General features: G+C 47.0%; 2 protein-coding genes and 1 long non-coding RNA gene across 7 annotated transcripts; 2 read left to right on the top strand and 1 right to left on the bottom strand.

The window, feature by feature from the left end:
* Positions 1-41,504: 41,504 nt before the first annotated feature.
* On the bottom strand, positions 41,505-82,660 carry C16H10orf143 (chromosome 16 C10orf143 homolog). Of its 5 annotated transcripts, XR_005016881.1 has the most exons (5): positions 82,494-82,660; positions 54,522-54,695; positions 54,361-54,423; positions 42,415-42,736; positions 41,505-41,988 (listed from the first exon to the last, which is right to left on the bottom strand). XR_005016881.1 is itself a non-coding variant. In XM_036829235.1 (4 exons), the coding sequence occupies exons 1-4, from the start codon at positions 82,560-82,562 to the stop codon at positions 41,959-41,961; spliced, it is 336 nt and encodes a 111-aa protein (XP_036685130.1). In that variant the 5' UTR covers positions 82,563-82,656; the 3' UTR covers positions 41,505-41,958. The 5 variants fall into 5 exon arrangements, 4 of the variants coding, with proteins under 4 accessions (XP_036685130.1, XP_036685129.1, XP_036685131.1 ...); XM_036829235.1 differs by lacking the exon at positions 42,415-42,736 and having other exon boundaries at positions 82,494-82,656; XM_036829234.1 differs by lacking the exons at positions 41,505-41,988; positions 42,415-42,736 and adding an exon at positions 52,729-53,094 and having other exon boundaries at positions 82,494-82,658.
* On the top strand, positions 82,660-94,863 carry LOC118882873. The gene is made up of 3 exons (XR_005016882.1): positions 82,660-82,776; positions 93,473-93,671; positions 94,288-94,863. It is a non-coding gene; the product is annotated as an uncharacterized LOC118882873 (long non-coding RNA).
* A 5,567-nt stretch (positions 94,864-100,430) lies between these two features.
* On the top strand, positions 100,431-130,927 carry GLRX3 (glutaredoxin 3). Its single transcript, XM_036828414.1, has 11 exons — positions 100,431-100,572; positions 106,089-106,197; positions 114,054-114,128; positions 114,835-115,036; positions 119,936-120,108; positions 120,347-120,408; positions 122,564-122,621; positions 123,622-123,674; positions 127,006-127,045; positions 127,154-127,246; positions 130,665-130,927. Exons 1-11 carry the CDS (start codon positions 100,484-100,486, stop codon positions 130,713-130,715), a joined length of 1,005 nt encoding a protein of 334 aa, XP_036684309.1. The 5' UTR covers positions 100,431-100,483; the 3' UTR covers positions 130,716-130,927.
* The last annotated feature ends 12,944 nt before the right edge of the window (positions 130,928-143,871 follow it).

The raw sequence follows: 143,871 nt of genomic DNA, 5'->3' as shown, positions 1-143,871 counted from the left end.
CAAAAACAGAAATATAGATCAATGGAACAGGATAGAAAGCCCAGAGATAAACCCACCCACATGTGGTCACCTTATTTTTGATAAAGCAGGCAAGAACATACAATGGAGAAAAGATAGCCTCTTCAATAAGTGTGCTGGGAAAACTGGACAGCTACTTGTAAAAGAATGAAATTAGAACACTCCCTAACACCATACACAAAAATAAGCTCAAAATGGATTAAAGACCTAAATGTAAGGCCAGACACTATAAAACTCTTAGAGGAAAACATAGGCAGAACACTCTATGACGTAAATCATAGCAAGATCCTTTTTGACCCACCTCCTAGAGAAATGGAAATAAAAACAAAAATAAACAAATGGGACCTAATGAAACTTAAAAGCTTTTGCACAGCAAAGGAAAACATAAACAAGACGAAAAGACAACCCGCAGAATGGGAGAAAATATTTGCAAATGAAGCAATTGACAAAGGATTAATCTCCAAAATTTACAAGCAGCTCATGAAGCTCAATATCAAAAAAACAAACAACCCAATCCAAAAATGGGCAGAAGACCTAAATAGACATTTCTCCAAAGAAGATATACAGATTGCCAACAAACACATGAAAGATGCTCAACGTCACTAATCATTAGAGAAATGCAAATCAAAACTACAACGAGGTATCACCTCACACCGGTCAGAATGGCCATCATCAAAAAATCTACAAACAGTAAATGCTGGAGAGGGTGTGGAGAAAAGGGAACCCTCTTGCACTGTTGGTGGGAATGTAAATTGATACAGCCACTATGGAGAACAGTATGGAGGCTCCTTAAAAAACTAAAAATAGAACTACCATATGACCCAGCGATCCCACTACTTGGCATATACCCTGAGAAAACCATAATTCAACAAGAGTCATGCACCACAATGTTCAATGCAGCTCTGTTTACAATAGCCAGGACATGGAAGCAACCTAAGTGCCCATCGATAGATGAATGGATAAAGAAGACATGGCACATATATACAATGGAATATTACTCAGCCATAAAAAGAAATGAAATGGAGGTATTTGTAATGAAGTGGATGGACCTAGAGTCTGTCATACAGAGTGAAGTAAGTCAGAAAGAGAAAAACAAATACCACATGCTAACACATATATATGGAATTTAAAAAAAAAAAGGTTCTGAAGAACCTAGGGGAAGGACAGGAATAAAGACGCAGACGTAGAGAATGGACTTGAGGACACAGGGAGGGGGAAGGGTAAGCTGGGACGAAGTGAGAGAGTGGCATGGACATATATACACTACCAAATGTAAAACAGATAGCTAGTGGGAAGCAGCCACATAGCACAGGGAGATCAGCTCAGTGCTTTGTGACACCTAGAGGGGTGAGATAGGGAGGGTGGGAGGGAGACAAGAATATGGGGATATATGTATACATACAGCTGATTCACTTTGTTATAAAGCAGAAACTAACACAACATTGTAAAGCAATTATACTCCAATAATGACATTAAAAAGAAAACAAAAAAAGGCACAGTCCGAACGGAAAGAAAGGGATGGATAATATGTCATATGAAGAGGTGTGCTGATATATATGCATGTCTAGGAAAGGAGAAGGCTAACATGTGATATCCTGTTTGTTAAGAGTAATAAAAATAGCAAAGTTTACACACACACAAAAAAAGTTGCCATATGATCCAGCAGTCCCAATCCTGGTCATATATCCAGACAAAACTATAATTCAAAGAAATAAATGCACTGCTATGTTCATAGCAGCACTATTCGCAATAGTCAAGACATGGAAACAACCTAAATGACCATTGACAGATGAATGGATAAAGAAGATGTGGTACATAAATACAATTGAATACCACTTGGCAAAAAAAAAAGAATGAAATAATGCCATTTGCAGCAACATGAATGGACCTAGAGATTATCATACTAAGTGAAGTAAGTCCGACAGAGAAAGACAAATACCATATGATACCACTTATATGTGGAATCTAAAATATGACACAAGTGAACTCATCTACAAAACACAACAGACTCACAGACATAGAGAACAGACTTGTGGTTGCCAAGGGGGAGTGGGAGTGAGGGAAGGAAGGATTAGGAGTTTGGGATTAGCAGACACAAACTAGTATATATAGGATGGATAAACAACAAGGTCCTACTTTAGAGCACAGGGAACTATATTCAGTATCCTATGATAAACCATAATGGAAAAGAATATGAAAAAGAATGTATACATATGTCAAACTGAATCACTTTGCTGTACAGTAGAAAGTAACACAACATTGTAAATCAACTATACTTCAACAAAATAATTATTTTTTAAAGGCCATATAGGAACTTGATACCATATTTGGAAAGTGATGCATTCCTTCTCAGCTCTGGTAAGAACGGGCTAAAAAATACAACAAACTAGTGAATATAACAGAAAAGAAGCAGACTCACAGATCTAGAGAACAGACTAGTGGTTATCAGTGGGGGTGGGGCAATAAAGGGGTCGGGGAGGAAGAGGTACAAACTGTGAGGTATAAAATAAACTACAAGGGTGTATTGTACAACACGAGGAATATAGCCAATATGTTAAAAAACTATAAATGGAGTATAACCTTTAAAAATTATGAATAACTATATTGTACACCTGTAAGTTAGATAATATTGTATAGCAACTATACTTCAACTAAAAAAAAAAGGAAGAAAGAAAGAAAGAAAGAAAGAAGGAAGGAAAGAGAGAGAGAGGAAAGAAAGAAGGAAAGAAAGAAAGAAAGAAAGAGAAAAAAAGAAAGAAAGGAAGGAAGGAAGGAAGGAGAGAGAGAGAGGAAAGAAAGGAAGGCAGGAAGGAAGGGAGGGAGGGAGGAAGGAAGGAAGGAAGGAAGGAAGGAAGGAAGGAAGAAAGGAAGAAAGGAAAAATAGAAGGAACCTGGCTGTGTCTAACCAGAGCCACCAAGCATGCCCAAGCCGGACGTCACCTTGGCCCAGCTGGTACCTGAGGAGTCCCGGGCACCACTCAGCCAACCTTCCAGGCTCAGATGTGGGCACGTCCCTTTGACATTTGCCATGGCCCCCCGAGGGTAAGTCACGTGTCACTTCCTGGAAACGTTTTAAAGGTCAAGTTCTAGCATCGGTCAGCATTTGCCTCCCCTTCTGGGTGGCTGAGGAGCCAGTTTAGAAGGAGATGGACCAGCCTGGGACCCTCTCAAGGGTCTGGGCCACCTGGACCCGAGCGTGAGCCAAAGATAACTTGGGTTATTTTAATCCACCATGGTTGGGGAGTCCTTTGTTATTACTTAGCTTATCCAAACAAACAACCTGAACATCTATCCGGAAAGGAGGACTTAAGTCAAGATTGCAACCCGTTCAGAGCCCAGCGCCACGTGGTGAGGGCACGCGGAGGGGCTGCCTCCCTTACTTATCCAAAAATGCCAGCTGATCGCCGAGCAGGCAGGGGGATACACACTGCTGGGCCAAACGTGGCACACAGGCCACCGGCTGGGACCTCGACTTCAAAGACATGAAGGTGTGTACCCAGGGGGAACGCCACACGGCCAGGAGAAACAGTGGGCTCCCCAGGTGTGCTGGCGGGCATGGAGTCCGTGGGCGGCAGGAACATAGACTCCTGTTGAAATGTACATACACAAGAAGAAATGTGGACATCTGCACAGTCACGAATGCACTAGCGAGATGTGATATAGCCATACAATGGGGTATTATTCAGCCATAATGAGGAATAAAATACTAACACACTTTTCACCACAGATGAACCTTGAAGACATTATACTGAGTGAAAGAAGCCAGACACAAAAGGCCGTGCATTGTATGATTCCATTTACATGAAATGTCCAGAGCAGGGAAATCTATGGGGACAGAAAGTAGACAAAAAATAGGCTGCGTAGGGCTCGCGGGTGTTCAGCTTCTTTCTGAGGTGATGACAAGACGCTAAACTTGACTGTGGCGATGGGTGCACTAATCTGTGAATACACACTTTAAATGGGTGAGGTGTACGTTACGGGACTTGTATCGCAATAAACTACTTTTGAAAAAGAAATGTGCGTATCTGTACTTACACAGCCGAGACCTGCCAATGGCATTTGCTCCGGGGAGGGGACTAGGGCAGGAAGAGGACGGGAGCTTTTTGCTCTGAACTGTGAACTGTACCTCTGTTTCATTTCCGAATTGTAGGAAGTTCTGCAATCAGCAGTTACTTTTGTCACTGGGGAGAAAAGGAGGAGGAGGCCCACAGCCCACGCCTGCCAGTCTGGTGTCCTGCAGATTCACCAACATCCTCTCCCTGCTTTTTAAGAAGGCCCAGTCCACGTGGGCTGTGCTGCGCTGAACGCCCTCCGTGTGCCCGTCTGGCTGGGAGCGTGCAGTCCTCGGAACCTGAGCAAGGGCTCGTGAACTTCTGGAAAAACGCATGTACATTCTCCTGAGTAACCTCGGTCCAGTCTTCCCTGTTTCTGGATGGCGTCACAGCCACTTACGGTAAAACTGACCTGGGCTCCACATCAACCCCTTTCTTGTTGAAAGGCTCTGGTTATAAACCACACCCTCAGAAGGATGAGTAGAAGATGGATTAGACAGGCCATCCTGCTTTCTTGGGGCAGATAACGTGGACGCAGGCCCGCAGCCGGTGCGAGCTCACCCAGTCGGCTCGCTGTGTCCATCATGACGTGCGGGTCTCGGCTGGTGTCTTAGGTAAGACGCACGTGGCTGGGGTGAAAGTTACTATCACTGCACATGTACTCTGCACTGTTCACTTTTGACAAAACAGACTTTTAGTTCCAGAGGTGGCTTGGGTCTAGAATGGCTGTTGGATCCTTACGAACGAAGCTTTATTTCCACGGGCTCACCCCTGACGTGGGCTTCGAGAAAAGCATGCAGACGCTAGCCAGAGGGGCACCGGGGAGTAACAGCGGGACCTCATGCACGAGCAGGGCAAGTCTGGCTTTGCAGTCGGGATGGGGCCTGCCTGGAGCCGGTCCCGCTTGGAGCCGGCCCGTCTGCCATCGCCTGGCCGGCACCCCACTCCGTCTGGCACCGGTGTGTGCGCGGCTGCCCTGGGATCTGGATTCCCACATTCTGCTTTGTTCTTGCTGTGGAGTTCTGGAGGAAAACACCAGCCTGGCATATTTAGCCCTAAAATCCAGCCAAAGTGGAGGCAGGGCACGTTCAGGAGATCCGTGGGCCCTGCTCTGCTGCGGCCCTGTGAAGCCCATCAGGAGGACTTGTGGGATGAGTGGGGACCCAGAGGGCAGAGACAGGCCTAGAAGAGGGAGATCCACACTCTGACCTGCGACATTCTCTCCTGGGCAGTGGCTGCATCTCCCGGTGTCTCAGCGCCCAGCCCTCACGGGATCTGGGGAGTGCGCTTGGCCTGCCGCAGACCCCAGTGCCGTGGGGGCCTTGGCGCCGCTCCAGGGCAAGGCCGTGTCATTGTCTGTTTGATGTGTCTCTCTCCTCGACTGGACAGCCGCACGGGGCACAGAGTGGCACCCGCGAGAGACAGTTCCCAGCACGCAGCAGGTATTTTAGATGGGGCTCTTCAGGTTGAAAAAAAAAAGATAAATCTACTTTAACTCAAGCACAAAAGGTGTAGTGGTCCCAGCACTGCTCTCAGGTGGAGGTTTGGTTGCAAGACTGACTCTGGCGGGCAACCTGACAGAGGCCGTTTATTGGTGGGTTGTCAGGAGCTCCCAGAATTGATGGGAGAAGGGGCACCGCAGATGTTCCAGGCATCTCAGGGCAGGAGGCAGACAGTCGTCTGGCTGGTGAGGCCTTGAGGGTTCTCCCATCATGCAAAGCTGGGTCCCAGGTGGTGTTGCTGGGGTACCACATAGGCTGTGCCGTGGTCACTGCCCCATGAGGACAGAAGGCTTGGTGGCCGGAGGAGAGCGCCAGGCAGGTGGCATTGAGAGCTTCAGAGGGCAGTGGTGGCAGCTCTCACAGGCTCCTGGGGCCCAGGGACAGGAGTGGGATCCCTGCCCCTCCGTCCAGTGCAGAGCTGGGGCTCAGAGCCAGACGGGGAGTGAGGACCGATGTCCCCACGGCTTCACTCCCGGACTGGAGGCAGGTCTTGTGCAGGCTGAACAATGGCCACCGTGGTGGCTGACCAGGAATCGGGTAGGATCTCATCCCCACTTTGCTCTGAGGGCGCCCCCCCATGCCCTAATCACAGTTTCTGTGGATGGGACCTCGCCCGGAAGACAAGTGACTATTACTTTCTATGACAAAAGATGCCGGTAAGGTTCTTGAGGGGAGGAGCTCATCCTGGGTTATCTGGGTGGCCCGAAATGCCATCAGGTGTCCTCCTAGAGGGACACAGAGGGAAGTTTGGTACAGATGCACAGGGGAGGCCATGTGAGGATGGATGCAGAGACGGGAGTGAAGCACCACAGCAGCACACAGGCCAAAAGAGGCGGGAAGCCACCCCCCCCCCCCACCCCGGGGCCTGCAGAGGGAGCACAGCACCGTATGACACCTTGATTTTGAACTTCTGGCCTGCAGGACTGTGAGAGAATGCATTTCTGTTGATTTAAAATACGTTGAGGGGCTTCCCTGGTGGCGCAGTGGTTGAGAATCTGCCTGCCAATGCAGGGGACATGGGTTCGAGCCCTGGTCTGGGAGGATCCCACATGCCGCGGAGCAATTAAGCCCGTGAGCCACAACTACTGAGCCTGCGCGTCTGGAGCCTGTGCTCCGCAACAAGAGAGGCCGGGATAGTGAGAGGCCCGCGCACCGCGATGAAGAGTGGCCCCCACTTGCCGCAGCTAGAGAAAGCCCTCGCACAGAAACGAAGACGCAACACAGCCAAAAATAAATAAATAAATAAATAAAGGAGTTCCTTAAAAAAAAAAAAAAGTAAAATACGTTGAGATAAAATAAGCTTGTGGTGGCGTGTTAGGCGGCCATGGGAAGCAGAGACAGGTGGGTATGGCTGTGCCCACCCCCGGCGAGGGTGTCCAGGTTCACGGACATCCGGCACCTTGCTGAGGCCGCAGAGCGGGGTCTCGGGGCCGGAGGGAGTGCCGGCCCAGGGACACTGGCACGTCGCTGCCCCGGCGGCCAGGGCCGCAAACCTCAGGCTGCTGACCAGCCGCGCGGGTGGAAAACAACAACGGTAATAACAACGGCCGATGCTCACTGCCGCACAGCCAGAGCCAGGCCCTGCCATGTGCTCTGTGGCACCCACGAGGGGCGGGGAGCCTGACCCCAGCCCTGTCCACACCGCAGAGGTGGAGGACAGAGTGTGAGCCGTCCGCCCCGTGCAGGGCCCGGCCGGGACACGTCCGAGGGCAAACTCGATGCAGAAGCTACTCTCTCAGCCTCCACCCTGCACTGCTTCCCCGAGGAAAGCTTATACTCATCAGAATAAGTGGTTCATTCAAAGGCGTATATTTTATACCCAGTTTCATGTTTTCCAGTGATGTGGTGTGTTCTTGGATGTGAATGAAAGCATCACTTCAGAGGGAAAAAGTATAAGGAAACCTTTTCTGTTTTCCCCTCAAGGGTGTTAATCTCACCCGGCTGCTGAGTTCGGGGCACAGTTCTGGGTGGGCCGGGGTTAGGAGGCTGGTGGGTCTGGGGGCTGCTCCTGCCCTCCCCCCCACCGCCAGGCTGTCGCCCCGATCCGTTCCTCCACCACCTGGCCCAGCGGTGGCCCCCTCCTCTCTGTAGGTGCAATCGTCCCCACTCTGGTGTCCACTTTGAGTCTCTCACACTTGTCGACAACCAAAGTAGCACAGGGACCAAAAAGGCAGGAGGCCGTAGCCTTAATGGATCTGAGACTCGGAGGGGCAGGCGTGGGCGTGGAGCCAGGCACTGTGTCCTGGGATGGCATCGTGCCCCGGACGGGGTTTGGGAGAGGTCGGCTCCCTTTGGTGAGGAGGGAGCCGTTTGAAACCGTCCGCCCCTTCCCTCTCATCTTTTCTCTTTCTGAAGGGGTTCCGGGTTGGAACCGTGGCTGGTGTCTATAAGATTCATCTGGGGCTTTTCTGGGTGTTTTTGAAAAGGCAGAACAGGAGAGAGTTTAGGAACCAGACGGTTCTCGTTAAGACAAAATAATGAATCCCTCCCAAGTATGAGATATTGATTTAGCATCACCTAAGAAGTCATCCTAACACTCTGTGAAGAATACGCTTTCAGTTCTAAAATCTTCTAATGGATATGTCAATTTTAACTGATTTTTCCCCATTAGGTCTAAATCTTTCCTTTGGATCACGCCATGCGGCTGTCATGAGCGCTGATAACATGACAAATGGGGTTAGGATATGCATTTCCATTTTCCAAATGAGCCTTTCCGCTGAGGCTGCAGCTGGCCTGCCTCTTTCTAGGCAAATGAGCCCGAAGGCTTAGGCAGTGGGGTCCTCCGTGTGGGGTGTGGCTCCATCACATGCGCGGAGACGGGGCGGGGCCGGCCTCCCCCAGCAGCCTCTAGACCATGTGCTTGCCCTGCAGCCCAGCATCATACTTAATTGCTTGGTGACACTGCTGGTATTATCATCATTCTTCTTCTTCTTCTTTTGTCCGGAGATGAAGTGACTGGTCCTGTGAGGAGGCTGGCAGCAGGGGCACATTACCCCATGATGCTTGTTCTGTGCAGGCACTGCTCTGAGTGCTTCTCCACTATTAACCCACTTAACCCTCACAGCAGGTCACTGGGGGTTATCTGAGTTTTACAGATGAGGAAATCGAGGCACAGAGGGTTTGAGATGCATCCGAGGCCACACAGCTGGGAAGCGGGCCTCGGGCTCCAGCCTCCAGTGACGAGAGGTGCAGACGGGACCCTTTCTTGGCAGAGGACTATCTGCAGCTCCTCCTGCCCCCTCCCCGGGGCAAGTCAGGCTGCCCGGCTGGGCTGCATGAGGCTCTTTACCTACCACCACTCACGGGCCCCACTGAGACCAGTGGCTGCCACCGGGAAGGTGGGGCCTGTCCTGCCGCGTGGCAAGGCCCTCGGCTGCCGTTGGCCTCCCTGGGCTGCGATCAGAGGCCCGGGTGGGAGGGGCCAGGTCTGTGCGGCCCCCAAGCAGACACAGCAACATCGCAGAGCAGCCCTTCGTGTCCTTCATCGCATGTGCCAAGTGTTGCTTTGTTTCTTTATTGATTTTGCTGCCTTGCTTTGCAAGGTTTTCCCCAGGACTTTACCATAATAATGTTTTCTAGTCAGGCTGATGATGTCTCCCTTAAGAGGTATTAATATTGGAATAAATTGTTCTTAAGGTGCATCTACTTATGAAATAAACTGTAATAAGCACACTGCAGTGTTCCATGGGGCATAGTACACATCATAATATATAGAAAACTGTCGGGTATTCATAACTTTGTTTTAACTTCCTGAATCAGTCCGCAAGGGATGGGATGCCTTTCTAGAACAGTCTCTGTCAGAGAGGAAAGCTCACCCAATGCTTCATCTGAAGGAGGTGGGGTGCTTGGCGGGAGCAGCCTGGGTGGTCACTGGGGAGGGAGGTGGCCCCGGGAACCCCTCTGCACAGGAAGAAGGTACAGAGCATCTTTGAGACCTTCGTCCCCCTCTGGCCCATTGGAGATTTCACTGCCTAGACCCCGAAACCACAGCTCCAGGAGGACTTCACTGCATTGGAAGTTCTCTTCTTTAATGGTAGGTGTCAAATGCATCGCCATATCTAAATATTCAATTCATTAAGTATTAAACATCCGTTCTAAATAGCACTGTGAAATGCAAATGAGAGCAGCTGTGTTATATCTTAATACAAAATTCATTAAATCTGTAGCCCCAAACTTTCCGACCTCATTACAAAGTTGTGTGCTCACCACTAGCCACCAAAGATGTGTCAGAGCTCGGCTGCCTCTTCTGGAAGCCAAAATGTCCAGGCGGCGGGCACGCAAGAAGGATGCCGGCGGATGGGGTGGGAATTGGCCACCGTCACCTGGGAGACATGGGAAATGAAGCTTTGCTTGTTTTGTGCATCCCCCAGAGAAACTACTGACTCATTTCAAAGGACCCTCAGGCTTTGCCACCAAAGTAAGCCCACATGTGTCCATGCCTGAGACCACGGTAGCTCCCGCAGCACGGGCAGGGCAGGGTGGGCCACTGGCCCAGACCTATGGGCCACCCATGGGGTTAGCACCCTGCAGGGTCCACTAGCTCTGTGCAGAGGGGACCAGCAGGCAGCAGGGCCCCCACCATCCTGGGCCACCGGGAGATGAGCCCCAGGGGACAACAAAGCAAAGAGGGCCCAGAGGCTGGCCAGAGTCTCAGAGCCGTCAATTCTAGTGCACAGACACTCAGAACCATCTCCACGGAACCTCTGCCAACCACGAGGAGCTTGGCATGGGGCAGGGGGCAGCCGGGCACACAGGGCAGCTGACTGGTTGGTTAGTTAACTGACCCACTAGGTGTTCTCTCCTCCCTCTTCACAGTGTTGCTTCTGCCTGGGCGTCTCTCTGGAAATGATCTCATCTTGTCGTGCCGCATCTCAAGTGATGCCACACTCCGCCCCCCGCGCCAGCTGCCGTGCCTGCAGAACACTCCCTGACTCCTGCTGCACTTTGGCTTCTCCTTCTCCCTGTCCCGAGGCTGCCCTCTGCTCCTCTGGCGCCAACTCATGCCTTGCATGTGGTACCTGCTCCATAATCCTTCCTGAACTACTGAAAGAACAAATGAACATCCTGCATGGCCTATGAGAGAATTCACGAGCGTGGGCCCCGCAAGGCCCCATCCCACCTTCAGTGTTAAACATGAATGGCATTGCTTGACACATTTTCAACACAACCCACAGTAGGAAACGTGGCTTATGCTGGACCAATCCTCACATATTTATATCTCACATGTGGTCTATTCTAACCTTTTAGCCTCTCTGAAATGCACTCTGTCTTACAGTCAAAGGCCCCGCCTTGCAATGAAACGCTGCCTGGCACCCTCCTCGACTCACTTGAGTTGTCCATCTTTTTGGTACCACGTGGGGTGAATTTCATTTTTGTTAAAATGTCTTCAAAGAGTGTCACTATGATTCAGCATTGAAATGAAAGGATTTTGAGTATGTAGAACGGTACCAAAGCAGGGCAGCTGATTCGAATTCGAATCAATACTGAATCAGAATTCAATATTAGGGAAGCAGGGCTTCCCTGGTGGCGCAGTGGTTGAGAAACCGCCTGCCAATGCAGGGGACACGGGTTCAAGCCCTGGTCCGGGAAGATCCCACATGCTGCGGAGCAACTAAGCCCGTGCGCCACAACTACTGAGCCTGCACTCTAGAGCCCGCAAGCCACAACTACTGAAGCCCACGTGCCACAACTACTGAAGCCCACGTGCCACATCTACTGAAGCCCGCACGCCTAGAGCCCAGGCTCCGCAACAAAAGAAGCTGCCGCAATGAGAAGCCCACGCACTGCAATGAAGAGTAGCCCCTGCTCGCCACAACTAGAGGAAGCCCGCACGCAGCAACAAAGACCCAACTCAGCCAAAAATAAATAAATAAATTAATTAATTTAAAAAAACATTAGGGAAGCAAATACGCATCATTGGGAGAATGACTGAGAGGCCACATGGTTTTCTGCAAAACAACACCCAGTGCTTTATGAACCTGAAGGAGAGAAGAGGCCCATGAGTAGGTGAGGCTGGGCTGTGTTTGGTGACCAAGACACATGCAAAAGGACTGACTATACCACACCCAGCAATGCAGCCCAAGGCAGGATAAATGGCCAGGGCCTCACAGTAGACGAGGAACTCAAAGCACCAAGAAGCTGTTGGGACTGGTTCTGGTGTTCTGAATGCCTGCCATTTAATGCCTTTCATCATGGTTTAATTGGCTGTGTGTTTTCTTAGTTGTTCATAAAATTATAGTACAGTGGGCCCTCCATATCCATGGGTTTTGCATCTGTGGATTCAACCAAATGCAAATAGAATACTCAGCCATTTTATATAAGGGCCGTGAGCATCCTCGGATCTTGGTATCTGCAGAGGTTCTGGAGCCAATCCCCAGGGTCAACTGTACCTCTTACAACTTCTAGCACTTAGATCAATGAACTAAAAAACGCTTAAGAAGGTTTTGCAAACCAGTATCTTTAGTGTGCAATTCACTATAAATATTTTCTCTTTTATTCTATTTCATTGTTTAAAAATTCTGGCCATGACCTACTAAACTGGTTTCCTGGTCACTTGATAGGCTGTGACCTGCAATTTGAAAAGATGCTGGCAGCCACCTCCTCTACCACATGCAGGAACCCCACCCGGGAGGTGGGAGAGAGGCGTGGAGTCTGAACCAGCGCCATCCAATAAAAATGCAACAGGAGCCACAGACACAGTTGAAAATTTTACACTTTTCACGTAGCCACGTGAAAAGTGTAAAAAGAAGCAGGTGAAATTAATTTTGATACTATATTTCATTTAGCCCAACATATTAAAAGATACCACCTTAACACGCAAACAATATGCAAAATTTCTTAATGAGCTATTTTATACCCTTTTCTTCATATTAAGTCTTTGAAATCTTAGTTTACACTTAAGCCCATCTTTGTTCGGACTAGACAGGTTTCAAGTGTCATAACGTGAGAGAGCACAGCTCCAGAGCCGGGGTGGGCAAACCTTTCGTGTAAAGGCCCAGGTAATAAATATCTTAGGCTCTGCCAGACGATGGTCTTTGGCACAACTGCTCAACGCTGCCACTGCTGTGTGAAAGCAGACACGGGTGACACTTAAATGCTTGTGCTCATGTTCCCGTAACAACGCACTTACAAGAACAGCCGGCAGGACAGATGTGGCCCGAGGGCCAGAGTTTGCCGACCCCTGATGCGGGTCATTCCCCGCCCGAAACCGTCACCGTCTCCGGACTCTCCAGCTCAAGCCAACAAACCCTCTTTTTACCGTTTGCTCAAGCGGTCATCAAAATTCCCAGTTAAGATCTACCGTCTCAAGCTCCCGCCCGCTGCGGCCGCTGGGCAGCCCTCAGCGGTGCTCTGGGTCAGAGTTTCCTCCCAGCTTTCTGTTCACGCCTCAGCCTGTGTTGTTCCCGCCCCCTTCCATCCGCAGCTCTTCCTGAAAGCTTGGCATCACCTCTCCTCCCTCCCGCTCTCCCCATCTCCCTTTCTCTTCTAGGAGGCATTGGCTGGGCTCGCCTGCATTTGAAAAGCATGGGGGAACGTGAGGTTGACTTCGTGACAGCACATTGCCAGCCCAGACCAGGGAGTAGGGAGACCAGTCGGGCTGGTTCAGGGAGAGCCGGCCAGACGGGCAGGAATGGCCCTCCGGCCCTCCAAGTGCACGGCCTGCGTCCGGGTCTACAGGAAAGCTCCCACTGCGTCCCGGTCCCTGCTGCCTGGAGGCCCCAGCACTGCAGCATCCCTCACGGCTTGGTGTTGGCCAAATGGCTCCAACGTCTGATTTGAGCTCGCCCAGCCCTGCACAGGAAATGCTTCCCAAGTGACAAACATTAGCCTGGTGGCCCCCAAATGCCGAAACAAGCGATCCCCAAGTGATGGCGGCAGGTAGCAGACCTCCCTGGGTTTCCCTGCCAGTCCCTCGCCTTTCCGTGGGCAATTCCTCGTCCCCCGCTGGCCTCCGATGCTGCGCGGGGCCGGGAGGGACCTGACCGATGACTTGCTGCCCTGAGGTGTTTGGACTTGGAGCTCTGTCGGCTGAGGCAGACCCACTTGGGGGCCGTTGGCAGCCACGTGGAGAAAGCTGATGCGCAGCGCAGGTGAAGGAAACCAAGTGCGGGGAGCAGAGAGGCAGCTGGAGGGGCCTGGGGGCATTCGTGGACCTGGATGTCACATCCAGCCCTGGCTTGTTCTTGCTTTCCTAGGGGCTGAGTGGCTCTTAGAGACACCTCCAAGTCCTTTCCATAAGCCCCTTGCTGCTTTAGCCAGCTCCCATTTTGTTCTGACCACTTGCAAGCAAATGAGTCCTATTAAGTCCTATTAAATGAGTGTGATCTAATGCAAGTGGTCAAAGCGCAGTGAGCGCACTGAGGGGAGAAAGGGGCAGGGACGGCCTGGGGGCTGCAGCCTGTCTGAGGCCAGAGGCCCGGAGCCTCTCTTCTTACCCGTGGTCCCGCAGTCCTGGGCTTGGTTTAGCCTCCCCTGCCTGGGGAAGGAAGCACCTGCTCGTCTTCCATCCCTGGGGAGAGAAGCAAGAAAAGAAGCACTTCTCTTTAGAAAACACTTGTGACTTAGTTAATATCACATGCTGCTTTGGGGCATCACAGGGGCGAACTGGGGAGTGAGAAAGTCCCTCCAAGATGGGACAAAGGGGGCTGCTCTTCACAACATACTCCCTGCACAGGGTTAAATCTTGTCTCTCCAGGTACACGTCCACCCAGAACCTTGGAAGGTGACAATTAGCAGTAGGTCTTTGCAGGTGTCATTAGTTAAAGATGAGGTCATTCTAGATTAGGGTGGGCCCCAAATCCAATGACTGGTGTCCTTGTAAGGAGAGGAGAGACACACACAAAGGAACAGAACACACAGGGACGATGGCCACGTGACGACGGAGGAACTACCATCCGAGGAACCCCAGCAAACGCCGTAAGCCAGGGAGGCAGGAAGGATCCCCTGCAGCGTCCAGAGGGAGCGCGGCATTGCCACCACCTTGACCTCCGGCCTCCAGACCGTGAAAGAAGAGATTCTGCTGTTTTAAGTCGCCCACTTTGTGGTACTTGGTTACAGCAGCCCCAGGACACTAGTGTGGGGAGCAGCTCCTTAGTCAGGCCCCCTGCCAGGGCCCGGCGCCCACCTGGGCTTCTGGTTCTGAACTCTTAGAAGCCAGCGGCTCCCCCGACACACAGCCCTCACTCTGCTTCCTGCAGCTCTGCGGGCTCCTGGACCTCCTGAAGAATCCGCTCTGTCCTGGGCAGCACCCTGCCCGCACCTGGAGACCCCCAGTGCCCCTTTACCTGGCTTCCCTTTGCCCTGTGAAAAAGGCCACTTTGACGGTGACCTCAGAGGATGCCAGCGCCTGTGTCTGCATCCGCCTCCCTGCTCCTGGTGGGGACCCCAGCCCTGGCCACCCCCACGCATGGCCGGAGAGGACGCACTTAAGGAAGCACCAGTTGGGGCTTCGCCCGCAAAGCAGGAGTTTGAGAAACAAGTGTTCCTGTTGATCACGGGCCTGCTGTATCTGTTCCAAACTCTTGCTGCCTGGATGGGGTCATTTCTCCTCATGATGTCCAACGGGGGTCACGCTCCGATCCCCATTTGGTGCGTGAGGTGATGGAGGCCTCGTACGTCCAAGTGGCCCCGGCACCCCTGCCAGGAGATGGGGCCTTCCAAGAGGTGACTGAGGTTACAGGAGCTCAGCCGGTCATCCGCCAGGACTGGTGTTCTTATGAGAAGAGACACTGGATACACGTGACCACAGAGGACAGACACATGAGGACACAGGAAAGAGGTGGCCGTCTACAGGGCAGGGAGAGAGGCCTCAGGAGAACCAACCCTGCCCACACCTTGATCTTGGATGTCCAGCCTCCAGGACTGTGGGAAGATGAATTTCATCTTGTTTAAGCCCCCCAGCCCGTGATACTTTGTTACAGCTGCCCTAGCAGACAAATACAGCAAAGCCTCCTTGATCTTATTTATTTGTCCTTAAAATTCAATTTTTAAAATCGGTTCATTGGTCGATACTCTGCCATATTCCAAGATGGGGGTGTGTGTTTCAAAATCTACGTTGACAGGTCAAGGGTTCCCGTGAACATTGTTGGAAGCGCCCCCGCCCCCAGGGCAGCGAGAATGATGCTCTCACCTTTCCAGGCCTGTGGCTCAGGGGCTCACGTTCCACGTGGTGGTTTCACGGGTACCAGTTTGCAGCCCTGATGATGGGTCACTGGTGGGAAGATGCCGTGACAGCACGTGGGCAGGTCACTGGTGTTGTGTCCAAAGCATTGTCAGTGTTTCCTCAGGTTTCACACCGCTTGCATGATACACAATAGAGGGTTCCGGCCTCTGAGCTCTTCAGATCCTTCTCCCACAAAATTTAGGAGGCGCCCACGTTCCCCTGCAGAGTATTCTCTGTCAGACAATTTCAAGGCATGCTCACAGAGGAGCTTTTTCCTCTTTTGAAATGCACTTAGAAATGGTTGTGTTGGTGAGGATTCCAAGTGCTCCCAAGTACTGGAATGTTCTCCCTAATTTGAGATGTTTTCCCCTCAAGCTCCCAAGAATTCTTGCAAGCGTTGCCCAGTGTTCAGGTGTGAATCAGAGCTCCAGCGCTGGCTGCTGCAGCAGGGGGTAGAGAAGTCATTCAGGCGTTCTAGTAGGGTGATGAAAACCGCCGTGTGCACATTGAGACACAGAAAAGGAGCAGCTGAAACCATTTCCTTGTGGGGTCCCAGTGAGAACAGGCCTGTTAGTCCCATGGATGCACGGAGGGGGCCGGGCAGCGACGTGCGTGGCAGGTGAGCGCACTGAGCCAGGGCCAGGTGCTGAGGTCCTCTGTGCTTCTCTCCTCCTCCAGCCGCGCTCCTGAGCGGGGAGGACTTGCCTGGGGACTAACCCACACCTGTGGCTCGTCAGCCATAAAGGAGGTCCTATGAAGCCCCAGACCACCGAGTATAAACAAGTGCCCATGACCCGGACTCCAGGCCCGAGATCTGCCAGGGAGCGTGGCTCTCTGCCGGCAGCCCCCAGCCAGTGAGAGACAGGAGTCAGGTTGCGGCGTGACATTGGCCAATGCCACAGGCTGTGCCTCAGCAGTGGGACCTGGGTGACACCCCGTGTCCTAACGGCTCACAGGGCTAAAGGGTCCTGAGTGAGGGGACACCCACACACCCTCCACCACACTCACAGCCCCCAGGATTGTGAGATGAAAGCAGAATGGTGGTCTCGAGGGGCTGCAGGGCGAGGGAGAAACGGGGCATTTATTCATGGGTACGGAGTTTCGGTTTTGCAAGATGAACAGTTCCGGAGACTGACCACACAACAGTGTGAATATACTTAGCACTACTGATCTATACACTTAAAAATGGTAAATTAGGGCTTCCCTGGTGGCGCAGTGGTTGAGAATCTGCCTGCCAATGCAGGGGACACGGGTTCGAGCCCTGGTGTGGGAAGATCCCACATGCCGCGGAGCGACTGGGCCCGTGAGCCACAACTACTGAGCCTGCGCGTCTGGAGCCTGTGCTCTGCAACAAGAGAGGCTGCAAAAGTGAGAGGCCCGCGCACCGCGATGAAGAGTGGTCTCCACTTGCCGCAACTGGAGAAAGCCCTCGCACAGAAACGAAGGCCCAACACAGCCATAAATAAATAAATAAAATATTTAAAAAAAAAAAAAATCGTTACTTTAAAATGAAAACTCAGACAGGCTGAGCACAAATAGATGGGAAAAGACACACCCTGAAAGCAGTGAGCATAATAAGGCGAGGCTGGCTACCTTAACACCAGACAAAGCAGGACTCAGAGAGCAGTGAAAGGAAGGAGGAGGAGCATCTCATGATGATTAAAAGGTCCATTCATCAGACCCATCAGGCATGTGGGCTCTGAGCCGGCACACGGGTCCCCTGTCCACAGGTAGAGTCCCTGCTCTCTCTCCCTCTCTGGATCCCATGCCCCAGGTCAGGCAGTGTGGTGGGCTGTGCCCTGCCACCCCAGGAAGACAATCTCTGGCGAGGGCAGAATTGCCCAGAACTCACCTCTCGCTCGGGCCGCGTGTCCAGGTCAACGGCCTGCCCCTGGGCTCGGCCACCAGCCGTCCTGCACGGGCCCATGGCCCCCGCTCACAGACAGCATCCCAGGCTGCAGCCCGGAGCAGAGGCCAGAGGGGCTGGGCAGCGGCGGCCAGGCTTGCCCAAGGGAGGGCGTTCCTGGGAACTCTGCACTGGGAGGCACAGGGGAGCAGGGCAGAGGGGAGAGCCCCAGTCCTCAATCTGGGGTTTTCCTTCCTGACTTAGTCAAAGCAGGTAACGGCAGGTGAGGAGTGGACACAGCCCTGATGTGTCTGGACCTCAGGGCTCTGAGCATGGGGGAGGGTGTGTGGACGCCCCTCAGTACTCGGGGCTGTGACAGAAACATCTTTGCATAATGTCTTCAAGGTTCATCTATGTTGTAGCTTGTGTCAGGGTTTCCTTCTTTTTAAGGCTGAATAATACTTCCTTGTATGTATTTACCACATTTTGCTTATACCCATCAATGGACATATAGGCGCCCGCCCACTTCTGGCTACTGTGAATAATGCTGCTATGAACATGGCATACAAGTATCTGTTCAGGTCCTTGCTTTTCGTTCTTTTGGGTATATATGTAGAAGTGGAGTTGTTGGATCATACAGTAATTCTGTTTTTAGTTTTGAGTAATCACCACACTGTTTTACATAGCAGCCATGCCATTGTACATTCCCACCAATAGTGCACAAGGATGCCAATTTTTCCACATCCTTGCAACCTGTTATTTTCTGGGTTTTTCACTGTAGCATCCTAACGAGTATGAGGTGTGGGTGTTGCTTTTTAAAGTCCATTCTGACACCCTCTGCCTTTTAATTGGCATGCTCAGTTCACTAAAATTTAATGTAATTTTTGATGTGGCTGGATTTAGGTCTGCTAATTTAGTATTTGTTTTCTTTTTGTTCCCTCCGTTTTGTGTTCCTCTGTTCCTCATTTTCTGCCTTCTTCTGGATTATTTGAATATTTTTTAAAAATCCATTTCAATTAACCTATTGTGTTTTAGCTATACCTCTGTACATTACACTATTAGTGGTTGCTTACAGATTAAAGTATACATAATATACATCCTTGACTTTTCAGTCTAGTTAGAGTTAATACTGTAGCACCATATGTAAAATGTAGAAACCTTATAATTGTATAGGTCCATATGTCCCCCCAGTCCTTTAATCTATAGTTGTCATGGGTATTGTATCCACGTACATAATAAACCCCAGAAGAAAATGTTACAGCTTTTTGCTTTAAACAGTCTTATGTATTTTAAAGAAATTAAGATTTTAACATTCATTTATATTTACCCATTTTGATACTTTCCATTACTCCCCTAAAATCTGAATTACCAACTGGTATCATGTCCCTTCAAAGAACTTCTTTTAGTACTTCTCATAAATAGCAACAGATTCTCTGTTATTTAATCTGAAAACATTTTCCTTTTTGAAGGATATTGTCCCTGGTTACAGACTCCTAGGTTGACGGGTTTGTCTTTCAGCATCAAACACATCATTCCACCGCCTTCTGGTCTCCATAGTTTTTGATGAGAAGTCTGCAGTCAGTCAAATTGTATTCTTCACGTACAATGTGTATAGTTTTTCTTTGGCTGCTTCAGAGATATCCTCTTTCTTTTGATTTTCAGCAGTTTGATTATGATGCTTAGACATGGTTTTATTTATATTTATCTTGTTTGGGGCTCACTAAACCTTTTGAAATTCAAATTTAGGTGTTTCACCAAATTTAGGAAATTTCTTGGCCACTGTAACTTTGAATACTTTTTTCTCCTACATTCTCTGCTTTCTCTCCTCTTGGGATTCAAATTGCATATGTGTTAGATGTTTTGATATTGTCCCACAGGTTCCCAGGGCTCTCTTCATTATTTTCAACCTGTTTTCTTTCTCTTCTTCAGATTGGATGATTGATATTCATCTATATTGAAGTTCACTGACTCAGATTTTAATCTATTATCTCCATTCTGGTAATAAGCCAATCCCCTGAATTTTTTATTTCAAATATTTTTCAATTATGTTTTTCAGTTCTAGAATTTCTTTTTGGTTCTGATCCTTATAATTTCTATTTCTTAGCTGAGATTTCTTATCTCTTCTTTCACTGCCAGCATATTTTTCTTTACTTAATTGTGTGTAGTTATAATATCTTCTTTAAAGTTGTTGTCCTCTAATTCCAGTATCTTGAGCGTCACCTCAGGATTGTTCTCAGCTGATTGACTTTTCTCTTGAGAGAAAGAGACTTTTCTCTTGAGTCACATTTTCCTGTTTTTTTTTGGTTTTTTTTGTTTTTTTCATATGTCAAGCAATTTTAGACTGTATCTTGAATGTCATGTATTGGGAATGTTATGTTGCAGAGATTCTGGAGTCTATTCTAATCCTCCAGAGAATGTTGACTTTTTTGTTTTGGTAGGCAGTTAACATGACTGGACTTAAACTGCAAACTCTGTCTTTAGTATCAGCCCAAATCACAGTGCAGATCTTTTATTTTAGCTAAACTGCTTTGAGTCTACCTACAAGCATGTGTGGTTCAGATATCAGTCAGAGATTTGGGTAGAGTTTTTGCTTTTTGTGCAGAGTTTTTAGTTTTTATATGCAAGAGGGTTAGGTCCAGTAGGAGTTTACTTGGCTATACCCGTATGCTTGTTTCTAATGCACAGGTGTTTTGTTCACCTGTCACAAAGCTGGGAAGCCTCTGAGCAGATGACTCAGTGACAGGTAGAAACACCTTCAGAAGAGATTAAGGAATAAAAGGTTAACTCTCTCTAGGCTGAGGGCAGAGCCAGCTGAGGGCAAACCTGCCTGTATTAGTCTGCTCAGGCTGCTACCACTATGTGGCTCAAACAACAGAAATTCATGTTCTCATGGTTCTAGAGGCTGGAAGTCCAAAAGTAAGGTGTCAGCAGGTTTGATTTCTTTCTGAGGTCTCTCGCCTCGGCATGTAGATGGCTCTCTTCTCCCTGTGTGTCTGCGTTTTCCCTCTGTGTGTGTCTGTGTCTTAATCTCCTCTTCCTATAAGGACAACAGGCATATTGGATTGGGACCCACCCTAATAACCTCATTTTAACCTTAAATACCTTTAAAGACTCTTTCTCCAAATAGAGTCACATTCTGAGTTACTGGCAGTTAGGACTTCAATATATGAAGTTTGAGAAGGAAACAATTCATCTCATAACACTGCCCTTCCAAGGCTAAGGACTGCCCTCTCTTAAAAGACTGTAATTAATTCAGTTGATCCACCCAATGGCACCCATGTTATCCTTATATTCTGATGAGGAAACTGAGGCTCTGGAGGATGCAGTCATGGAGCTACTGAGTGGCACATCTGGTGCCCACTTCCCACATCAGCCTGTCTAACCGGGAGCCCATTTTGGGTCTTGGGCTCTGGTCCTCCAAGCCCAGTAGGTCATGGGCACCACCACAGACCTCAGGACCTCCCAACACAGGACCAAAAGTACCAACTGGGGCAGAGCCCATGTTGGACAGAGGGGTCCAGATAGTTCTGTGGGCTCTGTCTGTGGCTCAGAATTGCCTCCTGGCAGCACCAACAGCCTGACCCAGAGGCAGGCAGCTCTCTCCCCAGGCCAACAGCACCAGGGCCGGAGCATTTCTAAAAGCCCTCACCTGAGAGGAGGGCTCCTCGCTCATCGGCAGCTGCCTTCTGGCTGTATGGTGCTGTGGGCATCCAACGTCTCCACGGTCTGTACCTGAGCGAGAAGCGACGTGGCTCCACATGGGTGTGAATCACTGCACAGTGTCTGAGTTCCCAGAGGACGCCCTGGCTACACAGCCCACCTCAGGGACTGCTGCGGAAATGAAAGCTTCTAGAGATGTGTCCTCTACGCAATGGGGTTGGCTCTTCCGAGGTGCAGCTGGAGGGAAGAAGCGACACCTGGAATGAACAGAATTGGAATGTTTTGGAAAACTTGGCTTCAATGTCATGTTAAAGTGCAGATGATATTGAAGAGCATGGCACAGCCCTGAGCCATGGACCAGCCTGGACCAGCCCTGAGCCACCTGAAAGTCTGGGTGGAGATGGTGGAGGGGAGGGAGGGTACAGGCAGGCAGAAAAGCTGCTGGCGTTACAGTTCTCCACAGCTATGTTGCTGGCTCATTTTACATGGCAAAGAACATTTTTAACCAAGCACTGCTGCTTTCCCCCAGCTTGATTCATGCAGTCGTATTGATGCAGTGTGTTCATGCAATTTGCCTCAATTACACTGTCTGGGGAACAGCTTGGCAACCCATTAATCCGCTGGTAAAGTACTTGATAAACAAATTCAGAGAAGGATCACTCACAATCCTGAATTTCACCAGCTCCCTTTTTTTGCAAAAGGAGTCTGGGTGCTTGACCTCCCAGGAGGAAGCGATCAGCTCTGTCCTGCGTCCTAGGAGCCTGCCCTCCCCACGGGGTGGCCGCTGCCAAGTCACACCCCATCGAGGAGGTGCCATGCACAATGCATGTGCATCCTGCCATCAGGTAACTCTAGCCCAACATGTTGCCCAGTGTAGGGTCACAACAGGAAGATATGCAATTAAAGGGACAAAAATACCCCAAGGAAATCAACACGGGACTTAGTAATATCAGACACATAGGTGACAACTGTCAGACAATCAGTCAACAAGGGGCCCCGTGTCTGTGTGATCCCGGCTAACCCATTATGATCTTTGTGAAGTGTCCTTCTGGGGGGTCTGGATCTGCAGATAGGAGGGGAAACCCCTTCCCTTTTATTAGCAGCTAAGCTCTTTATACTTCGACCATATTGCAGCAGGTTAGAAGTCTAAGCTTTATTGTCTTATGTTATTGAAAATCCAGATTCCGGCGGCCTTCTCCCTCAGGTCACGCTTTGTCTGCGAATACATTCTCATTTTTCCATGTACGGAGAGCGTCTGGAGAGAGGCAGGAAAGATTAGGGCTGTAATATACTTGAATCCAGTTTATTTGCCTAGCCAGAAACTTCCACCCTCCGCAATTGCTTCCCACCCAAGATGTTGTCTTTAATTCTTTCGTGACAGGGAGAAACACCGGCGCCAGCTCCCAGCAGGTCCAGGCAAAGAGGAAGGGCCTGGGCCCTGAGGTGTCCCTGCCAGTGGGGGACGGGGTCCCGCCACAGACTGAAGTCTCTGGTTCTGAACTTCTCATTTGTTTATGAGGAGTGCGTCTTCAGTGGCATGTCATTCATCAGAAGAGAAACACGTTCATTAGAGAATGGCGGGTGCAGAAAAGCCCCCTGGCCCGCGATTCCTGTCGCGGCCGCTCCCTCGTGCTTGGCGTCCTCCGGGAGCATCTTGTCCCCTGGCTGCCGGCTCCTGCCCAGGTGTCGGCCCCGACCAGGGTGGTCCCCACAGCCGCTGCTAAGGTCCACCTTAGCCTGTGTAACTGCCCCTCCAGGCTTTGCCGCTGGACACACACAGGAAGCCTGGGAGGGAAATGATCTGGGGGGATTATTTTGTTAATTAGTTTGCTCAACTTAAAGGATGGAACAGCAGGGTCCAGCTGCCTGGAGGGCACCCTCCCCATCCCCAGCCTGGCAGAACAATGCCTGCCGTGGCCTTGGACTGCCCAGCCCCTGAACTTGGGACTGGGCTCTCCCCGATTATTATCTGTAGACCCTGCCTACAGTCAGTCCAGTGTGGCTCAGAGCACAACTACTGAGCACCGACTGTGTATGCTATTCCATGGCAGGCCTCAACGAAGGGAGGAAGCAGAGACGGCAGCCCAGAAAGAAGCGCTGAACTGGGGGCCTCTGAGCTCAGAGCAGGGAGCGGGGCATGGGGACAGGGTCCCAGCTGGCAGGGAGCACCCAGGGAGGCGCTTGGGAGATGTTGCATAGAGTGACCAACTGGGGCCAGTTTGCCTGGAACGTCCCTGTTAACACTGAGAGTCCTGTGTCCCAGGAAACCCTCGGTTGCGGACAAACCAGGACAGTTGGTCACCCTGGCAGCCAGAAACCCAGCTCAATGCTGCTCTGTCCCATCCGGGTGACCCTGGAAGTCAGCTCACAACCCGGGCCTGTTTCCTCATCCGTACACCGTGGATGATAAGGATGCCTTTCACCTCTAGGAAACCTCGAGGCTTTTCATGCACTGTTTTGTTTGGGTCCATGGCCTTCCCCAAGGCACTTTGGATGCCTTTAAGGAAGGCTACCATCAGTTTGCTGTCCCCAGGGAGCCAATGGGCATGATCCATTCAGAGACGCAGCAAGTCGCACGGCATCGATGGTGGAGAGCTTGGGATAAGAAACTGGCTCGTACGGGGAAGCGGCTCCACGGTCAGCAGGAGGAGGCCTGGAGGCTCCAATCTCTCAACAACTCAGCCAGTCACGGTGCTCCAGGATGGGTGACGGTGAGAGTGGACACATAGGTGGGGACACGAGGAGCTGGTGCTTGACCAGTCTGAGTCTGGGGGCCACCTCTTTAAGGGAATGCCCGGGTCCCTGCACCCCGAGTCCCCAACCCCTTTTGGGCTAAAGGCACCCCTGTGCCAGGCCATCCACAAAGAGCTACCATGACTGTGTCATACATCTGCCTGTCCCTGCGGTGCAAGGACCACGTGAGCATTTGGGTCTCTCCAAGGCGAAGGCCACGTCAAGGCTCCTTTGGCAAAACATCTCAGGAAGTGGGCCGTTTGGTTCATGGATATCAATTCTGTACTGGACTCAAATTCTTTCCCCTTATTTCCCCTGGAAATAAGGCAGCAATGAGCGTCCTCGGTGATTCTCCCCTGGCCTGGCCCACCCTGCCTGCCTCCCGTGGTAAAGCCCTTTACTCAAAAGAGCAGGAGGAGAAGAGACCGCAGGAGTGGAGCTGGAGGCCCAGCAAGCGGGGGCCCTGACAGCCATGGGGGGCTTGGGGAAACTGCACGGCCTCTTTGCCCAGGGCACCATTCCTGGACACGAGCCACCATGCAAGGGGATGCTTGCATCCTGGTCAGGACCCACGCCCCACCCGGACCTCTGTGAGGCCTCCTAGGGTGGATGAGGGGTGCTGCACCGTCCGAAACGCTATCGCCTCCTTCCCACCATCGGAGGGCAGAGTTGGGGAAATCTGTTCCGCTTTGAAGGAGACAAGGCTCCCAGTCTTGACACCTTGCCAGGGAGACGCTGTGTCTGAGACCAGACATCCGCAGTACTGGCAGCCTCCACAAACCTAAACCTCCAGGGGCCCTGACAGGTGTCACCGTCCCCACATAGGACGTTTGACCCCAGAAGGGAAAGAAGACAGTGGTCCCTTCCGTAGGCTCAGAACGCAGCTTTGGGCATAAATCTGTGGACAGAATCGATTCTTAGGAGGGTGACGAATTGAGCAACGAGCAGGGGCATTTGACACATTAAAAGATTTTGCCAAATGGTCTTCCAAAATGATTGTAGCACTCTTCATTGCTACCAACAGTGACTGAGTGCCTATTTTCCAACATCCTCACCAGCACCAAGTGTTATGCTTTTTAAAGCTTCTTGCCAAATTGATGGTAAAATACCTAAGAGATTTGACTTGCATTTTTAAACTTACAAGTTTTAGCATTTTTGGCTGTAGCAAAAATTCAAGAGCAACCCAAGTGTCTATCAAGAGGATACCAGCTGGGCTTCCCTGGTGGCACAGTGGTTGAGAATCTGCCTGCAAATGCAGGGGACACGGGTTCGAGCCCTGGTCTGGGAGGATCCCACATGCCGTGGAGCAACTGGGCCCGTGAGTCACAACTACTGAGCCTGTGAGCCACAACTACTGAGCCTGCGCGTCTGGAGCCTGTGCTCCGCAACAAGAGAGGCCGCGATAGTGAGAGGCCCACGCACCGCGATGAAGAGTGGCCCCCGCTCGCCACAACTGGAGAAAGCCCTCGCACAGAAACGAAGACCCAACACAGCCAAATAAATAAATAAATAAATATATAATTAAAAAAAAAAAAGAGGATACCAGCAACATGAATTATTGTTCATATATTCAATGTAATAACACACGGCTCTTCAAACAATGAGCCAGATCCGTGCTGATGAGTTATATTCACAGGAAGGACGCCCAGGACACAGTGCCAAGTGAAAATGAAAGTTGCAGGAGTTTTGTGTATAATTTTAATAGGCTCGACACACACACGTGCACACACACGCATACACGTACACACACGCCCATGCGCGCACACCTGCACATTCATACACACACTCGCACACACATGCCCCAGCAGGAGGCATCAGTGGGCATCAGGGAGGAAGACGTGAGACGGAGCCCGCCCAGCCCATGCTCATCACGTGACTGCCTTCCCAAATCCCGACAATCGTGACTTGCTTCCAGCGAGCCAGGCTGTGCTGCCAGAACATTTGAGAACAGAAAGGGAAATCTACACGTGTCAAGCGTCTGACACTAGTAGGTAAGTAAAACGGCAGGAGCCCGCACCCCGTGTGCGCCGACGACAGTGACAGCCCTCGTGCCCTCTGACATGGGACTCAGCATTTCTGCAGCCCTTCGGGCCCGGCATGGCTCACGTAGAAACCACGGCAGAGCATGGCTGCGAGCTGCGTTAAGACCTTTATTCCAGAAACGTTTTTCTTCTGGGGAATGTTCATTCGAAGCAGAGGCTTCAAAAAAATGAATGCAGACAAGAAAGTCTGATTAGGCAGGCACGGCATGTCCAGTCACACCCACACGGACGGAGATGAAGTCACGACTCAGAAAGTCACATCCCGCCTGCGGCGTGGCTCGTGTCCGTCAGCAGCGGGGATCACCGAGGCAAACGCTGGCATCTCGTTTGCGAGGTGACCGTCCCCTAAACCTATCAAATGCTCTCCCGTATTCCCAGGCAGACTGATAAAGTAGTTTGATACCAATCAGTTGTAGATTAGATTCTGCAAAGCACATTTTCCTAGGAAATCCAATTGCACCTGCTTTGGTTTCTGGGGCAGCATCCGTTACTGGGTGATGGTACATGAACTGTGCTTAGGCTGTTTGAGAAGAGAGGGTGTGATCCTTCATCTGACGGGGGCCAGGTGAGACTGCACCGGGGGCTTTGGCAGCGGAGGGGCCGGAGTGTGCACCCTTGGGTCCCGTGCTGGCTGGGCAGCCCCGTCTGCCCCTCTGCTTGGCACCTCTCCGACCAGGACCTGCCCCAGGGGCCCAGCCTGCAGGCCATACATCCAAAGGCAGGCGTTTGGTGGTTCTCACCGCAATTTATTTTAATTACGTGTGACATAAAGATACCACCTACAAATGAGACAATGCTGCCATAAGAGTCTCAAGGTTACTGTAGGGAATACTTCATAACCGAAGTGTGTTTTCCCCAAGGAGTTATACTACCATTTGATTTAATTTTTAATTTTTACATTTTAATCAAAAATAGATCAAATGGTGGTGGTCTCTCTGGGGAAACACACTTCAGATAGGAAGCCGGCCATGCTCCTTTTAAATATGTAAAGCTGCCACCTCCCTATAAGTCACGGACGGTGCCTGCTGCCAGCTGCCCCTACGATGGGCTGGGCGTGTTTCCCGGGCAGCGAGGCCACCGCCGGCAGCTAAACCTGCTCCAGTCCGTCAGGAGCCTTAAACAAAGGACGAGAGGTTCATTTAATCAAATGTCCTCTGCACCATGTGGGTCATTAGATCTCCCCGGGGTGGGGCCTGTTCTGCCTCCCACGGGGAGTCCCCTTACCTCTCCCTGGTGGGTCGGTGGGCAGTGTGAATCACATCTCAGGGGTGTGTGTGTGTGTACACCTGTGCACACTTGCTCTGCATTCTAAACAACAGGCAATAAAGCTTTTCAATTGCAAGGAAAGGCACGCACGTTCTTATCCAGGTGGGTCTTCCACCTACAAGGGTCACCTGGTTTGTCACATTACCACCTTGAGGGTGACCCGGACTCCTGCTGATATCCAGGTGGGCTCCAAGAGCAGCCACTCAACCCACCACGGACCTCAGATGACACACACGTACCTTCTGCAGCTTCTCTGGACTTGACGTTCTCATCTGTAAAGTGGGGACGAAGCTGGGATGTGCGTCATCGTGGGGACCAAGCGTCCATCAGAGGACACGCTGGAGAAGTACTGGCCGCACACCAGAACTGCTCACGAACATTATCTCGTTAGCGTCTTGCTACTGCCTGCGTAATAAAGGTAATGTGCTCATTCTCTCTCATCCTGAGTGTCGCCACAGGACACTGGAGGCTCTGTTCAAGGCTGGATGCCTGACGGGGAAACAGCCTGGACAATGGGGGAGACCCGGGGCCTCCAGCAGCCCTGCCCTTCCCGGGGGCTGCCTTAATGCCTCAGCAGCGCCCACAGCTCTGCAGCCGGCAGGGCTTTCTCAAGTGCCCGGATCTCCCTTCCGTGAGTAACCCAGACACACCCACACTCCAGGCTTCCAGCCTCCCCCGTTACAAAGCCAGCAGATCCCAGGAAGCTGGGAGGGGGTGGGGGAGGCATGCGGGGGAGGGGCACAGCCCACTTCCTCCAACTCCTGTCCCTGCCTCAGCTGAGATCAGCAACACTGTGGCCACACCAACCTGCCCCGGAGACACGCTTCCTCACGTTTCTGGATTCAACACATCCCTCCGGTGCCCCAACTCAGGGATGTTCCCCCACTCCCGCCAATGTCATTTACATAAAGATCCACTGGAAGTGTTCCTTCTGAATCAGCTCCAGGGAAATAACGCAGTTTCTCCTAAAGAACAGGTGTGCCTCCTTTCTTTGGGCCAGCAGTCTATACAGCAGACCATCTCCGTGCCCTAGAAGCCCAGAGAAAAAGTTCACGCTCGCATCCGGCGGCCTGGCTCCCGGGCAGTTGTCCTCTGCTTTGGTGCCGAATCTGTCTTCCACCTCCTTCTCTGTGGCTTGTCACAGACGTGCTTGGCACTGGCCTGCCCGGCTCCCTCTAGAAGTAGGACAGCGGGGCAGTAAAGGCTGGTCTGGCTGCGTCCCTGCCCCGGTCCCACCCGCTAAGCCTGAGGGTGGAGCCTGGCTCTCTGGGCGCCCCTCCCACTGGCCAGGTGGGCAGGCTGATTGGAGGCAGGCACCCCCTTTCCCCACCCGGGTCCAGCACCCCCTGCACCCTCCTCCACCCCGGTCACTGACGTGGCCCATGGCTTGGCTGGACAGACTAGGTCCCCAGTGCCCGCTTCTGGGGCCACCAGGGGGCTTTGGGACAGCGTTGTGGGCCCCCAACTCAGGACTTAGGGTGAGTGGGTTTGGCTGCTGTTCCAGACCCAGGGGGCCCAGGGGAGGTGAGGCCTGCAGGGACCTCAGTCGGCTTCAGGCCCTGAGGGCCACCGTCTATCCCCACAGTTACACAGGTCCCGGCAGTTCAGCAAATTTTCTCACAGACCATGCACAAGCTGTGCATCACAGAGGAAGCTCACGAGTGAAATGGAGAGCTGGGGAGACATGTTCTTAATAGACTTTATTACTAGTGCAGAGGCCCTGGAACGTACAGCGAGGTCCCTGGAACTGGGGGCTCCAGCCCTCAGCACCGTCCCAGGTGTGTCCCCGAGGGTGGCCAGGGCGGGAACGAGGCCCGGCTTGGGCTCGCTCACTCATCCTTCACGTGTTTGATCCTAGCGCTTGGGGAAATCACGCGGCCGAGGGGATGGGGGATGAACAGGCATCCTGGTGCCAGGCGGGGCTTGGACACTCCCACCGCTGAGACTGGGGAGGATGGCCATGCCACCCGGCGGGTGGAGGTCCAGCTCGGGCGGGTCCCCTTTCCTCCGCTGGGCTCGGTCTTCGTGTTAGAATCCGAGCTCCACACGGTGCCTTCCAGGGCACAGCGTGTCATCCGGGCAGGACAGCGACTCTCCAAGGCACAGGGCAGGTCCAGGCCTCTCCACTCGGGGGCTGGGAAGCTGCCGAGGCGGCCCGGCTCACTCGCGGCCACCAAGGTGGTGTCCAACTTGACGGTCATTTTGTTCGTCGGGTTTGCTGCCAAAGTGACAATTCTTCCTGAAGCCACATGGAATAAGTGCCACTTCCAATCCTGGGAGGGAGAGCATTCTGCTGGCCGAGCCTGGGATTTTAGACTTGGAGTTCTTCTCATTTAGAGTTAGAAAGTCAGGGGAAATATTTAAAATGTTAAATGAAGACTTCAAGATATTCTATTGCGTATTGTTGGGAATCAAAGCAGAGAAAGAGGAAATCCTGTCACATTTAGAAAGGGACTGTCCCTTGGTGATACACTAAGAGTGATTTTAACCTCATCGCCACGTGTTCTCTTTTCAGCCTTCCTGCAGTGCACACGCGTGGCTTTTCCACCCAGGAGAGAATCACCAGCAACAGGGGAGACACGTAGGGCTGAGGGCAGGGTCTGGAACGGGAAGCGGGTGGTGGACTCGGCTGGGAGGCCGGAGCCCTGCAGGCTGCGGGAGCGGGACCAGAAGCCGAGGGTCCTCGCTGGGCCCCTCCCAGCCCTCCCAGCCCCGCCGGCTGAGCACACTGCTGGCCTGGGGGTGGCTGGGCTCCTGAAGTTCATTAAAAATCGGTTCCAGTCGACTCTGTGAACACTCACTGAACCCGCCTGGGTGCCAGGGAACCCTGCCCAGCTCTGGGGCACCGCCGAGTGATGCACCGTCCTCGACTCCACTCGGGCCCGAGGAAACCTTGCACCCTTGCCCTCCAAGGCCAGCCTCCCTCAGGGCTCTGGGAGGGGCGTCAGGTAGACAGGGATGGAGGGGCGCCCTGGGCCGGCGGCTGACGGCCAAGCCAGTGCGCCTGGATGGGGGACAATGGCACAGGGACCTGGCATCATCCATGACATACAAACATCACTAATCTACAGAATCCAGGCAAGCTGGAAGAGGAAATAAGGTGTAATCACAGTAAGACTTTAACGTGTAAGATTTCTAAAAGAAATGTGAAAATCTACATGACGTTTTCTACCTCACATAAGACAGAGTCGTGTGAATTCATTTCACAAAAGCAGCAAAGAAACACCAAATCTGAATGCCACACTGAGGGTACAACGGACCATCTTACGCATTTATACCAATTGTGCCAATACGTCTTTTTTGTTAAGACCCACACTTCCTAAGAGTGACGCAGAGCTTGAGCGAATGTAAACAAAGCTGAGCTGCCGCAGGACCTCTGTAATCTGCTCGGCCCGTCACTGTTGCTCACATGGTTTTTGGGGACAGAGTCAGATCTTCTGGGACAAACCTCTGTGCCTCTGTGTCTGAGGTGGCGTTTCCCAGAATAGGGCCCAGAGCATGTAGGGCCCTCACTGGACCGTGTCCACCTGTGTCAGGGTTCTGGTATCGAACTTGACCGCGGAGGGACAGCTGGCCGGCTGTGGGATGCTCTGCAGTCCGGGTGGGCACAGCGGTCAGCGTGGGCTGCTCCAGAGCCTGGACCTGCGGACACGGGGTCTTGAGCGCATCTGTCAATTACCCCGGATGCCAGTGAAACCGCGGCCTAAGTGGAACAATCTGGAGGGACAAAGAGGCTTTGTGAAAAGTCTCCTCCTGCTCTGGTCGAGGAGAAACTGCTGACCACGGGGAGGGGGAGGAGAGGTCCTTCAGCGGTGACCCTCTGGGGGAGGAGCAGCACCCGAACCCAAGTGCAAAGTCCAAGAGTAAGTGCAGCCCTCCCTCCCAAGTGCCACTGCAGTCTTCTTAATTTTACTGTGGTAAGAACACTTAACACAGGATCCAGCCTCTCTTGGGTTTTCAAGTGTGCAACACACAGCGTTGCTGACACAGGCACTGTCTCCCTGCACATCTGAAACTCCACCCACCCAGCAACACCCGCCGTGTGCCCCTCCCCCCAGCCTGGCAACTACGGTTCTGTCCCGTGCTTCTATGAGTCTGACTCTTTTAGATTCCCCTCATAAGTGGAGTCATGCAATATTTATTCTTCTCCGAATGGCTTATTTCACTTAGCATAATGTCCTCCAGGTTCATCCATGTTTTCACATAATGTAGGATTTCCTTATCTTTAAAGGCTGAATAATATTCCATGGTGTGCATATACCACATTTTCTTTATCCACTTATCAGTCAACGGCCATTTAGATAGTTTCCGTATCTTGGCTATTGTGAATAGTGCTGCAATGACCATGGCAGTGCTAATATCACTTCAAGATCCTGATTTCGATTCCTTTGGCTATATTCCCAGAAGTGGAATTGCTGGATCATCTGGTGGCTCTATTTTTAATTTTCTGATGAACCTCCACGATACTATTTTCCATAACAGCTGCACCATTTTGCATTCCTACCAAGAGTGGACAAGGGTTCCGACTTCTCCACACCTTCATGAACACTTATCTTTTGCTTTTTTGGCAACAGCCCTCCTAACGGGAGTGAGGTGTTGTCTCAATGTGGTTTTGATTTGCATCTCTATAATGATTAGGGATGTTGAGTGTCTCTTCATATGCCCGTTGAAGGCATCATACTTCCTGATTTCAAAATATACTGCAAAGCTATACTAATCAATAAAGTATGTTAACAGTATAAAGACGGACGTGTAGACCAATGGAACAGAATAAAGGGCTCAGAAGTAAATCCATGCATATAGGGTCAAGTGATCTTCAACAAGTGTGCCAAGAATACACAATGGGGAAAAGATAGTCTCTTCCACAGATGGTGCTGGGAAAACTGGACATCCACACACAAAATAATGAAACTGGACCTTTATCTCATACTATACATACAAATCAACTCAAAATGGATTAAAGATCTGAAACTGTAAAACTTCTAGAAGAAAACGTAGAGGAAAAGCTTCATAACATTGATCTCAGCAATGACATGATGTAACACCAAAAGCATAGGCAACAAAAGCAAAAATAGACAAGCTGGACTACATCAGACTAAAAAGCTTCTGCACAGCAAAGAAAACAATCAACAAAGTAAAAAGGCAACCTATGGGATGGAAGAAAACATTTGCAAACCATATATCTGATAAAAGGTTAATTTCTAAAATATGTAAGAAACTCCTATAACTCAACAGCAAAAAACCAAATAATTCATTTTTAAAAGGGACTAAGGACTTGAATAGCCATTTCTCCAAAGATGACACACAAATGACCACAGGACATTTTTGATGATCGGCAACTTTTAGGGATGGGAAAAAGCATTCATGACCCCTGAGGTTAAATTTCTTCTGCTAATTCAAATGAATTATGAAGAGGCTTGTCAAGAATGTTTGAAAACTTTAAGAGATTTAGATCATCATTCAACTGGCTTTCCTGAAACATGAATAAGTGGGCTTCACCTGAAGAGCGACCAAAAAGATCACTTTAAATGTCATATACATTTGTGGTTGACAGTTACATCTTACAATTTTATTCTTTTTTTTTTTTAAGATTTTTAGAAATTTCATGTAATGTCTGAAACATTTATATTAACATATTTCCATATAATTTTATTCTTAATAAAGGTCATAACTAAATGTGATTTAAGTTTGGATTAGTGTAATTATTTTCACCTAAGTAAATTTAGATGTCTGTAAAGGAATATTGTTTGTCCTGAATTGGGGCTAAAAAGTCACTATGTATTTAGTTAAAGCTCAATTAGCCCTTGCTGACCTGAGCAGGCCACTGGGAGGGCTTGGGCTCTTGTTCCAGAAGGAGGGGCTGCCCCCAGGCCTCCAAAGCCTCTGGCTCTCACCCTTACCATGAGTCAAGAAGTGGGAGTGCTTCTTGCAGACCAAGGAGAGTACCTGGAGAACCACACATGGGTGCAGAGGTAGCAGTTACCGCACGCCGAGCCATCACTACAGGCACACCGGGCGTTTCAGCTCAGGTGGCTGACAAGTGTCACAATGACTCTATAAGGAGACGCAGGCCCCAAAATACAGCGGAGGAAACGGATGGTCAGACAGAAACCCCAGATGAGTCCATGAGAGCCAGGAGACGCAAACCCACACTCTGCATTGTCCCCCCTCAGCCACCGTGGGAACCAGTTACCGTCACCGGCCATGGGAGGCACGCGGCCTCTCTTTACTGGACCACCCAGCCTTCCACCTGCTCGGAGCCGGCCCAGTAGATCAAACTGACATGCCATCCTGGACCCACACCAAGCTGTTTGTCCTCAGAGAGACTGGAAACTAAGGAACCTGATTTTGAGGCTGACACTGACCCGCCCCTACTGGAAGGTCATCTGGAGGGATTATTGCTGAGTTCTTGAGACAGATGGTTACTTCTACTCCATAGAAGCTGGGGGGTAAGTGGGTCCCAAGTGAAAGATGTCAGGTGGCCGAGGAAGGCTCTGAGCAGAAATTTATTGTACAGCTCGAGCTTCAAACAGAGGAGGCTTCTTTCTCGTCATCCTCCTTTCTTTTCTTGCCCAGCTCGGCTGTCCCTGCGTGCAATGGAGGGAAAGGTCACGATCCATGCGGGTGCCGCTGTCTGTGACCCTCCCCTGCAGCACTAAGTGACAGTCACCACCCTATGTCACCATCCACAGCCTCTGCCCTCCAGGGATTACGGCGGGAGGCCCAGCAGCGCCAACAACTCCTCCAGGACACCTGAGCGTGGCCCAGAGGAATGGACTCCATCCAAATGCTTGTCCGGGCTGTGTCCCCAAACTGGGGACTGAAGGGTCATCCCCAGCTCTGCGTGACCATTCTCCCACAGAATCCAGGGCAGGGGGGCTTGTCTGAGCTCCTGAGTTATCCCAGGGTTTCCAGTGGCGGGAGGAGGAGGAAGAAGTGGAAAATGAGTGGTTGGATTTGGGTTGTCCACAGTCGGTGACTTACAGGAAGCAAGGAAAAGAAAGGGAAGCAGTGGGACTTCACTGGCAGTCCAGTGGTTAAGACTCGCACTTCCACTGCAGGGGGCTCGGCATTGATCCCTGGTCGGGGAACTACAATCCCGCAGGCTCCGTGGTGCAGCCAACAAAAAAGAAAGGGAAGGACTGAGTCATTTTAAGTCTTGATTTGATTTTTTATTCTGGTAAAATACACGACAAGGAACTTACCATTTTAACCATTTTTAAGTGTACATTGCATTGGCATTCGGTACATTCATATTGTTGTGCAACCATCACCCCCCATCCATCTCCAGAACTTTTCCGTCCTCCCCAACAGAAGGTCTGTCCCCACTCCCGCTCTGAGCCCTGCTGTTTGCATTAGACAGCCCTGCCTTCCCACCGGGCTGCAGAAGAGACAGTGATCACGGGAGACGGACACCCAGGAATTCTCACCAAATAAGCACACATTTTGTAAGTAACTGATGGGCCAGAAGTTCCTAAAGGCTCTCTAAAATAAGCACAAAAATCAAGAATACTATCATGAGCTCAGGGGCTGTGGGCCGTGGTGATGAGGTCTGGGATGGTACTCGCCATGCGGCTCTGATTGCAAGGGAGGGGGCTTCACAACAGGGTTCGTGTCGGGGCAGAGAGAGCCCACTTCAACCTCCTCTGTCGAGGCTGCCTGTGACCCTGTGCACTGGGCTGGGTGGCTCAAAGGCCCCATGCCAGTGGACCCCATTCCAGCACCTCAAATACATCACCGCGTTGGCCCCGCTGCAGCTTATTAGAAGGGGGATACTGTGGTTCCCATTTCACAGGCAGGAAACCGAGGCGCTGGGTTGGAGTGAGGACGCGGCAGGAGCCCCAGGCCCCCGACCCCTCAGACGTCACGACTTCAGGTGCTGGACACCGAGACTAGGGACTTCCTAGGCTGTCCGGTTATTCCAGGAAAACGGAAACGCCTTCCACACTGGAGCCCGGAGACTGCCTGCACCTCCACGAAGGCCCCATGTCACAGGATCCTAAGTGACTCGGGGACACACCGGTTCTCAGAGTGTGGTCAATGGCACCTCCTGGGGCACCCTCCTGGAAGCCCCCCCCCCCAGACCTGGAGACTCTGCCTTTTAAGCAGCCCCTCCCGCCCCCAGGATCCAGGAGCGCTTTGAGGAGAGCGGGCGGGTCTGGAGGGGCAGATGCTGGGGTCCAAGGAGCCCGGTTTGGACCCGTGGCCTGGCCGTGGATAAGTGACCTGGCCTCACTGATCCTCTATCCTTATTAGTACAGTGAGGATAATTCTCCCCCAAAGGGTTTTTGAGGGTTAGAAATGATAATTTAGTAAAACACCTGACACACAGTGTTGTTCACTCTCTAAAGAGCAGCTTCTTTCCCTTTGCTTTTGGGGAAAAAATGCACCAAAAAACTGTTTGAGTTTTAAGCAGCAAATTTTCGGGAAATGATCTGGTATAACAGTTATAATCAGAAAATGTGATGGAAAAAAAGATTATCTAGGACTGAGCTTAAAGTGTAAGACTGATACTAACAAAACAAAAACCAAAAATGAGGGGAAAGAAGGAAACTTTTAGCTACACACATAAGAAGTATTATCAGAGTAAAATGTGCTGTGTCTCCGGGTGACAAGTCACAACAGCGTAAAGTCACTGCTTATCCCACAACTAATTGGTAAATTCAGCACAAATCCAATAAATATTTTATGTGGTTTTTACTTTTGATATTTGACAAAACGATCCTGAAGTTGATCTGGAAGAATGAGCACGTGAGGAGAGCCGGGAACATCTGACAAGTAACAGGGGGAGGTGCCGACGCAGCCGTCCACACAAGCACGTGCGCTGGGCCTGGACACTCCTTTTTCCCCTTTTCTGCTCATGTGTTATATTTTAACAAAAAGCCCCCCCCCACACACACACACATACACATCACACACACACAGGTCGTGTTACAGCCACCAGATGAGAAAGACAGATCAAAGAACAGAAGAAGAAGTACAGAAGCAATCCCACGTATAGAAGTGGGATTTACAATCGGTACAGAAAGATGTGGTTAGAATAACTGGTTAATATTTGGGGAAAAGCAAAGTTAGATATATCACCCTTTATGTCCCCAAACTTTGTAGCTAAAGCAAAGTTCTATGTGTTCAAAATGAAACCAGAATCATGAAAAATGTCGATGCATAATTTACATATCAGTTCATATAATGTATGGAATCCTGGGGAAAGGAAGGTCTTTCTCGAATGGTTCCAAGAAGAGAAACAGGCTAAAATGAGGCCAACAGATATGACAGCTAAAAACTTCCAGCAAAGGACTTTGTAGACCTCACTGAAAAGAATGAAAAATTGTAAATGGGGAAAAAATACATGTAACAGATGAGAGAAAAACAGACTTATTAAAGAACCCCTAAAAATAAACGACCATGACATGCACCCCAACAGGAAAATGGCCAAAGATGGGACGTTCAGAAAGGACACCCACGTGGCCGATGACACGTGTCAGAAACGCAACGCAGGACTCACGCATTAAAACCACGAAGTTGGTGCAAACAGACTGGCAGGGATCAAAAAGGAACTTTTGCCAAAAAATCAAAATTGAATCTGATCAAGCTTCTGGATCAACACCAATTTATAGGAAGTACAGAGGTCAGAGGAGTAGGTAGAACACGGGAGATGCAATTAGCAACATCTCAGCACAAACTCTACGAATAGTTTCCTGAAAATACACTGCAAGCGGGGACAGGAGGTGGGGGACCCGGGATCAGAGACTCAGGACAGATCAGCCAGTCAGGTGCGTGGACCCTGTCTGCGTCCTACATCCAACTCAAACAAGTCATGAAAAACCAAACAAAATAAAAACAACCACCTGTGAAATCGAAGAGGCGTGTAGGAATTTGACCAAAGACTAGAGATTTCATAGTATAAGGAATTATTGTGAATTTTGTTTGAGGGTTGAAAATTGTATTGTGGTTATGCTTTTCACTTTTGTCTGTTTGGGAGGACAGACTGCAATAATTATAGTTGAACTAATATTATGCCTGGGATCTGCTTCCAGTGCACAGGGAGGGGGAGAGGAGGTGGGCAGGACTGGCCATGGTGACGCTTGTCGGAGCAGGTCAAAGGCTAAAGGGGGTCCTTGTACTATTTCTTCTGCCTACTTTTGTGTGTGTTTAAGACGTGCTAAGTTAAAAAGAAAAAATAAGAGTGGGTTCTATTTGGTGTTGGTGAAAGGGAAGGGACATGGGACCATCTTTCCAGAGGACAGAAAACCAGTGTACCCGCTGACCTAGCAATACAACTTCTAGAATCTTCTCTTATGAATATAATTGAAAAACTTTATAAAAATGTATGTGTAGGACTTCCCTGGTGGCGCAGTGGTTACAAATCCACCTGCCAATGCAGGGGACACGGTTTCAAGCCCTGGTCCAGGAAGATCCCACATGCCACAGAGCAACTAAGCCTGTGCACCACAACTACTAAGCCTGCGCTCTAGAGCCCACGAGCCACAACTACTGAGCCCACGTGCCGCAACTACTGAGCCTACATGCCACAACTACTGAAGCCTGCACGCCTAGAGCCCATGCTCTGCAACAAGAGAAGCCACTGCAATGAGAAGCCTGCGCACCACAACGAAGAGTAGCCCCCGCTCGCCGCAACTAGAGAAAAGCCCGCGCACAGCAACAAAGACCCAACACAGCCAAAAATAAATTTAAAAAAAAAAGTATGTGTAAGAATATTTATCCAGCAATTTTTGTGATAGCAAGTAGATGAAAGAATGAATGAATGAATGAATGCAAAGAACCTAAATGCACATTAGACAGGGAGTGGGCAAACGCACTGTGTATTTTCAGTCAATGGAATAAATACTATGCAGCCTTTTTTTTTTTTTTTTTTTGGCCACACCGTGTGGCTTTTGGGATCACAGTTCCCCCACCAGGGATTGAACCTGGGCCCTAGGCAGTGAAAGAGCTGAATCCTAACCACTAAACCACCAGGGAACTCCCGATGCTGCCCTTTAGAATGACAAACTAATACACACTTGCTGACATGAGAAGATGTACATGATGTTAACATCAAAAGTACAGGCCTACGGATGTGCATGTCCACACAGAAAAGGTTTTATAAGGATACACGCTGAAATGTGAACATTAGTTATCTTTGCGCAGGGATTATAGATGACTTTTTAAAAATATATTTATTTTATTTCTTTATTTGGTTGCACCAGGTCTTAGTTGCAGCAGGCGGGGTCCTTAGTTGCAGCTCCTGGGCTCCTTAGTTTCAACTCGCCAGCTCCTTAGTTGCAGCACGCATGTGGGATCTAGTTCTCCAACCAGGAATTGAACCCGGCCCCCTGCATTGGGAGCGCACAGTCTTATCCACTGCGCCACCAGGGAAGTTCCTGACTTTTATTTATTTATTTATAAATTTATTTTATTTATTAATTTTTGGCTGCATTGGGTCTTTGTCGCTGCGTGCGTTTCTCTCTAGTTGCAGTGAGCAGGGGCTACTCTTCGTTGCGACGTGCAGGCTTCTCATTGTGGTGGCTTCTCTTTGTTTCGGAGCACGGGCTCTAGGCACATGGGCTTCAGTAGTTGTGGCTCACGGGCTCAGTAGTTGTGGTGCACGGGCTTAGCTGCTCCGCGGCATGTGGCATATTCCCGGACCAGGGCTCAAACCTGTGTCCCCTGCATCAGGAGCGCAGATTCTTAACCACTGCGCCACCAGGGAAGCCCCCTGACTTTTATATTTCAACTTATCTACAATTAAAATTTTTCTTTAGTAAGTATGAATTTGAGGTATCATTTTGAAATGCGTTAAAAACAAATTTGAAAATAAACTATATTTTTAAAGGAGGCAAAACAGTTCAAGTGATGTTAATAAGTCTTCGATAACCATTTACCATGCTTTTGAATTTTCTGAGAGTTTTGTAATTTGTTCCAAGGTTTAGAAACCATTATAAACTTATTTGGTAAAATGATAAAAGGTATGTGCTGATATTTTTGTCCCTACACAAAAAGCAAACAATGACAGATCATGATTAAGAAGAAATGGAAAATTTAATGGATGTATATTCATGTATATGTATATTTTATACACATACGCAAGTGCCTGGTCTGTTTCCTCAGTGTTCCTCCTCTTTTGACAAGAGAAAGACGAAGCACCTTAAAGGGATAATACATTTCATGCTCATCATGGGTGTGTCAAAACCCTGTTTCGTGGAATCTGTGCAGGTTTCGCATGTCGCTAGTCTGTTTTCGTACCTGTTGTGTGGACAAATTGGTGTGGCCGGGGGAGGTGGTCCCTGTGCGGGGTCTCCGGGTGGTGGGCCTACCTCCTGCCTGTCACATCCCCTAACATCCCGGCAGAGACAGACAGGCTCCCCGCACACTTGCCTACAGACTTTAAAGCCAGCCCTTCCCCACCAAAGGGCACAGCTAGTGTCAGAGCCATCAAAACGATGGCCTGCTTGTCCCCAGGTGGGGTACCGTGCCACCTTTTAAAACGACGTTTTCCTACAACGATGTGGGAGCATGTTCCCTACATAACATTCAGTTAGAAATAAAAAAGAAGTCCACATCCGGAGCGCAGCCCGCCAGCAGGCCGAGGGTGGCCATGCGGGGTGAGGGGATTTTGTTTTCCTTTCTCTATTTTCTTCTACATGAACAAGTATTATTTTTATAATCATAAAAAAGTCAATTAAGAAAGTTTTACCCAAATGTCATCTCCCTCATCCACTGCAGGCTGCAGGGCCCAAAACGAGGCGGGTTGGGCGGGACAGAAGGGACGATTCCGGAGCCAGGGTGAAGTCAAAGGCCAGGTGGGCGAGGTGGGCTGCAGGACGCCAGGGGTCTCTGCTGGGCAAGGGGGCCCGCTGGTGGGCTCCGAGGGGCACAGGGGTGGTTCTGGAAGCCTAGACCCAGCACACTGTACCGCGGGCCTGTTCTACAGGGACAGAGAACGCTGAGGCCACACCTCCCAGGGGCCCCCATAAGCTCTTCCATGCTGCGTTTTCTCTTTACCATCTAAGAACTGTAGGAATTCGGGATAAAACTGCCGGTTCCCGCACGCTGGCCGGCTTCACTTCACTCCTCTTGTCACGTTCACACTGTGAGGCCTCCTCATACGTGGCTTTTCCAGAGAAGGTCGCCTGCTCTGGCCTCAGAGGGGCCGTGTGGCAGGGCAGGGGACGGACCCTGATTAGTGGCCAGGCCTCGGTCTCACTCCTGGGTCTCACGCTAACGACAGCCCGTGGGTCACCAGACCCTTTCATAGAGGGACTGCGGCCGAGACGCTAGTGGCAGCATGGGGAGGTGAGCCCTGACCCCACGTCCGCCCGACTCTACCCAGGGGCGTCCGTCCTGCGCCAGGCAGGGTGCTGCACAGGGGCTCTTCCCCCCCAGGAAAGCTTTCAGTCCATGTAAACGGCTGGGGCGACCACTGTGCTGCTTCAATTACCAAAACACCTAGCTGTGAATATGTGGTCACCTCCTCGCCCCATGAATTTGGGGGAAAAAGGAGAGCTTATACACAAAACAAAATGCTGTCATCTAAGAATTTTCACGTTTTCCATAAAAATTAAGATGTGTATCTCATTTGGAAAAGACAGAAGCAAATTAAAGCTCTTTAAAGATGTATTTTTAAGGCCACAAACGTCAATACTTTCTCTCTCGGCCTTGACTGGCATTTCCTCAACAAGTCACAGCTCTGCGATCTTGCTCGGGGTTAACTGTCTAGTGACTCCAAAGATGCTGGGGACAGAAAAGTCAGCTTTCTGTCCTGAACCTGGCAGCGCGTCCAGTGACTGTGGGTAATCCATATCACAGACGGTCGTACTAAGTTCCTTTCTGCCCCATGTCTTCTTCTGCCCCGTCTTTCCAGTATGAGGTGCCTCCGTGACTGCACACGATGGTTTACGGGTCGGGCTCTTTGGGACGTGGATGCTGCGGCCGGTCCCCGGCAGAGGACACGGCCACACGGCTAACGCAGGGCAACACGGCGAGCACGGGGCTGCGTCTGCCCGGGCAAAGGACCCGAGAGCAAGCCTACGACCCAGTGGCTTCACCGGGACCCGTCTCTAGGTGACAAGGGCATCTCAGGGCGCCTGCAGACCCAGGGGAACAATGCCAGTCTCCACAGTCAGGCCATACACTGAAAACCCAAGAGAAGGTGAGAAATTCCCATTTCAACGTAAAGGTGGCCCTGCGCCTGATAAGTTCAGTTGGGGAATCACACAGAACAGACTGGATACTAACATTTACTGAAATTCAGTTTAAGATTATAGCGCGTTTTCAATATAAAAATAAGACTTTTAATTAAAAAAGAGTACATAAGCAGCTCTGGATACATCCACAAAACAATAGAAAAGTATAAAGTGGGGCTACATCTGGATATGGCTCCGTAGGCTATAGGGCTCTCAAACCTCACAGGAAGTTTGATACTGAATTTTTTAAACTTTTAAATAATGCAATTGATTTTCTTCTCAAGCAAGATGCATTTGAAAGGAGGCTTCATGCGGAGTAACATTTGGAGGCTCTTCTGGCTCTGGAGCGGAGGACGGTGGGATTTCCTGACGGGAGGGTACCAGGCACTATTTGAACAGGTGGGCACACACATCCACCCAGGAGAGGTTTACATTCGCTGGCACATGAGGGTTCGAAACCACAACTGGAATCTTCCTTTTTCAGCTTGCATCTTCTACCAATTCTCCATATGGTTAAAATGTCCCTACAATGATAAAACAGCATGTCATGGGAATTAATTTACCTTGGCTTTACATTCACCAACACAAAGCACTGCATTTAAAACAGCTGAGCTAACACTTATTTCTGTGGTAAGTACATATTTACAGAATATATATAAAATATTATAACTAAGATATTTAAAGCACTTCCTACAGTGCCTGGTACATAGAATGTTCTCAATAAATGTTACTTCTCTTCTCTCCCACAGTTCTATGAGAGGGAAAAAAAAAGAATAAAAATATCATTTATAAATTCATAGTTTTTAAAAATGATGTCTAAATATGGAATATGGATTCAGCACAAAAGCACTGCAGCAGGGGCCAGGGTCTGCAAGTAACCCAGCGTCGGGAGGATCCCCACCCGGGCCTCCGCCCTCCCCGCCCCGGGAGCAGACCTCCTGTCTCCTCACCTTCGCCCGCAGAAGTAACTGGGACCACCGGACGGCTGGGGGCAGACCCGTGGCCAGACACTGTGCCACCACGAAATGAGAGGTCTTGTCCAGCATCCAAAAACCTTTATCACACTTGCCACTATCCCGGCAAAGAGCAGTGTGGCTCCGTGGCCCCTGGGCAGAGGCTGGCAGGGCACCCCTGCTCTCCAAGGCTGCACCGTGGTGGCAGAAGGCTCGCTGGGCTGGCTGAGGCCAGGAAGGGAGCGGTGGGCCAGGCGGTGGGGGGACAGAGCAGTCCGGTCCACGATGGCATCCTGTTTCCTGGAAGGCGGGTGCTGCCCTGAGCCACGGGGACCCAACAAGAGAGACTGAGGACTTGCGGTCGGCAAGGGAAGCAGCACCCAAGCTCGTGAACACCCGTTTCACACGGATGGCTCACTGGGGTGATTGGAACGGGATGCTGTGGCTGATGAACCTGACGAGGGGTGGGGAAGGCTTCACACCGTGGACCACGGAGGCACAGCACGACCTTACAAGATGGGAGATGGCACCCCAGGCAGTGAGAACAGCAGGTCAGAGTGTTCCAGAACCGGAGCAGCTGCCTGTGTGACTGAAGCCAGGGTTCATGGTGCACAGAGACAGGGACGGGAGATCTGCCTGGATGGTCAGGGGAGGTCAGGCTGGGCCAGGCTGCAAAAGGTCCTGAAGACCACGATGAAAACGGGCTGGATTTGTTCAATGGGCCTGTGTTTCACAAAACAGTCTCAGAAGCACATGTATAACAGGCATCCCTTGACAAAAGGATGTTCTAGAGATACCAGGCCGAGCAAAATCAAACTCATCTCTTCACTTGATTCTCGGGACCAACAGTCTAATGTACATCAAACCTCCAAAGGTGGGGAAAGGATGCAGCATTTCCCGAACTTCTCTGGCCGGAAACTCTTGTCAGGAGCCCCTGAGCAGCAGGGCCCCCGGTGGGGAGGTGGGGAAGAGGCCAGACAGAGCGTGGAGGCTCTGCGGAGGGGCCGCGGGAGAGGGAGAGGAGGGGACAGGTCAGCAGGCAAGGCTGCAGAGAAGACGGGCCTCTCGGGAGAGAGGCTGGGGCTGGGGGCAGGGGCGGGGAGAAGACGAGCAATGCTTTTTAATTAATTTCATCATCACCGTCGTCAACACCACTATGTGGCTCAAAAAAATTTTTTTTGTTGAAAAGGTCTGCACTGAGATGTCTCATTCCTGCCCCCATCCCCACCCTCCTGGTTGGATGGGGTGTATATGAAGCCATGCTGAAGGCAGAACAAATAGGACTTGGGACAACCGGACGCGTGAGACATAGCAACAAGAGGACCGAGATCTAGAATCTCCCACACAAAGGAACCTGTAGGAACCACTCATTTAAACCTTCCACCCAATCTCTGTTCCCTGACCCGACTTCAAGTTCCCACGTCACCATGTTCTTCTCCCCACAGTCCAGTTTGTCAATGTCCCTCTCAAAGCCCCTCTCAAAGCTCGGACCCCCAGGGGCACCCACAGAGGACCTGTCCTGTCCCTGATACAGATGTGAGGTCTGACGTCCTCAGACTCCGACACGCCTGGTGGCAGGGACCAGCCACTGGAGGCACGTCTGATGGGGGATGTCTGGGCACTGAGCCCCTGATTGGGGTTCATGCTTTAGAGGGACCCCTCTGGCCGTACCTCTCCATGGATGTTCCCACCCAGAGGCCCTGTCCCCTTCTAGAGCCTATCCCCTGGCTAGGCCAGCCTCTCCTGCAGGTGCATTCTCCTGAGACCACAGCACATCACTAGTGTGATTGCTGCAAGCCTGAAAGATGCCCACGGGGCGGGTGCTTGTTGGAGAGGGGTGTGGAGATGTGGGAGCAGGAACGTGGACGGGGTAGACGTGTCCATGTGCACATGATCAAGGCCCCTTGTCATGTAGGACAGGGCCTGAGCTGAGGAGGGGGGTGGGCCAGGGGCCAGCTTTCCCTCATTCCACCATGTCCCGGCGTGGCACTCTGAGAAATTCAAGAATTCTATATTTGAACCTGGCCTTCCACCTTGTTAGGAAGGATTATTTGTCTGTATAAGTCTGAAGTAGTGCTGGAGAGCAGAGCACAAACCAAGGAAAAGAAGACTTGATTCCTGCGGTGACGTTTTGCCTCTGTTCCAGATTGTCCCATAGCTCCCGTGTGTGGAACGTGTCCCAGCCTAATCCGCTAGCACCCTTCTAGGGGGCGGGCATGGCCGACGCGAACAAAGCTTAGTACTTGTCGTTACCCAGCGACAGCGTCTAGTGAGCAGCTCAGAACAACAACGGGCACACCATGTTTATAAGCAGTCTCCTACTGAATATCTTTAAGGGGATCAAGTTTGGGAAGCAATCCATTTTAGACCAGGGAAAGGATAAGTGGGTAGCACTGAAGTCGGGGGAGGTGGACTAGCGCGAGATGACACCCCATAACCTTCTCCACTCCTCTGAGGCTGAGTCAGGTGCTCACGCTGGGAAGGAAGACACAGGCCTGAACCCAGGCCCAGGCTTCTGCAGGGCGCAGCTCCACCAGCCACGGCAGTGCGACGGGCAGCGCTCTCACCCCAGATGTGCAGGATCAAGAGCTTTGCAGAGGAGCTGTTGTTGAGCTTGCGAGACAAACAGGCAACTTTAAAAATAGGGTATAAGGGGCCTGCGTGCCACAACTCCTGAGCCCGCACCCTGGAGCCCACACGCCACAACTCCTGAGCCCACGCTCTAGAGACCGCAAGCCACAACTACTGAGCCTGTGCTCTAGAGCCCGCGAGCCACAACTACTGAGCCTGCGCTCTAGAGACCGTGAGCCACAACTCCTGAGCCCGCGCACCACAATTCCTGAGCCCGCGAGCCACAACTCCTGAGCCCACGTGCCACAACTACTGAAGCCCACGCACTTGGAGCCTGTGCCCTGCAACAAGAGAAGCCACCGCAGTGAGAAGCCCGCGCACCTCAACGAAGAGCAGCCCCCGCTCGCTGCAACTAGAGAAACCCCGCGCACAGCAACAAAGACCCAACACAGCCAAAAATAAAGAAATAGGGTATAAGGATGAATGCATGTTCTAGGAAAAGTCTTGACTTTAAGACCAAAAAAAAACTGTAGGCACGGCTTTCCTGGACTTCAAAAGCAGGCATTAAGGACAGACTCTCCAAAATACATACAGGCTGTTCTCTTACATAAGTTTGCTTTATCTCAAATTCATTGTCATGGGCTCAGGAAGGGACATCCTGGCACCTTGGAGCGGATGCTGACGTCTTAAGAGGCTGCCCTGGAAGGAGCCTCAGGACCTTAAAGCGCCCACTTACCCAGCGCTGCTGCTGCTGCTTTTAAAAAAGATTTCTGTTGCTGTTTTCTTTTTACCTTTTGACCCCCTTCACCAAGTTCTCCCCCGCAACTTCTGGCAACCACCAATCTGTTCTCTGTATCTATGAGCTTGTTTTTTGTTTTGTTTTTTTTAAGATTCCACATATAAGAGAGATCATACAATATTTGTATTTTTCTGTTTGACTTATTTCACTTAGCATAATGCCCCGAAGTCCATCCATGTTGTTGTAAATGGCAGGATTCCTTCTTTTATGGGTGAATAATATTCCATTGTATGTATAGCACAACTTCTTTAACCACTCATCCATCCTATTTTTGCATGTTTTTCTTATATTCAATAATCTTGTTGAATATTAGTTCTAGTAGTTGATCTGTAGATTTTCTTGGATTTTCTATGTAGATAATAATATCATCAGGAAATAACAATTTAGCTTTTTTCCTTCCCAATTCTTGTGCCATTGTTTCTTTTTCCTTGTTTAATTGTCTGAGTTAGAAACCCTGGTAAGCAGAAGTGGTGACAGCAAACAAACGTGTTTTTCTCTTCACCAGCAGAAATGCCCACTAAGTGTGAGGATCCTTAAACCTTACCAGGATAAACCCTTCTATTTCTGGTTTTATCATGAGTGTGATTTGGAGTAACTGAACACTGTTTCTGTCTCTATTAAGATGATCATTTGTTTTTGTTTTCCTCCTCCTTTGACCAAACAATGTAGTCATTTTTCTAATGCAAGTCATCCATGTGTTCCTTCATGTAGGATTTCTTTAAACCTATAAAGCCATCTGGGATGGTAGCTTTTGAGAACATTCCCAAATTATTCCATTGTGATTGGTCTACGTTCTCTCTTCCGGAGTCAGTTTTGGCAAGTGAATTACTATGGGGGGGAAGAGAATTCCCACTGCACTGGTCATTCTAGCTCTGAGCCTAGCACAGCCACGTGTTCACACAGGACAGTCCCCTTAGCATTTCAGAGCGTTATTCCAAGGTCTTTGGTGTCTGTTACTAATGGGGGGGTCTGTTGTCACTCAAATCACTGTTTCCTCATGGATACCAGTCCTTTCTCTCTAGCAGCTCTCCAGAATTCTGTCTTTAATGTTCTTCAGTTTCACCATGATGGACGTGCACATACGTCACGTCCAACACTCACCAGGACTTCTCAGAAACACAAAAAAGGATAGACAGCAGTATAACAAACGCCCATGATCCATCACATAGCTTAAGAGATAAAATATTACAGATGTAACTGAAACACCCGCCATACCTGAGCCCTCACTCCCTCGGTAGAAATAACCTTCTCATGCTGAACTCAGTCTATCATTCTCAGGAATGTTTTTCTTCTTTTAGTTAATATGTATCCACGTTTTACATGTTGCAAATTATACCTAAATGGTGTCATTTTCTTCTGTAATTTCCTACCTATCCTTCTGTAATTTCCTTTTTTAAGTTCATCCATTCTCACTGTAGTGTATATTTCACTGAATAAATATAGCCAATTCATTTATCTATTCTCCTATTGATGGACGTCTATGTGGTTTCTGGCTTTCTGCTAAGCAAACAATGCTACAATTATTTGGTACACATTTCCCTGGGCACCTCTGAATATGTACCTAGTACTGAAACTTCCAGGCCACAGGGACACCCACCATCACCTTTACTAGACATCTGCTCTCCAAGTCACTGTGCCAGGTTATATTGACTCCAATAAAGTGGACAGACCCTTCAGGTCCACATCTTCACCCACACTTAAATCAGCAGACATTTTTAGTTTTGCCACTTTGGTGCTTTAATTGCATGCCCTTAATTATTAGAGAGGTTGAACCTCCACTTAATATTCATTGGCTGACTGGGTTTCCGCTTCTCTGAACTGCCAATTCGTATACTTCACCCATTTATCTGCTACTCTCTGTTTTGTGTGTTGCAAATGTCTTCCCTGCTTTACGGTATCTTCTTAAACAGTGAAGGAGGAATTTTGATATGCAACGTCTTACATGTGTAGTCAAATATGTTAGTCTTTTCCCTTTGGGTTTATTAGTTATTATAAATCTTCCCAACATCATAAATATATTCTCCTATACTTTCTACTGAAAGTTTTAAAGGTTTCTTTGTTTCTTTTTTTTTTTTTTTTTCCACATTTAGGTTCTTTACCTTTCCCCCACTTCCCAGAATTGATTTTTGTGTGGGGTAGAGATCTAATTTTATTTTTCCTCATATGTGGATAGCCAATTGTCCTAGCACAATTTATAGAGTAACTGGTCATTCCCAGCTGACTTGTAACACATTGTCTGTAATATATCCAGCCGCCATATATGCATTGGAGCTACATTGCTTGGTCAACTAAAGCTCTCGATTTTATTCACTTGTCTATCTGTCTACCCCTATGCCAGTAACACTGTCTTAATTACTATAGCTTTGTAATATATCTTGACATCTGATTGGTGATCTCTCTCACCTTGTTCTTCTTCAAAACTACTTGGCTACAAACGCCTTTCTTCAATTTTGGGAAATTCTCAGCCATTATTCTTTTCAAATCAGATCTTATCATTATCTTTTTCTCTCCCATATTCTAAATTCCTTCCTTCTGGATTTCCTAATGAACCTTATCACTCTTTCCTCTGACTGCTAATCACACTTTTTATCTCTTTATCTCTCTTGCTGTATTTTGGATGATTTCCCCAGATAAATCTCCTAGTTCACTAATTCTGTCTTCAACTGTGTCTAACCTGAGAATTTTTTTTCACTTCAATGACTGTATCATTCATTTTTAGAAGTTCTTTTTTTTTTTTTAACCTCCCAATTCCTTTTTCATACCATCCTTTTCTGCATCATGGCTCTATTTCTTTTAAAATCATTTTTTAAATTCTTAAAATATTTACCTTTATAGTGAACTTCAGGTTCTTCTATTAATCCAGATTCTTACAGGTTTGTATTCTCCTGTTTGTTAAGAGTTCCTGACGCCATTCTGCTACTCCACCCCCAGCCCTACCACGGCAGATTTGTTTACGTAGTTTATATCATTCTATTGTGGTCTCATGCACAGTGCCAGCTGTTTTCCCTCTGAATCCTATACGCTCTGGATGGTGGAAGCATCCCTACATGCGGATTCTGACTTTGCCACTAGCCGAGGCTTTAAGGACTTTAATAGTCTGTGTCTATTTTTATGTTCATGCTTTAACTTTTGATTTTTGTAGCACTGAGACAGAATAAACTTGGAGCCCACACCCATGTATGGCCCGGTATTTTAATTTCTAATCCCCTTTTATGGTATAGGCAGATCTTCAAGGAAAAGAACTTTAGGCAAGGGTCCAAATTCTAGCTCCCACACCTCCACTGGCCAAAGTCTCATCTATCTCTGGACATCAGCATTCTAGCCCCCATGCCCTGGGCCCATTCTAGGACCAAACCCAACAAAGGCCAAGACCTAACAACAGCCACAAAGGAATATGTCTGTAGCCACTGCTCTGCTTCTCTCTTCACTTATTATATAATTAACTATGTATCTAATGTTTTTATCTGTAGCAGGAAGGGATACATTTGCATTAGCTTAGTCTAATGTGCTTGTAGGAAATCTAAATTGCATTTTTCTTAACACACTGTCTTTTCTGTAAAAATCCATTTCACCGTCTCCTCATAGTATAACATTTTATTCCTAGAGAAAGAAGGTTTAGTTTTGTTCTTCTAGTCACCTGAAGGCTATCTGCTCCTTCAGAGCCTGGAAATGATCTCAACAACATAGGTAAAAATTTTTAAACTATTTTTCTGGCATCCATATTCAGAGAAGCATTTACTATCAGAAGTTATATCCAAAGATTCTGTCAGCAGGTCTATTCAAACTCATCTATTTTGGGATTCACGTCTGGCTACTGACACAGCCAAACTCCTCTCTTGGCCGGCTTGTTCTTCCACCGTTTGAATAATTCAGCCCTACGTCTCAGCCAAGAAGCTCTCACTGTGTCTGGGAATGACATCCGCGAAGACCCACCGCCTCGCGCCGTGCTGCTCAGAGGAGTTAGAGCAGGTCGTCACTGTGCACAGTCCGGGAGTGCTGCTGCCACACGGGCTATGAGCACAGGACCAGCCAGGAGAGCGGGAAGAGGAGAGGGCTGCGGTGTGGGTCCTGGGGCCGCCACCTCCCCATCAGCCACGGTGCATGGTGGGCCAGTCACTTAACCCCTGTGGACCTCATTTTCCTTACCTGTAAGGTGACAGGGTTAGACCGGTGGCCTCTGGGGTCCCTGACAGACCTCGGGGAAAATGCACAGAGCGCAGTTTGATTCCTACAGAATGATCAATGAAATTCCCGTTGACCCCTCTATGACTGTGTTTCCTTCTCTCAGGACGTAAGAGTAAAGGACTCACGAGGAGTAACTGTTGCTGAAACAGGACACAAAGAGCAACCCACTGCACACAGATCTGTCTTCACCTACAGCCCAGTGTTACATTCTCATCCCTGGCCCTTGCTCCTGCCTGACACCCGGGCCCAGGAGAAAGAGAGAATCCTGTTTACACCAGCTTCTGGGTCCATTCCATTTCAGTTCAGTATTTACAGATGCTACAGATGTAGGAAGCAGTGGCTAATAAGACAGATAGGTAAATAAAATAAGGCAAATATTTTAAAGGTCACCCATTTGGAGATAAGAAGTAGTACAAGGAAAAAAATGTATCCATTCAGAATCAGAATCATCATCCCTGGGCTCCTCCTGCCATCCCTACAGGGAAAACGGAGCCCAGACAACAGCTGGGACGTGCCCCCCAACCCCCCACCACCGCGCCTACTCTCACGTTGCCCGCCTCTCTTCTTCCCCTCCCCCAACACCACTGTCCGGCAAAGGATTTCCACGTCAAAAAGTGAGTAACATCGAAGCTTATTAAGGCTGCTCCCTTAGTATTTGCCCTCAACACTGACGAACAGGCTGCTATCCAAAATCAATTTGTTGGGGATTGGGAGCAGGGGGGTGGTCCACAATACCAAAAACATCATGTTTTGCATGTTGGCTTTTATGTGGCAATTCACTACCAGCCTGGGTTAAAAACCCAATAACCCGAGATAAATGGAAGCAAAGGAGTACCAGTGATGTGCAATATAAAAGGCCTATCTTTTTCAACTTAACGCCCAGGTTCTCTACTCTGTGGGCACTCCTAAATGCTGAGCCTGCTGGGCAACCAAGACCCACAGGCCTACATTTAAAACTGCAAGGCTTTTGTTTTCAGGAGGATTTGTCCACTCCTTCGATGATTAGCCCAGGTGGGGTCCAGTCAGAAAAGGGAAATCAATCTAGGTATTTCATACAGAGGGATGTGGGATTCAACTTCACAAGTGATGGAGGAAAAGAGAAGCCACACAGGGGAAGGGAGGCAAATACTCCCCCAGTAGAAGCCCCACCCTCCCGCAGGCTGGGAGGACAAAGGGAGGAGACGGTGTGACTGCAGAGCCCTGGAGCTGGCTGGCTCCACCCAGCAGGAGCTGGGACCGCGGAGGGAGGGGCTGAGAGGCTGCCTCGGGCGGGGCAGGGGGAGGGAGCCATGCCCTGGGAGATGCAGGGGAGACGAGCATGGTGAACGGAGCTGAGAGAAAACGGACAAGTGACCGTCACGCGGACCCAATAAAGTCTGAAGGTGGCCCCTTCCCTGAGGAGCTGTAGAGCATCAGTGGCCAGGTACCATTCAGAAAACGGGGTGCTGAGGACACAGCACTTCCCCCCGGCGAACACCTTCACTCTGTTCTTCCTGTAGTTTCCTGCCTGATAATGCCCACCCCCTTTCACGCATCTTCCTTTCCTAATCACGGAGACCTCTCAGAGCCTCACTAGGTCTCATTTAATGGGTAGAATCTCCCAGAAGAGCGTGATTTCCATGGCACACTTGGCTGCCACGGACCCCTGTGCCAGGCGGGCTGAGCTGACCGAGGAAGGAATCGGGCCGCAAGGCGCAGCCCGGCCTCGGGACCACTCGCGGAAGGAAAGGAGCCTGCGAGAGACGGCGACCATCACCCTGCTCCTGGCCTTGCAGCCTGCACGGTGCACAGCCGCGAGGGCGGCCCGCCCCGGGGTGGGGGGTGGGCACCTCCCGTGACATAACACCCCGTCCCACCGCCTCCGTTGGGGATGGCGTCACCCCAGTTGTCCGTGGCGTGAGCAGGGTGACAGGGTGGAGAGGGGCTCTTTCTAGGTAATAACTTGTACCAGGAGCTGACGCGGGCCAGTGATCACCCCACGACACCGTCAGAAACGACTGAATCAGTCACCCCGCGACGGCGAGCTGGGACAGAGCAACCAGGAGACCCGCGTGCCGCCTGGAAAATGGGCTTGAGAAGGTCTGCAGAAAACGTCCTTGCGTACGTGAGCAATCAGGAAAGCTTCGCGGGAGAAAGACAACAGGAGCTCAGGCAGCCAGCTGAGACACAGCCACGTGAGAATCCAGAGCAGAACCCATCGGGTCAGCTGATACCCCGCTGAGGTCAGAAATACACCAGAGAACTGGGATGCAAAGGAGGTTTTCAGGCATAAGCACCAAACAAGCTGAGAGACACAGGTAAGTTTCCCGTTAGGGATTCCACACAAACTCCCCAACATAACCTCTGCGTCTCTTTGAACCAAGGTCGCCATCCCGGGTCAGCTATGGGAACTGTGGGCCAGGACGGGGCGGGCTTGCGTGTGAAGTGGGGGGCACACTTGTGAATGGAGCTGTGTGTTTAATAAAGTCTTCTGAAATTTGGAATTGCTGCCCATCGGTGATTTACCGTTAAGCACTTCTCCCTGGGATCTTGCATTTCTAAAAATACTATTTGCTTTTTATTTAACACTGAGCCTTTTGATGTTCTAGAATACAAAAATAGTGTCTTATTATTTTAAAAGCTTAAGAGAGAAACTAGCCATATTATTAGAAAAAGAAGATATATGCAGCCATAGTCTGTTCAAATATCAAGAGGTGTGACTTTTCAAATTCACATTTCAATCTTTATTTACATAAGACTTTTAGAAGTAGTGGGTGTAAATATTAAATCACCCAAGCTTGGGTGAAATTTTATTGAGAATAACTACAAATAAAGGGAAACTGATTTTTTAAAGTCAGTTTCTGAAATTTAGATGAAAAGAATATCGAGCATTAACGAAAAAATGATATATTTACATATCAATATAGGTTTTCTGTGCGCAGATTCATCTCCTAGGAAACATACAGAGGCAAGCTTGGGGAATTACAAAGGAAGGAAAACCCTAATCAAATAGGTACTGTTGTTCAAACAGAACATTAGCTTAAATGATCCAATCAGGTGCTTGGGCCAAATTTTTTTTTCTTTAAGCCGTTCGTGCCAGAAGACGACCTCTCAGAGCATGAAGAATCCACATTACGTTCCAACTGTTTGCCCAACAGATGGGGGATTTGAAAGATACATTCCATGGAAATGGGGTAAGAACAAGGAAGGTCCTGGTTAGTCACCAGCATTAATGCAATCTACCCATAATGGGGTCGTATTATTTACTCGAAATCCAGGGCATGTTTGGCAGTTACAGTGAGTCAACCAAAATACAGTAAGTTCAAGTTGCTGTATCTTTGATTTCACCATTGTTCAGGATTACACCACAAAACGCAATATAACCTGCGGAAAGTTCCCGGAAGATAGAGAACAAAAAGTAGAGAAGCACATTGGGGCAGGTCTGCCACCAACCTTTGTCTTCATATTTGTCTGATGACGTCACAGAGTCAGAGGTTCGCGTGGGTGATAAGTGACACAGTTCTAGGCCTCAGTTTAAAACAGTCATTGCCTCTCACTATAAAACAGTCGCCTGCAATGCAGCACGAGAAGACTATAGTTTACTGACTCAGTCTTTTGCTTATCAAAAACAGCAATGTGTTTCTCTAAAGATCTTTAGGGGGCAATCCTGAAAATACTCACACAGACACACACACACACAGACACTCCTGGTTTCTATGTGGAAATTAAACACAATTCTATCTTACTGCAATATGAAGACTGCAAATTTAAAATTAAAAAAAAACAAAAACAAAAACAAAAACCAAGAATTACAGCGGTTTCAAACTTATTAACTTGTTTTTAGAACAAGTTCAGAATTAGTAACAAGGGTATCATGATGCTAACGCACATTACGAATTTCTGCCCAGCACAGGAGACTGAGACTCTGACTCTGGTCACGTCAAGACCTCCCTTTACTTTGAATTAATGGTGTGAATACTGTGTTTCTCCTTCTGAAATCTGTGGTTTGTGTGAAGTTTATGCAAACATGAAAGAAAAGCTTAAAGAGGGAAAAGAGAAAAAACAACGTTGATTCCTATTTTGATAAGTAAATGAGGTTAGGACTTCTCTCTAAGATGTACTCAAATAACCTCTATTTTAACCATATCCAGAGACCTGTTCCCTTCCCTGAACCCTGTGTTTTAGAAAGAATTTAAAATGTATATTCAATTTCTATTTCCAGTCTGAAGCTGGAAACAAATTAGTTTGCAGCTGGGTAGAATGCTAAGAAAAGCTTATCTGCACCTTTTTACTCACATCCTTCATTCCTTAGAAACGTAACTGCTGTTTTTATGAACTTTGTTTTATGGATCTAATATTTAAGGCCAAGTCTAGCTTTTATGTCGCAGCAAGAAGGTTAATGCACTTACAGACTCCCCCGCAATGCATCTTGGGCAAGGCTGGGCCCAGCTCTTTCCACCGTCCTGAGGAACCTATTTAACAAATCACAGCCACAGGTGAATCAGAACAGTGGTTATTTACACCTTTCATTAGACATTTAAAGGCTGGTTTGGTGGGAGCAGAAACCTACCCCCACGCTTGGTCGCCCCTGGCCACCGTCTGGCCTCGGTGCAGGGAGGTGGCCTCTGGGCTGGGCATCTGGTGACTCGGGCTCCTTGCTGCCCCAGGATGCGGGCACGCGCACCTTCACCTGGGGGCAGCCCCACTCCTGCGCCGCTGCTTCTAATCTCCTGCGTGCCCGTTTCTGCAACAAACAAAATCTCACTTGAGATGGCCTCGTAAAGCACACAACACTCTAATTGAATTTGCTTTCTGAGAACCTCAGCTGCAAAGACAGACCCCTGTGGAGCTGGGAATGTTTATAGGACATTTGAGGAGATGACTTTAAACACCATCAATTACACTTAACCTCATTATTTCTAGCATTGTCTGATATTTACTTAGCTTTACGGATTTAAAAGTCATTTTAAACAATTTTGGCCGAAACTCTTGTAATAAACTATTGTGACTGGTTTATTGATATTGAAAATGTACAAAACCTATAAATTTTGTTCAAGAAACTAGTTATATGCTTCAATACATTTTGCCTGGTATCAAGGCAAATACTTTCTTAATATAATATGAATAATTCACATGTGGATAATTCTTTGTCTTACTGACACTGAAGAGTAAACTAATTTTATTTATTTCAAAAGTTGCACACACAGCCCATAACTGATAACCTTTGGGAAAGTCAGCATTTGGCTTTTGCTTCCCCATGAACTAAAGATGAATTACAAAAGCAATCCTCCAAAGCTAAAGGAAAACGGTTCACTCTCTAAGTGCGAAGACTGTGTACTTTGCAGGGTAACGACGTTTTCAGTGACACAGAGCTGAGGGTCAGGAGGTCCACCCCTTGCCAGCGCCAGCATTCCGTCCTGGGTCCCTGGGCCAGAGGGCGGCCCCGCTGGTGGACAGCTCCCACCTGAGTCAGAAAACACCCCGGTACCCGGGCAGCCCACACACCCTCTTCGGTCACTGGCAAACCATCGTCATGACTGGTGCCAAATCTGTTCATTATCTGTCCTATTATTTATTTATGGTTTTCTAAATTGACTTTTTTTACTTAATGGATTTATCTAATGTATTGATAGAAACCGCCTATCATGGGTTTAGAGTGCTAGTTTTACTCTTCCCTAACATGCCTTAAAACAGATACCTGAGGATGAAAATGGAAAACGCTGACCTCTGAGCCCCTTAAACCACTGAGAATCATGTCCTGGGGTAAATAAAGTGTGGAATCCAGGCGGCTGAGACAAGGGCAGAGGCAGTCACCCCCCCGCCTACAGTTCTTCCTGAACACCGGGAAATACAGAAAGGTCACAGTCACTTTTGCACTGAACCACACCCTGGGCACAACCTGAAATCAGAGGACACTGACACCTGAGAACACGGCCAGTGAGAATGAAAAGCCACCAAACCCCAGTGCGGGGTCCCCTCTACTCCAGCCCACACCCCCAGCGTGGCTCCACGCTGAGCAAGGGCAGAAGCAGAAGCTGTGAGCTGGACGGAGTGGGGACGCCAGTGAGGGTGTGAGTGATCTGCCCCCGGAAAGCCCACCCAGACACGGCAGACGGAGCCCCAGAGCACAGACTCGGGGCAGGGCCTCCAAAGTCCACACCGTGGAAACAGACAGACGCCATTTAAAGAGGCTCTCCTCCAAACTCACAGCTCCTGAGAGGGAAACAGGCAAATGAGTTGGGGGAGTGCCCCTTGGGTGCTGGGTGGTGAAAATGAGAAGGAGAAAGAGGAGAAGTTAGGGTCCTGCAAGCAAGGAGGACCATAATACCAGGAGCCTCACGCCCTTCCCTGTCCATCACCAAAACAGACAGACAGACAGACACCTGCTACACCTGGACTCAGCCAAATTAACAGAAGAACTGCCATTAGACCAGCAATCTTTACAAAACACCCAATAACATAAAAATTCCTCCTGAAAAACAACCAGGAATCAAAAGAAGATTGTAATTCAAACAATCTAAAAACATACTTAAACGCTCAAACAAACATTTGAGGATACGAAAAACCACCTTGAATTAGAAATGTAAAATGTAAAAACAGAAAGGGACAAAAGCAGGGAGAAACCAAGAGACTTGAATGAGTTCAGGAAAGTAATGGAAGGAAAAAGCACAATTATCTCAGAAATGAGGAATAAATTATAAAATACACTAAGGAGATTAAATTCAAGTGAAAATTAATAAAAGGCACCAAAGAAGGACAGCAGCACAACCAAGAGAAGGAAAAGAACATAAAGAAAAAAAAAAAAAAGGGAGGAAAGGAAGCAGTGGAAATGGAAGACAAAGAAGGAATAACGTTCATAAATCAGAGTTCCGAAAAGAGGAAAGCAAAATAATGGAGCAAAGCTAATGTTTAAAACTGTAACCTAAGAAAACTTCCCCAAAACAAAAAAAATGACTGAATCTTAAAATGAAAAGGCTCACAGGGCACCTGGGAAAATTATCCCAGAATGATCAACGCTGAGATATATCCTAATAAAACTAGGAGATTTCAAAGATAAAGATAAAATCCTCAAGGCCCCTGGGCATGCAGATCAATGAAAGTGCAAAGGAACTGGACTGGCATCAGGTTTTTCAAAACCAACATACAAGTAAGACGACAATGGAGAAACATTCTTTTCAATCTCAATGAAAGAAAATAAGAATTTTTTTTTTTTTTTTTTTTTTTTATATATATTTTTTTTTTTTTTTTTTTTTTTTTTTTTTTTTTAATGCTATTCTTGTCTGCTTACATTCTTTTTATGTATGTATGTATGTATGTATGGCTGTGTTGGGTCTTCGTTTCTGTGCGAGGGCTTTCTCTAGTTGTGGCAAGCGGGGGCCACTCTTCATAGCGGTGCGGGGGCCACTCTTCATCGCGGTGCGCGGGCCTCTCATTGCCAAGCACAGGCTCCAGACGCGCAGGCTCAGTAATTGTGGCTCACGGGACGAGTTGCTCCGCGGCATGTGGGATCTTCCCAGACCAGGGCTCGAACCCGCATCCCCTGCATTGGCAGGCAGATTCTCAACCACTGCGCCACCAGGGAAGCCCGAAAATAAGAATTTTAAATCCAGCAAGCTGTCCTTCAAATATCAAGATTACAGAAAAAGAGTTTCAACATAGATGAATTTAGAGAATACTACACCCATCAGCCCTTCCTGAGGATTCTATGTGAAGGTAAGCTTTATCTCACCAAGTGATGACTGGGAAAATTCCAGCATAAGCATTTTTTGTAAGCATTTGAAAGTATTTAGATGTACATCTAAGACTAAATTTAAAATAAAGGTGGGATTAGGTCAAAAGACTAATGTGCAAATATTACATACTCTGACAAAGCAGAAATAATTCAACTAAAATATGAGAAACAAAGGGGGAGGGAAAGAGGAAAAATTCTGACTGTGTATAGGCCAATATTGTATAAGTGACAGGAGCATATTAAACGATACTGGGAAAAAATTGATAAATCAGACAGTAAAGAGTTAAATGATAAAACCGATTACTAAGGACATTAAAATAGGTTTAAATACAAAAGTAATCACTAGAAAATACAAATTCTCCTAAATCCAAAATAAAAAATCTCAATAAAAAAGCAAAGAATACAGATTGCATAAAGAAATAGCAAATATAAGAAAATATACATAATTATGGAATATTATGATAGAGTTGCACACAAATAAATCAGTCACGTCAAATATTAATGAGCTTAACTCACCTATTTTTTTTTTAATTAATTTATTTATTTATTTATTTTTGGCTGTGTTGGGTCTTCGTTTCTGTGTGAGGGCTTTCTCTAGTTGCGGCGAGCGGGGGCCACTCTTCATCGCGGTGCGCGGGCCACTCACTATCGCGGCCTCTCTTGTTGCGGAGCACAGGCTCCAGACGCGCAGGCTCAGCAGTTGTGGCTCACGGGCCTAGTTGCTCCACGGCATGTGGGATCTTCCCAGACCAGGGCTCGAACCCGTGTCCCCTGCACTGGCAGGCAGATTCTCAACCACTGCGCCACCAGGGAAGCCCTAACTCACCTATTTTTAAAGAAAGGTTTTAAATTTGGTTCACAGAACAAGACTCAATTATATGCTGTACACAAGAGGCACACCTAAAATAAACTGATTTTGAAAGGCTAAAAATAAAAAGAATGGACAAACATATACCGGCAAATGAAAACAGAAAGAAGGAATAGACCAAGTAGATTTCAAGCCACAAAGCATTAAATACAACAGAGGACATATTTAATGCTAAAAGCCATAGTTCACAATGAAGACTTAATGCTCATGAACATCTATGCACCAAACAATATAACCACCACCTTTACGAAGCAAAGACTATACAGAGATACAAGGAGACAAAATCATGCTAATCATAGGAGACTTAATACACCATCCTCAGTACAAGGCAGAGCAAGGGTTCCAGAAAGTAAGAAGAAGACAGAAGATCTAAATGGAGTTCTCAATCAAGGTAGATCTTATGGATATGTACTGAACTTCATACCCTGATAACAGAGAATCACATTCTTCTCAAGAACCTACAGCACATTCACAACAACTGATCATATATTAGGTCACAAAGGAAACATCAATAATTTCCATGAGGTAGAAATATTGAAAACAACACTTTCTGATCACAATGCAATAAAGCTATACATTATTAACAAAAACAAAAAACAGAAACGCACATCCACCTGGATATTTTAAAACCTGATTATTGACTCCCAGATGAAAGAGGAAATATAACCTGAAAGCACAGAATTAAAAAAATAATTACAAGGAAAACACTACCTATCAGAATCTATGCAATGGATTTAAAGCAGTTATCAGAGAAAAATTCATTATACTAACATGTTACCAATAAAAATGAAAGAATAAAATAAATGAATTAATAAAATCTCAGCTCATAAAAACTAGAAAAAGAACAACACAGTAAACCAAAAGAAAACACAAGGAAGGAAATAATGGAGGGAAAAGCTGATTAATGAAGTAGAGGTTTTTCCATCGAAAAATAGTAGATCTAAATCCTGGGGATTTGGGGGTGGGGAGAGAGGAATTAACAAAACAGACAATCCACTGGTTAACTTAACCAAGAAAAAAAGGGGAGAAAGCACAAATACAGAAAATAAGAAATGACACAAGGGAAATAAAATGAAACACAAGAAATTTTAAAAATCGTAAGAGACTATTTTGCAGATCTCTATGCAAATGAATTTGAAAATGTAGACAAAATGGATAACTTCCTAAGAAAATTCAGATGACAAAACCTGACCCCATCAGAGATAGGAAGCTTAAACAGATGACTGCTGTAGAAAAAAAACCAGAAAGCGTTATGAGCAAGTACCCCACAAGAAGCACCAGGACCAGCCGGTTCCACAGGGGAATTCCACTAAACTTTCAAAGATCAGAACATTCCGGTGCACTACACAGAAATTATTCCAGAGCACCGAGAAGGAAGGAAACTTTCCAACTCCTTTTAAGAAGCATGTATAACTCTGGTAAATCAGATAAACAGAACAAAGAAAACTGCAGACCAGTATCACTCATGAATATCAATGCAAAAATATTACATAAAATATTAACAAATAGAATTAAATATCACATTAAGCAATCACATATCATGACCAAGTAGGATATTTTTCTAAAAACAAAAGTTGGGTTCAGTATTAGGAAATCCATTAATATCATTCACTGTATTAATAAAGCTAAGGAAAAAATAATATTATCTCCACGGATGCTGAAAAATTCTGCGACAAAATTAAAACCCATTTATAAAAACTAAAGAAAATAGGAATTGAGTGTTATATTCTTAACATGAAAAAATGTACATAGCTTAATCCTAAAGCCAGTATCTTATTTATTGGGAAGAGACTAGCAGCATTTCCACTAAGATCAGGAACAAAGCAAGAATGCCCAGTCTCCACTTCGGTTCACCATTGTCCTAGAGGTATTATGTTACCCAGTAGGGTTACAGAATGGCCGTCATCAAAAAGTCTACAAATAACAAATGCTGGAGGGGGTGTAGAGAAAAGGAAACCCTTGTACACTGTTGGTGGGAATGTAAATTGGTACAGCCACTATGGAAGACATTATGGAGGTACCTTAAAAAAATAAAAAGAGAACTACCCTATGACCCAGCAACTCCACTCATGGGTATATATCTGGAAAAAATGAAAACTCAAATTCAAAAAGATGCACGCACCTCAATGGTCACAGCACCACATTTATGATAGCCAAGACATGGAAAGCAACCCAAGTGCCCATCAACAGACGACTGACGTAAGAAGATGTGGTGTATATGCACAATGGAATATTACTCAGCCATAAAAATATCAAAATATTGCCATTTGTAGGAACACGGATGGACCTAGAGAATATTATGCTTAGTAAAGTAAGTCAGACAGAGAAAGACAGATACTGTATGACCTCACTTATATGTGGAATCTAAAAAAATATTACAAATGAATCTATATACAAAACAGAAACAGACCCACCAGATATAGAAAACAAATTACCAAAGGGGGGGGGGAAGTAGGAGTACTGGATTAACAGACACACACTACTGTGCTTAAAATAGATAAGCAACAAGGATTTACTGTATAGCACAAGATATTATACCCAATATCTTGTAATAACCTATAAAACAATACAATCTGAAAAAAAAATTTCACAAGTACACCTGAAACTAACACGATATTGTAAATCAACTATACTTCAACAAGAAAAAGGGGGGGAGGTAGTACTGGTGATAAACAGACAAACAGACCAATGGGACAGAAGTTCAGAAAGAAACCTGAATGTGTATGAAAATCTGGCATCTCAAGCCAGTGGGATAAAGATGGACTCTTTAATACATGGTGCTGGGACAACCAGGCAGCCATTTGGAAAAAGATAAAATACAATCTGTATCTCATACCATATACAAAAATAAACCTCAAATGGATTAGGGAGCTAAATATAAAAAAGAAAAGAAACTATAATTCCTAGAAGAAAATGCGAATAGATGCTTCTTGAACCTTGGTGTAGGGAAAGACCTTCTAACTATGACTCAAAATCCAGAGGAACAAAACAAAACTTGATAAATTTGACTATATAAAAATAAATATGTCTGCAGGGCAAAACAAAACAAAACCCTAAACAAAGTAAAGAGAAACTACAAGTTGGAGGGAAATATTTGCAGCACACACCACAAGAGAAGAGCTAATAACCCTGAAACTCTCATAAAAATTGAGGGACAAAGAACCAGAAACCCAAGAGAAAAATAGGAAAAAAAGACATGAACAGACAACTGATGAACAAAGTTATAAAAATGGCCTCCAAACATGGGAAAAGCTCAAACTCACTTATATTTACAGAAGCGAAAATTAAGACAATATCAAGATACCACTGTCATCTATCAGGCTGGCAAAATTTTTTTTTTTTTTTTTTACAACTACTGTATTTACAATTTATTCTATTAATTAATTAATTTATTATTATTTTTGGCTGTGTTGGATCTTCGTTTCTGTGTGAGGGCTTTTTCTAGTTGCGGCGAGCGGGGGCCACTCTTCATCGTGGTGCGCGGGCCTCTCACTGTTGCGGCCTCTCTTGTTACGGAGCACAAGCTCCAGACGCACAGGCTCAGTAATTGTGGCTCACGGGCCTAGTTGCTCCGCGGCATGTGGGATCTTCCCAGACCAGGGCTTGAACCCGTGTCCCCTGCGTTGGCAGGCGGATTCTCAACCACTGCGCCACCAGGGAAGCCCCCAAAATTTTTAAAGTGTGATGCAGCCTCTGTTGGTGAGGCTGTAGGAAACAGGCACATTGCTGATGGGAATGCAAACTCTGCAGGGAAATTTGGCAGTATGTAACAAAGCCCGTCCACACTTTTTAACTCAGAAACTACACCTCTAGGAATCTACCCTCCAGGCACAGCAACAACGGTGTGAAAAGTAAACACTGCACAGGGTTATTCATGGCAGCACTGGTTAAAGCACAAGGTATTGGAAACAACCTAGATGGAGAGTGGTTGGACAAACATGGTACTCTCCAGGCAGTGGAGCGCCATGCAGCGGTAAAAAGGAGGAGGGTCCCTGGCTTGCAGTGATTTCCATGATATATCGTGAAGTAAAAAGACAAACTGCAAAAGAATGTCTATAATCTGCTATCCTGCATGTAAGAAAGAAGGGGATATAAGACATTATACACCTCTCTGCTCATCTGTGCAAAAGAAATACCGGGAGGATATATCAGAAGCTGAAGAGAGTGGGTGGGAAAGGGCTGGCCAGAAGGGGGCTGGCACCGGGGATGAGGCGGGAGCCCCACCCTGCTGAGCTTGTTCTTGGGTAGCTCTGAGTCTTAGAACCGTAGTAACATTTCATGTGCCCAAACAATAAGTTTGAAATTTAAACCAACCAGCATGTCAGGGAGAGGGGACCCAAATGGAACACAAACAATAACAAATGAACAGAACTGTATTACAAAAGAATAACATAGCCACTGAAGAACCGAACCATCCTGAGTAAGCCTGGAAAATACTATTCTGAGTAGAAACTTAAAAGGCTAATGACAGACAAAAAGAGCCCATTAGAAATTATGGAAATGAAAAGTATAGTTATGGAAAAACTCAGTAGATCACTAAACAGTGAGTCACTGATGAAAAATAACTAATCAACTATGAGACAGAACCAAAAAAATTACCTGGACCGCAGCACAGAGTCAGAGACACAAAAAACTATGAAAACCAGTAAAGGAGAATGAAGGTAGATTGAGAAGATCCAACACACATACAGCCTCCAGATTTGGAGGGTTAAAATAAATAAATGATAGTGAGGCAATATTTGAACTAATGACAGAATTTTTCAGAACCAAGGCATGAAATGAATTAGATTTGAAAATCCAACCAAACACCACACAGGATTGACAGAAAAAGAACCCATATCCAGACATATCACAATGCAACTGCAGAACATCAAGGATAAAGAGAAAAGCAAAGAGGCCACCTCTTTAAAAGTACCTCCTTCAAAGTAAAGAGACTGTATACAATTACTGACTCTAGTTAGTAAATCTGTTTCTCGCAGGGTTACCAGTTTTGAAGCTTTATTGGCATACTAGGATTGAATAAATAAGTAAATATATTGTCAATAATGAGAGCCAGGTTTCTACTATTGAAGAAAAATTACAAATAAAGAAAGGGAGAAGGCTACAATGAACCCAGGGGTGCTGGATTAGAAATGGAATTATTAGTATGAATGCACGGTTTTTAATACATATCCAGATAGAGATACAGAAATATACATAGATGTGTGTATATATATGTAAATACAAATATATATATTTACACACATATATAAAATATGTATTTTATAATGTATACATTATAAATATGTATATAACATATACATTTCCTAGCTATGTCTGCTGAGAACAATGGCATCCTAGCAGCAAGACTACACCTAAGCCCCTAGATACTGGTTTCTAAATATCATTCTCCCATTAAAGGAATCTGGGCTCCATGGAAAGTGGTTGATTCAGGGATGGAGCAAGGAAAATATAAGCTGAGCCTTAAACATTTTCTGGCACCCAAAATAAGAAAGAGTTGGGTTTTTTTTAAAGGACAAGGGCACATCAAAAAAAAATAGCACCAACCTGAAGGAGTTCCTAATGGCCAAAGCTGAAACAGCTCAAGCAATAAAATAAATAACAATAGCAGTGGATTGTAATCCACAGAATAAATACCCGTGAGGCTAACCAAAACATAAATAATTGAATAATTGGGGGAGAAAGGATAGTTCTTCCTTGCAGATGAATTCTAATTAATAAGTGTAAAATGAATGAGGGAAAGACAAAATCATCATTAAATTATACCACAGTGAAAAATATTTCAGGCAAGATTTACTAATAGATGCTAAATCAGTAGGCAAAGGTTTAAGGAGAAGTAGGATATGGCACAGTCTCAAAGTATCTCCCCCAAGGTATGTATTAATTACGAAGAGAAAACCAGTAATTTTACAGGGGATGAAACCACCTTCATCCAGAGATAGAACGAAGGTTAATATCACCAGTAATGAGATATCCTGACATCATGGACCCCCGATGGGACGTGCTAAGAAAGCATAACATCACCTCTGTGATATTCGTGCCCAAAAATGCACGGCCTCAACCTCATGACAGAAAATGCTGGACAACCCAAATTGAGTGACGTTCTTCTGCAAAATAATTGACCACTGCTCCTTAAAAGTGCCAAGGTCGGGACTTCCCTGGTGGCACAGTGGTTAAGAACCCGTCTGCCAATGCAGAGGACACAGGTTCAAGCCCTGGTCCGGGAAGATCCCACATGCTGTGGAGCAACTAAGCCCGTGCACCACAACTACTGAGGCTGAGCTCTAGAGCCCGTGAGCCACAACTACTGAGCCTGTGTGCCACAACTACTGAGCCCACGTGCCACAACTACTGAAGCCCATGTGCCTAGAGCCCATGTCCCACAACAAGAGAAGCCACCGCAATGAGAAGCCCGCGCACTGCAAGGAAGAGTAGCCCCACTCGCCGCAACTAGAGAAAGCCTGCGCACAGCAACAAAGGCCCAACACAGCCAAAAATAAATAAATTTACTAAAAAAAAAAAAAGTGCCAAGGTCAGGAAAGACTGAGGAAGCCTCATAGACTGGAAGAGTCTAAGCAAACACCAGGAGTAAGTGCAATGTGGGGTCCTGGATTAGATCCAGCAACAGAAAAAGGATGTTAGTGGGAAAACAGGTGAAACTGGAATAAGGTCTGTAGTTTGGTTAATCATCCTGCACCAACGTGAACTTCATGGTTTGCTAATTGTACTACGATTACGTACGCTGTTTAGGTGAAGGGTGTTCATGAATCCTCTATATTTGGGTTTTTGTGGTTTTTTTCCCCCAACCTTTCTGTAACTCTGAAACTATCCGGAAATAAAATTTTAAAAATGAAGCTAACAAAGTCTCTTGAACCCGCTGTGGCATGTATGCCACACTTCTAGAAATACGGATGCAAGCCAAATTGCCTTCCCACAGCCCACTAATTCTAATTTTTCCCTCTTGAGCAACATAAAATAAACAGTGACAGGTGTATAAGATAAAAATCCTTTCCGATGCGTGAAGACAGCTCTCAGGTACTTTTGAGGCTATTGTCTCCAGCCAAACTTTCCTACTGCTTTTCACTATCCCGTATCTGAGGTTTTCCACAATCCTCCCATCCTAGACACGCTGCCCTGCAGTTCCTAAACCGTCAAGATCCCTCTTAAAACAAACCATGCAAAACACTTGCAATGCCCTGTCGCCACCCACAGAGGAAAGCCGCGTCCCCACCTCCACGGCTCGGCCCTGAGCCTGCGGGGAAGAAACCCCCGCCAGCCGAGCGGTCCCGGCGACCACGGCATCGGGTCCACGCGAGGCCGGCGCCCCCAGCTCCGCGTCTCCTCCACAGGAAGCACCGTCCCGTTGCTGGTGCCTACTGAGTGTCCTTGTTCTTTAAATTCAACTGCAGGCTCTGCTACGTCCCCTTGCTACGTGTAATTTGATTTCCATGTTGTTTTCTAGTGTATCAAAGTACTGCCAAATACTGCCGTAATCATGCGGATTGCCTTCGTGATTGGAAATGACGCCGCCTTCTGTGTCCCACCTGAGTCGATCAAAGTGTTGAAGAAGAGAAGACCAAGGACCTAGATCTCTGGTTACTCAGGATCTGCTCAATCTTTACACTGCAAAAAGAGGCATGATGTGTAAAAGGGGTTTATTGTCAAGCTCCAATAATCTGGGCAGGGCTTCCCTGGCGGTCCGGTTGTTAAGACGCCGTGCTTGCACGGCAGGGGCGCGGGTTCCATCCCTGGTCAGGGAACCAGGACACCGTGTGCTGGGCGGCACGGCGGAATAAACATCAGGGCAAAGGGAAGAAGTGGAGATACTAAGTGTGCCCGTGCCATCTTACACACAGGCTGCGACTTTCCCGTCAGTAACATCACAGGCTGGTAACTGCAGTATCACTGTCTCCCTCGCTCCTTCCTAACACCGCTTGCCAAAAAGGAAAGCAAAGGGGCGTGGGTGGGTGACTGCGGCCGCAAGCCATACTTTCCGGATGGACTCTACACACTCTGGAGCTACACTCTAAACCCTTCCTCTCTGGGGTCTAACAACATCTGGCACAGTAAGTCAGCAGACCTGGGGCCACAGCCGGCGACAAGCTGACACTCCTCGCGGCACTCAGGTGGCCGGGGCTGGGTCCCCAATCCCGGGGCAGGGGAAAGGGGGAGCCACACTGACACTGGGGTGGTCGGCGAGGGCTGTGCTCCTCCAGGGAATGTGGGGATCACCTGCTTGGTGGCCCTCAGCCAGCTGAGTGGATTAAATTGTTCATGTTTTCTGCCATTTACTGTGGATTGCTGAAAGCTGGCCGGATACGATACTGATCCGTACCATTTACTCGGGAAATATTCCAGTTATCGTGGATTGGCCTGGACCAGAGGAAGACGAATGCTGCAGAGGCATTTAACTCCGGGATGCCTGTGCTGCATGGCTTGCTCTCTTCCACTCCCTGCTAGAGGCTCTGTCAGCCTTCGTAAAGGCAGATGAAGATGTACCACCCAAATAAAAGACTCTTGCTCTGTATAAACAAAATTAAAATCCTGAGTATACACAAAGACCCCATTACTTAATAACTGGAGAAGATCTACCGAACAGCAACCTCGCGAGAGAGGAGCTGAAACAGGAACATGGTTGAGTAAGAGAAGACACTTGATAAGATGCATACATTAAAACATAAAAGATGTATCATGTTCCCACAACAACGGGACACACAGCTGGCAGGTCTGGGAAAGACAAGCTCCCCTCCGTTGAGAAGGCAGGTCATGCCTTTGCTGCCGGGACTCTTTCCTTTACTGGACGTGATGGGGCCCCGGCAAGCTTGGTGAGTGGGGTGAACGGGAGGTGGGGGTAAAGGCTTCACAAGCCGGCAGAAACGGAGTGCACTGCCCTGGCTCGTAGAAACCAGACGGGGGCTGTTCTCCTGATGCGCCCGGGCACACGCGGGTGAGCCAGCTACAGGGAGCACACAGAGCACCGCCCAGCCCGGCTCTGTCGAGGGCCAGCTCTGCCCTGGACTGAAGCCAGACCTGCGGCCACCTCTGGAAACCCATTTCTCGACTCTGTGCTCGAGAAGGAGGTGGAGGATAAAGATGCCAATTTCCCTGAACCCTGACGGAAACACAGCGTGTATCCTCCTCAGTCAGCGCAGCAGCAAAGTGGCGCGCTCTTAAGAACCTTAAGTTAAGCATATATAATACATATGCTAATATATGTCAAGCATATTTACTCTAAGTTAGAACGCCAGTGTAAATCATTAGAAGCTGGTAATGCAATTAAAGGTAATTCTCTACACACACACACACACACAATAATCTCAACTTTCATTTCAATGGTATTTTAAGGATTTTTATTGACTAATGGAGATTATTCTAGAGATCATTTGTATTATAAATGTATGATGCTGGTTAACTGAGTTCTAGTTATTAGAAAATTTGCTGAGTTTTTTATAGGTTAGTTTTAACTCTATCGTAGTAAAGAAAGTTTACTTTTGCTGGAATAGCTGATGCAGACGTCCATCAGCTCTGATACAGAACCGTCAGTGCTTACGAACAGGATTAATAAGGCCTACAGACTGTCGTTGAGAAAGAAAGCGTGTTTCCGTCAAGCAGAGATTTCCCCTCAGTGACACTTGGAAACGACCTCGTGCTCTTGGGGAGGGGCTGCTTTCTGCGGCACAGAGCAAACTACAGAAAACACCAGAAGCTAGGGTCCCTACTCTCACCCCCATGTTGTGAGGGCATCCCAGGCCTTCAGCCACGTGGACCGTAACATCGAGATGCTGCGCTTCGCTTCCCTCAGCTGCCCTTTCCAGAAGACTCCTCACCTTACCGGGCACGGGCTTGCATCCACGCCCTGGACCGAGTCTAGCTCGGCGAAGAGAACGCATCATCTCCTGATGAGGAGATGAACGAGGTTAGGCCTCGGGCAGGACTGAGAGCCGGTTCCCTAGAGGAAGGCAGCGGAGGAGAGTGAAGAAAAACCACTCTTTACTTCCAGTTAAAAGACAAATGCACACTCTAGACTGAGGATTAATTCTGCTTGCATGGTTTACCAAGGACACTATAGCCCTAAATTGTAAAAATCTACTCACCGCAGGTGGAGCCTGGTAACCGTCCCTGCAATGATAAAAAACTACAGCTTGGAGTGTTTCTGCATGTGTTCTGTTTTTTGGGGTTTTTTTGGCTGCATTTGGGTCTTCGTTGCTGCGTGTGGGCTTTCTCTAGTTGCAGCGAGTGGGTCGTTGTGCTGCGCGGGCTTCTCATTGTTGTGGGTTCTCTTGTTGCGGAGCACAGGCTCTAGGCGCATGGGCTTCAGTAGTTGTGGTGCACGGGTTTAGTTGCTCCGCGCAGGTGGGATAGAACCCTGGTCCGGGAAGGGTTCTATCTGCATTGGCAGGCGGATTCTTAACCACTGCGCCACCAGGGAAGTCCGTGCATCAATAACAAACAAAAATTCTGCGACGCAGGAAGGATAGGGAATTTTATTTCTATGAAGTCCACAAACCTCAGGTAACTTGCCTGGTGATTTGAGATGGCAGAGCTGGGGCTCAGTGTGCATTCATTCTAACTGGAGAGACAAGACTGAAACATACACTAAAGCAACACTAAAATCTTTACAATAATGTATGAAAAATATTTCAAAATTTAATATAAAGCTATAGTAATCAAGATAGTGTGGTAATGGCACAGGGATACACATAACAGATCAATGGAATGGAATTGAGAGTCCAGAATAAACCCTTCCGTTTATGGTCGACTAACTTTTGTGCCAAGAGTGCCAAGACTATTCAATGGAGAAAGAAGAGTCTTCATAAGAAATGGTGCTGGTGTAATTCTATATCCATACGGACAAAGAGGAACACAGGGCCCTATCATTCACCACACACAAAGATGAACTCAAAATGGATCAGAGAGCTAAATGTCAGAACCAAAAGTATTAAATTTTTAGAGGAGAACATAGGAGAAAATCTCTGTGATCTTTGGTTAGGCAAAGATTTTTTTAGATATGACAGCAAAAGCGTGACTCGTAAAAGAAACAAATTGATAAACTGGATTTGATCAATATCGAAAACTTTGGGGCTTCAAAAGACACCATTAAGAAAGTAAAAAGACAAGCCACATTCTTGGAGAAACTGTTTACATACCATATACACGTTAAAGGACTTGTCTCCAGACTATATAAAGAAGTCTTTCAACTCAACAAGAAGACAACACAATCTTTTAAACGGGCAAAGGATTTGAATAGTAATTCTGCCAACAAAGATATACATATGGTCAATAAGTACATGAAAAGATGTTCAACATCATTAGTCATTAGAAAAAGGCAAATCAAAACCGCAATGGGATACCACTTCCCACCCACTTAGAATGGTTATAATCCAAACAAGTGTTGGCAAGGATGTGGAGAAAATGGGACACTCATTTGTTGCTAGTGGGAATTTAAACGGTGCAGCTGCTTTACAAAGCAGTTTGGTGATTCCTCAAAATGTTAAGCGCAGAGTTAGCTGACAACCCAGCAATTCCACAGCTAGGTACCCACCCAAGAGAGATGAAAACATATGTCCACACAAAAACTCGGTCATGAATGTTCACAGCAGCATTACTTATAAAATCCCAAAAGTGCAAACAACCTGAATGTCCATCAACAGAAATGGTTAAATAGAACGTGGTATTATCCATACAATGTAATATTATTTAGAAACAAGATGGAATAAAATACTGATATATGCTTCAAAATGGATGAACCTTAAAAACAGTATTACGTTAAGTCAAAGAAGCCAGTCACAAGAGACCAAATATTGCGTGATTCCATGTATATGAATTGGCCAGAGCAGGCAAATCAAGAGACAGAGCTGGGGGAGGGGTAGCTGCTAATGAGTACCAGGTTTCTTTTGGGGTGACGAAAATGTTCTGAACTTAGATTATGATGATGTCTACACAACCCTGTACGTACACTAAAACCACGGATCCGTGCACTTTAACAGAGTGGACTTAACGGTATATAAATTTGCGATATTGTGATTTATAAGAAATATATATATGGTCATTCAGGTGACCAAAATGTATTTTTCAGATATATCTGGTCTTTGCCCGCGGTTCCTGGATCACAGCTCCCAAAACCCTTGGAATTTCCCAAGCGATTAGAGCAATGTGAGTGTTCTCTGTCATAACATGTGGTCTCTAGTCCTCAGTTCCTGAAACCACTTCACAGCCATAAAGGTGAAGTGGGTGTCTCGTTATTCATAACAAGCCCCTTTCCACCTCCACTGGGTTTATGCTAATGAAGTGACTTTTGAAAAGCCCCTGGGGGGTGGGGGGACTTGCTGCCTGAGGAACAAGGTAGAAAACTAGCTGGATGGAACCTTCAGTCCCGCCCCCCGATTTCCGGGGAGGGGAGAGGGGCAGCGGCAGTGTTCAGTCATGCGTACATAGCAAAGCCGCCACAAAACCCAGAAGGAGGGGGTTCGGAGAGCTTCCAGGATGGGGAGCCAGACGCTTCCACAACCAGTGTGCCAGGCCCCAAGCTCCAGGAAGACAGAACCTCCTTTGTTCAGGAACTCGTCCTATGTGTTTCTCCATCTTGCTGTTGATTCGTATCCTTCAATGTCCTTTTACAATAAATCGGTAATCCAGTGAGTAAACGGGCTTCCTGAGTTCTGTGAGCTGTTTTAGGACGTTAATTGAATCTAAGGAGGGTGTCGTGGGAAGCTCTGATTTATAGCCAGTTGGTAACAACCTGAGCTTTCGATGGGCATCTGAAGTGCAGGGCAGCCTTGGGGGACTGAGCCCTTTACCTGTGGGATCTGATGCTGTCCCTGGGTAGTTAGTGTCAGGATTGAGCTGAATCCTTGGACATCCTACTGGTGTCCAAGAACTGCTGTGGGCAAGCCTCTCCCCCAACACACACACACATTGGCACTGGGTCCGGGAACCCATTTAAAATTATACATAAATAAAGCTATTTTTTTAATGGGCAAAAAGCCTGAATAGACAATCCACCAAGAAAGATATAAATGATTAATAAACACATAAAAAGATCTTCAACATCGTTCGTCGTTAGGGAAATGCAAATTTATATTGCTGTGAATACCTAACTTCACACCTACAAGGATAACTATAATCAAAACGACAGACACCATGAGGATGTGGACAAACCAGAACACTCACAGGATGCCAGTGGAGGTGCAAAATGGTACTGCCACTTTTGGGAAACAGTTTGGCAGTTTCTAGGAAGTTAAACATAATTTACCATTGGAACCAGCCATTCTAGTCAGGGACATCTATCTAGCAGAAATGAAAAGTTATGTCCACACAACGATCTCTATGTGACCCTTCTGAGTTCTCAGCACTATGCATAATAGCCAAAAAGGAAAAACAGCCCCAATGTCCATCCGCTGATGAATAAATAAACAAAATGTGGTATATCTATACAATGGAATATTATTTAGCAATAAAAAAACAAGCTACCAATATATGCTTCATCATGGATGAACCTCAAAAAACATTATGAAAGTGAAAGTCAGCTGCAAAACCACACACTGTATGATTCTGTTTACATGAAATGTCCAGAAAAGGCAAATCTAGAGAAACAGAAAGTAGGTCAGCACTTGACTGGACCTGGGGGTGGGAACGGGAGTGATTGCAAACAGGCACAAGAGTTCTTTCTGAGGTGAAGCAAACAGTCTAAAACTGGGTGGTGATGGTTGCACAACTAAAGTGACGAAAAATCACTTCATTGTACACTTAATATTTTAAAAACCCTAATCAACGTGGTCTTGATGATAAGCGCAAAAGGGAAATCCGAGAAGTCATGGGCCACGGGCATGGTCCTCAAGGGGCACACTGCACTCAGTTGATTTATAATTTTCCCTAAATAAATGATACTTTAAAAATGTCAACAATTTTATGCATCAATGTAATCCTCCCTTCATTTCTTTTCAGTTAAACACACACACATACACACACGCTCTTCCACGTTAAGCAGTCACAAAGTAGGTGCTGAACACCTAACTGGGTGCCTCGCTTGGTTCTGGGCACCTGGCAATTCGAGAAGCAGACGCCAGGTCATGGTCCTCCATGGGTCACTGCTGAACACAACAGACACCTAAAAGGGCCCAAACCATGGAAAAGTACCTCCTGACTGACCTAACCTCATTCTGACTTTTCTGTGTCATGTACAAAGAAATCTGCTGAAAACTAGAAATGATTGAGGCTATGTGTAGCTGGCAGTATGAGATCTGTATTAGAGTTATAACTGAAGGTGAATTATGATTGATAAATTTCCTTTTTCAAGATGGGAGGATGGCTGAATACAATTAAACTGAGTAGACCAGATAATATGAAGTACCTCAACAGGTGATTTCTAAACTAAAAGACAGGTGAGAGAAATAAATAACTTGTTTCTTGAAGAGTGGGTTACAATTATTTAGAATGAAAAGAGTGGCCACAGAAAGGCAAAACAAAAAGGCTTTGTCAGGGGTCCGCATCATCAGCTACTATTCATTAGGTTTTTTTGTTTTGTTTTGTTTTTAAATTTATTTTTGGCTGGGTTGGGCCTTTGTTGCTGCACGTGGACTTTCTCTAGTTGCGGTGAGTGGGGTCTATTCTTCGTTGCAGTGCGTGGGCTTCTCATTGCAGTGGCTTTTCTTGTTGCAGAGCATGGGCTCTAGGCACGTGGGATTCAGTAGTTGTGGCACGTGGGCTCAGTAGTTGTGGCTCACGGGCCTAGTTGCTCCGCAGCATGTGGGATCTTCCCAGAGCAGGGCTCAAACCTGTGTCCCCTGCATTGGCAGGCAGATTCTTAACCACTGTGCCACCAGGGAAGTCCCTGTTCATTAGATTTTCACAGTGGGGATCTCATTCAGCAGATGAGCCATAAAACCTACATCCTACAGGACGAAACAAGCAAATTTAACTCTGAATTTTCTCACTTTGTAAGTTCAACCCCATAGGATAACTTGGATGGAGTTAAAGCCATCAATATGTCTAAGTGGTTTTGCCTACAAGGACTACTAGCTTTACTGAATAACTTTTCAAGTGTTAGCAAAGGTAGATCTAAAAGTTATCCAGAGAAAGAGTGGATATAAAATATCCTCAGCCCTCTAATTTAGGGGCAGCTGTTCATAATACCAAGAATTGGTGAAAATGGCAGATTGGAATTTTACAATTTACTCACATCTAAATTTCAACAGCCACATCAAAAACATTCCAGATTGCAACTCAAAATTACCTGCCCTCTCACAAAGCTCAAGCTTGCTCATCCCTGGACTGAAGACATGACCTGTGTGCAGGTGTACCCAGAAGGAAAAACATGTCTGCCAATAGAATGTGCACCTGAACACCTTCCAACGTGCAGAAGAACCCACACAGCACAGCTAAATAAAGTCACACCAGGGCTGACAAGCTAAATTCTGTGCAGAAAACATTCACATTGTTAGCGGTTTTAGCCAGCAGTGACTTTGCTGCTGCAGTGCACAACTTACACAAACTTTAAAATATTCTAAGTCAAAACAGATAGAAAGCATTCACAACTGACATTCTTGCACTGTTTAAGGAGTGCCTCAAACTTAACTTTACTGAGTATATGTGTGTGTGTTGCAACTTCTTTCTATAAACTTTGAATCAATAATGCAAGTAGCTCTTCAGGCCAAAATGGAGCAACAGGGACCAGATTCACCCTCCTGCATGAAACAACCAAAAATGGACAAAATAAATGAAACAACAGATTTCAAGGCACTGACCAACAAGTAACAAAGAACAGTGACCCCTGAGAGAGGGACACAAACGGGCTGAGCCCTATACCTGCCCTCCCTCACTGCCTTGAGTTTCCAGGCTGCGGCCTGGCAAGGGGAACCGAGGCAGAGCCTGGGGGATTCCCTGAGTTCATAACACATTGCTGAGCATGTTGGGGGCTCACAGGACAGAGCCCTGGAGAAAAGACAGTGGCCTAGAGGGAGAAACAGGATGATCCACACACATACAGCTGAGTGCTGATCAGCATACATGTGTAAAGAAAGTACCCAAGGGCAGGAAAAGAGCCACACGGAAGGATTAGAAACAGTGGTGCCTGGTGCTCAGACATGGCTGGGAATACTGTCTGACCCTGCCACCAAACCTGGAAAACCTCATGACTCATGACGCAGAGGGCAGAGTACACAGATCTTGCTTCAGGAGTAGGGAATTATTAGCCCTAGACCAAGCCCTATTCTGGTCTCACCTAACAAATCTTAAAAGCATGATCCAAAGGCTCAAACTTTTTCCAAGTAATTTATCTGTGACCCAGAACAAAGTTCAAGCATGTTTATAGGAATCTAAAAATATCCAACACCCCATATGGTAAAATTCACAATATCTGACCAGCAAAGAAGCAGAAAAATATGATGCATAGTGAAGAGAACAACCTATCAAAGCTGGCCCCAAACTGACACAGATGTAAGAATTAGCAGAGAAGGACATTTAGAAAGTTATTTTGACTGTATTCTATATGTTTGGAATGCTACACAGAGATATGGAAGATCTTTTAAATCCAAATCAAACGTTATAAGTTGAAATCTACAATGTCTGAGATTAAAAAAAAAAAAGTAATGGATGTAATCAACAGATTAGACACTGCAGAAGAAAAGGTTAGTGAACTTGAAGGCACATCAATAGAAACTATCTGAAAATAAAAGAGATTTTTAAAAATGACAGAGCATCAGTGGTATGACCTCAAGAAGCTTAAATGATGTATAATTGGAGTCCCAGTAGGAGAGAAGAGAGGGGAAACAGAAAAAAATATTTGAAGATATAATGGCTGAAAACGTCCCAAGTTTCAGGAAAACTATAAACCCAAAGATCCAAGAATTTAAATAACCCCAAACACACAAAAACATGGAGACAATTATACCAAAGAACATCATGGGCAAATTGCTCGAAGCCACTGATAAAGAGAAAACTAAAAGGACCCAGAGACCAAAGATATTACATTCTGAGGAACAGAGATGGGATGACGGCAAATTTCTCATTAGAAACAAACCAACTAAGAAGACAGCGGAGCAACATCTTTAAAGTACTGAAAGAAAAAACTACCAACTTAGAATTCCGTATGTGGTAGAAATATCTTTCAAAAATGAGGGTGAAATAAAGACATACAAAAGGTCAAAATTTTTATCACCAGTAGGTTTGTCCTATAAGAAATGTTAAAGGAATTCCTTCAGGAAGAAAACCAAAATATAAAACCAGATGGAAATACGAATCTACACAAAAGAATGAAGTGCACTGGAAATGGTAACTCTGTGGGCAAACAGTAAGTTTTTGCTCTTGTTACTGAAACTTCTTTAAAAGATGACTGACTGTTTAAGCAGAAATAGTAATAATATAGTATGGTTTACAGCATATATCAAGGTAAACTGTAGGACAACAAGAGCACAAAAGCAGAGAGGAGAGGGATGGAAGTGTATATTGTAAGGTTCTTACATGTACAGTGGTATGGTACCACCTGATGACAGACTGTACAATTTGAAGATGCACATTCTAAATCATAAAGCAAAAAACAAAGTTACAGCTAGTAAGTCAATAAAGGAAATAACATGAAATCATAAAAAATCTTACTAAACCAAAAAGGAGAAGTAAATAAAATAAAAAACAAAAAGCAAGATGATAGACTTTAATCTAATTATATCAACAGTCACATTAAAAGTAAATAGACTAAATACTCTCATGAAAAGGCAGAGATTGTCAGACTGAATAACAAAAAAACCCCAATTATAGACTGTCTACAAGAAACTCACTTTAATACAAAGACACAAATAGATTAAAAGTAAAAAGGTGAAATAAGATATACAATGCTAACACTAATCCAAAGAAAGCTAAGATTGCTACACTAATATCAGACAAAATAGATTTCAGAATGGAGAATGTTACCAGGGATATAAAAGGTGATTTCATAATGACAAAGGAGTCATTTAATCAAGACAACATACAATTCATAAATGTATATGCACATAAGAGTTTCACAGTACATGAAACAAAAACTTATAGAAGTGCAAAGAGAAAAGACAAACCTACAATTATATTCAGAGGTTTCAATACCATCTCACAAAAACTGTTAGAACATTAAAAATATTATAGGACATGAAAAAAATTGTTAAGGATACAGAAGATATGCACCAAACTATCAACCAACTTGACTTAACTGACACTTACAGAACACTTCATTCAACAGCAGAATACACATTTTCCAAGACTAACCATATTTTGAGTCATAAGAGAAGTCATCTCATAGGAAAAACAGTATGGAGGTTCCTCAAAAAAATTAAAAATACCATATGATCTGGCAACCCTACTTCTGGACATTTATCAAAAAGAATTGAAATCAACATCTCAAAGAGATATTTAGCACGTCCATGTTCACTGCAGCACTATGCACAATGGCCAAGATGTAGAAACAACCTAAATGTCCATTTCAAATGAATGGATAGAGAAAATGTGGTATATTCAAATAATGAATACCATTCAGCCCTTAAAAAGAAGGAAATTTCGCAATATGCAACAACATGGAGGGGTATTGAGGACATTATGCTAAGCAAAATACGCAAGATAACGAAAGACGAGTACTGCATGATTCCATTTATACGAGGTATATAAAATGGTCAAATTCACAAAACGAAGACTGGAATGCTAACTACCAGGGGCTGTGGAGCGGAGGAAATGGAGTTATTCATCAGCAGAGACCTGCTGTACAACACTGTACCTACAGTCAACAATAACTGATTGTACACCTATGATTTGTTAAGAGGACAGATCTCATGTCAAGCATTCTTAGTACAATAAAATTTTCAAATTAAATTAAATTAAATTTTAGAAAAAGAAAAAAGTGTCAGTAAACTTCAAAGGATTCAAGTCACACCAAGTATGTTCTTGGACCACAGTGGAATTAAACTAGAAAGCAGTAACAACGATCTCTAGAAAATCCCCAAATATTTGGAAACTAAATAACACACTTCTGAATAATAAATGCATCAAAGAAAAAATCAATTGGAAAATTCTAAAGCATTTTGAACTGAAAAAATAAAAAACAAAACATAACATGCACTAAAGAAGAAATGTACAGCACTTGGTGCCTACATTAGAAAACATGAAAGGCCTCCACCCAGTGACCTCAAAATCCACCTTCAGTCACAAGAAACAAAAGAACCAGTGAACCCAACATGAGAAGAAAAAGGGAAATAAAGAAGATGAGAGTGAAAATTATTGACACAGTAAATAGAAAAGCAATAGAGAAAAATCAACGAAACTTAGAAAGACATCACATGTACACAGATCAGAGACTTAATATTGTTAAGATGGCAATATTCCTCAAATTAATCTATAGATTCAATACAATCCCTATCAGAATTCCAGCTGACTGCAGAAATTGACAAGCTGATCCTAAAATTCCTATGGAAATTCAAGGAACCCAGAATAGCAAAAACGATGTTGAAAAAGAACAAAGTTGGGGGACTCTCACTTCCAGGTTTCAAAACTTACTATAAAGCTACAGTAATTAATACAGTATGGTACTGATTTAAGGACAGACATACTGATCAATGGAACAGAACTGGGAATCCAGGAAAAAAACCTCACATTTACAGTGGACTGGTTTTCAGCAAAGGTGCCAAGACAACTAAATGGGGGGAAAGAATGGTCTTTTCAACAAATGGTGCTTGGACAGCTTAATACTTACAGGCAAAAGAATGAAGTTGGAACCTTACCCCACACCATATATAAAAATTAACTTGAAATGGAATGTAGATCTAAATGTAAAAGCTAAAACTATGACTTATAGGGAAAAAACAGGGGTAGGAAATAGGAGAATGACTTTGAAAATCATGTATCCAATAAGGGACTGGTATTAAAATATACAAAGAACTATTACAACTTAATAATCAAAAGACAACAACCCAATTTAAAAATGGGCAAAGGATCTGACAGACATTTCTCCAAAGAAGATATACAAATAGCCAAAGAAGCACATGAAAAGATGCTCAACATCATTAGTTATCAAGAAAATGCAAATCAAAACTACAAAGAGGTATTACTTCACATCCACTTAGAATAGTTACAATTTAGAAAGCAGATTAAGTGTTGGTGATGATGCAGAGAACCTGAAACCCTCATACACTGCCGGTGGGAATGTAAAATGCAGCAGCCACTTTGGAAAACAATTTAGCAGTTAATCAAATGGTTAGAGAGTTACCATATGACCCAGAAATTCCACCACTAGGTATATACCCAAGAGAAATGAAAATATGTCCATACAAAAACTTGAACATGAATGTTCATAAAAGCATTATTTATAACAGCCAAAAAGCCAAATTGTACACTTTAAATACTTGTAGTTTGTTATACCCCAATAATGTTAAAAAATAAATAAAAAGAAAGAAAAATGATAGGCAAAAACCCCTGTAATAGCCAATGAATTAATGTATCCTTCTATTTCATTTCTAAAGGACATCGACAAAGAATGGAAAGAAATTACAACACAGGAAATGGCCACTTATCCCTAGGAATCAAAAGCTGGAAAAAGGGATCTTGGATCAACTCAGATGAAACCAGAAAAAAATATCAATTCGACGTGAGCCCAGGCATCTCAGGTAGGCTCTGCCTAGAGAACTCGCTCTTCACAGAGCTTTTTTGGAAGGAGAGTCTTCAGGGAGATGAAAGGCTGAGAAGACATGAATCTTCAGGTGCTCTAGGCAGAAACTTCTATTCTTAAAGGAATGGTGAGTGTGGTGGGCAGGGACTGAAAGGAGCCAGGCACTGGACGCCCCGAGTCACAGGGTCAACCTAAGCAAGAACCTCACGTCTCTTCTTCCAGAGCCTAGAACAGTTCCTGATACACAACAGATGCTCAAAAAACAGCTACCCAACGGAAATGATAAACACTACTGATATTTAACTGCTACACGTGTTACCACATTAGCTAACCTTACCATGATCAGGACACTAACAAGATTACAGGAGAGGGCTTCCCTGGTGGCGCAGTGGTTGAGAATCCACCTGCTAATGCAGGGGACATGGGTTCGAGCCCTGGTCTGGGAAGATCCCACATGCCGCAGAGCAACTGGGCCCGTGAGCCACAACTACTGAGCCTGCGCGTCTGGAGCCTGTGCTCCGCAACAAGAGAGGCCACGATAATGAGAGGCCCGCGCACCGCGATGAAGAGTGGCCCTCACTTGCAGCAACTAGAGAAAGCCCTCGCACAGAAACGAAGACCCAACACAGCCAAAAATAAATAAATAAATAAATATAAATAAATAAATAAATAAATAAATAAATAAATAAAGATTATAGGAGAGGCACCTGACTCTGGTTCATGAGACTCACTCATTCCAGAGATGGGTCCTGGTGGCTGTAGCTCCTAACTCCACGGCTGGTTTTAACGCACAGGGTGTAGGGCCACTAGGCTGTCACAGAGGTAGGAAAGGAGCTGCACTTCCTGAGTAACCAAATTCTGAAGGGGGGTTTGTGTGTGAGAGAGAATGGAAAACTTGGGACAAGAACTTGGCTACTAAATTGAACTCAGTCTGGATTATTAGATCAAAGACTGGGACGCAATACAACATAAACAAAGACTTCATCAAATTAGGAGGCAATATACACCACAGCAATAAAATACCACCTCATCCTTCTTTGGTCACAATCAGGAAGTGTTGTAGCCTCAACCTGGGAATTTAATTTCAGCAATTCCAACCTGAAAGATCACTCAAGGTTTCTTCCATTAAGCCTTTCCTGTTCTCTCTCATCAATAGTGACCTCCAGCTCCCCATCCCTGACAGCCCATGGCATCACGCTTTTCATCATTTTACGGCCAATTTAGGACTTTGTTTTGAAGTCTCATGTTTTAGTTCCACAAGCCCCCCATGGGAAGCTGTATAGCCCAGTGGTTAAGAACACAGGCTCTGGGGCTTCCCTGGTGGCGCAGTGGTTGAGAATCTGCCTGCCAATGCAGGGGACACGGGTTCGAGCCCTGGTTTAGGAAGATCCCACATGTCGCGGAGCAACTAGGCCCGTGAGCCACAACTACTGAGCCTGCGCGTCTGGAGCCTGTGCTCCGCAGCAAGAGAGGCAGCGACAGTGAGAGGCCCGCGCACCGCGATGAAGAGTGGCCCCCGCTTGCCGCAACTAGAGAAAGCCCTCGCACAGAAACGAAGACCCAACACAGCCAAAAATAAATAATAAATAAAATTTTTTTAAAAAACAAACCAAAAAAAACACAGGCTCCGGAGGCAGACAGTGGGGTTTAAGACCTACTGCCACCACTTGCTAGCTGTGTACCCTTAGGCCAGTTGATTATTCTCTCTGTACCCGAGTTTCCTCATTGGTAATACGGGTATAATAACGGGTTGTGGTGAAACTGATAACCCACGTGGTAGCCACTCAAGGACTGGCAGTATCTGCCACACCTCTGCTAAATGTCTCTAAGACACACAACTCAGTGTGGCTTAACAGGAATTCCTCATCTTCTCCTGCGGTCACACGTCAATCTTTCCTCAATGACAGCACCACTGCATATCCGGGTGTCCAAGTCACAACGCTGGGAGTCACCTGGACTCCTCCCTTGATGTTTCCTTCCACATCCACTCCACCAGCAAGACCTGACTGTTCTTCCTCCAAATTACACAGCCAAGTGTGTGTACTGCCACCATCTCACTCCCCTCTGTCTGAACCTCTGTCGCCTCTCACGATCTATTTATTCCTGGCCTCCCCTCGGACCACAATCCCTTTCATTTCCCACAGAGCTGCTCTGTGGAAAGAGTTAGCTCTTTAAATGTCAGGATGATCGTGTCACTCCACTATTTACTTCCCACTGTCTGGAGGACAACACCCAGGGAGTGGTGAAGCCACGGACAAAAGGAAACTGGGTCCCTGGATGTCTTTGATCTGGGTATCACCAGTCCCATACTTATATTTAGCGGCTCTGTGTTCCATGGCCCTGGGCTCACCTCCATACTGTAATGTACGGGAGAATCAAACTTCCATCCGGTTTGAGCCAACGTGGTTTGAAGTCCCTCTGTTACAGAAGCTTAACCTATGCCCTGTAATATGGCACAAGGGAGTGGGGCGCCACTGTGACAAAACATAAGTGATACTGGCTCGTGGTCAGGCAGTGGGTGGTGAGGAAACATGCTGCAGAGTAGAAAGCTCGTCACTCCTGCTATGCTGTGCAAAACATTTGAGAAAAACGTTGCCTGCATTAACTCAGAAGGCACACCCCGTGCTTATGGAGCCCGTAGGTCCAGAAGAAGCAGACAAACAATTAAGAAGCTCGGTATGGTGGCAGATCCTTGCTGCTCTTAGAAGGAAATAAACGAGATGAAGTGAGAAACAGCAATTCGCAGGCAGAGGTGTTAGACAAGAGCGCAGCTCAGAGGCCCTGCCCTCCTGCTCCAATCCCGCAGGACTTCTTCCAGTTCCCTAAAAGCCTACGCGCTTCCTACCCACACTGTTTCCCCTTCAAGCCTCACACAGACTCACCCACCCCAGCTTGATTAGGCCCTGGACCCCCCCTTACTGATCACCTCTTACCCTGCTCTCATAGCAAAGGACTGGCGTGTCTACTCACCCGGCACCCATACCACACCCAGCCCAGCGCCTGCACGTGGAGGCGTGACTTAGGAACAGCGGCGTGCAGAACGCGGGACACCCCCCTGACCTAGACATCGAGACCTTGCAGGGAGCCCCGCGCACATCTGAGGGATCCTACGTCTCCACTGCTCCTGAGCGCCCGGGTTCGCATCTCTGCGCAGGCGCGGCCTGAGGGGCGGCCCCGCCCACTACGCTCCGCCCCAGCAAGTGAGCGCGCCCTGCTCCCGCCGGGCCTCCTCCCAGGCAGGGCGCCAGGAGACTCGAGGCCCAGTGGGGGCCCGCTGAGAGCCGCCGCCTTCCCGTTCCTAAGTCCCAGGCCCCGGGGGACTCACCGCGTCCCCCAGAACCTGCAGCTCCTCTGGCCTCCGCCGTCGCCACCGGCCCAGCGCCAGGGGGTCCATACGGGCCCAGGCCCGAGTCCGCCCAGCCTCTCATCCCCACAGGCTGCAAGGTGCCGCTGCCGGCCCACGCCGCCGCGACCACGCCCTCTTCGCCCACGTGTCCCAAGGGAGCCAATGAGGGGCTGGGGGCGGGGCGCCGCAAGGAACCCTTGAGACCTGGCGGGCCCAGGCGGCAGGCCGGAGTAGCGGAGGCCAGAGCCTTGAGGAGACGAGGGTAAGTTTGCCTCAGGTCATTGATTTGGGAAGAGGGCTGGCCGTCACTTCTCCGATCACTGAGTCGGCCGTGGGGCTCCAAAGAACCTACTCTTAGGGTTTCGCCACGATTCGACTACAGATCCTGGACCGGCTGGAGGAGCGCCCGCCTCCTTTCTTGTGATTGGTCTCCGAGCCCCGTCTGCGGCCGTCTTCCTGTGGCTGGTTGGCTGATAGAAGGCCCAGCGGGCCTTATCAGCATCGGAGAAGCTCTGGCGTCTCTGGGAGATGTAGTCTCGGGGATGCAGCTTCAACTTCCGGGCGGGAGCGGGCCTCGGGCTGCTGCGCGGCCCCGCAGTGGCCTCCTGCCGGGTTTGCTCGGTGCACGGTAACCTCTCGTCTGGAGGCCCCGGGAGCACCCCGCTTCTCTGAGGCTGCAGGCCTGAGCTGCCGGGGCCTTTGGGCTGTGCGGAAGGGGAAACCGAGGCCTTGCTGTCCGCGCCGTCGTGGGGTGGGATTCCCTCTGTGCGCAGTCCCCAAACCGTGGGCATCGCGCCCCCGACCCAGCGCTGTGCCGAGCTGCACTCCCCTCATCTCAGGGAGCCGAGGGTCAGGAGTCAGCCATCCTGTCCAGGCTGGAGCGTGCTCAGGCTCGGCCGGCCCCCGCACCCCACCGCGGAGCCCCCGCCGGCTTCTGCACCAAAGCGCCGAGCCCAAGATCCTTTCTGGTTAACTAAAATTGGTATAAGCCAGTCCTTTGACAGTGATTGGCTAGTGGGTCTGTTAGGGGCATGGCTGGCTCTGGGACAGATGTTCCTTACTGTTTAAAAAAGGGGCTGGATGGTTGGGGGCTTAGTTCTTTCCTGCTGTTGTTGCCAGTGGAAGCTCCCTGGAGCTGCTGCAGCCTTCTTATCACCATGAGGGCAGCTGGTTGGAAACTTAGTGAAAAGTCGGAAGGCATCCAGGCTCTAACAATGTGAGCTTCTGAACCAACCCCAAACCAGCTGACCACCAATCTCCAGACGTCTTGTCTTGTCTCTGTTATTTGAGTCACTGTAAATTTACCATTTTGCTGCAGTTGTAGGCATCTTTTGTCACAAAGACTTGTCCTTACCCGTTGTGGTGAAAAGCATAAATCCCTACTCAGTTGGGCTACTTTCTGCAGGATATTCAGCAAATTAAGTAGCTAATTACGTCAGTTTTCTCATTTATAAAAGATGATGACTCTTCTGGTATTGGGAGGATTAAATATAAAGTGCTTAGAACAATGCCTGACACAAACTAAGTACCCAATCCTACTACTAGTACTTCTAGGACTACTAGTTAATCCTGTATCAAAAACCCTTGGGACCTTCCAGTTACAAGGTGATTAAGTTCTGGGCATGTAATATACAGCATGGTGATTATACTTAACAATCCTGTTTTCTTTATATATTTGAAAGATTCTCAGAGAGTAGATTTTAAAAGTTCTTACACAACACACACACACACAAAATGTAACTATGTGAGGTGATGGATGTGTTAACTTACCTGATTGTAGTAATCATTTTGCAGTATATTCATATATCAGATCATTACATTGTACACAGTAAACTTACACGACAAATGTCAGTTATAGCTCAATAAAGATGGGGGCGGGGGACCTTGGGGCCAGATGTTGTTCTGGAATTCAAAATTATTTGGATTCTGTGTTAAAGGGCAGTATGCATACTGCATGAAACACCTTCAGTGGGGTCTGGAACAGCATATAATCAAAGACAGTATTTCTGCAGCAAAAATGTGTGAATATTCACAAATATTAACCTGAAGTGGGATATATAAAGGCTATAGTCTTATGTTAGTTCCAATGAGTTTGCTCCAAACTTAGGGGGAAACGTCTAAGTTTTAGAACGTTTTGCATTTCAGAATTGAAAATAAAGTACTATTGTGGACCTGTATTACTACCTCTACTTTAAAAACTTTGCATGTATGCGTCTTGCAGTTGATATTAAATGACCTGCTTTGTTGTCCAGTTTCAATTTCACTGTTCTTTGCACCTAGGGCTGCTTTTTCAGATGCTTGAGCCAACCATTGGGTAATGGGGGTACAAACGCTTAGTCCCTGAAGTAGTGACAGATGGTCTCCTTGACCAAACTCTACTCAGGTTCCTCTGAAATCTTATCAACTAGGCTCTGACCTTTGGGCTCCCGTGTTCATCCCTGCATTTTCCAGTTTCAGCAAGAATGAATTGCCAAGTCAGCTTAGCCAGAAGCCCCCACCCCTGATATCTGATCACCCTTGGTGTCTGATTGGGCTCCTCATCCTCCATCATCCCCCAGGGGGTGTCTGATCATGGTGGCCTGCTTTCAGCAAGAATGCTGCTAGGTTAGTTTAGCTAGAATCTCCCCTTACCCCTGATGTTTCCTCGTAGAAATTTTCTATCCCCTGACCCCACTCCCCCACCCCGCCATGCTCCTTGGCTATAAATTCCCACTTTCCCTTGTATTTAGAGTTGAGCCCAATCTCTCTCCAGTCCTGCAAAAGCCCATTTCAGTAGTCCCTATACCTGTCACAATGGTCCCCCTGAATAAACTCTGCCTTATCATTCTTTAACAAGTGTCATGATTACTTTTTTCTTTAACACAATTGGTATATTTAGAAGGACGCAGTTTAGCTTATCACACGATTTACCAAACATCAGTCATTTGGGTACCAACCACAAGATGTATACTAAACCTCTCCTATTATTTACCTAGTATATTTAAATTCTTAGTATCTTAAAATTTAAGACTTTAAAAATAATACAAAATATCTATAAAGTGATAGTTTAAAGGACTTGTTATTCTAATATGTTAAATACATTAACAAGAAAACAGGAGAAAGCTTCATGACATTGGATTCTTGCATATGATGCCAAAAACACAGTCAACAAAAGAAAAATTAGATAAACTGAACTATATAAAAATGTAAGGGCTTCCCTGGTGGCGCAGTGGTTGAGAGTCTGCCTGCCGATGCAGGGGACGCGGGTTCGGGCCCTGGTCTGGGAAGATCCCACATGCCTCGGAGCAACTAGGCCCGTGAGCCACGATTACTGAGCCTGCGCGTCTGGGGCCTGTGCTCTGCAACAAGAGGCGGCGATGGTGAGAGGCCTGCGCACCGCGATGAAGAGTGGCCCCCGCTTGCCGCAACTGGAGAAAGCCCTCGCACAGAAACGAAGACCCAACACAGCCATAAAAAATAAATAAATAAATAAAGGAGTTCCTTTAAAAAAAAAAAAAATGTAAAACCTTTGTGCATCAAAGGACACTATTAACACAGTGAAAGGCAACCCAAGAAATGGAGTAAATACTTGCAAATTATGTATCTGATAAGGAGTTAACATCCAGAACACATAAAGAACACCTACAGGGGCTTCCCTGGAGACTCAGTGGATAAGAATTTGCCTGCCAGTGCAGGGGACATGGGTTTGATCCCTGGTCTGGGAAGATCCCACATGCCGCGGAGCAACTAAGCCCATGCACCGCAACTACTGACGCCCACGCGCCTAGAGCCTGTGCTCTGCAACAAAAGAAGCCACCGCAATGAGAAGCCCACACAGCGCAACGAAGAATAGCCCCCGCTCGCCACAGCTAGAGAAAGCCCATGTGCAGCAGCGAAGACCCAGCACAGCCAAAAATAGATAAATAAAAATTTTTTTAATTAAAAAAAAAAGAACACCTACAACTCAACAACACAAAACAAACAACTTGTTTAAAAAACAAAGGACTGGAATAGATGTTTCTCCAAAGATGACATACAAATGGCCATGAAAAGATGCCCAACATCACTAATCATTAGGGAAATGCAAATCAGAACCAAATGAGAGAGACTTCTCTGGTGGTGCAGTGGTTAGGAATCTGCCTGCCAATGCAGGGGACACGGGTTCAAGCCCTGGTCCGGGAAGATCCCACATGCTGCAGAGCAACTAAGCCTGCGAGCCACAACTACTGAAGCCTGCGTGCCTAGAGCCCGTGCTCTGCAACAAGAGAAGCCACCGAGATGAGAAGCCTGCGCACCGCAACGAAGAGTAGCCCCTGCTCGCCGCAACTAGAGAAAGCCTGTGTGCAGCAGCAAAGACCCAATGCAGCCAAAAATAAAAGTAAACAAATTAATTAATTTAAAAAATTCTTTAAAAACCGAATGAAATGTCTCTGCATATCCATTAGGACAGCAGTCCCCAACTTTTTTGGCACCAGGGACCAGTTTCGTGGAAGATAATTTTTCCATGAACCAGGCAGGTGGGGGATGGTTTTGGGATGATTCAAGCACATTACATTTATTGTGCACTTTATTTCTATTATTATTACATTGTAATATATAATGAAATAATTATACAACTCACCATAATGCAGAATCAGTGGGAACCCTTAGCTTGTTGTCCTGCAATTAGATGGGGTGATGGGAGACAGTGACACCCGAAGTGTGTTGCTTATATCCAGTCTACTCTGTAAGATGCAGCTTAATTGTCACTTGCTACTCACTGATAGGGTTTTGATATGAGTCTGCAAGCAGTTGATTTATTATGGTCTCTGTGCGGTCACACCTCTCTGCTAATGATAATCTGGATTTGCAGCCGCTCCCAGTGCTAGCATCACTGCCTCAGCTCCACCTCAGATCATCAGGCATTAGATTCTCATAAGGAGCGTGCCACCTAGATCCCTTGCATTTGCAGTTCACAGTAGGGTTCGAGCTCCTACTCTTATGAGAATCTAATGCTGCCGCTGATCTGACAAAAGGTGGAGCTCAGGAGGTAATGCAAGTGATGGGGAGCGGCTGTAAATACAGATGAAGCTTCGCTCACTTGCCCGCCACTCACCTCCTGCTGTGCGGCCGGGTTCCTAACAGGCCACAGACCGGCACCGGTCCATGACCTGGGGATTGGGGACCCCTGCATTAGGAGGGCTATTATAAAACAAACAAACAAGTGTTGGCTAGGATGCGGGGGAACTGGGACCCCTGTTTGAGGGGAGAAGGCGAGAAGGTAAAATGGTGCAGCCACTATTAAAAACTGTATGGTATTTCCTCAAAAAGTTAAACATAAAATTATCATATGACCCTGCAATTCCACTTTTGAGTATACACACTAAATAATGGAAAGAAGGGATTTGAACACCTATGTTCATAGCAGTACTATTCACAATGGCCAAAAGGTGGAAACAACCCAAGTGACCATAGATGGGTGAATGGATAAGCAAAATGCGGTCCATCCATACAATGGAATATTATTCAGTCTTTAAAAGAAAGGAAATTCTGACACAGGTTATAACATGGACGAACCCTGAGGACATTATGCGAAATGAAATAAGCAGGTCACAAAAGGACAAGTACAATACAATTCCACTTCTACGAAATAGCGGAGTAGTCAGACACAGAGACAGACAGCAGCAGGGTGGTTCCTGGGGGCTGGGGGAGGGGAATGAACAGTTGGTGTTTAATGGGGGCAGAGTTTCAGTTTAGGAAGATGAAAAGAGTTCTGGACACCGGTGGTGGTGATGGTTGCACAACAATGTGACTGCTTGATGCCACTGAACTGTACAGTTAAAAATGATTAAAATGGTCATGTGTATTTTAACACAATAAAAATAAATAAAAGTTAACTATTAAAAGAAAAGTTGTTTCTCTCTGCACCACTTCCAGTCACCTTGCACACCACCTACAGGGAAAGCGGCACTCAGAGGAAGGTACCTGAGTTCCGATTCCACCTGGCCAATTTCCAGCTCCTGGGCAAGCTGCTTTGACTTCTCAGCTTTAAATATATATATAAACGGTGCCTCCTAGAGTGGAGTGCTCCGAGCTTACAGTGAGACACTGTCTGTACCGTGCCCAGCGTGATGCGTGGTACTTGGCAAGCTCGCAGTTCACTGCAGCTGGAATGAGGAATCTCTAGACTTTCCCAGCCGAGCACTGGACCGACCATTCGGAGTCCAGGAAGTTTGTGGAGAGGTTTTGTTTGCTTAACTAGTGAGGTGTGCTGGGGGGAGTGTTCATTCCTGAGCCTCAGTTTCCTCATCTGTAAAATAGGAATAAAGCCTTCCAGGGAAGTCAGAGCCTCATGGAGTAGCTGGGGGTTGTCTTTAACAACATGCTCAGCTCAGCTTCCCTAAGAGGGGTTGTGCGCATGTGTCTTGTGCGTCTGTGTGTCTGTGTATGTGTGGTGAGGGGGGGGGCCAGAAACACTTTTGATTCAACTGTTGCAAAGTCATTACTTCTACTCTTCCATTGACTTAACCTTCCTCCTTTAAATCTTTAATGACCTCTCTAAAAAATGACTACCTCTGCTTATCTTGCTGGCATGTAACAGAGAATATATACAGTGTATCTATATACATGTATATCTCCAGAAACAGATAGCCTGGCACATAATAAGTGTTTAATAAATGCTCTTTCCCTTCCTTCTTGCCCTCTTATTTTAAAAAAATTCCCAGAACTACTTTGGGCACTAGAATAGGTTATTTTCTTCCTTTGAAATTCACAATTTCTTTAGACATTATATGACAATGTCGGTTATCTTCTTTGCCTGGAAACACTTCTCCCTAAACTGCAACAGCTGTCTTTCTTGTTTTTCAGAGGCCGAGGGAACCGTCCCTCCAGAGAAAAGCCGAGCCCACCCCGCCCCCACCCCATCTGCCTGATTCCGGTCCCTCAGGGCACTCATGCCTGGATGGTGGGAGGCTTTCTTTTTGTATCCATTGATGTTCCATATCCCCTCCAGGAGGGCTGTTCTCCACTGGGCAGATCCAGGCCTGCAGTCGGCACTCAGGAAATAACCATACACTGGGCATTAACAGACTTTAGTGGTCAATTTTGCACCACTGATTTCATTTCATCCTTACAGCAACACAGCAGGGCCCGGGCTGTCTTCATGTTCAGATAAAGGAACAGAGAAACATCAGGCTCAGAGATGTTGCCTAAGGTGCCCAGGGCTGCAAAAGGTTGAAGGGCGGACCTGAATTCAGACACAACTCTGTCTGGATTTCTTACCCTTCTGCTGGCCTTGCCTTTGGTTCCGGTGGAAAGCCTCCTTGTTAAGCTGCAAACCCCGTGAGTTTGATCAAACAAACAAACAACAACAGTTCAACAAACAAAACAGCTCTGCTAGTTGCCCCAGGGGCCTTAATTTCACCACACAATTTTCCAGACGCTGCTGGCAGGTACAGAGTCCCAGTCGGCTTCCTCAAGGTGAGCCTCTGCTGCACCCCGACATGAATAATCTTTATTCTGATCACCCACCTTTGCATTCGAAGTGGTTCATGCACGGGAGTGTGCGGCCAAGGGCTTCTCCTCTTAAGAATCTGTGTCCCCAGCGCCCAGCACAGGCGGGACCCAGCGTGAGTACTCAGAGCTAGGCTGATGAATGAATGAGTTCAGCAGAGGTAGCTGTGTGGCGTCGGCTCCAGCCACAGCCCAGGGAGGCCTCAAGACAGGTGCCCCTGCCCTCCTGGCCCCTCTGGGCTGTTTTTAGCTGAAGACATCTAACGTCTCGGGGATGTTAAATGGGACGAGGAAAAAATGAGAGTGCACAAGCCATCCATTACTCCACCTCTTGTCTCGGTGATTACGTCTTATGTTTCTGTGCCACAATCAAAGTGGTACTGAAGAGTGGCTGGTCAGGATGCCTACAGGTCCCCACGCTCTGCCTGCATCTTCTGCCTTGGTCTTCAGCTCAACAGTACACGGGTGACTTGAGGGCCCACGCGCCGTGGACAGCTGCTCCATCCCAAGAGGGGTAATCTGAAGGATGCCTGTCTCTCTGGAAAGTCAGCACATGTTCATCTTCCTAAGGGTCATGGTTTTGTTCCCATGTCATTTTAGCTCAGGTTATTATTTTTTTTATGGCAAGACTCAGTGTAAGATTTTTCTAAATGCAATCCTTATAATGATCCAGGAATATTTCATTAAGGCAAATAATAACAACAATAATAAGAACCCATCATTTTCAACTTTCAAAGTAATATCTCTACATGGAGACCTTTGTGATCTGAGCCATTTCCCTACATTATTTCCTGACATTGTAAATATGCTCTTCAGGGATGATCAAAAATAGATAATTATTTGAACGACTTTATGACCAGTGCAAATTAGAGATTTGTATGATACTGTATAACACATGTGCACCCATCCATCCCATAATGGAACTGTAAACACTTGCTTTATACCGTAGGCAAGGATTTTATAGTCTGCCATTTTGCATTTTCTACATAGGTGCTGTAGAAAAACTGAAATATTACTAAACCACAAATGTGCCTTCTAAAAGCAATAGTTTTAGGTTCGAACAGAAAGTATTAATTGTATCTCATTTTAACTTACCCCTGCTTCTAATCGCTGGGTAATGATTGTTAAATGCCAGACACCAGTGTACTTTCTATGGTACACTATGTTTCGACAATAGATTAAAATTTTAGCATGATGTTTTATATTTCATCCTAAGATTTTCTTATTTGCAAGTGTATGAAGTCACACTGGCTATGTTTGAGAATCCATTTTTGGCATGTATTTTCATATGAATTATAGGGTGTTTTTGCCTCTCAGCTCTCACACCATAGTAAGGAGAAACCCCCAGGATGTGGAAATATGACTGAGGCCGCGTTAGTATGTGGGTTGGAAATAATGATTATAAATGACTCGGTAGGTAGAGAAAATAAGGGGAGAAGACTTACTGGGGAGAAGTAGAAAAGCTTGCTCCCTTTATGCGCAGCTGGAAGAAGGCACCATGAAAGATATATTACTAGTCACCTTCTTTTTATTTCTAAGGGGTTTTTATTAACCCCTTTTTATCTATCAAAATAAATTGATTGCCAGCAGATGCCATATTTTCTATTTGAAATTATAAAACAAAAGCAAAGGCACACAAACTCACATACTGCATCTTCCGGTAAATAAGAGACAAACCCCTCCAAAGAGATTGCTAAATAGTGTTAAAGATTTTTATAGCCATCCCTTAAAACAGAACATTTCATTTAAGGATCTGAGTAGGCCTTGGGATCCTTCAGAATTTGGCTCCCCTCTGCTGTGTTAGTGGACAGGAATTCCAGAACACTGTTAGTGATATTTATGTCCCATCATAAAAGGACATATATCTGTAGGGTAAATACAGTTATGCCCGATAATAACTCTGTCCTGGGTAAGGAATGATATAATAACCTGATTCAAAGGGAGAAAAAAAAACAGGGCCCAGAATCCATGTGAAGTGTATCCAGTCATTTCTAGCTGTGATGCAGTGACAGAGAACATGCGGAAACCAGAAAAGCAACATTTCATCCAAATGGGCGAGAGCATCTTCCTGGTCCTCACCCGCTGGGGAGAAAGGCCTGAGAGTTTGGGACAATAGGAATAAAACACAGCAGTTTAGGAGCTGGGGCCTCCGGTGCAGAGGGGCTTGGGGGGTGTGAGGGTAGCAGGCTGCGACTGAAGACCTACCTGAGGCCCCAGGAGCTTTGCCTCTTCCATCTCAGCCCTCAGGGCAGCTGCAGCCTGACTTCTGACGGCTCAGTGCCTGGCAGAGCTGGTGTGTCGTGTCCGTGCAGAATCGGCCAGACGTGCTGCTTTCTCCTTCAGGTCCATGCCACAAAGGGTTACCCAGTTTAAGGTCCCCCACTTCTGCCTCTTATCATAGGAAGGAGACTTTCCCCCCTGTATCTCCTGTTATTCATTTCTTAGTTCAACAGATATGAACTGAGAAAAGAATGTATGCCATAGCTGGAAGGTCTAAAGGTCATGCTGGCATCGACATTTTTACATGAGATATTTGTTCTGATTAAAATAGTGAAGTGTATTTCATACAAATGAGCAAATAATAGATACTAACTTAAACTTAGGCTAATAATGGAGTCACCACCAAGTTTTTGCTTTACTCTGGTGAAGAGACACAACCGTGGAGGTTTAGCTACTTTATCAAGAGAACATGAAAGACTGACCCATTTATTTTATATACGTACTACAGGGCAATAGCGCCTACGCATCATTTAAAAATCAGTGGTTTGCTTTTTTCCTTTCTTGTTTGTTTGGTTCTAGAGGAAAGAATTCAAAGTTGGCAATTTTTTTTAAAGAAAAATCATCCCAGCCATTGAAATCCGGGCTGGGCGAGCCAGTTTGGAGACCATGGGAACTGGGAATGCTTTTGGAATTTGAAGCAAATGCAAACCTGTTCACATCACCCAGTGTTACTTTCTTATTTCACCACCTTCCTGGACTTGCCCCTGAGCTTCACTGAGAGCAGCTGCTGCCACACTGTGGGGCAGGGGGCTTGCACAATTGCCTGAGTGGGAGAGCACCAGCATCCCTACCCCGTCCTGCCCGCGGGACTCCAGCGGGGGCCACTGTGCCGGCCAAGGCTCACACAGCCCAGGCTGGACAGCTCTGGAAGGGGTCCAAGAATATAGACTTTAGGTGATTAAAAAAAAAAAAATACTTCGTGTTCCTTTGCCCTACACCTGGGAAAATGTCACCACTACCTTTTAGATGCTAGAGAGGCCGGGAAGGAAGCTGTTATAGGTGTGGCCGACTTTTGAGGCATTTTATCAAACATAAGACTATGGTGGTCATAGATTTAACTAAAGTTAAACCAATTAGCTCTCCAGGTTGGGATGGCTTCTGCCTCATGTGAGAGAACCACTGATTGGCCATGGCTTGCCCCCCAGAAATATTAGGGTGTATTCTTTAAGGGGTGTGTGTTCTCAGCACACTCTGAATTCCTTCCACAGGTAGGAAGGGCCAGCTCTGCTCACGGTGCTCCCTGGACACTCCAGACATCCACTCTGTGAGGTGACATCTCCAGGCAAAAGCAGCCTAAGAGAGTGCCAAGGTCAGCGGGACAGAGGGCCTGTGAACTCAAGCGTAGGTGGAAGGATTCACTTTGAGACGTGACATCTTGGAGCCACACGGCCCAAAGGAGCTTGCCTGGTTAGAACTTCTTAGTTCTCTTAAGAATTACCTCTCATTTTACAAGTGATCTTGTTTGTGACACCAAGGCAAACTCATTTGTATCCTTAGTTTCTCAAATTTGAAACAAGAATTACAAATAGGAGCAGAAAATTGACTCCAAATGGACCTGGAGAATAAATACACAGACACACACGCATACACACACACACACACACACAACACTGTTTATATGTAAAACGTTTGACTCAAGACAACACACAGCTGCATACAAACATACACAGTGACTATGTACACTCATGATCAACAAAGTGCCATGGAATCTTCATCTGGGTGATCAAATGGAAAACTGAAACTTCAGGTAGGCAAAGATGCATGTGGCAGTGTATGTGTAAGTTTTTCCTTCTCTCTCTCTGCACATGACCCTTCCCTCCAACCCCATACTAGAGGCTTTCATATGTACAGCACAGACTTGGTACATCTTATAGGACCTCAAGTACACTGCCAATCGAACTGAGAAGGCAGGAGAAGGTGTTAAAAATTGGCAAGTCAGGGTAAAGCATGTTTTTGGTGGATCAGTAGAACCTCTATAGATAGAGCATTAGTTTGTGTTAATTCTGAATTGTGACGTCTCCAGGTTGAATAAAGAAACCACTCAACAAAGGATGCTCCTTCCCCAGCCTGAAGAAGCGGCTGGTGCCACCTACAGCCTGGAAACTGGCTCTACAATCCTCACCTGCCGCCCTGGCTGGTCTTCCGTGGAAGAGAGATTAGAATTGATGCAGGGGATGGAAAATGGGCAGTCAACTCTCAAGATGAATTTTCCCTGATAAATTGTCAACAACTAGAAACGTGTTTAAAAATTATTTTGACTAAAGAGCTTTTGAAGATTGTAGCAATTAGATCAAGATTTGTGAACTACATTTCCTATAAATATATTTCTTCTAGAGAGCACCTTATGGGATGTGGTCACATATTTTTTTTTTGGTCTATAGCAACCCCAAAACGTTCAACTCAGTGCTAGATTAGGTTAGTGGGTACACGCTTATCCACATTGTCTTATTTTAGGGGAAAAGAGATTACTGTGAAACCATCAGATAACACACGCTTCTGAAAAGAAATGAAATGTATTTTTATCGGTGGAGCCAAAATGAAGTATGTCTTGAAATCTGTTTTACAAATAAGCTTGTTCATAAATTGTCCATTCACTGCTTCGAAATCTTTTTTCACATTTGAGGAGCTGTCAGAGGTCCCTAATAAACATGAGTCTTATTTAGTTTACTGTGTATGTAATTCTTCTTTTCTTTGAAAATAATTATTTTTCAAGCAAGTGCAGCAAAAATACAACAAATAAAAATCTCGCTATGGCAGCATAAACAACCTTTATAGCCAGCATATACATAGAGTTCTTCCAATAATAGCAGTTTCTGGTAAGGAAGGGAACAAAAAATTGGCCAGACTTTGCCAAGATCAAGTGCGGGGCTCCTAAGGGTTGACAGAGGAAACATCATAGCCCATTCCCACTTCCCTATCCCAGACTAGTTCTTGGTTATCAGGGTGACATTTGTAGCATCCCAGTTGCCAGGGAGGCCCTTGGGCCAAGGAGAACAGGGCTGGTCACTTGGTTGGACCCAGTGTCCAGTTTACCTCAACGTGGTTTGTGAGACAACCTTCCCAAGGCCCATTCTTGGGGCCGCCAAAGCTGATGGACAGCGGGATGAAATTCCCCGGAGGGCTCCCGAGGGGCAGAACACAGACTGTCCACTTCTTAGTTACCCCGCTCTCGGTCCAGGCCGGTGGTCCCTCAGCAGGACTGTGCCAGGGTGGGTGGCAGGGCTAGGGTGGGCCGATGGGGGTCGACTTCCGAGAATCTGCTCCAGGGATTCTGCTCTGGGGTTCTGGTCAACCCGTTGGGGCTCCCAGGAGGGGCGTTTGTTTCGGCCCTTCCAGACCTGCGCCCCCCCGCCGTGGTCACGTGACCACGACCCCTGCTCCGGGCCACCCGCGTGGATGGAGCCCGCAGCACTGGGACCCGGGGCCACCCCATCTCCGCGCGGACTCCTCCGCAGGAGCTCCGTGTCGGCAGGTTCTCAGCAGACGTGCAGTGCTCATTTATGCCATTTATAGTAGCTCGAGAAGATGTTATCGCAGCTTGAGAACGGAAATTAAAATATGTATCCTTCAGGTGCAGATCTACTGTACTTACAGTTTTACTGTTTCTCAGCAGGGGGCTCCATTAATCTTGTAACAGTGAAATTCCTAAGGAAATTAATTCCCCCCGGTTGGGGTTATTCTCAACCGGCCTTTGGAGGCGGAGTGATTGGGATTTAGGAGTCTCTCTTAAAAGAAAGGAAGCACTGGCCATTTTCCTTGAGTAACAACACTTCTTAATGCCATGCTTTACCCATTAAAAACCCTGTGTGTCTCTCAGCTCCTCGAGGGAGTGTTTACAAAAACCTAGCCAGGTGGGAATTCAATTCCAAGTCCTCCCCTATAACGACCAGGTGTTTTTCTCCACCTGGGTTATCTGTGCCCACCTAGTACTCAGCACTGTGCCCTGTTGGGGAGTAACACTGGGGCCCAGGAGGGAATGATGTGTCACCAAACGTGGGATGGCTAAAATACTTCCTCACCCATTCAGGAGTGGTGAAATGTTAGCTGTCATTAAAAATAATTACACCTCAACCACACAAACACATCCCTTTTGAACTGGGGTCCATTCGCAGACACAGGGTGCAGCACCTTTGCTGCCAGGAAGGCCCCCTGCAGCCCTCTCTGAAGCTTGTGCTCTGCCAGGCCAGGACTTCCGCCGCCAGGACCCAGAGCCTCAGCTTCCCGGTCCCCATGGTCCCAGCCCCTGAAGTGCCACACAGCCTTCTCAGCAAAACCTAATTGTCCCATCCTTTTCAGAGCTGTGCTGCTTGGAGAGCCGTTCCTGGTTCCTGACCAAGTGGGCCGGGGAGCCCGGAGAGGCCCCTGCGCAGAGGCCACGAAGTGTCACTGGGTTCCCTAGGGGGAGCCCTCTGCCCCAAGAGGGTATAGGATGTAGCTAAATGATGCTTACATATGGGTCAGCAGAATGTCAGTGTCTGGGATTAACCCGCGCTGGGGACAAAGGCCAGAATCAGCCCCAGCATCTTGCTTTCCTGTGGTTCTGGGTCTTCATGCACTAAGTTCTGTATGATAATGATGACTTTTTCCCTCTGTGCCTGAACACGCTCAGGGAAACAGAGGACTGGGCTCTCCAGAGTATGAGCAGCATGCGGGATGGGGTGCGGTGGGGGGCAGGAGGAGAGCTCGGGGTGGTACAGGGAAGGCCAGGGAATGAGTCCCGGCACTGCCCCTTCCCTGCTGTGGCTTTGGGCAATTTCCTTAGCCATAAAGTGGGGCAGGTGTAACTGAGCAGGACCCTATGGGGCCTTCCCAGGACAGAACTGCACCCCGCCCCCCATGTCCTCTGCCTGACTCTTGTCTGCAGAAAAACTTTAGCCTCCTAGGCCTTGCCTGAGTTCCAAAGAATAAATTTAATCAGAGAAGTGAGAAAATGCAGAGAGAAAGCAAAATGGTCAAGCAAGACAAAATAATAGTTTAAACAAAGTCCAGGGCCTTTAGTTCCTCCTCAAGGGCTATAGATAATATTCTGAGCCATGTCCTTGGAGCTGTTTTGCAGATACTGAAGCCCCTACCAGGTGGAAGAAGTTAACTGCATGCTGCCCACAAGCTCGCAGACCCCAGACCAGCTGGAACCAGAAGGTTGATGACGTTGACTCTCAATGACCTCACCACCAAGCAATCAGAAGTATGTCCACGAGCTGATCACGCACCCCACAACCCTCCTCCCTTACCCTGTCTTTAAAAACCTTTTCCTGAAAGCCTTCGGGGAGTTTGTGCCTTTTAAGCACTAGCTGCCTGGACTCCTTGCTTGGCTCCTGCGATAAATGCTGCACTTTTCTTCACCACAACCTGGGGTCAGTAGATTGGCTTTACTGTGGGTGGGTGAGAGGACCCAAGTTTGGTTTGGTAACACAGGCAGTGATGTCTTTGCATCATGATCTGGAAGCAGCAAGGACTTTGGAAAGCTGAAAAGCACTATATAGCTGTGTACACCCTTATCTACCTGTAACTCAGATGTGACAGCCCCCCAAAATGTGGCTTGGGCTCAGGGCTGAGTGGAATGGTCTTTGTTGCGAAATCAGAGCATTTTAAAGCTGAGAGATTCACTTGCTAAACGTAAGGCCTGTTGATATCAATAGTGATAACAGCAAAAAGGGCAGGAGGCAGAATTGGAAAGGTTTTTAGGGAGTTTTCCCAACTTTTTTTTTAAGGTAGGGAGCATGCTCTCTAGCTGGTATATCCTGCTTTCAGCAAATTCCATTTAAAGAAGGAAAAATCAGGATTTTTAACAGTTACATTAGATGGGTGATTCTTGCATTTTTTGAAAAAGATTCACTATCGCACATTTCCCTAGTGCATTACAATTTCATTATTTTTAAATTACAAAGCCCATCCATGTTCTTTGAAAAAAATGCAAGTGAAATGTTTTTAGTATTGATACGTAAGTTTCTTTCAAATTAGAGATATAATTCTTGTACAGCATTTGTTGCAGATGTGTTTCCAAACATACTAACATTTCAATGAATGACTCCAAAGAAGTTTAAAAAACAAAAAAAGAAAAAGAAAAAATGCAGGTGACACTAGGAAGCATATAATGTAAAAGGTGTAGGTTCTCCCTTTAAAACTTCCCTATTTTCACTCTCTGGGCACAAGTTCTCCTAACACTTTGGAGAACATCCTTCTGAAGACCTTTTGCTATGCTACATTTAGCTATACGGAGTTATGTGTTTTATTTACATATAATTCTGTTTAAAAATGGTCATCAGAGCATACATCTTGTTTTGCAACATGCTGTTTTCTCCCCTCCTGGTGCATTTTTTCATAGTAATCTCTAGATTTTATTTACTTTTTAAAAAAAAAACTAACCTTTTTATTTTAAAATGATTGTAGCGTCACATGCAGTCATAAGAAATAACACAGAGAGATTCTGCCTATGCTTTTCCCCAAGTTGGCATCTTGAAACACTGTAGTACAATATCACAACTAGCATGATGATATTCATACAATCTGTCCATCTTCTTCCGTTTCTCCAGTTTTACTTGTACTCTTTGTATTTCGTGCTATGCAATTTTGATCACGTTTAGGTTTGTGTACCTACCACCAAAGTCAGGATACAAAACAGTTCCTCACCACTCTCTTATTGCATTTTAGGTAATGGAATTTACCATCTTCAGGAACAACCACTTCTCAGGATGAGGCACATATGTAACTAAAGACCACTTTCAATCACTGGAGCAGAGCTGCCCAAGAGAAAATACAAAGTGAGCCACAAATGAAAGTCACCTATGTAATTTAAAAATTTCTAGTAACCACATTTAAAAGGTAGAAAGAGGTAAATTTAATTTTAATAATATATTTCACAAAACCCAGTGTATCAGAAGTAGTATTTCAACATGCAATCAATGTAAAGATTATCAATGAAATATATTACATAATTTTTTTTTTTTTTTTTGGTAATAAGTCTTTGAAATTCCACAAGCCCACTTCTCCACCAGCTGCAGGTAGAGAGCATGTACTGAGCACCTCCTGCCACATTTTTGGCTCTAACTTAGGCACTGGGACAGAGACACAGTTCCCGTCCTTGATGAGAACCGGGGCTGGTGGAGACCACAGGTGCAGTTCTAACCCGGTGAGATGTGCACGTGGTAGAAGGCGCACAGGTGCCCTGGCACCCACGGGAGGATCCATGGGGCCTGCCCTCAAACTCCGTACAGAGCCCGAGGACCCCCAGGAGGAGCCTCACGTGTCTGGGTGGAAGCGATGGCGTTAGTAAGATGGGAGCTCCAGGAGTGGCTCTTTGGAGAGCAGGCGGGATGCAGCTTGGGGAGAACCAAGAAGACTCCCCCGGCCTCAGGGCAGATGGATGCCGGGCTCCGGAGGCAGGGGAGGGCGCTTGGCCGGCGGCTGAGGTTTCCCTGGTGACTGAGGATACTAGGACCATGGATAGTTTTACCCAGGCCAGAGAGTGCGTGGGAGTTATGGGAAGGGGAGGTGGAAAGGTGGTGAGCGGACACTACCTGGGGCGTCAACATTAGGAGATGCCAAGGGGAGCCAGGGAAGACCCGAGGTTAGAGGAGCGTGGGGCTTGCGGGCCTGAGTGGGAGGGTCCTGGGGCTGGGCCCGTGGTGCCGGAGGCGGCCCACCTGCCCAGGCCGTGTTGCTCGGAGGTCACAGTGGGTGATGGGTCTGCGCCCTGGCTGCGCCCAGGAATGGCCCCACCGGGGGGTAGGTGGCGGGCCACGCGGGGCCGCGGGTTCGGGCTCTTCAGGACCGAGTTCGAAGCTCCTTGTCAGTGTTGAGGTTCGGAGAGGGCGCAACCTCCCTTTCCCTAACCTCCCATTCCATCCCCACCTTTATGTAATTTCCTTTTAGCTTAAAATTTCACTTTGTTAAATATACACTCATATCACACACGCACACACCATTCTCCCAGCTGCCGTAGGAGTTGCAAGGAACGTACGGCGCCCCGACATCCAGGAGGCCCGGAAGCCAGGATTCCTGACAGTCCGGAGCCCCGGGGGTCAGGAGCCTGGGGCTCTCACTTGGCCCGCCGGTAAGCCCCAACCTCCCGCGTTTCACCGGCTCCGCGCTTCCGCGCGGGCCTGGGGGGCGGGGCTTCCGCGCGGGCCGGAGGCGGGGCGGGGCTTCCGCGTGTAGCCGCCCGAGCCCCTCCCCCATCGACCGCCCGCGCTCGATTGCTCTTGTCTGGCGGCGGCAGCATGGCGGCGGGGGCGGTTGAGGCGGCGGCTGCCGTTGTGGAGGTCGGCTCAGCCGGGCAGTTTGAGGAGCTGCTGCGCCTCACAGCCAAGTGAGCGGGGCGGCGGGCGGCGGGCGGCGGGAGGCAGGGGTGAGGGGACGCGGCGGGGGCCGGCCGCGCGGGCTGCCCGGCTCCCTCGCACCCGGCCCGGCCTGGGCGGAGCCGCCGGCGCGGCCCGGACCCCGAGGCCAGGTCCCCGCCCCGGAAGGGGAGCAGGGTACACCGCAGACCCCCGGCCCCGGCCCGCCGGGCGCCCCGAGGCCCGGGTCCCGCCCTGCCGCCTGGCCCGGCCTCCCGGGGCGCGGCGACGCGGGGACTCAGCCGCGGGTCGGGGGTGGGCGCGGAGACCCCGGCCCCCGCCCGCTTCATCACGGGCGGGCGGCGGAGGAAGGCCTAGCTGGGTCGGCGGTCCTGCCTCCATTCCGAGGGGCGTTTAAGGGTGTTGGTGATGGGGCAGAGCGCACTGTGTGGCGCTGTCCGGGCCGAGGACCGGGGTCTCCTGTTTCCTGGACGGGCTCAGCCGCGGTCCGCTCTGGCTTGGCCCACGTGCCTCTCGCCCTTGGGACGGCGTCCGAAGGAGACCCACCGGGATGCAGAGGCCGGACCTGGGGGAACACATGGAAACCCCGAGCTTGCGAGTCGGCGCCGGCGGGCGGGCACGGGCCCTCCGCAGCCGTCTCGCGGCTTCCTCTGGCCGAGCGCTCGGGGGCTGGGCGGTGTCTCGGGGCATGGCCGGTGGGGGCGGCGGAGCGCCAGCCGATTGCCTGGGAGCCAGCCCCAGAACCGCTGCGCACGTTTCATAACCAGGCCTCAGGAGTGTCCTCTGCGGTGAGAGGGGTAGGACAGTGCCCACCCGCGGGTGTGGGAGCGGACACGCGTGCTGCCTGGCCGGCGGGAGCACTCGCGGCCCCTTCGCTCCCGGGCTGTTCTGCGTGCGGCGGCGCGGCTGCGCGGGCTCGCTGGCAGTGGAAGCGTATCGGCGCGAGTGCAGGAGCGGATCGCGGTTGGAAGCGGGTAGTGAGTACGCTGGCGAGCGGCTGAGCTGCGGAGTGCGGGTGCGATGGGAGAGTTGCCGTCTGGCTTCGCCGCCGTGCTGAAGTTAAAAGGTGTTCGCCAGAGCCGCTCTTGCGGCGTTTCCGGTCTTGCTGGGAAACTGACAGAAACGGGCGAGTGGGGCGGGGCGGGGGGGGCGCGAAGAGAATGACGTGGACTCATTGATGAAAGGTGATTCATCCAGCGCTCCCCCATCTTCCGGCGGCCCACTTGTGGAGTGCCCCAGAGGCGGCGTCTTGAGGAGCGGGGCTCGTGTGGACCTGCCCTTCATAAGTGTTCAGTTCACGGTCACCTGGAGGACTATTTTGCTTTTGTGTGTTTCACATTTTTGATTTTATGTATCGTTTTTTAAAGAAAAAAGTCATTAAGACATCACAGTTGGAAAAAGTTTAAATGTTAATTCTTGCCACGGGCCCGTACTTGAAATGATCCGGAAACGAATATACATTTTTCGTGGTGATTAGTTTAAATGGGCACGTGGGAAGGAAGTGATGCTTGGCATCTGCGGAAGGAACAAATCTCTGCTACTTTTGGTGAAAGTGGCAGCATTTCAGAATATTAAATAGTGCTTGTTAATGTAGTTACTTAACATCTACTTTACAAATCATCACTTCTCAATTTTAAAATTTCATGTGAATTGAAAACTTTTTGCTTAAGTCTAATAATCAGACGTTTATATGTTACTGAAACCTCAGTTGGTCTATACAGTGGGGATATTAATACCCATTTACAGAGTAATTAAGGTTTTTGCCCATTTGTAAAATATTTAACAGAGTCTAATACTATGTGATCTTAATAAATGGTAGCTGGTGTTGCCTGCAGAAGCATAACTATAAGAGCAGAACACCTGTAATAAGAGAGAAACAACCATTTATCGATCAATAATTATCTTACTGATAAAGAACCAAGGTTCATTACATTGTTTAACATCACAGTAGTTAGGATTTGAATCTCGTCTTTCTCTAAAGGTTTTCCTTAAACAATGCACCCTGCATATTGGGCTGTCCATGAAGGTGGAGAGAATACTTACATATAATCCAAGAGAGGGTGACAGCGTTTATGTTTGTTTCAGGTTTATGTCCTTATGATACTAGGCATCGTGTACCTAACTGGAAAGGAAGTTAAGCATCTAAATATGAGAATATTGTGGATAATGTAAAATAACATTAATATCATTCTTTAATGTTTTCAAAGTGCTTGTATATTTTTGTTTGATCTTCCCAGTCTCCCAGGGTGTTATTGCTATTTTACAGATGTAGAAGTTAAGTTAAATTACTCTTCCGAGCCACATTAGTAGTAACGGAATTTAAGTTGTGTATGTGTACTTTCTTCTTTTCTTTTTTACATACGTTGGCACATACTGTTAAAAAGTTGGGTAACCTATTTTAATTTTTTAAAAATGTACTCATTGTGAGCATTTTCCCATGTCATTAAACATTCTTTGATATATGATTTTTAATGGCTTTATGATACTTTATTGTATGACCATTAAGAAAACTATCTTGTTGAACAATAGATTTTACAGTTATTTGCTATGTAAAATACTGGGAAAATATTCATATGCGTACATCTTTGTCTCTTTAATGACTTCTGTAGGATAGATACTTGAAAGTGTGTAAGTATCTTGAAATTTCAGAAAGGTTCCAATTTAATTTTTACAGGTAGGATATGAAAGTGCCATCTCACTTTATCCTTTTTGTCATTGAATATTATGATTTTAAAAATCTCTTTTTCAGTTTGGTAAAAAGTGGTATCTAACTTTTAAAAGATTGAGGTATTAACTTATATACTGTAGTAAAATGCATAGATCTTAATTGCTGGGTGTGATGAATTTTGACATTTGTATTAACACGAGTAACCATCATTCAGGACAAGAATGTAGAGCCCCAGAATGCTCTTTAGGCTCTTTCCAGTAATCCCCCACCAGTGATCTGCTTTCTGTCACTGTAGATGAGTTGTGCCTCTTCTTGGACTTCATGTAAATGGAGTCGCAGAACTCCTGGTCTTTCATGTCTGGGTTGTTGTGCTCAGTGTGTTTTTGGGATTCATCCATGCTGTCGTGTATCTGTAGTTGGTTCCTTTTTTATTGCTGAGTGGTATTCCGTTGTGTTGATATACAGCAGTTTCTCCAGTTTGTGGACATTGGGTTACTCGCAGGTTTCGGCTGTTATGCACCAGGCTGCTGTGAACATTCCTGTGCAGTCGTTTCGTGGGCCTGTCTTCCTTCCCACCATCCCTTAGGCCCCAGAGGCCCCCCGCCACGCTGTGCAGAAGCTCTGCGAGAGGAGGCTGGAGTAGGCCAAGGCTCACGCGGGAGGCTTTGCGGGGCCAGGTAGCTCACTTCTGCCCCGCATCCCGCTGGCCACAGCTCAGTTCCAGGGCCCCAGCCCGGGACACAAGGGAGACTGAGAGGTGTAGTCTAGCTGCATGCCCGAGAGGAAGAGGCAGCAGGGATTGGTGGAATACTTCCTCCATAGTCTCTGCCCACCTACCCGCACGCTGAAGCTCCTGCCTTCTGCCGCTGCACTTGGAACCCATGGAGTAGGGGCCCTGCCATGTGTCCTTTCCCACCTTAGGCGGCTCTGCCTTTAGCGCCTCCTGCTGTACTCTTGTGTGCCCCTGGGCAGCCCTCCCGTCTTCCTTGGTCCTGCCTGTGACCCCTGTCCTCCATTTTCCTTTGTATCAGCACATGACCTTGCTTCCTACCTGGAAAACAGGGCTTCCAGAAGCATCTTCCAGAGCTCTTCTTCGACTTGCCCCTCCCCTGACACCTAGACATTTACTTGTAGCTTCACCCATTCTTGATTCCTTTGCTCCTGACCCGGAGGAGATTGTCCCTCTTCTCAAGGCGAATTCTTCTCTGTTCTCAATTTCCCTCTCCTGCCACCTTTGAGACCTTGAATCCTTAGCTGTCTCTCGTGTCTTCAGCCTCTCCCTCCCCATTTGCACTGTCCCCTCACAAAATAAACGATGAAAATTTTCTTGTATTGAAAACAGCCCGTTCCTTGCTCCTGTCCTGATCCTTCCTTTGTCTCTGTTTGCAGCCCGGTCTCTTACAGAGTAGGTTTCTAGCTGTCTCTGCGTCCTCAGTCCAGTGGTCCACACGCTGCTTCTGTCATCCGCTGGACTGAACTCTCACTGTTGCTGCTTGCCCTTCCTGCTGCATTTGATGATTGTCTCCCCTTCCTTCTTGACTTCCCGGAGACCCTTGAACCTTGCTGTGTGCCTCTTAGGTCCCTTCTCTGGTCTACCACCAGGGCTCCTTTACCGCCATCTGTCCTAACTTAGTGTTGATGAGCCCCAGAGGCTCTGCCCTCGGCCTCCTCTTTATCCTCCTGCGTGGATGAGCATGGCGCCGGCGCTGTTTCTTGATTCCCAGATGTGCAGATCAGGCATGGACTTCTTTCCTGAGCTCCAGACTGTCACAGCCCACTAGACTTCCTTTTCTCTCAGGTTGGCAGCTTCTGTACTGTGATTCGTGGCTAGTGCTACCACTAGCCATCAGTCACTAAGCCAGAAACTTGGAGGTACTGAAATTTAGACTGTGCTCCAGTGCCACCAAATCCTGCCCCCCGCTCTCTCAAGTCCCCAGTGCCTCCCTCGGCTTCTGGCCCCCAAAACTGCATGGTAAGCTCCTCCTTCTCTCCATACTTAGCTCACATGAGCTAAGTATCCTATTCCTTTCCTTTCCCAAGGTTAGTTGTCCTTGTTTCCTTTCTCTGTGTAACATATTTTTCAATGTGTTTTAATGGGTTTTCAGATTTTTTTGTAGTCAAGGGGGATTATATTTGAATTTGGAATTCTGTAAAACTGAAGGGTTTTTCAGTTGGGTATGAGGATAGACTTAAATATATCTTTGCCAAGATAATTTTATAAGAAAATAGTTGATAGATATTTACTGAGATTGCTGAGAATTTCACTGACAATTTATTAATTGCTATTCTGTCTGTTCATACTGTCAATTTTTAGAAAATCTTCTGTAGCATAATAAAAAAAAGTATGTGAAAAGCAGCCCCCTTTTTTTTCCCTTTGTTTTGTGCTTATATACCTTCATTTGCAACATTTTATTTCTATTCCTATGGTCACTTCATCACAGTACCATGTCTAAAAAGTAAATACTAACATGAATAGTAGTAATGCATATACAGTCATTTTTCAAAACGTTGTGCCTTGACTACAGAAATCTAGTTTCCATCTTTCTTTCCTAAGGGTCTCAAAATAGAGTTAATTTACGTGGCTAGTAGTTGAGGTGGATGAATATTCAGAACCACTTCATGTGAGCTAAGTATTGACTCAAGAAATATCATTAACTTGAAAATTCATCCGAAAGATTCTCAGGACCTTGCAAGTTGTTATATTTCTGTTTGTGTTTAATATAACAAGATTCTAGCAGTACAGAAACAATTCAGGCGGTCCTTGTACAGGTTTCTTTGCTAATAGATTTGATCTGCATCAGTATTTGCTTATTTCTAAAGCTACTATATTTTTAAAACCTGCGTTTTATGGATTTACAGGTCCCTCCTTGTAGTCCATTTCTGGGCACCATGGGCTCCACAGTGTGCTCAGATGAACGACGTGATGGCAGAGCTAGCCAGAGAGCACCCCCAGGTTTCATTTGTCAAGGTACTGTGTTTTCAGTGTCATGTCTTTCAAGAATTTAATTCTGATTTATGGGTTAGACTACATTTTATTAACACATAAGGGAGGACTGGTGTGGGATTCCTCATGTTCATAGCTGGTGTTGGGATCACAGTAGATTATTCTTAAACATCTTAAAATGGTTTTGCATTTTTCAAATACCGAGTGGTGTAAAACTCACCACACTTTCCCTGACACATGCTTGGTTGGGAGGACAGGATGGCAGTCGGGGGAGTGTCTACGTGGGCAAAAAGCAGATGAGATCATTCATTGTGGGGAATTGTGGTTTTAATATAGTAAAGATAGTAACAAGACTTACTTCATTGAAAAGCTAGGTGTGACATGGAAAGTGATTCAAGAAAGGGTGTGTGAAGGCCACTGTAGGGACCTGGGGAGTAGGAAGAGGTTGCTCTCGGGGCCAGGGAGGTGCAGACCTGCAGGAGAAACTGAGTTCTTCTGACCTGCCAGGAAGCAGAGGAAAAGGAAGCCAGTCTCTCCCTTGCTGCCTTTTTTTTTTTTTCTCCGTTGTGCATTCTCTGCGTTCCTAGTATCTTTCTTGGGTAGGTAGTACTAGGAAAGTGAGAGTTGTGACTGGATTAGCTCACTTGGTTTAGGCACATTTAACGTTATCAATCAGGACTTAGTACTCATTTAGGCAGCAGGGCCAAAATAGGAGCTGAATATCTTAGAAATGAAATTTGGGGAAGGGAGAAAGCTGAATCCTTAGTATTTAAAAAAGCAGACAGGAAATCAAAGCTTTATTTTTATTTTTATTTTTTTAAAATAAAGTTATTTATTTTTGGCTGCATTGGGTCTTTGCTGCTGCGCGCGGGCTTTTCTCTAGTTGGGGCAAGCCGCGGCTTCTCTTCTTTGCGGTGCGCGGGCTTCTCATTGCGGTGGCTTCTCTTGTTGCAGAGCACGGGCTCTAGGCATGTGGGCTTCGGTAGTTGTGGCACGCGGGGCTCAGTAGTTGTGGCTCGCGGGCTCTAGAGCGCAGGCTCAGTAGTTGTGGCGCACGGGCTTAGTTGCTCCGCGGCATGTGGGATCTTCCCGGACCAGGGCTCGAACCCATGTCCCCTGCATTGGCAGGCGGATTCTTAACCACTGTGCCACCAGGGAAGCCCAAAGCCTTGTTTTTTAAAACCAGGCTTTGTGAGTTCAGAGGATATGTTGGCAAGTATACCTGTATATGGGGTTAAAAGTGACATCAACTGTATTGCTTGTATGCCGCTTTTTATGAAAACTGAAGACCCAGAATTCTGACATACTAATCCATTTGTATAGTGAGTGATATAATTTTCAGACAGTTTCTATATAAATAAGTGTGCTTTGAATAGGTATTGCACTTAGATGGTTCAGAAATCAAAACAGTATAAAAAGATGCACATTGAGAAGGTCCGCCCCGCTCCCTTCCCCTGTCAGCCCTGTTGTCCCGTAAGTAGCTGCTTGTATTAATTGTGCATGAATCCTTCCAGTGTTCTTTATGCAGATAGAGCAAGTATGAATATAATGGTTAGCTTTTTAAAATTTAAGGACTGAATTAAAATTCCAGTGAAATGTGGAATGAAACCTTAGAATGTAACCCTAAAATGTCCAATATAAATAATGGAAGGGAACATTAAAACTGCATGTTTGGTCAGTGATAAAAGATAATGATTACAAGTGAAATGAATGATTAAACATTCAATCATAAGATTAATCAAGATGATGGTAATTGTTGTAAGTCTGCTTTTATGTGTATAATGTTACTGGTTTAAGTAGCACATTGTTCTTAGCTGCCATTTGAATGATTTATTTAAAGTGACTATAGAATTACTTCTCACATTGGTACCAAACTTGGCAGTGAGACTTTAAGTTGTTCAAGTGCTTAAGTGTCTCAGCAAGCCAAGGGTTGGGAAGCCCTTATCTGTTGGGGATACCTGAACCCAACTGCACCTGCCATTCACGGAGAGGGTGACAGGGCTAGGTGGGTAGTTTGCCCAGGTCGTTACTTTCTGCAAATTCACTCTGTGGCATAGTTTTTCTTACTTAGACATCCTCAGAGGTAAAGATCATTTGCATGGAATTTGGAAGGTAGGTACTTTTAAAGACCACAGTGCTGAACAATAGTCAGCCCAGGAGAGGTAAAATATTTGAGAGATCTCTTGGCATTTCCCAGTAAGAGAGGCATGTGGTTCATTTCAGAACAGCTTTCTCAGTGAGAGCTTTGTGAAGCTTCTAGGGTATAGAATTGATGTTCTACTACCCTCTGTTTCTTTTGATTTCTTGGTCTTTTTTTTTTTTAAATGACTGCCATCATTCGGCATTTTTGACTTGACATACGAGAGGTTAGTTCATTCTATGACTTAGATTTACAGAATCATTATATAGATGGTTTTAAACACTTATGTTTTTAATACTTTGATTGTAAAGGTTTGTGATCATCAGCAATTCCTTATTTTGTAGAAGATGGTAAAATAATACCGGAGAAAAGCTAGCATACATTTTTGGTCCCAGTAGTTTGTGCTCATTGGAGTAGGTTGCCGAAAGGCAAGATTTTCACATATATTGCATCTGAATCCCCTCCCTTCCTGGACTGATGATATGGTAATAAAGTACCTGTGCTCCTTCCTGGTGCCATGTTTAGGCCGCGTGCTGGTTGCACTCACCTGCATCGGCTGCCATGTCCAGTCAGGTCCTGGGGCTGTGTCCCACCCTGATGTTCTCACACCTCCAGGGGCATGGAGGAGATCCATGAGTTATTTCTGTTGCTGGAAGTCTCACAGAAACCTTCGTGGGTTCAGAATAAAATTAACCAGCTAATTAAAATATCAAGTGCCTTTGCTTTTCAAATTATGTAAAGTCAGTTTGTTAGCACTTTAAAATGGGAATACATGTTTATCATTAAATCAAATTGTTTGGTAGATAGACTATTTCAGGATAGTTTCTGGTAGGGGGGTGGGAAGGAGGAAGAATAGTACTGGGTCATGAAATTGGGTACCACTAGTCATATTCATGGTCCAAGTCAAATCCATCTTTTAATAGGAGTGGCAATTTATTTTTAAAATTTTGTAGTTGATTTTATTATTTTATTTTTTAAGTAAAGATTGTGTGTATTTAAGGTGTACAACATGATGATTTAAATCAAATCCATTTTGTGTGAAGTCTTTCTTGTGTACCTCCATGGCTTTTTTTTTTTTTCTTTCCCTCTTTCCTCTCTCTCCGAACTTAGTCTGTGCCATTGTTTGGACTGTTAGTCGGGGAATATCTTGTATCTTCATCTGCTGTATCGTTTCGTTCCCATTTTGTTGGCTTCTTGACTAGATGGTGGGATACTTGAGGTAGGGACCTTTACCTTACCGTGTTTTGTTGTTGTTGTTGTTTGTTCATTTTTGTTTTTGTTTTAAATTGCTTTCCTTTGTGCAGGTGGGAGCAGAGAATATTGATCAGTTTATTTGGCATCTTAGAGAGCATGTGTAGGATTCCATTTTTTAGGAACTCTAAGATGTCTCTCAGATAATTCTAGTAGAATTGTTAAATCTTAAAAATATCCTAGTTTTAATCGATGCTGTCTTGGTAATGAAAAAATACCACAATTAACATAGTTTATTAGCTGTTTCTGGGCTAAGTTTGGCAAAGTCTTAAAAAAAAAAGTTATCAGAAATGTTAATTTAAATACTATTTTGAAATTTATATTTGACTATATGACAAATAAAGAATTTGATTTTGAAAATTTTTCCTTTTGTATCTTGTCACAGGGCAGAAAGAAGCCCTGTAGGAGGTATAACAGAATGTCCTGGAATGTCAGGTGGTTTTGTTTGCTTGTTTTATTGAAATATAGCTGATTTATTCTGGAATGTCGAATTTCATCATTCTGGCCTTAACCTTGGAGGCTCATTGCCACCACTGGCAAGTAGTCATTCCCATTTTGGCTTAGGAATAGTGACCACTGTTAGTTCAATATTCTGTTCAAAATTTATTTCTTGAATACTTAATTATACGCCACACAGTATGCTAGTTACTGGGAATGTGGAACAGTAAAGGTACAGACAGTAAATGGGTAACACATAGTACCAAGGTAATTTCAGGTGGTAGTAAGTTCAGCAAAAGAAATGAATAGGCAGGCTATGAAAGATGGGGACTTGGGTGGGTGGGGTGCTTTATTTAGGTTGGGCTGAAAAGGTGTATCTAATAAGTGAGAGTTAAAAAATGAGAAGGTGGCAGTCATTGGAAGAGCTGGGAGAGGGCTTTTAGGTAGAGGCTTAGCAAGTGCAGACTTTAGAGGATCAGCACTTGGCCAGTGGGGCTGGAGGGTAGTGAAGGAGGAGAGGCTCTGACATGAAGTTGCAGAGGTAGGCAAGGGCCGAGTGGCCTTGTGGGCAGTGGTCAAGTTTTGGTTTTATTCCAAGTGCAGTGGAAGTGACATAGTCTGATTCCTAAGTCGATTACTGTGGCTGCCATGTGGAGAATGGTTTGAAGGGGGTAAGGGTGCAGACTAGAAGCAGGTATACTAGTTAGGAGGCTGTTTCACTGGGCCAGGTGAGAGATGCCTTGGACACTAGTGGGGAGAGTGTTGAAATAATGTCGTGGTCTGAGTCGGCTTATATTTTGGAGGGGGGGCACCCAGGAGACCTGCTGATGGATTGGATGTCAGGGGTGAAGGAAATAAGATGAGTCAAGGTTGTCTCCTTTTTGATTCGAGCAAGTAGATGGCTTAAATGAGATAGGGATGCCCTGGGGAGGAACAGGTTTAGTGGGAGATATCCAGTAGGGATCTGAGTGCAGATGTCGAGTGTGTGGCTTGGAGGTGAGAGGAGCGGTGTGGCCTGGAGAGAACTTGGGTGGCAGTACCATACTGGTGCTCCTTAGAGCCCGGGGGTCGTATGAGACCGCTGTAGGAAAATGAGTGTAGGTAAGAGGAGCAGACTCGGGACCAAGTCCTGGGATGTGCAGCCATGCAGTGGTCGGCCAGGGGTGAAGGAAGAAGCCAGAGGCTCAGTCTGGGGGTTGGAGGAAAAGAAACCACAGAAAGCCAAGGGAGGGGTGTCAGAGAAAGTGGGTGTGGTCATCCTTACCGAATGATACTGAAAGGTCCGTAAAATGAAGAAAAAAGGCGTAGCCATCGGACCCGGTGAAGTGGCAGCAGGGCCTCGGAGAGTGGAGTGAGGCTCTGGAGCCAGACTGCTCCACCGCCCCGCCGTGTTGTACTCGCGACCCTGTTACCTAGCCGCTTTAAGTCCCGGCTTCTGCCGAAAGACAGCACCTGTTGTGACGATTAAGTGAACTCAGTGCCTGAACGTACTTAGAACGGTGTTAGCCCTTATCATCGCGATGGTCAGTGGTGACCCTGGTAAGTTGAAGGAGATGATGCAGAATTCCCTTCCTCTGGACTCATCTTGCTTTAGTAACACCTCCCTGCCCTCCTCCCCCTTCTCCACAGACACAAAGCACGCTGCGTGGGGAGGGTCCAAGTTTGAGATTCACGGTATAGGAAACACGTGGTTCCCCCAGAGGCCTTCCGGCTGGGAATCCATTCTGGAAATATTCGTGTCTGTTTTGTCCTGAAGTCATGTGTAAGTCCTGTCTTTGAAATTTGATTATTTCTTGTTTGATTGTTGTAGTAGAAAAGTTAACCGTAGTATAGTGAAAAAAGCACAGGCTTTGTAGTCAAACAAACATGGGTTTGTTTCTCAGCCCTGCTGCTTATTAACTGTGTCTGGAGTGACCTCTTTACCTGGCCCCCTGTGAAGCTGAGATGATTACATGCCCCATACTTCCCAGGCTGTGACAGGTCTAGGTGCTCTCATGTAAAGGCATGTCGTGGTTTATGGCACAGAGCAGGCCTCCAAGGAAGGTATTAGCTCTTACTGGCCATCTTTGGTCTCTTTGGAATGCAGAAGAAAATTAAAATTAAAAATTTTTAGTATTTATACATTTATCTTCTACTTCCATTGTTATTAACGGTTATGTTGTTTTACATCCAACGGAAATATTTCCGAAGAGTTTTAGTATTGTGAAGGTTTCGGACTTCAGGTGCCCTTGATATTCTGGGGAACGGCTTTGCCTTTAATGGTGCTCCTGGCCCGGGCTCAGGAGGATTTGCCTGTCACCGTTGCCTTTGTCTTATTAAGATCTCGTCTTCTGGGAGCTCATTTAAGGGAGGCACGTGTAGCGATCCTCCTGGCTTCAGCAGGAATTTCAAGAGCATCATTTGCTTCCCAGCAGAGTTGTCAGTAAGGGACCCTACTGGAAACCAGCGGGAATATGAGAAGAGATCAAGTTTCAAAAGCATGTAGGAATTTGATTTTATGAGTCAGGACGCTGCTTGTTTTGTTCTGGTTTAAAACTCTGTTATCTTGTTTCTGCTTAGTGTTGCCTGGGTTTTGACTTGTATTACTTTTCTGTTAGAATCCAGGAGTGCCAGCGAGGGGGGGCGGTCTTCACTGAGCCTGGCCCAGTCAGTGCCCAGTGTGTGGCGGGCACTCACCAGATGCTAGCCGGAAGACAGATAGTGACGCGCTGCCTTTGGCATCACCTTTGTGCTCTTCTTCGGTCTGAGTGTGGAACTGTATGAAGGAATATGGCACAGAAGTTTCTTAGACTTTAGAAAGAGTCTCTTTAAATAGCTGTCTCCGAATGCTTTACCTTCTCTTTGTTCTTTCTTCAGTTTTATTGGACAGTTGACATCGACTTTAAAATGTATATAATTTTTCACATTGGAGAATGCAAATAATTTAGAAGATTGTTTCAAAAGGGCGTTGTAAAGAAACGAGAATTAAGGTGGTAAGAGAGCACCCAAGGGCGTATGGGCTGGAGACCCGCGCCAAAGACAGACGGCTGCTTCCCGCTTTGTCACTGCTGCCCGTTTGATGGGCTAGGGCTCCAGACAAAAATAGTGTCTCCAGCCCGGTGAGGGTCTTTCACTCCTGGAAGAATGCAGTGTATATAGTTTAAACTCTTGAACAGTAGAATTTATCAATAAATTTTATTTCCTACAGGTGTAGTGTGAATTTAGATTTTTATTGGTTTTCAGAGTTTATATTACATTGAGAGTCCTGTGAGGGAAAGATAACAATGTATCTCAGTTTTTCTCAAAGTATACAGTTTAGAAAGTCCACGTAAAAAGCTTGAGGTAATTGTGTTCTAATTAGTTAGAAAGGACGTTACTAAATAATGTTTAAGTTTACGTATCAGATACCACATCAGATCTTGTTGAAGGGCTTCAAGGAAATTATCGAATAGAATGTGGTCATCTTATTTAAAATGCATTTAAATGTATGAATAGACCCAGAAGCAAGTAACCTAGCAAGATATCTGCTTTGGGTCCAGCAGCCTTGCAGGAGTTAAAAGTGAAATTTATCAGACATCAATAGTTTATTGAAGAAATACTCCTTTTTGCTTCATAATTTGCAGAAGGCTGCAACTGTCAGTCATGATGTACTGCCTCTTGAAATTAGTCAATAGAGCAAACAGCAAGAATTGCTGTGGGCAGAAAATAAGCACTGTAATCATGACATAACTGGGGTCAGTGATGTATGGATTTCAATATAGTCGTAGCTGCATATGATTGAAAATTTACTAGGTCACTAGTGCACCAAAAATTTTATTCACAGCCTCCAGGCATCTTTTGAAATGTGCAACAAAATAAAAACCTCTGAACCTGTTTTGATATCGCAGACTCAGTGGATGACATGCCAGCCCAGTGAGTCTCATTTAAATGTAAATGTGTCATAAACTTTTATACCATACTCTTTAAAAAACATCAACTACTTGAAGGGATAATGCATGGGAAACTGATTTACATATTGAAGTAGTAAAAAAGGATCTTTTTATAATCACGCTTAAATTCTTTTATTTTAAAGTTGGAAGCTGAAGCTGTTCCTGAAGTATCTGAAAAATATGAAATTAGTTCTGTTCCCACCTTTCTGTTTTTCAAGGTAAGGATAAAGATGGCAGAAGAGATCGTCTATGTGCAGGGGCTATCTGTGTTGGTTCCTTTGCCCTCTCCCCTGCTCCCTGAACATTAGGCATTTGCTTGCTCCTGGCTTCGCCCTTTCTTCTTGTAGTCTCATCGTTTGCTTGCCCTTAGGGGTCCTGGAAAAGGGGCATGGACTGTGGAGGTACAGCCACCAGGATTGGAGAAAATTCCAGATACGTGGTTGTAAACCCAGAATGTTCCCTGAGTTGGGTCAGAAGTTGGTTGTTTGGGGCATGTGCCTGGACGTAATGAAACATCTGGCTGGTTCTGGTTTGATTAATGACTCCTTTAGGAAGTGGGTGCACATCAGTGCTTCAGGGTACCCCTGGGTGTTGGCATAGTCCCCCAAGTACCTCATTTATACTTAAGAGTAGATTTGATCCCAGCGAGGGTGGGGAAATCCTTTCTGACCTGGTTTGAGAAGTAGTGCCTCTTTCCTAGTATGTTCCCAAAAAGGAAAAAAGAAAACAGTTATTTATTTCTAAAATTGAGATGCATAGCAGGTAATCTGTAATCAGATTTTTAAAAAACTTTTCCAGTGATAATGTTGACCTCTTGAAAAACTGGCTAGAACTATGGATTTGTGCTCGTTGTAATTTTAGAGCCTAAAATATAGAGATGATGAAGAAATGCACACATACTCTAAATGACTTTTTTAACTTTAGAATTCTCAGAAAATGGACCGATTAGATGGTGCCCACGCCCCAGAGTTGACTAAAAAGGTTCAGCGACATGCGTCTAGCGGCTCCTTCCCACCCAGTGGTAATGAGCACCCGAAGGAAGACCTCACCCTTCGCCTGAAGAAGTTAACTCACGCTGCCCCCTGCATGTTGTTCATGAAGGGAACTCCTCAGGAGCCGCGCTGTGGTAAGGGGCTGCCCTGAGGATACACACCGGGAGGGGCGCAGCTGAGGCGACGCGCTCTGTGCAGGCTGCGCTGTATATCTGATACTTGTGTTCAGACACCCTTAGAAGAGCGGGAAACGTTATAACTCCCAGGGGATTCTATAATTAGGTGTGAGAACTCGTTTGCAGTGTAGACTCGGAGAATGTTGGAACCAAAAGGCATCTTGGAAATCATCTGATTCAAAATCTTTGTTGTCTACTGCCTAAGTCCCAGTGAAGGTGACTCGCTCGGGTCGCTGGGTAGCAGAGTTGGGATTAGGTTCCGGCTGCCAGACTGCTGTCTCCATTAGTGGGCTTCTGGGCTGTTCAGTTAATTCTGCTCTTAACACTTACCTCTCTTTCTTGGCAGCCTCCTTTTATTCACATAGTCCAGATGCAGCAGTTTGAAAATGTACAGAATTGCAGTAGTGTTCCTGTGTCTACCCGGTGTACTTCTGCCTTCCCTGTTGTCTCTCAGCGTCTGATGACTGTATTATTCACCCATTGATGTCAATTCCAATTTCTAGCTGCACATAATTTAAAGATTCCCAATTCTGTGGCTTAGAGTCACTCTTATTGTCTTACCACAGGTATGCTTGGAATTTTGTCCTTGAGTAAGTCTCAGAGTTATCTGGCCCCTCTGGTATTGGGGTTATGTTGTTTTCTTTTTACTGTGCCTTGTACAACATTATTATGCTGCATAATGGAGCATTTAATGCCTTTTGGTGATGCGTGTTTGTTTCAACTGCACAGGAGGGATTTATTAAGATAGGTGGCAGGAAAGTTGAGTGTGTTATTGATATGATTACTGCATGTCCAGTGTGATTTTATAATATAGCCAAGCTTCCAATATAAAGTTAATTGTAAATTCTTCCCTGTATAGTTAGCGAATTACATATGAAAGTATGAAATAGTCTAGTTTTAAACGTAAAGTTTCATGATGAATTCTATCTTAGGAAGATAAAGAAATGGTTCCTTTTTCTCTCAGTTATGCTTGAAAATTTTCCTTGCCAGTATTTCCATGTCAGATGCCTGCTGTTTGTGTATTGAAAGGCTACTTTAGTCTATACTAGAGTTAACCAAAGATAGCAACAGATAGTCTCTGTGTTTTGGTTGTTTGTTTTTAATGGATGTTGCAGCTGGTTCACTTTCTCCCATCAGGCATGAAAATCATTTCTGGTACTTTATGTGGTGACCTAATAACAGGGACTTAAATCAGTCCAGTGGATTTTTTTAAATACCTTCATTGAAGCCTGAAGTGCTGTAGAACTGGTTGTAAGATGTGGAGGAACCGGTGGGGCAGGTTATACACAGGAAACCTACAGTAAAACCAGTAGAATATTATTTCCTTTGGGAATGAACAGTAGTGTTCTCTTAATCGTTTCTGAATAATAACCTAATGAAATTGGCAGGTGGTAAAAACTGAAGCTTAGGGAAGGTATTCTGAGGCAGCAGAGGGGAAGGTGATAGGTATACTGGAAAGCCTCGCAGACTAGATGTCACGACTGGTGAGCTGCAGTCCTAACTGCCCCTATGCCTGCCACCTGCCTTGATAACTTGAGGTACAAATCAGTTACCTTCCGTGTGACTTCACTTCTTCCTTGGTGGTGTTGGGGGTTGGAGCCAGTCTTGGAGAGCCTTTTCAATTCAGATGTTGTATGATGACTCAAATAAATTAGAATTATACTTAGAAATAATCATTTTTCTGCTTACCTTTTACTTCATTAGACTGGATTTATGATGTATTTCTAGCCATTTTTATGTTAACCGTCTGAGTGGCATTTGGAAGACTGTACAAATAACGAGGTAGAATAAAAAAGAAACTTTGAAACATTTCAGAGCAATAGGAAAAACTCTGTATTATAGACATTTAGATAAATACTTGGGGAATTCAAAAAGATTTTTAAGATACATATTATAAACAGTTTCATTCCGTACAAGTACTTATTTTATTGTTTATAATTTTTATAACTACACTTTAATAGGCTTTTCTGTTTCCCAGTATTTTGGTTTCTGTTACATCATGTCTTTCTATCACATATAGTAAATAGATTATTTTAGAGTTTTGGTATTCTTTGAAAAAACATCTACTTAAGGATTAATTGGGAGTCTTTTATTGTGACTGTGCCCTGCTGCTTCCTTCACTGATGCTGCTCTGATTCTGTTTGTCCTTTTCTGTGTGCACTGCTACACAAACTGTCTTTATCTTCAAACTGTTCTCTTACAGGAATGTACACGACTTTCACCCTCTTCCTTTCTGAGCCTGTTTAGTGGACAATTGTTTTTGCTTTTCTGGTGGTATGTTAGAGATGAGGCGTAGGCAGAGCCTCCTTTATAAAAGAATGGCCGTCAGTGCTCATGAGCTCAAGTGGCTGGTATTTCCATATTTTGCACAGAATTCACTTTGAAAGCACTACCGTCAGTAACATGCATTACTCCCTTTGGACACCCTTTGTGGAGTAGAGCTACACTTGATTTTTCATTAGCGGGCCCCCACCTTGCTTTCAGTTAATCAGAAAAACATGAATGAATAACATTTAAATTTTGCATCAAGGAGACCTTGAAAGCCATTTCAGGGTCTGCCCTGGAATCTACTTGGACTCAGCCCAGCCCCTGCACATTGCACATCTCTGTCTTCTCGACCTTCACTTTTGGGCTCTACCTAGAGAATGGTATGATGTATTAGGAGCCTGACATGTTGATAGGGTCGCAGTCGTCAAAGAATTAGATTATCCTTATTCTGTGCTGCTCAGGAGGACAGGAAAGAGAGGGCTCTCATGTTTTAGGATGATTTTCAAGAAGAGCTGAGATGTACATCTTTTTAAACAGAATGATGAATCCTTCAACATGCAGGTTAATCAAGTTATTTGGGAATTCTTGTATCTATTTCTGCTAACAAAGCTTTTAGCAAAGCAAAAGGTATTTGAACCACAGTGCAGAAATTTCTCCTGCAGTGAGAGTCATCTAACTGGGTTTTACTTTTTAAATCAGACACAAAAACATTGCAGGTTCCGCAGTGTTCTTTAGGGTCTCGTTGTTGTTACGTAGTGGGGCAGTTAGGCTCCTTATTCATGTCTTCTGTCATGAGCAGAAATGATTGTGGGTAGAAATGGTGGTTCTGGGACAGTTAAACGTGGTTTTTCTATTTTTAAATATTTTTATTGCATGCATGCATTTTTCCTAAACAAAGTGGGTGTAAACATTTTGTTATTAGAATAAAGCCTTCTCACTATTTTATCCTTAAGCATAACATTCCAGTCTGCCACTTTAACCCTTAAAAATGAAACTCTACCAATCAATCTTTCTAGTCTGCATGTAATTGCCTGAAGCAAAAATAAAGCTTTTTCTCAGCCAGTTACAGTAGAAATGAGTTAATATATTGGCAACAGAATAACCATCAGCAATCAGCCGTTAGCTGTTTACTAATGAACTCCCAGATGAATGAAAAATTTCAGAATCAGTGTTTTACTTCAGGCTGTACATGAACTTAACACTTCAGTTGTAGGAAAAGCAACTTATGTGCTATACAAATAAATACTGGTGCTTCATCTCAATGAACAGCAGGTCTAAAAATGTCTGGAGCCAGTAATAGATCCATGTTTTAATAGTAAAAGTGCTTTTTGCATGACATCAGGTAAAGCCTATTCGTACAATTAATTTTATACTGAATTTCATGGTTTGATTTTATTTAAAAATAATTGCAGATGCTGTTAAATCTTCCAGGAATTTTGAATCTGAAGAATAGGTTATTTTCCAGCAGATTACGACTGTGTTTGAAAAGAAGAATGATGGAATGTGAAAGGGTAGAGTACAGAGTATTGAAAAACAATCGGGAAGAATTAGCTTATAGAAAGAAAAATACTCTCTTTTCAGACAAGACTAATAGGTTTATAAAAGACTGATATTCACACTCTTATTCTTCAGTACTAATGTCATAATAAGAAAATGATGTCAAAGTACAGAACAAAAAAAAAGTATAATAAAATCATGGAACATACGATTGTCACTACAGTGCGGTAAAAATAAAATCACATTACATACTTTGGGGAATGTAAATAGTTTTAGAAAAGAAACTGTCAAGTTATGACACGAGATGAGAAAGAATACCAGCAGTCTACTGACAGTTCATATATAACAACAGAGAAGATAGCTTTGAAATTCAATGTGCTATATCCATTTTAGACTAAAAGAGAACACATTGCTTCTTGATTTTTAATTTATTCCGTTTAGGGATGGTAAAAATTGAGAACTATTGAAATGGGTACACAGGAAGTAGTAAAAGGGCAGTAGAAAGCAAACAGAATTGGGTTTCCAAGTATGGTCAAGTAGTAGTTAAAGATAACAATTGTAGAGCTTTTTCCTCCAGCCGGTGTTGATTCTCGTAGATTCACAGAACTGCAGAGCTGGGAGGGACTGTCTGGGCATCCACGTCAGTCCCCTGATTGGTGGGAAGGTGCAGGGAGGCGGAGGGGGCTGTCCGGGCCTGAACTGTGCCTCCCCTTGGTGAATGGAGCCGGTGCTGGGGCTTGAGGTCTCTGCTTTTTGGCCAGTACTGTTCTCCTACAACAAAAATACCTAATATTGAAGAGGAACTTCGATAAATAAACATACTTTTTTTTTGTTTTTGTTTTTTTTGTTTAAACTCACGAGTACTTTAAAAAGTTAAGCCATACCTGAACATGTGATGTGGTTCAAGGTCAGAGAAGGGGTTCTTGGAGTTTGTTTCCTCCTTACATACTATTCAGCCATGCTAATTAAATCATTGGTAAAATAGAGGCAGACATCTACGTTCAGTAGATAATATGTAATCTGAATTAATTTAAAATTGTGTGTATTTGAGAGAGAGAAATTAAGTTCCTGATTTTCTTTTTCTGTATGCAGGTTTCAGCAAGCAGATGGTGGAAATTCTTAACAAACATAATATTCAGTTTAGCAGTTTCGATATTTTCTCAGATGAAGAAGTTCGTCAGGGCCTCAAAACCTATTCCAATTGGCCCACCTATCCCCAGCTCTATGTTTCTGGAGAGCTCATAGGAGGACTTGATATAATTAAGGTTAGACTTGAGAAGACTGTACCTTATAAAGAATTTTCGTATTTAAACATACTTTTATAAGTGCTGTATTAAATCTAAAGTATAAATTTCTTAAGGCTCTACCTTTATGAATATGAATCTGAAATAAATACAAAATATTTCTGATGAGGTGATTCATTAATATTTTGTATTATGGCATGACCAAGGAGATTTATGTTATAATAAATGTTTCTTAAACTTACATGTATGTTTATTTTAGGAGCTAGAAGCATCTAAAGAACTGGATACAATTTGCCCCAAAGCCCCCAAGTTAGAGGAAAGGTAAGCGTTTTAAAAGTTTGTCTGCTATTATTTTAAAAACATTTTTAAATTTTCAGTTTTTGCATTACTCTTTCTATGTAGAAATCAGAGATTTGCTTTTGTATGCCAAAGTCATAATTGTGTCGTTTGCAAACTAGTCATGCAGACTTGGGAAGGTCTGATTTGGATTGGAGAAAATTCTGTATCAATTTAATGATTATGTAGAGGATAGTCTTTGTTTTATAGAAACGTCATTGTCACCATGGAACGACCAAATTTTAGTTCTCTCCATTTCGGAGCTGGGATCCAGTTGTCTTGGTGTTCAGGTTTTAGTAGCGGTTCCTGCTCACAGCCTAAAGCTGGCTTACTTGTGTTTTCTTCTGTTGCTGTCACTATCCTGGTAGAACACTGTGAAAAGTTGTTGAGTGTGGAAAGCAGATGCTGTGCATGGAGTTCGTGTGTAAACACTTGGGGGATTTCTCACTGCCTTTAGAAGAACTGTGGTAATTTAAAAATTCGAGGAGATTTTAGAGCTGTAAAATCTCTTTGTTTTATGAAGGATCTCAATCTGCTTTCAGAGACTTTATCTTATAGAAGGTTTGGGCTTTGGCCTGTAGGAAGACTTAAAGTTAGGATTTTAAATGTAATAAATATTAATTAACGTAGAGGATTAAAAAGCAATTTATTTTGAAATATAGCAGCATATCAGCCATTCATAGTCGGGGCTTGACTTTGTAAGGTAAAACTTCTGTTGTAATTTTCTTATTTAACATTTTGAGATTTTCTAAAAGTGTTTAATAATAAACACCTCATTTATCTGTTTTTGATTAATGAAGTAATTCTGATAGTTTGCATATATGTCGAGCTGACCTTTAAGTGCCACATTTTCTCAAATGATTTACACCCTTTACTACCTTTTAGGTAAGAAAGTGCTGCTTCTAGTTCCTTTGATACTCTAGTGCCTTCGGTTGGGTTTCTGCTGTACGGCCTGGGTGGCCATGGAGGCTGTGTGGCCTCAGAAGACTGCTGTGCTTTTTCTAATTTCTTTTTACAGATACACTTGTATTTGCTTTCCGTTTATTTTCCTCTGTGTTGAATACACTTTTGCTGTTGTTTTTGTCCCTGTCTTCATCAGACCTTCTCTCTCTTTTCCTGATGTGCTGTGTTTGTATCTCCTGTGGTTTCAGACACCAGAAGATAACTGGCTAGAATTACATAGAAAGTAATATCCAGTATATTTTGAGTAAAAATTTAAAGGGCTCCTGGAAAGCAGAGTGCAGGAGCCTGAGTTCCTGGGCTTGGCCATGTCTCTGTGGGTGGGACAGAGGGACCTGTTTGGTTCCCTGGATCCCGGTAGTTGGGTCTCCAGGTGCGTGATTGGGGTCTTTCTGAGAATTAGCTGATTGTACCACATGAAAGTGTATGTGACGTAGCTTTGTGCATGATTTGTGTGTCTCGTTTGTGATACCTTTTTCCTCTGAGGAGATTTGGAGCCATGAATGATCCAGAGCACGTGGAAGGAGGAGAACACGGTGCTGTGACCACCATTGTCCACTGGGGCCTAGAGGCCCTTCAGCAGCCCATTGTCCTGATGCGGACTGTTTCTGGACTCTAGGCTACATGCAGATGGTTAGCATTCCTGACAGCAAGTTAGATCATGAGGTTTGAAAGATGGTATAAAGTACCAAACATAAAGTCAAGACGAGAGCATTTGATTTTAGCAGCTGGTGTTGGTTGGTGCTCCAAGATTTAGCGCTTCTCCCTGCAGGTGGGACCTTGTGGGCGTGAAGAGTGTAGAGCCATGTGGGCCTCATGATGGGAAAGGGACACACACGTCTAGTTCTGGAAATTCTGGGTGGGCTCAGTCTATAGGTCCCTTACTGAACAATTCCTTACTGAGTTGGTTATTATTATTTTTTTAGTTCTGTGAGTTGATGGGCTTAAATTGCAACTTGAAGGCACATTCATTGCCTTAAAAAGCCATATTGTGTTTTACAGTGGCTCAGGGAGACAGTGAAATAAAGGAAAATGTCAGTGCGTTTGCTTGTTTAATGCCACTCAAAGCTGTGGACTCTCATCCTGCTATCTCTCAAAGATGTACGCTGCTCATGAAGCGGAGTGAAAGTGGTGTTTAATAATTTAGCTGAGCCGTTTTATATCAATTTTCTCTCTTCAGGCTCAAAGTACTGACAAATAAAGCTTCTGTGATGCTCTTTATGAAAGGAAACAAACAGGTAAAGAACTCAAAAATGGTTTTATTTGTAATTTCTTTTAAATGGTTTTATTTGTAATTTCTTCTGATGTTAACATCTGCAACAAGGGGACACTTAAATCTTTTTTTCCTGGCTTTAGCTAATGAAGCAGTAGTGGTAGCAGGAGGTTTTCCAGGCGTCAGTTGGTGCTTATGGAGATCAAACAAAGTGATCTACATTTTGCTTGACTTTATCATCAAATCTCAGTGGGGCGCATTTCTTCCTGCTGCCAAACTTTGTCAGCTAACGTGGTCAGCACTGTTAACACTGGACTGGTTCTGTTAGCTGTTGTCGCCTCCTGGAGTGTGCAGTTTGGTTCTCTACTTCCCGAGTTACACCTTTTATTTTTCTTCTTGGTGGTTATTTAAAGCAGATTTTTATCCTTTTTTTCCTGGAAGCTCAGGAAGTATGCATAAATTCTAGGAACAGAATCATTAGTGCAGTTAAGGTGTTTATGTGCTGCCAGGTCTTTCCCACAGGATTGGGAGTTGGAATCCTGGGGCGTGAAAAAAACTGTACGATTTTTCCATAACCTCGGAAAAGTTTGGTACTCTATAGTGTGAAGGTAGATTTAAAAAGTGGGAGTAGAAGTCCAGTTGGGAGTAGGAAAACAATGACCCTAATCATTGCAGAAAGGTGGAGTTGAGGCCGTCTGAGTGAAATAGAGAAGGGGCAGCAGAAGCCTCAGGGTTTAACTCAGGACCTTTCTGACCACAAAGGTTATAATGTTAGAGCACGGCTCATCTCCAGTGGTTACAAACCGAGGTAAGTCTAGGGGCTGTGCGTCTGGGACGACGTCTGGATGGGTCAGTCCTGACGGTGCAGGTCTCATTCCTCTGACGGCTCTTGATGTGAAGAGGCCCTGGGAGGTGGCCGCCTTCTGCAGGTGCTATCCCCCTTGACGGAGCATTAGATACAACCATGCTCGTGGGCTGTGTGGGAAATGCAGTGCATACTAAAATTTGTTTTTTTCTAAATTTAGGAAGCTAAGTGTGGCTTCAGCAGACAGATTCTGGAAATACTAAATAGTACTGGGTAAGTAAATCTTGTTTTCAAATGGTATATTTTAAGAAATTCTAACTTTTCAGTTCTGCCACTGATGCTTTTCAGTCGTTATATCTGTTCATATATTTTTATCTATTTATTTTTGCTGTAACGTTTTGCGAATGCTTTAGCTTAGACCACAGCAGAGTTTTCTGGCCAGTGTCCAACCTATCGGTAACATAAAGGAGGTATTCTGGCAATCAGCAGAATAACTCTTTGTCTACTTTCCCAGAGGAAAGTTGATAACTGAGTTCTTACCATGCATAAAGATATTTTAGGGAAAGTGTATTATAGGCTTTTAATTTTCTTTAAAAAAAATTCTAGTTTCCAAATAGTTCATGAAACTGATAGGATACATATTAAGATGCATTATCTGGATCTGAGAAATAGGGTAGATTACATTGCAGAGCTCATGCTTTTGCTGTCCTTAGTGATGGAGCTGCCAGGTAAGAAAATTGTAATTGAGTTTTGTGGTTAAAAACCAAACCACTTGGGACTTCCCTGGTGGCGCAGTGGTTAAGAATCCGCCTGCCAGTGCAGGGGACACGGGTTCGAGCCCTAGTCCTGGAAGGTCCCACAGGCCGTGGAGCAGCTAAGCCCGTGAGCCACAACTACTGAGCCTGCGCTCTAGATCCCGTGTGCCACAACTACTGAGCCCACGTGCCACAACTACTGAAGCCCACACGCTTAGAGCCCATGCTCCTCAACAAGAGAAGCCACTGCAATGAGAAGCCCACGCTCGCTGCAACTAGAGAAAGCCCGTGCGCAGCAACGAAGACCCAATGCAGCCAGAAATAAATAAATAAAATAAATAAATTTATTAAAAAAAAACGAAAACAAAGAAAACACCAAACCACTTGTTTGGAGATACTTAGCACATGTTTTATGGGGTTGTCAAATGTTTCTGCTTATTTTTCTTCCCTATTATTTCTCAACTGCTTCTTTTCAGTATTGTAAGGATTCTAACCGTAGCTCTAAATAGAGTAGCCGACCCTGTGAAGTGACACGGAAAGTCATCTCCAAAGCATTTGGGCATTCGTGGGCAGGGTGGAGTAGCACAGGTTCAAATACAACTTTAGGGACCAAAGAAGAAACACAGTTGTTCTCTTCAAATGATTGTGACATTTCACAGAGGAGAGTCTAGTCACTTTTGTCCCGTGGCCTCCAGCTGCCTCGTTTCCACCCCGCCCCAGGAGGCAGGAGAGGCCGGCTTGGCTTTGGTCGTTTTTTTACGCCCCCTTTCTCTGTCTTCCCTCTGCCACAGCTCCCAGTGAGTCGCCCTCAGGCCACCTCTCCCTAGTGCCAGTGTGTCCCCTCAGATCCTGAGGCCAGGGTAGGACAACCCTAGGTCCATCACCGCTCAAGTATTTGGTGGAAAGTCTCCATAACTTTACTTTGTGTCCCATGTCTGTCTAATCCTGATTGGATTGGAAGCACCAGTTAACCCCCAGTGGAGCGCCTTCTTTGGGAGAGAGTGCCCTCCCGGCTCGAGACTGGCTAAACGCCTCCCAGGCTCTGTTAACTTGAGTGGACCGCGGTCTTGCTGAGAGCCAGTAGAATGTGGAGGAAGCTCCTGGTGCTTTATTCCTTTCCTCCGTTCTTGCACGTGTCTGTTCCTTCCCTAGCCAAAATACGCGTGCCTTGAGGGGCTGAGTACCTAGTGTGTATTGGGTATGAAAAGCACCCTTTACAGTGAACTTCTAGGAGATGTATTGGCTGCTGTGACTCTATATACCTATGTACATTTAGGCTCAGCACTTCTTAGATCCTTTATAGATAGTTCCAGAACTCATTATTTGTATCGTACTGTGTCAATTAGGAGATCTGCCTCCTTAGTTCAACTTGAAGGGAGACTTACATTGGGTGATTCTTTTTTTTTTTTTTTTTTTAAATCATTTTTGCTCTTCTTTCAAACATTCCTCTTTTGGTACTTGCTGCTGATTATCCTGTCAGTTTATTTTTTTGACTGTTTCCTGCATCATGGACAGTCTTCTTTGGAACTTGTTTACTCAGTAAACAAGATTTCCCTATGAAGATGGTTTTGGTTTTATGGAAAACAAAATTTGTTTCTTTATATGTGGCATTTTCTTTGGCCAGTTTTTGGAATCGCACATGTACCCACAGTCTCCCTGCAGGGATTCAGTCTTACATTCTTACTAATTCTTTGATCACCTTGTAATGAAATCCTCCCCGAGTAGATGTGGTTGAATTTTCATTAATTTATACAAGTAGTGTTCATTACGCGGCATAAAGCCACAACACTTTCACTGGTTTTGCGCATATTGAAAATAGCACATGGGACTGCCCTGGTGGCACAGTGGTTAGGAATCCGCCTGCCAATGCAGGGGACACGGGTTTGATCCCTGGTCCGGGAAGATCCCACATGCCACGGAGCAACTAAGCTCGTTCGCCACAACTACTGAGCCTGTGCTCTAGAGACCGCGAGCCACAACTGCTGAGCCCATGAGTCACAACTACTGAAGCCCGCGTGCCTAGAGCCCGTGCTCTGCAACAAGAGAAGCCACCGCAATGAGAAGCCTGTGCACCGCAACTAAGAGTAGCCCCCGCTTGCCGCAACTAGAGAAAGCCCGCGCGCAGCAACGAAGACCCAACACAGCCAAAAATAAATAATTAAAAAGAAAGAAAAAAAGTATAGCATGTGTGTTCTGTGATAAGTTTATTGCTGTGTGGAAGGCACATCTGCAGAGGGTAGAGTTGGTTGGCAGTGTTTTTTCCCAGCTGGTGAGACCCCAGCCTCCATCCATGGGCACCAGCAGGGCTGCTCCCTCCTGCAGCCTGAGCAGCTGCCAGTAGGTTAGGAGGCAGCAGTGCCGAGGGTGCTGGAAATGGAGCGAGGGTGTTAACGACAGGCCTGCATCAACGCTGAGGCTAACCTGAACTTGGCAAACTGCAACTGGCCGCCTACTTACGTAAATCAAGTTTTATTGAAACACTGTCCTTTCATCTCTGCCTTGTCTGGCTGCTTCTGTGCTTCACAGCAGAGGTGAGCAGTTGGAGCAGAGACTGTATGGCTTGCAGGGCCGAAATGTTTACTCCCTCACCCTTTACAAAAAGGTCACTGACCCCTGTCTAACCTGATATTGTGTAGAGAAAACTCCAGATAAATTGGTGTCTTGGGATGACTTATTCTGTGTAGTACCTGACAGATTAAGAAGTAAAATAATTTCTATTTTTCCACAGTAAATTTTGTTAGCAACAAAATAGTTTTACTTCTCTTGACTGTTTTTGAAACACCAAATAGTTCTTATAATTTTTGTCTAGAACTGTATTTCTTGTTAAAATGTTTTCTCCTTTTTTGTAGTGTTGAATATGAGACATTTGATATCTTGGAGGATGAAGAAGTAAGTTCTATGTCTTATGTTTTGTCCTTTGTCTTAGTTTTAATCATTAGGATTATCATTTAATCCTAATCTGACAGGAAGGTTTCAGGGTCCCTGTTGTTTCCGTAGGTTCGGCAAGGATTAAAAACTTACTCCAATTGGCCGACATACCCTCAGCTGTATGTGAAAGGGGAGCTTGTTGGAGGACTGGACATCGTTAAGGTGAGGTTGGGATTCGTTCGTCTGGGAGCCCAGAGAACTGAAAACCCGGGCGCGTTTCAAAATTATCATTTCATTGGGGTTGTCCTTGATGTTCTTTTCTGGCCTCATATCTAATCACTTCTAGACCAGCATTACCATCTCTACGACCATAATATCTTGTTGTTCTCTCAGCTCTCACCTGATCCGGGCAAATCAGCCCCCTTACTGTGTGGCCTTTCCTGCCACGCTGGGTCCTTTCAGAACCTCCTCCAGCTCTTGCGGGACTGCTGGCCAGGGTCCAAAGTGTGACTGGGCATTCAGACCGGCTCTGGGTGTGGCCGAGCTCAAAACTTGATTTGTTCACACTGTACGAAGTTCTTCCATGTTTTCAGCTTTTCTTCACCCTGTCTCTGCTCTGGATTTCCGTGCATATCTCATATTGAAATATGCTTTCTATATCCATCAGGGCCTTTCTCTGTGAATCATTTATAGATTTTTTTCCAGCCAGAAGTGTGTGTTTTGCTCCTGCTTCTGAAGTTCTCCTGTCCTTTTATATTTATATTATCATAATTATATTATTTTCTGGTGTCATTTTATTTTGCTTTACTCACATGCACTTGGGTGATGGAGTGAAGAGCACCAGGCTGAGGGCCGGGGGCCTGAGACCTAGTGCTGGCCTGGCCCTGCTGGCTGTGTCACCAAGGCCTGAGGTCATCTCCAAGTCCCCCTTTGATTCTCAGATGCTAGAACACTGGAGAACTCTGTCAGATCGTAAGCATGTTTCAAGGACGCTGTTTCTTATATGTCTTTGATGATGAATTTCCTTCTTTGGTTTGCTTTAAGTAAATTCTAACTGAATTTTAAACGAACATGGCTTTTCTCATAGAATTTCAAGTCCAGAACTTAGGGCACCCCTACCTGGTAGCACCTGTGTGTTCTGGTGCTCTCCTGATTAGCCCAGGACCCCAGAGGGCAGCTGCAGCTTTCACGTCCTCAAACCCTACCCCCGACCCAGGCCCACCCTGGGCATCATGGTGTGGGAGGAGGGTGGCAGTGGGTGGGCACAGGAGGGCCTGGGCAGGAATGCAGGGCTCTGCTCCAGAAGTGCCAGCCTTCACGAAAGGCGGATGGTGGAGCTGCCGGGGCTCAGGCCCTCCTCAGCCTCGCCGGTTAGAGGATTTTCCCTGAGGTCAGATCCCTGGTATTTTAAGTGGAAAGCAAGTGGTAAGTACTGCTGTCTCTAGTTATAAAATGAAAGTTTTTAACTCATGCTTTCGTACCGTGAAAGAACTCTGGCCCAGCCCTGAGTGCCGGTAGGTTTTCTGAACACAGGGCCACGGTTTCATCTGCCCAGATTTTGTCTCCTGCCCAGTTCCAGGTTTGACATCACACTTCTTGAGCAAGCCAGTGAGGCATTTCCCCAATAAACTGTCTCATTCCTGGAGGGAAAAAAAAAGGTTTAACATAGTAGCTTTTGAATAGCCCTGAGGCAACAAAAATAGATCTGCATTTGTTATTTTATATCTATTTTTTATTTTTGTAAGACACAAACTGTGTTCCGACCGGAATACCCTTGAGCCTGTTCTTGTCTGAATGTTTGATAGCCTGTACCTCAGCCACTGGTAGCCCTTGGGGAGATACAATCAATAAATCTCATTTAATTCTAAGGCTGAGCTGCATGGGCACCTTCTTTTTAGGTATATAACAGGTTGTCCGTTATATGACTTTCTGTGTCCACCTGCTAAGAACTTACACACTTGGAAATGTGTGATGGTGTTAACATGTTTCTTTGAGGAGATAACTGGGAATAGCTGTTAGGTTGCCATTTTGGTCTGTTTCTGGCAGAGGTCAGTTCTTCACCTTTGGGTCACTTAAAGCAGTGGTCCCCAGCACTTTTGGCACCAGGGACTGGTTTCGTGGAAGACAGTTTTTCCACGGATGGGGTCGGGGGCGGGGTGGCGGTGGGATGGCTCAGACGGTGACGCGAGCGACGGGGAGCGGCAGGTGAGGCTTCGCTCGCTCGTCCGCCGCTCGCCTCCTGCGTTGCGGCCCGGCTCCCCCTGCGTTGCGGCCCAGCTCCTAACAGGCCTCGGACCGGTACCGGTCCGTGGCCCAGGGGTTGGAGACCCCCGACTTCAAGCCTCAGCTGTGTTGCCAACGGGTTAATCCTGACTGCGCTCAACAGGAGCCGTGAGTGCTGTTTTGGTTGAGTGGGTGATTGAATGAATGAATTACTCGGTGACTCAGTGACTCCATCAGGCTAATGTCCTGAGAAAAATATCTACTAGTTAATACGTACACAGTGCGTTAATGTTACCTCTAAAGAGTGAACGGTTCCTCACCGCAGACTGTTGGGACGCAGAAACAGCTGAGAGGCAGAATATTTAGATCCGGTTGCTGTTTAGCCCACTGGCTCACAGCCACCGTGGCGTCCGGAGGGCCTGCACCACGCCAGGCAGGCCCCTCAGGCTCTCCGTGTAGGCCGCCACGTCTCATCCTCCGGCGGGTGACGCAATGGACAGAAGTTAGGGGAGCTGTGTGCCCTGTCGCAGCCAGGGAGCCGTGGCCAGATTCCACCTGAGGGCCGCCCGGCCCACCCACCTTGCCGCGTGGCCTGCTGCCTCTGAGTGGTGTGCTCTGAGAGGCCCTGCTTGGCCTTTTGGCGTAGCTGGACGTCTGCTTGTTAAATGGGTAGAAGATCCCAAGACCTTGCTGTCTGAGTTTGTGTGACAGGATCATGCCTGTTTGGGTTCAATCCAGAGAGCAGTGCGAGTGGATTTCAGTGGTTTTATTCATTGATGTTCATGCAGCTTAGGAAGAACCTGAAATGTTCTATCAAATTAAGTGTTTACCTTAAACTAGAAAATCTTATTTATCCTCCATCGTCATGTTTTAAACTTGATGGCTGTATTCCATATTTTAGATCTGGAAGAGGCACAAAAAACTTTCTGAATTACTTCATCTCTTTCATGGTTTCTGGCCTTTACATTTACGTACTAGTACCATGGCTTTTCCAGGTTTGTTTGAAATAGTGAAGCCTGTTTACCACCTGTAGGGCCGCAGGTGTCATGTGCATTGTATCTGAGTGGACCTTAATATCACAGCGTTTCTTTTTTCAGTCACTCAAAGTTCATTTTCCCTGTTCATTGCTGTTGTTTAATAGGAAGCTTCATCGTGTTGCTCTCATTGCTGTATTCGCTAATGCTAAAAAATCTGGTGGTGTTCGTTTTAGAATGCCTTTTAACTTCAATTTTGTACTGATAGTGTGCCCAGTTTTTATGGCATGATCCTTTGTTCAAGTGTGTTGGTGGACTGGAGTTTCATCCAATGAGGTGTTTCTTTGGGTTCTCTGATATAGATGCAATCTTTCATTGTTTAGATGTTTTCATTTTTTATACATACGTATGCATGATATTATTGTTTCCTTTTTTATTTTTAGGAACTGAAAGAAAATGGTGAGTTGCTGCCTATACTGAAAGGAGAAAATTAATAAACGTTAGACTTGGTGCCCAGCTACTGCAAGAAAGCCTTCATTCCGGTGGAGCAGCTCATGATTTAGTCCTCAGAAGTGGGCTAGGAGTAGAAAATGCTCGTCCCCAGTTACGCTTTGTGTATTTCACAAGGTTGGGCTAAATAAACGTATGTGACGTTTCTTCCACCAAAAACAACGCAATAAACACCTTCAAGTTCAGTTAAAAATAATTGTGTAAAAAAGTGTGTCTTTACAGTGTTGTTAGACATATAGTTACTGTAATTAACCCACTTTTCATTTCTTATTCATCATATGTGGGCATCTTGAAGCAGTTAAGGAATAGACAGTCTTCAGAGAGTGGAGAACTGTGAGAGTCTGAACCACAGCAGCATTTAGAGCCACTCATAGACCAAACCAGTGGCTCCCCTCACTGGCCGAAGATCTCTTTGCAGCTCAGAAAATTCTGCTGCAGACCTTGTCCTGACAGCATCACTGAGCTGGGCCCTGGTGCGGTCGCAGTGGCAGTGTCAGGCGTCTGCAGATTGAGGACCCGTCTCAGAAAGCCCCAGCAGCGCAGTACCAAGAAACGTCTGAGAGGAAGGTGACTTCTCAGTGGGTGTGTCAGCAAGGCTTCTTTCGTAACTTGTACAAGGATGGTAGCCTGGCAGAGAGCAGAATGGTGTTGTCGAGTTGTGCGTTACACATCACAACTTATTTTAATCATTGTATTGAAAGTACTGATTTAGCCCTTAAGTATGTTGAGAACATCCAGAATTCCATGAAAATTTCAATAGTATTTTTGATCCTGAATCCAACGTATTGAAAAAACAGTTGCTTCAGTAGGCCTGTGCTGTGCATGCCTTAAACAGACGGTTGAATCCACTGTCATGGTTCTTAGACTTTTCTGGTACCTGTGGCACATGTTAGCCTCGTTGAGTTTTCCCAGTGTCGATCTGAAAACTGTCTGGTGGTTGTAAGGAAAGGGGTGCAGAGGCCAGCAGTTTAGGTAAGAGAAACAGGAGGAAATGCAGGTTAGCCCTTCACCCGGGCGCTGGCTTTTCCTGTCTCTTGAGCGACAGGCCATTTCTCTGCTTTTTGGTTGTGTGGAGAGGAGGGAGCTGATGCCCTGGTGTGTGTTACAGAGGACATCTGCACGAGATCATAAAGGTGGCCGTGGCCTTGCTTCCTGCCTGGAGGAGGACACCATCATGGTGGATATTCCTGCCACTGTGTGTAATCGGGTGGGTCTCTTCTGGGCATTAGTCTATGAACTACATTTTTCCATTTAAAATGAAAATAACTGTATAAGCAAACCTTTAAAATGCAGATGGAAATGGAATTTTGACTGAAATTTTATTAAGCCATTGGCTTCAGGGATGTGTGTGGCTCACAGAGGGGTCCCTAATTCCCTTGTGTGCTTTATCCTAAACCTAAATCGTCTGCACGCCGCTTTCGTGATTTCTGCTCTCTCCACGAGTGCTACCTGCCCTGGTACATTTTCTACTAAGTCAAATTTTAACCTCACCTTATCCCAAGCAACAGTGTCTTTGCTATCACAACAGTATCTTTACTAGTTTTTTTTTTTTTTTTTTTTTTCACATTCAAATAAACAAAATATATAACTTTTAACAAAAACGCCGACCTCCAATTTGGGAACCGCCCTTCTGGCCAGAGGTGTTGCTCTGATAATGTAAGATGCTACATGCATTTTAGGACAGCCTTCCCTTCCTTCAGGTGACTCTTGCATGATGAAAAACTTGACGGTGTCATCTTTGGTTGAGCATCACGGTTTGAGTAGGGACGAGTGTTCAGAGTTTTTGGGGAGTTGTCCCTGTGTTGAACGTGAGGTTGTCCTCTTGAATTCTGTTAGTTTTTGGCTCTGTTGGCTCCAGGTATGTTGGAGTGACAGTGGCGCAGATTTCTGTTTTGCAGGTGTTTCCAGCTAGACGTTGGGAAGGCCAAGAGGCCTCCATGCAAACTGATAGCCATTCCTCATTGACTTTTCTGGGTATATTGTAGGAGTAAGGCAGGTGATTCTTGTGCCTGGTGGAACTTCACATTCCATAGGTAATCCCCGATCAGATTTCCTAACCAGCAAGCCTGTCCTAGTCGTAACGTTCTGTCAAAATTGTAATCTTCTCTTGCACTGTTGGTGGGAAAGTAAATTGATAGAGCCACTATGGAGAACAGTATGGAGGTTCCTTAAACTACAAATAGAACTACCATACGACCCAGCAATCCCACTACTGGGCATATACCCTGAGAAAACCATAATGCAAAAAGAGTCACGTACCACAATGTTCATTGCAGCTCTATTTACAATAGCCAGGACATGGAAGCAACCTAAGTGTCCATCAACAGATGAATGGATAAAGAAGATGTGGCACATATATACAATGGAATATTACTCAGCCATAAAAAGAAATGAAACTGAGTTATTTGTAGTGAGGTGGATGGACCTAGAGACTGTCATACAGAGTGAAGTAAGTCAGAAAGAGAAAAACAAATACCGTATGCTAACACATATATATGGAATCTAAAAAAAAAAAAGGGTTATGAAGAACCTAGGGGCAGGACAGGAATAAAGACGCAGATGTAGAGAATGGACTTGAGGACACGGGGTGGGGGGGGAAGGGTAAGCTGGGACGAAGTGAGAGAGTGGCATGGACATATACACTAGCAAATGTAAAATAGATAGCTAGTGGGAAGCAGCTGCATAGCACAGGGAGATCAGCTCGGTGCTTTGTGACCACCTAGAGGGGTGGGATGCGGAGGGTGGGAGGGAGACACAAGAGGGAGGAGATATGGGGATATATGTATATGTATAGCTGATTCACTTTGTTATACAGCAGAAACTAACACACCGCTGTGAAGCAATTATACTCCAATAAAGATGTTTAAAAAATAATAATAAATAACATAAAAAAATTAAAAAAAAAAAATTGTAATCTTCTCTGGGATCCACAAATCCTGGAGACAAAGTAGTTCTCAGCACCCGAGAGACCGTTGGCAGGGAAGGTGACAGGGTGTCATTTGGATGTTGCCTGAGTCTGAGCTTTGTTGGGAGCAGACTTGGGGCAGGGGCTGTGTGAGGGTTTTAGCGAGTTTGTCTGGTTTGGGGGAGTAGAGGCGTGCGTGTGGATAGAAGGGCTGGGAAGCGCTGTTGTCTGCTGGGGAGCCGGGGGCCTCTGCACGGCCCAGCCCTGCCAGCTCCTCGCCTACGTGGCTCCCTGTGCTTGAGTTCGCTTGTGACATGGGGCTCATGGTGGGCCTGGGGCTGGGGAGCGGCAGGTCACCGTGCAGGGTGCTGCAGATGCTGGCACTGGCTGCCGTTACGACTTTGTCTGTTAACCCCCAGGTTGCCCTTCAAGAAAGTGACTGTTCCATAGGAACCGGCAGGGCTCACTGAGGAAGCAGGCAGCTCCCCAAGACTTGGGTGTCGAGCCTGGAGGCAACTTCCTTGCGAGGGAAGGGTTCTTAGGGAATTGGTATCCACTTGGGGAAATAGCTTGCAGGAAGGGACTAAAAAAAAACAAAACAAAAACCCCAAAAAACTCTGATTTTGCTTTGTAACCAGAAGTGGAAAGAAAAAATAAAACCAATGAAAGGAGTTGGGAATTTGGGTGAGGAACTCAGGGAGATAAGTGAGTTGTTAGCGCAAAGGCTCAGCTGCAGGCTTGGGCTGAGATTTCCGTCCGGGATTATATGACTCCCTAGACCTGAGGCTCGCCCCCTCCCCGCGGCCACCCCATCACGGTGTATGGAATTAAGTTGCCTTTGTACCTGTAATGGGAAATGCCGGGTGACTGGCCGGGACTCTGGGCTCTGGCTGAAGTCTGTCCCTCTCCTGAGCACTGGGGAGGGCAGTTCATCCTTCCTCTTTCTTACCACCTGTTACTTCGTAGTCCAAGGATTGATTTGAAGAAGGCCTAGGAGGTAAATGTGTTGAGATTTGCTAAAATAATGTAAATGGCCCTTGGAACATAAAAGGATGGGGGGGTTGGCCTTGCCCTGGTGGTGACGGGGACCTTGTGTCATTCTGTGGGACAGCTGAGCCTTGCAGGGCAGCCGTGCTGTTCTTGGCCTCGGTCAGGAACTTCAGGCCCTGTCCATCTTGATTGATCATTAACTTGCTCAAGAAGGAAGAAAAAAATGATATTCCATTTGCAAACTTCACAAAACACCTCCTGATGAGTTTGAGATAGAGACAAATTTTTTAAAATAGGAAGCATATGTTTATAATTAGAAAATCTCATTGTATTAACTTATTTTTAAAGAAAGTACGTTTCTAGTCATGCTAAGAAGTTTAATTGACCTCTGAAACAGCTGTAATCCATTTGAATGACTTGATGCAGGTAATCATTACCTGCCTCATTGGAGGGAATTACAAAAATAAGACCTATCCCGTGGCCAGATTAGAAGTTCAAAGCTTAAGACCAAAATATGAAGCATGATTTTCGATTTAGGTTTTAAATAAAGTCAGTTTTCTTTTTTTTTTTTTTTATTTAAAAGTATTTATTTATTTATTTATGACTGTGTTGGGTGGGTCTTCGTTTCTGTGCGAGGGCTTTCTCTAGTTGTGGCAAGTGGGGGCCACTCTTCATTGCGGTGCGTGGGCCTCTCACTATCGCGGCCTCTCTTGTTGCGGAGCACAGGCTCCAGACGCGCAGGCTCAGTAATTGTGGCTCACGGGCCTAGTTGTTCCGCGGCATGTGGGATCTTCCCAGACCAGGGCTCGAACCCGTGTCCCCTGCATTGGCAGGCAGATTCTCAACCACTGCGCCACCAGGGAAGCCCAGTCAGTTTTCTTAAATGTGACAATAGGTACTTGTTACCACAATTCACACATTTTTTTCCAAAATAAAAGTAATTTGGTTCTTTGCAGATAAATTCATTTTTTTATACCCCATTTCAGATGTTGAGTTGTAGGAATGGATAGAAGTTGGTGCCTCATTCACCAAAATGGGTAATTTCAAAGACAGGGTTTTATAGTTAGTAACCCCACTCTGGTTTCAGAATGCTAGGGGCTTTGTTCACAGATGTTCAGATCCGGAAGACGTGAGTTCGGCCGGCTTCGGGGCATTCGGGCCCAACGGGGAGGGCGTGTGTTGGGCGTGTGCCCGGGTTCCCACGCACTGAGGCCACAGCATCCCCCGAGGAAGGCTCCGGTGCATCTAAGTTACTTCGCAGGGGTCCAGGGCTAGCCGCGGGGATCTGAGCCAGGAGGGACACCAACTCCAGCCCTGGGCACTGTGCTTTGGGCATCGCGGCACGATGGCTGCAGCCAGAGGTCTTGGGCTTCCGAAATCCGTCAGGAGTACCGTGGCTGTGTAAAAATTAGGTGCCAGGACTCAGCCCTTATGACCAAAAAGGCCTGTCGTGTGCTCCCCCACCTTCATCTAAATGGTTATCATTTGTAGATGATTTTTAACCATCTCCTAAAACAACACGTTTTGTTTAAGTTATAAGTTTCCCGTATGAACCCCTAGAGGGAGAGCCTGACCCTTTCTTTGTGGGGTTGCCTGGGGGATGCCTGCCACGTGGCCTGGAGTTAGGGTGTTAGGGTTCCTGTCTGCAGGAACCAGGTACAGCCCAGCCTTCAAACCCAGGCCTGGAACCTGGATATGGGGTCTATTCAGGAAGAAGAGAAGCTTGGTATTTTTACGGGCGTTTACATAGTTTTTTATGCTACTGCTCTGTGTTTTGTGTTTTAAAAAAGGGCCATGATGACAGATAGGAGCTTGGATGCCCTCAGAGAGCCCCTCCCTCCCTTCCGCCTCCCTCTAGAGGAAGGTTCCAGGCCATTTGGCCGCTGGTGCAGGCAGGCAAGAGGCCCCAGCTGTTTCTGGGCCCGCAGTGGAGATCTGGCCAGGACTGGCGCAGTCCAGGGCACTTGCCCCTCGTGTGTCCCGAGGGTCTCACTCCAGCGTCACGGCGTCCTGCTGGGCAGGGTGTGTGGGTCTGGCTGTCAGGCTCCGTGGAGGGGGACCAGCCGAGCACGTGGCTCGCGAGGACAGCGCCGGGCTCTATGTCACACGTCCAGTCCCTCCGTTCCTAAGTGTGTCCTGCTCCGGAAGAGAACGCTCCTCGGGGCACTTTCCTCTCCTGGGAAGCAGCCTCCTGCGTCACCTAGGTGGGGCCTGGGTGCTGGGCCCAGTGCAAAATGAAAACTCTGGGCCTTTGTTCAAAGAGCAGGAAAAAAAGTGCCCTTAGAGGTGCTAAAACGTAAAGCTTTTTTCTTCCACGTTCTCTATGTCATGGTTTTAAAATTTTGCTGTTTAATGCCCTAGTAAAGAAAAATTAAAAATTTAAATTATTAACAGGAGTCCGCTTTTCTTTGTATTGTGCAGTGACAACTTTAAATGCAAATATAAGAGCATTTACCTGTACATGGAGGATGTGAAATGACAGTTTTTATAGCTTGGGCGTGCACGTGTGTTTTGTTACCAAACGTTGGAAATGCTGCAGAAAACTCAACCTTTTACTCCCCTTCTTGATGGGTGCGCATTCTCTCAACACTGCCCCGGCTGATGCAGGAGGAAGGGCCCGGGGTGGGGGCGGGGGTGAGGGGGGGGCTGGGTACCATCTTTGCCTCCTGTCAGTTCACCGTGAGTGGTCGGCCAGCATGAGGGATACCGCACAGAGGGACAGACAGGGTTCCTGGTCACGCGTGGCTCTTGGAACGCTGTTGCCTTTGCTCTGTGTAGAAGCAAGCTGTGGTTTGAACAGAAAGCATGGCCTCTCAGGGCTGCGGGCTCACCTGTACGTGCGCTGAGGCTCAGGGACCTCCTGTGCACAGGGGCACTGGGACTCCATGCTGTGTGTGAATGGGGTGGCGGCGACAGGTGGGCCCGCACGTTGTCCCCTTAGACTTCACCTAGCAAACACAAGTCCAGAGATACAATGATGCATTTCAAGATGACAGCAGAGTGTTGAACAGCGTGGGTTCCCTGAGTGAGGGAGGGCCCTGCCAGAGGGACTGCGCAGGCCCATGAAGCCTTGGGGGTGTGGTCTGAGGGGGGATGGGGGGGAGGTCCAGCCCTGACCCTGTTCTTTCCTAGAGGTCCTGTTGAAGAGCCACTTAGTGTAACTGCTGTCCCGCTAAGGAGTGGTCTTTTTGAACTTGACCAAAACTATTCACTAGGGAAACGTGCACATTACCCTCAACACAATCAGTGTCCTGAGTCCTTGCTCTTCATGCATTCCTGTGTTAGTGATGTGGTATAACAACAGCAACACCTACCTACCTGGTGCTGATGACGTGTCAAGTACTGTCCTGTATATTTGACACAGTGAATCGCTTACTTCTCACAACAACCTATAAGGTGGGCATTATCAACCCCATTTTATAGATGGGGAAACTGAGCACAGAGAGGTTAAGCCACCTGCTCCAGGTCACACAGTACCAGGTAGAGCTGGGATTTGGCCCTGGGTCACCTGGCTCCAGAGCTCCTTCCCTGGTGACTTGGAGGGAGGCCATTCAAGTTCCCGGTGGCCAGAGGGCACTGAGCACAGGGTGGAGGGCTGGCCTGTGGATGGGGCCCCAACTGGCCCTAATGGGGCAGAGGGCTGGTGCAGGAGTTGGGGCGGGGGGGGGGGGAGAAGACTGACGATCACGGGAGCTGCCCTTTGCTGAAGGCCAGGCTCTGCTGGAAGCCCAGTGCTTGTTAGGTAGAAACTGCCAAGGACCCAAGCATGATGGGTGTCACAGGTGCCATTTTTGGCGTGGGGGGAACAGGTTCAGAAATTTTCCAAAGTCACTCATCTCAGGGGGTGGTTGAGCTCCCAATCCCTGCACCCTCTGGACGCAGCGAATGGTCATTCTCAGCAAGCGCTGTGCTCCGGCTGGGGTGGCGGACAGCAGCCACTCGGCGCGGTCGGCAGGGCAGCGCCTCTGCTCCGGGCGAGCCCCTTCCCACCCCGTGGGTCCCGGGCGGTTGCTGTCACCCCGGGGCAGCCTGGGGAACAGCCCGGCGCTCACGGAGCAAGCCTCCCACCCTCTGTGCAAACAATGAAGTTCTAAATCAAGCGAACAAAACGTTACAATTTGTGCTGTCCTCTTATCATGATAAATACACTCTGCTAATGACCCGGAGGACTGCATTTGGATTGAGCACGATCACCCTTGGAGGGGCTGTTCTGGGTGGCTGCAGATCGCCCGCCCGGCCGGGCCCTCTCTCCCCGCCCTCAGTTTCCCTCGCCCTCCGCGAGGGCCCGGGAGCCAGGACATGCGCAGGCCCGGCCGGCGCCACTCCAGGAGCACGTGTGCGCCCTCGGGGCCGGGCTGGGGGAGGGGCGCGCCGGGCACGTGCGGGGAGGGGCTGCGCAGGCTCCGCGTCCTCTCCTTCCTGGAGGGCTCGGTGCTTGCGCGCAACTTTCTGGAGCGGTCGACCCCAGTGCACCCCGCTTGTGGAGAGGTCGGCTCCCGGCACTCCCCGCCTCTGGAGAGGTAAGTTCCGGTGCGCCCCCCTTCTGGAGGGGTGGGTCCCGGTGCGCCCCCTTTCTGGAAGGGCCGGCCTGGGCGCGTCTGCGCTGGCGCGGGGTCGCCTCGCCCCGGGAGACGTGCAGCCCCTGAGCCTGGCCGTGGGCCGCACTGCCGGGGAGGACGCGCGCAGATGCCAGCCCCGGAACCAGAGGTCGGAGCCGGTGGCCAGCCCTGCCTGGCTGGGTGGGGTCCCTGCCCCTGCCCCCCGTGTGCCGCGGTCGTGGGACCTGCAGGGGCGCCCCTCTGCCCCCAGCCACAGGGCCGGGTGACGGCAGGCGACGCCCAGGGCCCCGCGTGACGCTGAGCTTTCCACCCCTCACGGCTGTCCTAAACGGAAAGAGGTCCCCCAGGGCTTCTCAAGCGTCAGTTCTGTCGAATGCAGAACGGCCCAGGCCGGTGCGCTCGTTCTCCGGCCCCTGTTGGATCATAGAGGTCCGCTTGGACTTAGCGCGCGGCCAGGCCCCGGAGTCGTCTCCTCGCGGGCCGCGGACCTCCGGGCGGGCGGAGACGGCGCGTGTCCACGCGAGGGCGCTGCTCACCGCGCTGGCGGCTGGCCCGTACCGCCTGCAGGGGTGGCCGCCGGGCGCCAGGGGGCGCGCGAGGACCGAGGAGCTCGCGGGAGCCGGCCCGCGGATCCCGGAGCGCGCGTCCGGCCTTGTGCGCGCGCTGGGGGAGGAACCAGAAGCCGGAAACTTCCCCGGAGGGCGCCCGGCGCACCTGTGCATGTGCCGCTTGGCCGCGTTACCCGCGTTCAGGTTCCGCCCTGGGCCCGACCGTGGGCCTCATTTTCCCGCCCAGGACACGGAGGCCCCGGTGCCGAGGGAGTCGGGACTGGGACCCAGAGCCTGGCTCGGGGCGCTCCCCACCCCCGCTGCCCCCGTGGCAAGCCGGCCCTTCGGGGCCCCTCCGGGGATCTGGGCCCTCGGAGGCCGCTGTGGTCCGGGCGGCGGTGTCTGGGGAGCAGGGGACCCTAGCAGGGCGGGCACCCCGAGACCTCCGCCCTGCCCGGTCCTTGGGGGGCCCGGGTGTGGTGCGTATCCCGCGCCCCGGTGTCTGCGGTTCCGCGAGGGGGGACACCTGCGACCCCTCCTGGCCTCGCTGCGTCGCTGCCAGCAGGGAGCAGCAGCCGGCACCCTCATCGCGCTTGCGTGCATCTCGCAGCTCACCCGGGTGATCCTGACGACTGCCGGGGGTGAGGGTCGATCCCCGCTCTTCCCGAGCGGGTGTCCCCGCGCGCAGAGGGGACCGTGCCTGGTGCTCCGGACGCAAAGACAGGTCTGCCCGGGCCCCAGCACACACAGGCCTCTGGCCTCTTTGGGGCCAGCTTCCCCTCCTGAGTCTCTTGTTTTTTAGCCCCAGTAAACCTTGAGTGTCCTCCAAAGGAGGAGCTCAGGGACCTTGGGGGACAGTGGGGACAATCAGGGGTTAGTTTTTTAAAAAAATTAATAGACTTGAGTTTTTAGACTAGTTTTAGATTTACAGAAAAATGGGGTACAAAGTCCAGAGGGTTCCATATCCCCCTCAACACCCTGTTTCCCATCTTATTAACAACTTATGCCAGTATGGCTGATTTGCTATAATTAATGAACCAATATCGATACATTATCCTGAGCTAAAGTCCATACTTCATTGAGATTTCCGTAGTTTTTGCATAAGGTCCTTTTTCTGTCCCAGGGTCCTACCCAGGACCCCACATGACACTTAGGGGCGGTGTCTCCTGAGGTTCCTCCCGGCTGGGGCAGTTTCTCAGCCTCTCCTCGTTTTCCATACACTTGGCAGTTTGAGGAGTACCGGTCAGGCGTTTTGTAAGACGTGTCTCTGTTGGGATGCAGCTGAGGTTTTTCTCGTGATTAGACGGGGGCAGTGGTTTTCGGGGAAGAAACCCGCAGAGGAAAGTGCCCTTCTCGTCACGTCCTACCCAGGGTATGGGCCGTACTTGCCACATGACTTATGGCTGCTGATGGCGACCTTGATCACCTGCCTGGGGTCTGTCTCTCAGGTGCCTCTCCGTCAGGTCACTGTTTTCCCCTTGTTCATAGTGTCCTCTGGGAGGAAGTCACTCTGCACGGCCCACACTTAAGGGGCATCGTTAGGGAGAGTATCTAACTAACTACTTGGGGTTCCTCTACACGGAAGTTTTGGGAGATTTGTCTCTTTTTCCCATTTATTTATTTTTTCCAATAACATATTTATATCAGCATGGAGTCATGATACCGGTATTTATTTTATACTTAAAGGGTAGGAGAGAGTATGTTTCAGATTGGGTAAGGGTGGTGGTCTGTACATGGCTTTTATTATATGGGTCCCTATTCTTGTCTGTTTGGAATGTTTCAAATGAAGTGAAAAGAAAATGAATTTAGGGCCGATATCCAGGGCCTGAACCAGGCTGGTGGACAGCCACTGTCCCCGTGGTGTCCCCGTGGTGCCCCCGTGGCAGGGCAGCCGTACCTGCCCCTTCTCCCTGTCTGTGGTCACAGCCAGGGCTCCTGGGGCGCACGCCGGACATCCCTTGGCATCCAGAACCTGCCGTACTCAGAGTCCGGTCAGATGTGATTTCTGCCCCAGATGCGAACCCTACCCTGGGTTTGGGTCATGCCCACAGCCCAGTGAGGCGGGTCTGTGGCGGCCTGGCCCCTCTCCTGAGCCCACCCCGCCTGCTTGGACGGCTGCCCGCCTGGGCTGAAGGATGTGGGCTCATTATCTTGTCTGTCTTGGGGGAAGGTATTAGTTTGGCAGTTAATAAAGGATTTTAATTAAAGAGGGAAGAATCATTTTGGCAAACTAGCCTTGTTCCCAAACTCAAATGACCTGTCAAAGTTGTAAGTTTGTTTCCTTTCCATCTGAGCCTCTGCTGTCTGTTTGGGGGGCCCCTGGGGGAACTGGTCCCTCTCTTCCCTTTAAAGCCCCAGCAGCCATCCCACCCTCGCTTCTCCAGGTCACCCCCTCCTGCGGCCCCCGACCCCCAGCAGGTCCCCATGTGCCCCCATCTGCTCATCCCTCATGGGGTCCCGCCTCCTTCTGGCCTCTTCTCCGAGTGCCAGCCAGCCAGCGGGACTTTGACAAAACTGGAGATAATTGTAGGCTCACATGCAGTTGTAAGAAATAACAGAGGAGTCCTGGCTACCCTCACCCGGTTCCCCCGAGGGAGCGTCGTGCAGGGTATTGACAGCTGCGACACTGTCCCCTGATCTCCATCAGATCCCACCAGTCTGTGTGCCCTCATGTGCGTCCTCGCGTGTGCCCCGTGTGCATGCATGTGTGTGCGTGTGGGCACATGTGTGTCTAGTTCTCTGCGGCTTTACCACATGTGTAAACTCATGTACCCACCTCTGCTGTCAGGACACAGAACAGCCCATTCACCACAAGGCTCCCCCCTGCTGCTCTTCTGTGGCCCCAGCCGCCTCCGTCCCTGCACCTGGCCAGTGAGACCTCTTCTAACCACATCCCTCCCGCTCCCCGGTTCTCCCCTTGTCTCCTGACCCTCAGCCTCCATGGCTCAGCCAATGGGCTCTTGGTGACGGTGCCGGCTGCGGCTCCTGACTCCGAGCTGCCCGGTGGGCTGGGGCTCTCTCTGGCCCTCCTTTGCCCCTGCTCTTGCCCACAGGATGGGACAGGAAGGAGACGGGGGTCCCGGAGTCAGCCCCCTGCCCCTGTGCCTTTGCTGGAGTGGCGCCCACTGCCCCCTCCAGCGTCCTCCCCCTTCTCTCCCCCGGCCTCCCTTCCTCCACGGAGGCACGAGGCTCGTCCTGCTTGTCGGCATCTGGCATCCACGTGGGTCCCTCGGCCTCTCGGGGAGTCAGCGCAGCGGCCGAAGGCCCCCCTGTTGTAAGTGTGGGGCTGCGCCTCGGCCCACAGGGGGCCAGGGAGTCCCAGCAGGCCCCTGGGCGGTGGTGATGGGAACACACAGTCCGCTCGACGAAGCCTGGCCTGCGAGGGGAGGCAGGGGGAACCGTGCCGGGGAGGCTGGCCTCGAGGAGGCTGCGGCAGGAGTCCGGGTGCAGGCGGGCTGGACGCGGCTGTGGATGGGGCGACGGAGGAGGTAAAGGCCGTGTTTAGGTGTGAGCCCAGGTCACAGGGGAGGCCCCAGGCGGCAGTCCTCACAGCCATGCCGGGCCAAGGGCGTGTCGTGCATCAGTGTCAGGACCCCTGCCGGGAGGTGGGGGTCGGAGGGGGAGGAGGAGTGTTGCAGGGTCTCCTTACCCGCGTGATTCTCAGCAGGCCTGTGTGTTGAGGGTCTCCTCGGCCCTGCTGTTGCAAAGCTGCCCCTGGACGGGCGGCCCTGCCCTGGTCGTCACAGCGGGACTCTGGTTTGCAGAGCCGGGGAGCTGGGCGACACCACTCTGGGCAGCCTGGCCGTCTGATGAGACTCTTCCTTGCTGGGAGCGCTCGGTGTCGATTGTGCAGATAGGACAGTGCCGCTGTCACCTCCCGCCAGCGCTGTTGCCACTGTAGCTGCAACCCGCCCCTCCCCGCCCCCGTGCTCAGTGCCTCTGGGCCCTTGGGTGTCTCTGTGGCGGGGAGTCCGGGACTCTCCCACAGGCGGGATACGCGGGGTCGGCCGGGGCAGGCTGGCCCGGCTTCACGGCTCAGCTGACCCCCAGGGGGCCCCTCATCTTCCCCGGCCGGCCTGGGCCTGTCCTCACGGTGGCCACAGGGTCCAAGACAGCGGGCGGACACGTGCAGAGCTCA

Source organism: Balaenoptera musculus, chromosome 16, assembly GCF_009873245.2.
Source record: "Balaenoptera musculus isolate JJ_BM4_2016_0621 chromosome 16, mBalMus1.pri.v3, whole genome shotgun sequence".
NCBI lineage: Eukaryota > Metazoa > Chordata > Mammalia > Artiodactyla > Balaenopteridae > Balaenoptera > Balaenoptera musculus.
The sequence above is the reverse complement of the archived record's forward strand: the minus strand, read 5'-3'. Positions and strand labels throughout refer to the sequence as shown.

Coding starts and splice junctions, on each gene's coding strand:
- C16H10orf143 (XM_036829234.1), bottom strand. CDS start 82,562: ATGGACCCCCTGGCGCTGGGCCGGTGGCGACGGCGGAGGCCAGAGGAG. Junction 54,696..82,493: donor TGCAGGTTCTGGGGGACGCG/GTGAGTCCCCCG, acceptor TGTTTGTTGCAG/AAACGGGCACGCAGGAGATT. Junction 54,424..54,521: donor AGGGGCGACCAAGCGTGGGG/GTAGGTTTCTGC, acceptor TTTGTTAAATAG/GTTCCTCAGGACGGTGGAAA.
- GLRX3 (XM_036828414.1), top strand. CDS start 100,484: ATGGCGGCGGGGGCGGTTGAGGCGGCGGCTGCCGTTGTGGAGGTCGGC. Junction 100,573..106,088: donor CTGCTGCGCCTCACAGCCAA/GTGAGCGGGGCG, acceptor ATGGATTTACAG/GTCCCTCCTTGTAGTCCATT. Junction 106,198..114,053: donor CCCAGGTTTCATTTGTCAAG/GTACTGTGTTTT, acceptor TTTATTTTAAAG/TTGGAAGCTGAAGCTGTTCC.